This window comes from Podarcis erhardii, assembly GCF_964252035.2.
Source record: "Podarcis erhardii genome assembly, chromosome: 6".
In the NCBI taxonomy this organism is placed as follows: Eukaryota; Metazoa; Chordata; class Lepidosauria; order Squamata; family Lacertidae; genus Podarcis; species Podarcis erhardii.
The window spans coordinates 22594876-22700092 of record NC_138510.1 but is presented as its reverse complement, the minus strand read 5'-3'; the positions used below and the strand labels follow the sequence as shown (position 1 = coordinate 22700092).

At 44.1% G+C, this 105217-nt stretch overlaps 3 protein-coding genes and 2 long non-coding RNA genes across 5 annotated transcripts; 3 read left to right on the top strand and 2 right to left on the bottom strand.

Annotated features, from left to right (window-relative positions):
- Window positions 1-4725: 4725 nt before the first annotated feature.
- Window positions 4726-17411, bottom strand: R3HDML (R3H domain containing like). The gene is made up of 6 exons (XM_081868110.1): window positions 17337-17411; window positions 16375-16722; window positions 13075-13193; window positions 11073-11175; window positions 7535-7650; window positions 4726-5500 (listed from the first exon to the last, which is right to left on the bottom strand). Exons 2-6 carry the CDS (start codon window positions 16633-16635, stop codon window positions 5368-5370), a joined length of 732 nt encoding a protein of 243 aa, XP_081724236.1. The 5' UTR covers window positions 16636-16722; window positions 17337-17411; the 3' UTR covers window positions 4726-5367.
- On the top strand, window positions 8264-17397 carry LOC309345181. The gene is made up of 5 exons (XR_014158064.1): window positions 8264-8825; window positions 9778-9914; window positions 11060-11307; window positions 15531-15660; window positions 17273-17397. It is a non-coding gene; the product is annotated as an uncharacterized lncRNA (long non-coding RNA).
- A 25485-nt stretch (window positions 17412-42896) lies between the features above and the next one.
- Window positions 42897-50123, top strand: FITM2 (fat storage inducing transmembrane protein 2). Its single transcript, XM_081868101.1, has 2 exons — window positions 42897-43179; window positions 44390-50123. The coding sequence occupies exons 1-2, from the start codon at window positions 43007-43009 to the stop codon at window positions 45003-45005; spliced, it is 789 nt and encodes a 262-aa protein (XP_081724227.1). The 5' UTR covers window positions 42897-43006; the 3' UTR covers window positions 45006-50123.
- Window positions 50124-55882: 5759 nt separating this feature from the next.
- Window positions 55883-102665, bottom strand: GDAP1L1 (ganglioside induced differentiation associated protein 1 like 1). The gene is made up of 6 exons (XM_081868012.1): window positions 102151-102665; window positions 87879-88071; window positions 77643-77816; window positions 65349-65446; window positions 63438-63552; window positions 55883-57354 (listed from the first exon to the last, which is right to left on the bottom strand). Exons 1-6 carry the CDS (start codon window positions 102328-102330, stop codon window positions 57011-57013), a joined length of 1104 nt encoding a protein of 367 aa, XP_081724138.1. The 5' UTR covers window positions 102331-102665; the 3' UTR covers window positions 55883-57010.
- Window positions 92773-96073, top strand: LOC309345217. Its single transcript, XR_014158107.1, has 3 exons — window positions 92773-92909; window positions 94390-94537; window positions 95783-96073. It is a non-coding gene; the product is annotated as an uncharacterized lncRNA (long non-coding RNA).
- Window positions 102666-105217: the final 2552 nt, after the last annotated feature.

The following is a 105217-nucleotide window of genomic DNA, read 5'->3' as shown; positions in this document are numbered from 1 at the left end:
TGGTGTGTTTTCTTTTTCGTTTTGTAACCTTTAAAACTTTAATAAATATTATTATTTTTTTTAAAAAAAAGAGTTCATGTTAGTGAACCAGCGGGTGCCACAAGGTTGAAGCAGGCTGACGTTGTGGATGTAAGCTGGTTGACATTCATCTTTTGAAGCTGGTTGACAAGAAGCCGGTGGATATCTGTGGGGCGTAAATGTGAATGGAGAATGAAAGATGAGTGAATATGTCCGTTGGCATTCTTCATGGATGTTGGCAGATGTCTGCTTGTGTATATGAATGGGAGGTTTCAAACGTGGTTCAGGCGAACGTAGGGGGGAAGTGGGGCACATTGATACACGGGGCACATTGATACGCTAACAATATTTCAATATCGAGATTTCTTTTAAAATAATTTTTATTAAGTACAAATTAGAAAACATACATATTTACAACAAAAGAAAATACAAAAGAAAAAGAAAATACATATAACCAAGGGGAAAAAAAATTAGAGAATACTTTGTCTCTTTTCATATTTACAGTTATTTATACCTCTATAAAATGCTATTCACAATAAAGGAGTGAAATGAAAGATATCAGAAAAAAGGAAAAAAGAACAAAGAAAAAATAAAGAAGTAAAATAAAAAGATCATAGGTGAAAACTTTTAAAAGAAGATAAGTATTCACTATACATAGCCATTTCTCATCTATATTTATATTCAATTGTATAATTTCATCTTGTCCTTATCTACCTTAAATAAAGTGTTGTTTTTTAAAAAAATGTTATTTGTGTCGCGACATCACTAAAACGTGTCTATACATGTGTGAGTACAACAGTTGTGACCGCGCCGACCGCCAGTTAGCCGTTGGCGTTTGACAAGAGTAGGTGTGTTTTCAGCGCAGCCAACTAAAAAATTACGTGAAATGTAAGAGTGTTCCAGCGCTGTTTTACGTTGTTTAGTTAAGATTTAAAAATACCAAAGGTAAGTTATTCCACTCTGTAATCAGGATTACACGTGATTTTTAAATAAATTCAGTGGATTTATTAATAATTGTTAGTTTTTTTGAAAATGTCCATTGGGGACACTTTGATACACTAAGACACGGGGCACATTAATACAATAGTATACAATAGTGCCCCAATATACAAGTTTGCATGAAATCTCTAAACCCATTTAATTTGAAAAGAAAAGAAAAAAAAACTGTTGTTTACTACGTGGCCAAAGTCGTTTCTAAATATAATATGACCAATTATCAAGTGTCATATCTCAGGAAAAAAACAGGATTTTGTATGTTTTGTCTTCCCCATTGTAGAAGATAAGGCAAGCATTGATTTCAAGGATGTTGTTTTGCTGTTGCCAAAACCAAATTTCCCAAAGGGCACATCTGGAACATCATCTCTTTATACTTTTTCTATTGACTTAAGTGGATATAATAATGTGCAACAGAAGCTAAAGGTTAAGTAATTATCTTATTTTTTTTATAAGCATTTTGTTTAAATTACTATTCTTTGACTACCTAATGTGAGTTCTTATAATTTTAAGTTTTTCCAAAGTTTTTTTTTTAAATGGATAGGTGTTTGAGGAAAGATAATATAAGTTTTGATGTTTTGTTAAGAAAACCTGCCATAAAGTCTATGATATGTGTGAAACACTGTTAGTTTTGATATGTAATTTAGATTTTAAATAACAAATTGTAAGGCTGATTATGATCTCTCACAATAATTTTTTTTATTAAACTTTTGCAAATAATTACCACTCTCATACAATTGACACTTTGTATCAAAGTGCCCTGTCCAATGTATCAAAGTGCCCCGTAGGTGGGGCAGAATGATACAAAACCCTTTTTTTTTTTACTGAAGTTCATTATATTCTCATTATCTTCTAACTTTAATGGTTCTTTTGATTGCTATTATAATATTGATTAGTTATGGCATGCATCAAGCCAAAAATTTTATTATTTGACTCATTTTTGTTACATAAAATATGAGATTGAATTTTTCTGCATCAATCTGCCCCACTTCCCCCTATGTGAATGTGATGTGTGAAAGGAAACCGGTAGATATTTTTGAATAGATGACACCTGTGGAAGTTTGCAGGCTGAAGTTAGTGGCTGACGTTGCCAGGAAGAATCATAGAATCATAGAGTTGGAAGAGACCACAAGGGCCATCGAGTCCAACCCCCTGCCAAGCAGGAAACACCATCAGAGCACTCCTGACATATGGTTGTCAAGCCTCTGCTTAAAGACCTCCAAAGAAGGAGACTCCACGGCACTCCTTGGCAGCAAATTCCACTGTCGAACAGCTCTTACTGTCAGGAAGTTCTTCCTAATGTTTAGGTGGAATCTTCTTTCTTGTAGTTTGGAACCATTGCTCCGTGTCCGCTTCTCTGGAGCAGCAGAAAACAACCTTTCTCCCTCCTCTATGTGACATCCTTTTATATATTTGAACATGGCTATCATATCACCCCTTAACCTCCTCTTCTCCAGGCTAAACATGCCCAGCTCCCTTAGCCGTTCTTCATAAGGCATCGTTTCCATTCTGGTTTGACCATTCTGGTTGCCCTCCTCTGGACACGTTCCAGAAGCTGGTGGAGGTAACTGGGTGATGCTGTCAGATAACCCTCATTTTGTGTTTGGAGATGTCTGAAGTCAGTGAAGCTTTCTCAAGACCACACATAAAAACACTGAATAGAACCACAGGGCTTCCTGAAGTGAGATGGGTTTTCATTCTTCTAAGTACATCTACCTGTACTGTCCGTTCTTCAAGAACAGATAATGGAAGGTCAAATATATGAGTTTATGGGGTGACCCCCCTCCCCATTAGTACACATGAAGCATGGGCTGTAAATATTGTTAATAATAAACTAACGGCTGAGGTGCCCCCACAATTGTCAGGCCTCCCCAGCTGTTGCCATTAGCAACAGACTGCCTCTGATGTCACAAAAGGACATGGCAGCTGAGGAGAAAGGCAGTTATTAGGCAAAGCAGGAAGGATGGCAAGAGCCCCAGTAGAAGGGAAATCAGGGTTGGCTCCTTCCTGTCTACTTGAGCAGCCAACTTTTTGCTCTCTTTGGACTCCTGTGCCTGTCACACCTACATAACTGTAAAAAATCAAACAAACCCTAATTTTTGTCACTGAGAATGCCCCCTATCCCAAATAAACATCTTAGGACCCCATGGGTTTTAAAAGTTATATTTTAAGTTGAAAGAAGCCTGCTGGGTCTTGTAAGGTGTTCACTTCAGGATCAATGTGAACTTTTATTTATGTATTTAATATCATAATCTAATACAGATCTGGTTTGTAGAGCCAAAAAATGTTCACACAAACACCGACAATTGGTTCCACAGTCAAACTGCTCTCAACATCAATAAGTTTCTCCTAATGTTGAACCCAAATCTACCCTCCTGTAACTAAAGCCCATTAGGTCTAGTCCCACTTTCTGTGTTGTATCTTGTCTATGCGACATCTCTTTGGGGATTTAAAGAATGCAGTTAAGTCCACCACTCCACATAGGACTTACTTTTTAAATACCCCTGACTATCATTATTGCCATCCTCTGAACGCTTTCCATTTTGTCCATATCATTTTTGAAATACATTGCCCAGAACTGAATGAGAGTACTCCAGAAGAAGTCTGACCAGTGCAGACTGAATAGGAACTATTATTTCTCCTGACTTGGAAACTATGGTTCCATTAGCAAAGCCTGCAATCCATTAGTCTTTTCCTTGCAGCCTCATTGCACTGCTGACTCATGTTCAGCCTGTGATCATATGTCTTATGAATGAAGGTACCTGCTTGCAGTTGGTGTATAGGATTATTGAGCTACATTTTCAAATAAAGAAGAAATACGCAAGTGCTTTGGGAACCAAAGAATTTATTGCAGTCTTGTAAAGAAGAAGAAGAAGAAGAAGAAGAAGAAGAAGAAGAAGAAGAAGAAGAAGAAGAGGCCTACTTATGGAAGAATGAATGGGATGTTTACAGTAGAGATTTGAACATACAGAGAGATTTGAGCACCCTGTTTCCTTAACCATCCCCACAAAGTGGGGCCAGAGTTATGCCAGCCCCATAGTTTTTATAGTAATGCCATCCCACTGATCGCTTTATGAGTTGTTTAACAGAATAACCAAAGAAAGAGGCTTTAGTCAACATTTGCTAAAGAAACTTTGACTATAGTAAAAGCTTTGGGAGAAGGCAATAATCAAATTTAACAATTATGCTGGTTACATAGGCAGGGAAGATTTAATCAGGTATGAAAATATGCTAACAGGAGGAGGAATAAATTATGAGAGCATCACACTTGCTTTAGAACTAGTCAGGAAACTGGATGAGGGACGCTGTGAAAATGGTTCATGTCGTGCCTAAATCATGGTGGAGGACCTGTGGCCGTCCTGATGTTGGACTAGCATTCCTGACCATTGGCCATTTGAGCTGGGGATGATGGGAGTTTGATAACATGGAGGGGGTGTGTGCTACAGGACCTAGATAGTGGTGAGTTGGGGTCAAAAACCACCTATTTTACCCAGTGTTAGAAACTGAGATATGAAAGCTGGGAGCTAAATGGCACCTTAAACCTAGGTTATGGGTGCAACAATGGAATGTCTAGGCGCACTTTTTTATAACGAGAATACAAAGCTGAAAATGAATGAACTGCAGCTAAAATATTATGTCCATTTTTCACATGGTCTAGTCCTCATCTGAAGACTGCAAAAAGAAAAGAAAGAAAGAAAGAAAGAAAGAAAGAAAGAAAGAAAGAAAGAAAGAAAGAAAGAAGCCATACTTCCAGTCTTCTGAGAGTGGCTGGAAGTGGGGAGGCAGAAAAAGATCCTCCTTTCATTCTACTCTGCAGTTTTAATCTGAAATCTTAGGCGCAGTACTGTGCACTAATGAAATTCCCTGTCACAAAATGTGCCTAGAACAGTGGGAGTTTCCAACACTGCTTTTACCTTGAAAATGTGCTGATTTGTTTTCTAGCTGCAAGGAACACCGAGAGAAGCAGCACCAGAGCAATTATGTTTTGACATAAACAAAAACTGAGAAGCCCTTGAAATGGGCTTCCATGTGGTGGCTACAATGTAAAAAATATATTATAAGAACACACAAATACAGCAAAGTTTAAGAACCTCTTCCCTATAGAAAACTATTGCAAATGCAGGCCCTTTATATATATATATAGATATACCTGCATATAATCATGAGAAGAAATATACTTGAAACTTTATTAATCTATGGGAGAGGTTCCAAATGAAAGGGAAAGAGCAGCAGCCAAAGACTTCATGTGCATAAATAATCAACTTATTTTACAATTTGCTGTACACTGTGCCACGCTTCTGCACTTCTGCCATTTCCAGAGGATCTATGCTGGCGCTCAGAGCCCATATGCCTGGTTCAGAACCAGCTCACTTTATTGGATTTGAGTCCCGAGTAACACATGTTGTTGCTGCAGGTTCCTCCGTAACTAGGTGGGCAAGCTGAGCAAGGTCTCCCCATTTTGTAAGGTGCTTCTCCTACCCAGTTTCCCCTGGAAAGAGAAAAAGAGGCATGAGGCTTGCTTGTTTCATTGCTGGACATTTGGATGTCACACGTCACTCTTAGCACACCCTTCCAAAGGGCTGCCTACCCACCATACACCCGGCTATCTATTATGTTCTTATGCTTGTTTCATTATTCAGTTGAATAAGTTACCTGATCTCTGAGGAGTCCACCTGCAGCTCATAAGAAGAGCCCTAATAGATCAAACCAAAAGTTCTCCTCGTCCAGCATTCTGTTTCTACAATGGCCAAGCAGATGCCTCTAGGGACCCAAGCACCAAAGTGTTGAGGCTCCAGCCCTTTTCGTTTGTTGATGCCCACATTTAAAGAGGTAAACTGCCTATGATTTTGGAGGTAGCATATAGCCATCATAACTAGTAGCCACCACTGATAGACCTCACTCAATGTTAATTTGTCCTATCTCCTTTTAAAGCCCTCTAACACAGCTACTACGGTAAGTTCCATAAATGAATTATGTGTCTGCATGAATCACTGATCTGCGCATGCCTAGAAGAGCAAGCCTAGACTAATAACTGAAGCAACAGAGAGTCATGTCTGGAGGTAACTGAACCTGCCGCATTTAGGTAGGTAGCCGTGTTGGCCTGACGCAGTCTAAATAAATAAATAAATAAATAAATAAATAAATAGTCCAGTAGCACCAACTAAGTTTGTTCTGGGTATAAGCTTTCGTGTGCACGCACACTTCTTCAGATACAGTCATACCTCAGGTTACAGACGCTTCAAGTTGCGTGTTTTTGGGTTGTGCACCACGCCAAACCCGGAAGTACCGGAACAGGTTACTTCTGGGTCTTGGTGCATGTGCAGAAGCATGGGTTGCGAACATGCCTCCCGCACGGATCACGTTCGCAACCCGAGCGTCCACTGTACACTGAAACAGAAGTCACCAGACCCTTATATATAGTGGGAGGGTGGGGTGGGGTTTTTCTCAGAAGGTAGTAGGTGATGGGCGATGGACTCAATGGGTATGGTAAACCTGTTGACGACTATTAACGACCGCAATTAGTCCTACAGGAAAAAGCAAGGGATAGTATGCAGATGACCAAGATCAGGGGTCAGCAAGGTTTACCTCGCCTGGGCCGGTTCAATCCAGTGAAGATCCCTCCGTGGGCTGAATCGTGAGCGCGCATGGCCACTATTTCCAGCACCGCAGAAGTGAGTCCCCATGCCGCGCTGTGCCAGTTTAGCGCAGTGTGCGGGGACTAATCGAGTGGGCGGCTTGGTTCGGGGGAGGCTCAGGGGCCAGTTAAACAACCCCTGTGGGCCGCTTGTGGCCCATGGGCCTTAGGTTGCTTACCCCTGACCAAGATGAACCTGTTGCATGTCTGTATCAGGAATGGTGCAGACACACAGTAGCATTTACCCATGCGCAAGAGAGATTGACTTGAAGGAAGCACAATAAATCAGGCAGAGATACTGTGATCAGCCGACTTTGGGAAAGGCTGCATTATCTAATTTCCTGTATCCTAGTGCACAATTTGGAAATTTGGGCTTTAGGGTAAATTAATGTGTGCGGACATCTACCCAGCTATACCAAAGAACATACTACATATCCCTCCTTGTATTGAAAAAATGCCTCAATGGCTATCTCTTTCTCCTCTGGCCAGCTCTTCCTATCCAATATTGCACTTCACGAATTGCTTCTACACATACCTCCCACCCCACCATTGGAACTCTCATGTGAAGTTTCAGTTTCTCTGTACCAGAGATGGGGAGATTGTAGCCCTCCAGTTGTTGCTGGACCAGAACTCCCGTCATCTGTGACCAATGACCATGAGGGCTGGGACTGTTGAGAGTTGGAGTCCAACAACATTTGCCAGCCCTGCACTAGACAATTCATCAAAAAATGGCCCACAGTCCACCAGTGGGCTGTAGTCTGCATTCTGCTCTTTACTGTACTAAACAGCTTTCTGTACTAGGTAGCTTTCCAGCTTTCCACCTCTACTCTGCCCCAAAGTTTCTGTCTTTTCCAGGATGAAACTGCACCCCCCCCCCAGTTTACTTACTTGATGGCATAATTGCACACTAAGTAGATTGCTCGGGGCCATGTGCTGCCCCACACATTGATGTTGGTGCATGTATGGAGGGCACAGCCAATTCGGTTGCTAGAAGCCCACACCATCTGTTTGAGACACATTAAACCAGTTATTATAAGAAAATGGCAATCCTGAAACCAGAATATTTGTCCTTGTTAGGACACACCCATGACTATGGGATTTTGCCTTAAATATATGAAGGCATGGTCTATCAATCGCTAAAAAAAATAAGTGTCAGAGCTGCATATGTGTCGCTTAGACTTCACTAGCCTGGTGCCTTCCATATGTTTTAGCCTACAGCTCCCATAGTAAAGGTAAAGGGACCCCTGACCATTAGGTCCAGTCGTGACCGTCTCTGGGGTTGCGGTTCTCATCTCACTTTATTGGCCAAGGGAGCCGGCGTACAGCTTCCGGGTCATGTAGCCAGCATGACTAAGCTGCTTCTGGCGAACCAGAGCAGGGCACAGAAACGCCATTTACCTTCCTGCCAGAGCGGTACCTATTTATCTACTTGCACTTCATGCTTTCTAACTGATAGGCTGGAAGGAGCAGGGACTGAGCAATGGGAGCTCACCCCGTTGCGGGGATTCGAACTGCCGACCTTCTGATTGGCAAGTCCTAGGCTCTGTGGTTTAACCCACAGCACCACCTGCGTCACAGCTCCCATAAGCCCCAAGCAAAGCATCTGGAGCATGCAAAGGCTTGTGTAGCTGGACAGTCTGTAGCAGACTGCATTAAGAGAGAAAGAGTTAAAGACCAACCCAAACCAGGGTCCCAAGGCTCCCCTGCATCTGCAGGTTTCTTTTTGAAAGCCACTCACAAAATTGCTAATTGCATGAATGTAGATATAAAGCTGCCTTATACTGAATCAAAACATCGGTCCATCCAGCTAAGTATTGTCCACACTGACAGCAGATCTCTAGGGTTTCAGACAGGGAATCCTTCCCAGCCCCAAAGCAGATGTGCTACCCCTGATCAGCTGGATATAATTCTTAATTTTTAAGAAGCAGGTGTTCTTTTTTCCCTTCTTCCTCTTCTTTCTAGTCTGCCTCCTGTCTCTTCACTGTCATTTCTCCAGACACAACACACTGGAAATGAGACAGATCAACCTTCAGGAAAATGGAGAAAAAGGTGTCTAGGAACCAGACAGACACCCAGACAAATATGTGGGGCTGGATATTTCCAGAGACAAGAGCAGAATATTCTGGAGCTGTGAGGAACACTGTTCATTATGGGTTGGAAATGCTTTGCCACAGACCAGGTGGGAGAAGACGGTTTTCCACCTTGGGCTGGCCACTCATACTTGGGGATGAGCAAATGAAGGGGATGTATTCACCGAGGTGCCAGATGTTTCAGAAACATCTTGTCACCACAGAGATGACTCACTGTGAAGGAGGCAGGAAAGGGCTTTCCCTTTCCTTGAGGTGCTATTTGTTCAACACCAGCTACTCTGTGAGAAGGATCAGGAGAATCAGGCAGGAGATCTCAGAGCCCCAGGTGGACCATTCTCTCCATCACCCAGGGCCAACTGATATTCAGGGCCCCTCCAGACTGAAGGAAGTTTGCCTTCCCGGGTGTATTCTGCAACATGTACTAAAGTACATTTAGTGGTAGATTTACATATACTGGACTGTCTACAGATCATTCTGCTTTAGCAGTAGTTCTGTAGCATTTTTTGCAGTGTTATCACATTATTGTGATCTGGAGGAGCACTCTTGTACACGGGCAGACCTACAATTGGGTGTCTCCTCTGCAACCAGCAAAAGGTCTAGGTAACCACTGTTATCCTCTTCAGTGGGGTTGTTCAGTTGTGACAGATTGTCACAATTTTAAATATAAATTTCAGATTTTTAATAAAATTGCTGTACTGGATTATTTCACATGTCAAAGTCAGTGGTGTGAACAAAAACTTCCCATGCCTTATAGTTTTCAAGTTATGGAATGGAAATTTCCAGCATGGAACCACTGAACTATCAAGAAGTTCAGTTCTATCACTTGCAACCTGCCTCAAGTTAACATGTTTTTATGTTACTGTATGTTAATTAACTTTTAAGAGGCCAGGACGTTTGTGACATCATCACCACTGGTTTGTGAATGGTCACTGTAATTACTTTATATCCATTTAAACTTTAACACAATCGCCACAGTCTGTATTCTTGCATTCCATTTCCCTCGCTGCTAACATTTCCATGTTTATATAACTGCAAACTTAGGATGGAAGTCCAGGCATCTGATGAAGTGGATTCCAGACCATGAAAACTTATGCTACAACAAATCTGTTTGGCTACAGTTTGCTCAGACTATATTTTGCCCTTTGCGGAAAGGATTCAGGCACAGGCCAGAAATTTAGGTTTGCACAATTGAAGTGGATTAATTTGCACTGTTGCCTCAGTGGAACAGATCCAGGGAAAAGCACTGGAAAGTGTGAGGTGAAAAAATGATCAATGGGGAGACTATATGCAACCTGGGATAAATTCTCAGTCAGGACCAGACATAGTCTAACCTCCGCATAAACTTTGTGCAAGCAAACCAGGATAAATGCTCAATAAAACCCAAAGGAAGCCCTATATGGTGCAAATATATTCATATTCATATTGTTTTTTTTAAAAAAACAACAACACAAAAAAACCTTGCAGATACTTGTGGTTTGTTAGGCCACCACAGGGAATGACAGAGGCCATGAGATGTTAAGTAGGATGTTCCTGAGTCATGAAGAGAAGCTGTTTGTCTAAGTAACAGATCCTCATCATAGTGACTTAAAACATTCCATGTCCCTGTGTGGACGATTTCTTTTTCTTCTTCCAGCCATCTAGCTGAGCTGGAACTGAAAGCCTTTCCTGTGCTGGATGGGACAATGGAAAAAACAGACAATGCTTTCAGAAAAGAAGTCGAGGTTTAGACAGTGCATTTGGATTGTTTGCAGACAGTGGCAATATAAAGGACCAGGGTTGGCAACGATGGAGGTAGAAAAACTTCTCTTTAGTATGAACCAGCAGCCCTAGAACAGGGTTGGGGAACCTGTGACTCAGCTTCAACTCCCATCAGCCCCAGCAAGCATAGCCAGTGTCTAGGGATTGTGGGAGTTGTGGTTTAACACCATCTGGAGGGCCAAAGGTTCACCACACCTGCCCTAGAGCATGGCTGAAGACGATCTCTTGGGAAGCTTCCTTGTTCCTGAACCTCTGCCCCATCCCTCTTGCTGAGATATGCACCATTATGTTGGTGCAGCATCACAGTTAAAAGCAGGGACTATAGTCCCTGATCCACATCAAATCTCTCCCACCAACTCTCTTGGTCCGCCTTAGGCAAAACCTTATCCTTCATTCTCAGCTCACAAACCTTCAGTATTGGGGGAGGTGAAGATTGTTGGCCTCATTTAGGTTTGTTGTAGTGATTCTTGAAACAAGGGATATGGAGCATCTAAGGAAAGTGCTATTAAAAACAAATACGATTTGTTACCCAAGCAACAACCGCTGTTTCTTTGTTTTTTTACAGGACTATACTGTACCTGGGTATAATGGCTGCAGACAGGGCCGCTGCATTTGGAAGGGAAGGAGTAATGGTGCTTCTCATAATACCAAGATTTCACAAGGTCCAAAGCTGAACGGTACCTATAGAGGGTCACACACAATGCAAATGTGAAGAAACCTGCCTATCCAAGCACAGATGCCCCAGGCACAAACTATGTGATGCAGGAAGGTGAGGAGATGCCTCCAACCATCAAGGCTTCCCACCTCTTCCTGGTAAGCAAAGAGTTGAAAAGGATGCATGACTGACCTGCTGGGAGCCTGAAGGGCCCTGCCCTGCCCCTCTCCACCTGGCTTGAGGTGGGGCTGCCAGGCTTCATAAAGGAGTGCTTCTACGGCTGCTGGGCAGAGAGGGCTCCGTTTTTGTTTTTAAATTGCTTTTACAGTGGTACCTCGGGTTACATACACTTCAGGTTACATACACTTCAGGTTACAGACTCCGCTAACCCAGAAATAGTGCTTCAGGTTAAGAACTTTGCTTCAGGATGAGAACAGAAATCGTGCTCCTGCGGTGCGGCAGCAGCAGGAGGCCCCATTAGTTAAAGTGGTGCTTCAGGTTAAGAACAGTTTCAGGTTAAGAACAGACCTCTGGAATGAATTAAGTACTTAACCTGAGGTACCACTGTATTTTTTCTATATGTCCTTTTAAATTGTGGCTGATATTAATGCTGTATTCTTAGTTTTAGATTTTATGATTTATGTGGAAATTGTTTTCCATTTGGCTGTGTACTTTTTTGATGTGTTTTATTTATTGTTTATGACTTTTGTCATGTTGGTAATTATGTAAATCTTGTCATGTTGTAAGCCGCCTTGAGCATTGTTTTAGCTATGGAAAGGCGGCATACAAATAAAGTGATGATGAATGAATGATGAATGACACAGAATCATAGAAGTGTAGAGTTGGAAAGGACCCCAAGGGCCATCTAGTCTAACCCCCTGCAATGTCTTTGTGTTAGTGTCTCCCCCCTCATTGCAAGAGGCAGCCACTGAAGTGGGGGGAAAGGGCAGAGGAAACCTAGGCATTGATATTATATGACATGTATTTATCAAAAACACAGGTGGACACACAACACACTGGTGTGTCTAGGCATCTCTGGTAACATATACCTTGGACCTAAATGACTTTTTTTTTACCATGGCTGTGATAAAACAGCACTTCAATATGTATAATCAATGTTAAGGGAAACTAGTGCAAAAAGGGGTTCCTCAAACTTGCCTTCCTCTACACACTCCCCATGCCTCCCTCAAATCCACTCTAGCAGGAGGAGAGGGGAGATCACTCTGTCAGGCAAGTTGAAATTATTTCACAGATGCAGCAACCTCCTTAGTGCTACACTGAATTCCACCCATAATATTTGAGTGAGATGGAGGCAACACTGAGGTTGATATCATGCTTGCTTCCTTTGCAGTACACATGCCTATTTTTTACATTGTGCACTGTTTAAGGTAAAGATAAAGGGACCCCTGACCATTAGGTCCAGTTGTGGCCGACTCTGGGGTTGCGGCGCTCGTCTCTCTTTATTGGCCGAGGGAGCCGGCGTACAGCTTTCAGGTCATGTGGCCAGCATGACTAAGCCGCTTCTGGCGAACCAGAGCAGCACATGGAAACGCTGTTTGCCTTCCCGCTGGAACGGTCTCTATTTATCTATTTGCACTTTGACGTGCTTTCGAACTGCTAGATTGGCAGGAGCAGGGACCGAGCAACGGGAGCTCACCCCATCGCGGGCATTCAAACCGCCAACCTTCTGATCAGCAAGTCCTAGGCTCTGTGGTTTAACCCACAGTGCCACCCGTGTCCGTGGTGCACTGTTTAGAAATCCCTTTGAACAAATATAGCCCACTTGATCCATGAAAAAAAGGGCAGGACAAAAGACTCTCTCAGCTGCTTAGAGGTATACTTGCAGTGGTGTTCATTTGCACAATCAGTGCAACATCTTTAATGAAACATCTATAGACCTAGCATTCCCAGAAGACACTGCTTACCTGCCCGAGTGAATGGCAAGGTTTTGACCAATGAATTTCATCAGTTGTGGAGGTCCATGGTCCCATATACACTGTTTTGCCCAGGCTTCTGCAGATCTGGCAAGCCTCTCATCCCACACCTAGTCGATATGAGGCAGGGAGGTGGGAGGGAGAAAGAACGCACAACAGACAGTGAGTTACTGCTGCTCAAGGTAAAACAAAGTGCTTAGTCAATCTCTCAAACACTTAACAAGATATATGCCATACAAGCAAGGGAAATATCATAAGCATAAATGTTTTTCCTTGGAAGATATAGTGTCATAGGCTAGTAGATTCAGAAATAGCAAGTCAAACAGCCCAGCTTTATTTCAGACTAGGAAAGTACCTGCCTAATAGTACTTCATCTGAAAATCTTCCAGCACTTGGAAATCTAGCATGTCAGTCTGACATGCCCAACTTTTTGCCTGATATGTTCACTTTCGATGCACAGGTGGTCTTCTCACATGGGGGAGCATTCAAACATGCTTAGCCTCTGTTAGTATTGTTGTTGTTTTAATTTATGCACTTTCATAGATGTTCAAGGTAATTTGCAACAAGACAATGGAAACGAGTCAAAATAGGGTTTAAAAGAATACAAATAAACACCCATGGCGAACTGTCTGAAGTCATACAATGCTATTTGTGCACACATCAGTTCTTAAGCGCTGCTTGAGTTGTCAGGAGGTCTGTTTAAATCAGCCCAATGAGGATATGGCAAAGGGGTTACGACTACAAGCTACACCCCCTGGCCATGCATGCCTGTGGCAGCAATACTGAGAAAGAGAGACTATGCACAGAGATATCCTGGACAGCAAGGGTTTAGTAATCCGGGGTTGCAGGAAATTGTAGTCCCATTAGTTTGGGGAAAGGAGGGTTCCAGCAGGGTCCCCATGCAGAGGCATACCTAGGAGTTGGTGAAACTGTCTCCAGAAATCTGTCTCCAGTTATCTGTGCAAAGCAGTGAGCTTAGACAAGTGCAGGGGGATGAGAGCCAGGAGAAATGGGAAGGTGGTGTGAAGGTAGATCGCTAGAGACCATGGAGTTGTGACGTATATGTCTGTGATGACGTGCCACTGCTGTCACAGCAAGATCAAATGTGGGAGAAGCTTCCCGTCCTTCTTGTACTGCAGGACAAAGGAGTGCATTTTCTCCACCCTTCCTTCTCTCCTTGCCCTCACTCCAGACACTTTGATTACTTGGGATGCATTAAAGGGAGTAATTTCTAATGTGGCTATTGCTGGGGCAGCTCCTTGCCAAGGCACCCTAGAGATGCCTCTGCCCCTATATCAGCGTCCTATGTCCCTTCTCATGCATTAATTAGATTCAAGCATGCTAGAGTTACATGGAGTTTATTTTTATTTATTTATTTTACTGCATTTATTTAACACCTTTGTCTTCCAAGGATTCCTAAGGTGTTGTACATGGCTCTCCTCCTCACAACAACCCTGTGAGGTGGGTTAGACTACGAGATGGTGACTGGCCCAAGGTCACCCAGTGAGCTTCATGGCTGAGTGGGGATTCAAACCTCGCTCTCCCAGCTCCTAGTCAAACATTCTAACCATTACGCCACACTGGGACCCTACACTGTGAACCCGGCTCCCAATAAGTGGTGATATGCAAGTAGCTAAAGAACGAGCCTAATGTGGAATTAGAGGGATGCGGGTGGCGTTGTGTGTTAAACCATAGAGCCTAGGACTTGCTGATCAGAAAGTTGGCGGTTCAAATCCCCGTTGACAGGGTGAGCTCCCATTGCTTGGTCCCTGCTCCTGCCCACCTAGCAGTTCGAAAGCACGTCAAAGTGCAAGTAGATAAATAGGTACCGCTCTGGCGGGAAGGTAAACGGCATTTCCGTGCGCTGCTCTGGTTTGCCAGAAGCGGCTTAGTCATGTTGGCCACATGACCCGGAAGCTGTACACTGGTTCCCTCGGCCAGTAAAGTGAGATGAGCGCTGCAACCCCAGAGTCGGCCACGACTGGACCTAATGGTCAGGGGTCCCTTTATCTTTTTTAATGTGGAATTATCTAAAACACTGAAGATTTTTCCCTCAGGCAGTATTGCAATTTTGTTCCGGAATTGTCGCTAAGGGCACTCTGGGCTATCTGAAGACTCTGCTCTCTGCTGCCTCCTTCCCTCCTTTTTCCAGAGAAGAGCTTGAAACGGGCTTCATTGAAAGGTAACCTTCTCTTACTTCAGTAAGGACCTTGATATTTTGAAACTGTGGGCTTTCCATTTGATTTCTCCGTGTTTATAAGTCTCCACCCTGTAACTTTAAAAAAGAATGCCATTTGTGGGCTGCATTATTGAAATGAGGGATGACTTACTGTGCTCTGTAAAAACAACAACACCTTTTTCTCTGAGTGTGTGTGCCTTGCTCTCATCTCTCAGCGAGCTGTACTCTCTGCAAAGAAACCTTTTGCTTTCTCTATTGTTGTCTTTAGGTGCTTGAACCTCAGAAAGACATAACCTCATCCTTCATTCACCGCTCAGCAGAACACCAAACAAAACACAATAATTAAATCTAGTGTGCCGCTTTAAACAAATCCCTGTGGAAAAATTGCTCTGCTTGAGGTACGTTCTTCACAAATGCTTAGCTGCAAGGCAGCCCAACCATACTGCTTCTCTGACACTGTTGCTCCTTTCCGCCTCCTTCAAAGTATATGTGGTAGATTTTCAGAAATATGAATGACAAGGGAAAGGCCTTAGTTCATTGGTAGGGCATCTGATATGAATGCAGAAGATCTGAAACACTGGAGAACCATTGACAGTTGGGGTAGACAGTACTGAGGTAGATGGACTAACTGTTTGAAGAAGATCAAACCTATCCATTCTTAAGGAAATCAGCCCTGAGTGCTCATTGGAAGGACAGATCCTGAAGCTGAGGCTCCAATACTTTGGCCACCTCATGAGAAGAGAAGACTCCCTGGAAAAGACCCTGATGTTGGGAAAGATTGAGGGCACAAGGAGAAGGGGAAGACAGAGGACGAGATGGTTGGATAGTGTTCTCGAAGCTACCAGCATGAGTTTGACCAAACTGTGGGAGGCAGTGGAAGACAGGAGTGCCTGGCGTGCTGTGGTCCATGGGGTCACGAAGAGTCGGACACGACTAAATGACTAAACAACAACAACAAATAGCAGCTTTGTATGTTCCTGGAGCATTGAGGTTTCTGATAGATGTATAAGCATCAAAGGAACCAAACACATGCCATATTTACTTTGCATAACATCTCAGTGGTCATTGTTCCTTCCCACCCACCATCAGAAGCAAGCACACATAAAACTCACCATATATTCCATATTAGACGCTGGTGGAGACACTTGTGCCCGCACTTGGTTGTGGTAGTCCAAAAGCGCGCTCATATCCCGGGGGGAAATATAACGTTTCCTGCGAGTCCTTGGTACACCCAGGCCAGATGTATGGCCTGCCTCAGTGCTACCAGTTGGGTAAAGGACCTCAGTAGTATTGGGCAGCATGTAGGAGCTGGATTTCTGCATCATCCAGAAGACCGAACCAGTAAAATATAAGTGCACATGCAAGAGAGTCATTTTAGGATTTGCACACTTTTTCCTTCTGAGTCTCTAATTTTGATTTCGAAGGGCAATCGATATGGCAAATATTTTTCCTTCCAGCTTCTGTGTGTATACAAAGAAAAGAAAGAGACTCGGTTTTATTTGTTGCCTTTCCTTGGGGGTGGGGGGGGGGGGAGGAATGTCATCAGAGATGGAAAAGGCGATTAGAAAGACACCCAGAGAAAACTTTACTCAGAACAGGAGTGAATGAGTTTAGCTAGGCTGCATTTATAAAGAGCTAAATTTCTAAGACCAGCTGTGAAATCTCCAGAGGTATTTTATTTATTGCTGGTGTTCTAGAAAAGAAAAGCCCCCCCCCATCTTTGCAGGAAAAAAATCCCATTCTAAACATATGCAGGGACCTGTCAGAGGGGTGCTAATTAGTACCATTTTCTTATGGTAGCTTCACCAACTTCCCACAATTTTTGCAGATATTCAGTCCATCAGGCAAAGTTATTGCAATAAGTAAGCAAGAAGAAACCAGTAATACATTAAAATAAAAAGTTGATTAAAGAAATCAAAAGGCTAAAGGATTCTTTTCCATTTGCTTCATTTCTGTTCAGAAAGAGGACAAAAATAAAAATAGCAAAGACTTTTTATTTTCTTTTTTTAGTCCTAGAAAAGCCTTCTAAGATAGTCCTTACAGAAGCTGAGATGACATTTCCCAGACTACATACCTTGAAGGCTGAGCCAAGAACAGCTGAGAAATGTTAGTTGCCGCTGCAGCAGTAAACTCAGAGACTGACCTTTGCAAGCAACCTGCGTTCAGGGACATGTGGCAGAGAGATTTAACACAACCAAGCCCAAGGAGTCTTTGATGGCAATCTGACGCAGAAATCCGCATCTGATCTCTTCCCTTCGGGAACGTCCTCAAGTTTGAAAAGGGTCCAGCTGAGCAATTTATGGCCTTTCCCCTGTGTACACATGGCTCCGTCTCTACCGAGTGTCTCTGCTTGTTGTGAGCTTTGGGGTAGGGGAAGCTGCAAAGAGCAAGTAAATGGAAGCCTATAACCTGAAAGTTGAGAGCAGTTTTTCTCCAGGGGCAGCATGCATTTAATTTAGGAGAATTTTAGGAGAATTTGCACTTTGGGGAAGGGACAAGGCTCATTCGGTGACAGAGTCTGCGAGCAAAAGGTCCTGGGTCCAGTCTCAAGCATCTTCAGGTAGAGTTGGGAGAGAACCTTGCCTGTAACGGCATTGCCATTCACTGCTGAGAATACTGAGCTAAATGGACCAATAGTATGACTCGTTATAAGGCAGCTCCCTGTGTCCTAGGGTTGTTTTCAGACCTAAAGCAGGAGAACGTGCATGAAATATACTCAGAGTCACAAAGTGATTTCATGCTCTTTATTCAGCTCATAGTGGTGAGGAGGAATGAATGAATGTCCCCTCAAAGTATCTGCTTTATATACATTATTTACACAATGGGCTGCACATGATTGTCTAATTCCGGAATTCTACTGTAAGCCAATCAGGTTGTGGATTCGCTTCTATCTGGAGAATGATTGGGTGGTTCCTGCCAACCAATCATACTGCTGCATTGTTCTAGGACGAATCAGACTGCTGCATTCTGAATCCTATTGTTCTAGGACCAATCAGACTGCTGCAGTTTGGATCCTATTCAACTCAGTACATAACAGTGCATGTCTCCAGCAGTGGCAGGTGACACAGGACACCTGGTGTCTCAAATTTCAGAGGTGCCATGTGCAGCGCCAAAATCTGGCACCCCTCCACCTGCCATTGGACTTCACAGTTGAGGCACCTATTGCAGCACTCTAGAAGCTCTACGACTGAACTAATTGCTTTCCTCTAGATCTGCCCTTGGTCATCCCAGCAGTAGAGGTATTGCATTTCCTGGGACGGGGAAAGGCACTGCTGCTGATCTTACCCTTCCTTCAAATGCTGCTGTTGCCACCATGCACATTGCCAGGACTCCTGCAGAGACATCCTTTTCATTGCGCTATGACGATCTGTGCTCAGGGTGATTGTGGGGTGGTCATGTTGGTCCCGCTTTTCAGTACAGTTTCTGCTTGGAAAGAAGGAAGGATGGAAGGAAGGGGAGGGAAACAAAGGCAACATCTTTTGTTTCATTTTGGTAGGATTTTATTGGATACATTTAAAAGCCGAAACCTTGCCTTTGTCTCTTCCATAAGACTCTCAATAAATTTGGTATAAAAGGTAAAGGGACCCCTGACCATTAGGTCCATTCGTGGCCGATTCTCATCTCACTTTATTGGCCAAGGGAGCCGGCGCACAGCTTCCGGATCTGTGGCCAGCATAACTAAGCTGCTTCTGGTGAACCAGAGCAGCACACAGAAACGCCGTTTACCTTCCCACTGGAGCGGTACCTATTTATCTACTTGCACATTGACATGCTTTCGAACTGCAGGAGCAGGGACTGAGCAACGGGAGCTCACTTTGTCACGGGGATTCGAACCGCTGACCTTCTGATCGGCAAGTCCTAGGCTCTGTGGTTTAACCCAAGTAACAGTAACATCTAATCAGTTGAAAAAAATTCTCAGCGTAATGTGGAGGCTTTTATTCTTCGTACTCCTTGTGCCTCTGATGGTTTCGGTTATAGGTCTATGTATCTGTATATCTTGCAAGTCATGTGCGCCACACCTCTTTCTCTCTCATTTCTTATGATCGTACCCTCCACTCACCTGCCTGTATCTTATCGCAAATATCTGAGGAACCAAATATATAATTTATTCTTGTGAATGTAACATCCCATGCCAGCCTTGGTTTGGTTCAGTTCAGTTTTTATGTGTTTGTCTCATGGAATTCTATTTTGTTATTTGGGTTATATGGATAAAATAAAATAAAAAATACTTCCAAAAAATTATTTGATTTTCACAGCCTTCTTGGACACCGCTTTTGATTTTTATAACTCTCTTGGACAGGCACCATTTTGGACTTGTCTGCTAGCCCTCTCTCCTGCATTTTATACATTTTGTGAACCTCTGTTTTAGTTCTTTTAAATAACCTCCAAACTTCCTGAAGGGAGTGGGCTCTCTAACTGTATTTAATGATTTATAGTCTCTCCTGGAAGGAGACAAAATGAAGCCCAGCACATGTCACCACTGAAGCCTGCAATATCACAATGTTATGTCCATTTAACCTTCCAAACACATTACGTTTGAGAAAAGACTTTTGGTTTCTGTTTGACAGCCTGAGTGGTCTGGATCCACTGGGCCCCAGCTGTGGATGTCAGCCACTGCCATAAAGCAAGCTAACTTGAAAGCATCTTATTATGGGGCTGTGTCTTGGGCGCAGATTGAAAGGCCTGCTTAATCAGCACCCTGCCAGACAATCTACATTCCAGGAACTGGTAGGTTTTGTATCCCTGCCAGGTGTAATATCCTGTAGCCCAGACTGTCCTGTTTGCCAAAGCACACGGTATCTGCAGAGAGCGCTTTGCGATGAGCCAAAAAGCACACACAGTTTGACTGGAGTCAGCAGCCGTCCCCAACCAATTTTCTTTTTTAATGACCGGAGAAAGAGAGAAAGAAAGGAAGAGGAGATAAATCTTCAAACTGGCTAACCATGCCCCTTTCACATTGGCCAGTCACCACACCGCGAGGGCTCAGTGGTTGACACACAGGCAGAAACAATTGGCTTCTAATATACATGGTTGTCTCAGACCTGGCAAGATGGTACGTCCTGCCCTGAAGTGTCAAACCAAAAGTCCGTATAGTCCAGCCATTTGCGTCCAACAGCAGCCAGCCAGCAGTTTCTGGGAAGCTCACAAGCAAGTAGAAAAACAATAACCAGCAAAGGCCCAGAAAAAATTAAATATGGATACCAAATGGTTGAGATATTATGACTTATTAATAGAGGAAGAGGAAGGTTATAAATTAAGACCATTTGAGCAAATTAAAGATAAGCTAAATTGGCTACATTACCACCAGATTAACGAATTGTATAAACTGGATAAGAAAAATGGTTTTGCCTTGGAAAAATTCTAAGTTGGAGATGGAGTTGTTAGATACTGAAGGTAAAAACTTATCTAAAATGTACAAGCTTTTGCTGGAGTGGCATACGAAAGATGAACAAGTTAAATCGGTGATGATAGATTGGGCAAGAGATTTAGGACATAATATAATGTTTGAGGACTGGGAAAGATTGTGGAAGAAAGGGGTGAAGTTCACCGCATGTACTTTGTTAAAGGATTCCGCCCAAGGTCTGATACCACCAAAGTTGTGACGTTTTGCTACAGGAAAGGCAAAACCTGCCAATGCAGGGGAATTCCTTTCCAGCCCTTCAACAGCGACCCTGACGTAGCATCGCCCACGTACCTGTGGAGAAAAGGTTAACCTGCAAAAGAAGTCTTAACTGAGGGTGGGTAGGGTGGGAGAAGCTCTGGAGCCAACTGAAGATTCCCAGGTAAGATCCTCCTTCTATTGTGTGGGCAGGTACAGTAGTCCCTCCCCTTACCTGGCCTGGTCACCTTGGCAATGCTTCCCCAGGCAAGATTGGACAACTGACTGAGGTAGACGGAGACCTCCAGGTATCCCACCTGGGGGAAGGCGAAGCCAAGCCTGTGCTAATGGAGCCACTCAGGATCCAGGGGCTGTGCGCGACCACGCAAAGGGCGCCCCCCGTTTAATGTGGGGAGCGGTCATTGTTTTAGATACATTTGTTTATTTTTTTATTTAAATATTTATTGGTTTAAAATACAACCATACGACGAAGGTAAGTATTACTGAGTTAAATACAAAAAGGGGAAAAAAGAAAATATATTAAAAAAAGAAAAGTTTGAAGCAGAGACAAGAAAATGATAAAAAAGAGAAAAAGACCAAAGATTTATATGACATTATATCTATCAAAATAAAAAGATTTTTTTGCAAAAAACTTCCAATCTTTCTTGTTATACTTTTTCTGTTGTCATGATATTATTGCGCAGTTTTGTTTTATATCCTTTTTCTTACATTCCACTATAATGTTTATTTCAGTTATCTACATTTGTTTATTGATTTCATGTGATTTCTTTGCTGGCCCTCCGCCCCACGTTGAACCTTAAATCTTGTTAGTGGTCAGTGTTTTCTAAACCACCAAGACAGAAACATGATGTCTCCTGGCCAGTGTTTCTGTTACTCCATGCCAACTGGCACCCTGTCATGTGGTGTATCAGGTATGGAAGCAGAGGCTGCAAATGTGAACATTTCACCTCTTCTGTGGCTTAAACAAAGAGTGAAGAATGTCAGAAGTGGGGCAGGCAAAGGTGAGTGGGGCTCAGCAAAGGAGTCCAAAAATCCCAAATCTAAGGCACCACCATTTCCCAGATTTAGGGAATGCCACTCTATACCTATTGACCTATCAGACACGATTTGTCTGTGACCCTAAGTGGTTTGGTGCCTGATTTTCCTCAATTTATTGGATTAACTTTATTGGATAAGCCCAAATTCACATGGGGGAGCATTGAGATTAGTGTTGTTTCAAGGTAGCATGATGTGGACTTCACAAATCAAATGGGAACACAAACAAGTGCAAACACACTGTAAACTCTGGAGGTGACAAGCTCCGAGGTGAAATTCCCCTTTGGTAGATATACTCATTCAATCTTCTCTTCAATCTAGAAACTGATTTTCTAGATCCTTTTCACTTGTTTAGGCCATTTTAGCACAGCAACTGCTTTGGTCACCCTGTATGATGACCTCTGTTGGGAGAGAGACAGGGAAAATGCATCATTGTTTATCCTCATTGATCTCACAGCAGCTTTTGATAGCGCCGACCATGGAATGCTTCTGGAGTGGCTGTCCGAGTTAGGGGTGGGTGACACTGCTTTGTGGTGTTTCCGGTCCTATTTGGATGGTTATTTCCAGAGGGTGGTGCATGGGGAGTGTTCTTCTGCCCTGTGGAACCTTCAATTTGTGGTTCTGTAGGGTTCAAGTCTATCCCCTAGACTGTTTAACATCTACATGAAACCACTGAGTAGGGTTATCCAGAGTTCTGGACTATGTTGTCACCAAGATGCTGATGACACACAGCTCTACTTCTCCTTTACATTTGCAGGTGTGGCAGTGGGTGTGCTGGACCATAGTCTTGCCCCCAATATGGATGGGATGAGAGCCAACAAACTGAAGTTCAATTCAGCTAAGACTGAGGCACTGTTACTGGGTGGTTACACTCCTCTGAAAAAGCGGGTTCATAACTTGAGAGTACTTCTGGATCCTTTGCTGTCACTTGAGACTCACCTGTCCTCAGTGGTGTGGAGTGCCTTCTATCAGCTTTGGCTGGTGGCCCAGCTGCAATGCTATCTGGGCAGGAAGAGCCTAACTACTGTTGTCTATGCTCTACTAACCTGTAGATCTATGGTATCAGGGAGTGTGGCAGGTTGCAATTTTGGAAAAAAAATAATAATAATGCAAAAGTTGAGGGTTGCTGATGGGCAGAAAAGAGGGCACTTTTGAATCAAGTTGGTTTCCATTTATTAACTTTGCTAATGCACTATAACATGGTTGATTTCTGCTATCAGCATAGGCTTACCAATGGACATACTAACTGATTTTTGCTACTATTTAATACCTACCGTATGTACACCTAAAAGGAAGGACAAGAGAAATTGACTGTTGTGGTTTTTTTTAGCAGTACTACTGTATTGAATTTTGAAACAATGCATTTTCACTTCTTTGGGTGCATACTTTTCATATACTGACAACTTACCTTAATTGTCTGTATGTGCTGTTTAGCTGGTGATATATCGCGATATTGAAAACCAGTTATCACCCAGCCCTAAAATGTATAAAGATATCTGTGGAAGTCTTATAGCAACCAGGATGCCAAAATATACTTTAAAGGTGAGATCCCACCCCCATACAGTCTGAAGAAATAAATACTTGAAGGGAGTTAGATACTTCTTTTTTGAGTTTTCTTTCAATTTTGTTTTGTTTTGTTAGCATCAATAAATATTTTGCGTGACATTAAAGAGAGATAGTTACCACATGCCATAGAAATCATCCTTTACTGTTTGCTGTTTATTTTTTGAGTCTACCAAGTTTGGAGTTTATTCATTTTGTCAATAAGAGAAAAATCTAACATGTTCAAAATAAGAAACCACCAGATCCTGAATCATTCCAAACATATTTTTTTTAAAAAACTGAGCCCAACTTTTTTACACAAAACTATCTAAAGGTGGCCGTCAGCTGACCTCAAAACTTCCCCTGTATTTCTCTCCCTTTACAGACAAAAATATTCATAGATTATTTCATTGACTGCATCCAAACCATGACTCTTATAGGCAGTGGCTTAATAATAAAGCTCAGCAAAACATTTGACAAGTCATGCCTAGAATACTCTGCAGCATTAGCTGCTGGCTTCGTACCTTCCTGATCAAAGGCTAGTTTGGTGTCCCAGCACAGACTCAACAAAGTGAAATCAGGACACCCTGGCAGCCTTTAACCTGCAATTTTCATGCTTGAAAGGAAGTGTGCCTCAGCTTGCGCTGTGACCGCTGTATAATTAATTTGCTCACTTTCTTTCCAAACCCAAAATTAAGACAGAAAGTGACCCGCAGGCACCAGTTCAGAAGCAGGGTGGCTTTTTCGGGGGGGGGGGGGTGTTCTTTCACAGTTATGCGCTTGTTATAATTGTTTCTCTTTTGGCTCCCGTCAGCAACCATGCAGGTTTCCTTGTATTTCTAAAGTTCCTTTGCCCTAGACAACCAGGTACCTGAAGGAGTGTCTCCACCACCATCGTTCTGCCCGGACACTGAGTTCCACCGCTGAGGGCCTTCTGGCGGTTCCCTCACTGCGAGAAGTGAAGTTACAAGGAATCAGGCAGAGGGTCTTCTCGGTAGTGGTGCCCGCCCTGTGGAACGCCCTCCCATCAGATGTCAAGGAAATAAACAACAATTGGACTTTTAGAAGACATCTGAAGGCAGCCCTGTTTAGGGAAGTTTTTAATACTTGATGAATCATTGTATTTTAATATTCTGCTGGAAGTCGCCCAGAATGGCTGGGGAAACCCAGCCAGATGGGTGGGGTATAATTAATAAATTATTATTATTATAGGAAATCAGCCCTGAGTGCTCACTGGAAGGACAGATGCTGAAGTTGAGGCTCCAATACTTTGGTCACCTCATGAGAAGAGAAGACTCCCTGGAAAAGACCCTGATGTTGGGAAAGATGGAGGGCACAAGGAGAAGGGGATGACAGAGGATGAGATGGTTGGACAGTGTTCTCGAAGCTACTAGCATGAGTTTGACCAAACTGCAGGAGGCAGTGGAAGACAGGAGTGCCTGTCGGACACGACTAAACAACAACAACAACAACAATTATTATTATTATTATTATTATTATTATTATTATTATTATTAAGCCACTGAAGAGTCACATCATGCCAGGCAATGCCCTTTGCTACATTTGTATATCACACTGCAAGCTGCAGAATTTTCTTTCTCTAGCTACAATGGCCTTCCCTCACTTGTAGAAATAATTCTTTATATTTTGTTCCTTTGTAAAACAGTAGTGCCGTGGAGTTACTTAGTGGCAATTCTTCCTCCTTTTAAAACTTCAGAGAAGCGAGGGCCGACTAATTGTGTTGTAAACCTGCCTCTGTCTCCAGCTTTCAGCATCAGCCAAACCTCATACAGGCATACTTCCCTATTGGCATATTGGTATCAGTCCTACTAGGACGGTCCTAGCCTGACATTACATTCAGCCAGGTGAGGTGCAAAAAGGCCTGCCCAATTGTCTCTAAGGCAACAGGACAACCTCTTTGAACATGTGACTGGCAATGCAGTAGGATTGCATCAACGTGTGCAAGTTGCGATCCTACTGTACTTAACTGATGAGCTAAGGATATTAGAAGAAGAAGAAGAAGAAGAGTTTGGATTTGATATCCCGCCTTTCACTCCCCTTCAGGAGTCTCAAAGCGGCTAACATTCTCCTTTCCCTTCCTCCCCCACAACAAACACTCTGTGAGGTGAGTGGGGCTGAGAGACTTCAAAGAAGCGTGACTGGCCCAAGGTCACCCAGCAGCTGCATGTGGAGGAGCGGAGACGCGAACCCGGTTCCCCAGATTACGAGACTATTGCTCTTAACCACTGCACCACACTGGCTCCCTGGCTTATCTTACAAGGAAACTGCCTGGTTGGTTCAGTGGCCATTTCTACTACATTCTAAGTCTCATTGGGACGGAATCACAGGCCTGGAAGAGACCCACAGATATATTCCATACTGACACACACATCCCGAAACCCTATGGCAATATAATCAAATCAAATCAAAAGTCAATAAAGAGGCAGTCAACAGGAATACCAGGTTTACACTGTGAACCAGAAAAAACAGTAAGGAAGACACTTCGGTAAATAAATGGATGCACATAGAGAAAGTGTGATACAGAAGTACACAGAGACAGCTGCATTTCAGTGACTTTAATGCAAGTTTTTCAAACCAATGCAGTCATGGAAATAAACTTCTCTTGATCTGTAGCATCCAGCCAACTCTAATTTTTCTCTGTTTGGTCATGTGCTCACACATATGATTGAAAAGAAAGTAAGTGTGCCTTTCATGTATGAACTGGCCCTTGCCTCTCATTGCAGTTCTGGCTCGAGGAAACATTTTGTTTCCATGACTTAAGCTTCTGCCCTGTAGCCCTTGAAATGTGGCAAACAGCTCAATCCTATGAATGTTTACTTGAAGCAAATAAGTCCTATTTTATTCAGTGTGACTTCCAAGAAATTATGCATAGGATTGCAGTCAAAGACCCAGCATCCTTTTCTGGCAAATCCCAAAGTGCTTCTGGTGTCTGGTACTTTTGCAGACATGACATCACCCTTTCTATGCCAGCATAGCCATCGGATCGACGTCCTCTGCTTTCAGCATTTGTACACAGCTGGGAAGAATATACACACACTTTTGGCTGCTGGAAAAAAATGCTGTTTAGGATATCTGGAAGCTATGGAACCAGTATATTTTGTGTCAGGGTGATTTTCTGGTGATGTAGAAAATAAATAAACCCAGAGCTGTCAGCCTATTTAAAAAAAATGTAGTAGATACATTGTAAGTTTAAATTGATTAATCAATAAATCTTCCTTTTTTTTTTTTAAACCAATTATATACTACTCATGATTCAATAATTAGCTGCCCAGAGTGGCTGGGGAAACCCAGCCAGATGAGTGGTGTATAAATAATAAAATTATTGTTGTTGTAGTTGTTATTATATTTTTTCATAATTCATCATGACCTAGTTGCTCATCTGTTGGCAGCCAATGCAAATCACAATCTCTCTCTCTCCCCATTTGCAATATGGGAGATAATAGCATTTTAGAGGGTTGTTGCAAGCATGACAGCTAGATAATACACATAAAGTGCTTTCGGCATCTGAAAGCTCTATACCTGTGTTTTATTACTTACACCAAGTATTATTATTACTTACACATTTGCAATGCATTTTGCAATGCAATGCAATGCAATTAAACATTTTTTTCCAAAGAACTCCAATTGTGCAATGATACTGTTTTAAAACATAGTTTGAATGAGTGTTGTTTAACTACTCTCGAACAAATCTTCAAACATGCTACCAAGATGTTCTATTGGGATTTCACTGTTTGTTCCTATTAGTAAATATGTCAATACTGAAGCATGAGCACATGATGTATGGGAGAAATTACACAACCCTAAGAGCAAACAGATAGAAGTCAACAAGTCATGAAGCAAAACACATGCATGCCTGACATGACCTTAAACGAATCTTAAGTAAGCCTATGTTTGTAAAAAGCAAAATAGGATTCATCCAAATAAACCCATAAAAACAAATGCACTTTATGCATGTATACATAGCCTGTCTGATTTCATGCTCTAATCGGTTTACAAAGTATAAAATTGTGTAGAATCAAACACCTAAAAACTAGGTCTTTTTTCAGCTGGACTTGCCAGAACTCAGTTCTGGTATTGCTTAGGTGGGCACCATTGCCATTATAAGAGAACAAGGGAGGTGTTCATGGTGAATTCTAGCACCTCTTTTTCTAGAAAAAATAACACCGCTAAAAACAAAGATAATCCCTTGAAGGTGTTACTAAATTATCTGGAGAGCTGTATTGGAAAAAAACCCAAATGTTGAAATTATGATTACTGTGTTATTGGGAGCAAAAAGGTTTATAGCTTATTATCGGGGAAATGATATGAGCTTTACGCAACTAACTTCTGCTTAGGGGTCTACTTCTAACTACTTCTGGGTCACAGATGATGTGTGCTCCTGACTGTCAAAAGCAGTAGCCCCCAATCTCCACCTTTCTCCTCACCCTATAAGGTCTTCAAAATGCAGTATGTTGCTTTGCAAATGTCCCTCTCCCTGTAGTCAATGAAGTGAAGGTGAAGAAGCTTGCAGAGAGATGATGTCATGTCACAAGTTTTGTAAGAGCACAATCCAAAGATCTGCAGCAGCTTTGAGTTTGGATTTGAGGCTTCCCCAGAAGTCTCTCCCAGTCCAGAAATGGTTGTAGTTATCATTCCAGTTGGTAAAGGGTGCTTTGAGCCACTGAGGCAACAGGACACTAGACTGGATGGGCCTGCAAACATATCCCCTTATTTTGTGCACCTTCATCTCTGCTATTTATGCAACTAGCAGACCCTGTGTAACAGTTTTCGTCATTTATGGCATAATAATAATAATAATAATAATAATAATAATAATAATAATAATAATAAATAGAAGTAAAAGAGGGACAATGGAGCTGGGCTGTTTTTCAAACAATGGAAGATGGATCTGATAGCCAAATATGGAAATATCACTGTTATTCACCAAATTGCAGTCTAAAATAACATCAAGTTGTATATGCTGTGGTCTCAATTTAACTGCCTTTCAGAAAACAAAAAATAACTCTATAAAGTTTATGGAGCAACTGAGCTCATGCTAATGTCAGCAATGATGCTTAGTTCTTCTCTTTTTACTATTAATTCCTCCTCTGGAAAAAAAGGAGTATTTTTCAACTTTGAAAGATGTCAGGCTAGAGCAAGCAAAGTGATATGCTTATTTCTCCTTATAGACTGATATGGTCAATTTGAGAAAGGAAAATTCCACTTTGTGTGCTAATCTGTCATATCTTTTAAGGTGTGCAAAAAACTTCAAGAAAGTTGATGGCCCAGCAGGGTTGGTTTATAAAACCCAATGAATAATTCTGTTCACCCATCTTGAAATGACAGAAAGGGTTGACCAGCTCTTGTAAACATTTACATATTCCTCTCAGTTTAAATAAAAATCTAATTTGAGCCCCCAGCTTTGAAGTAGAGTTCAAAGCCCCAGCACCTCTGAGATCTCTGGAAAAGCAACTGGCTCTCAGAAGCATGCAAATATGTTGCTACACAGGGAACAGAGCCATCCTGCAAACCTGGGGGTTTGGCTGGAAGCCTTGAAGCATTTTCTGGCACTCCTGGCTGAGGTAAAAACAGAAAAAAAGCTCTCCCAATCTTCCAGTTGTTTAGAACCTGAAAAATAACCCACAGAGGAGCACAACACATTCATGTATTCCCTATTTACCAGTCTCTGTCTTCTGGAACCTGTATTTGGTAAAAGACAGAAAGGTGCTTTAAACTGAGCCAGCCCTTAAAGGTAAAGGTAAAGTGAAATATACTCAGAGTCGCAAAGTGATTTCATGCTCTTTATTCAGCTCATAGTGGTGAGGAGGAATGAATGAAAGTCCCCTCAAGGTATCTGATTTATATACATTATTTACACAATGGGCTGCACATGATTGGCTAATTCCGGAATTCTACTGTAAGCCAATCAGGTTGTGGATTCACTTCAATCTGGAGCATGATTGGGTGGTTCCTGCCAACCAATCATACTGCTGCATTCTGAATCCTATTGTTCTAGGACCAATCAGACTGCTGCATTCTGAATCCTATTGTTCTAGGACCAATCAGACTGCTGCCTTTTGGATCCTATTGTTCTAGGACCAATCAGACTGCTGCAGTTTGGATCCTATTCGACTCAGTACATAACATAAAGGGACCCCTGACCATTAGGTCCAGTCGTGGATGACTCTGGGGTTGCGGTGCTCATCTCGCTTTATTGGCCGAGGGAGCCGGCGTACAGCTTCCAGGTCATGTGGCCAGCATGACTAAGCCGCTTCTGGCGAACCAGAGCAGCGCACGGAAATGCAGTTTACCTTCCCGCCGGAGTGGTACCTATTTATCTACTTGCACTTTGATGTGCTTTCGAACTGCTAGGTTGGCAGGAGCTGGGACCGAGAAACGGGAGCTCACCCTATCGGGGGATTCGAACCTGCTGACCTTCTGATCGGCAAGTCCTAGGCTCTGTGTTTTAACCCACAGTGCCACCCGTGTCCTGAGCCAGCCCCACAGCACCATCTAATTCAGTACTGCCTACACTGACAGGCAGACTCTCTCCTGGGTTTCAGAAAGCGAGTCTTTCCTAACCCTACCGGGAGTTGCTGGCAGTTGAACCTGTGGTCTTGCAGGACCATGCATCGGGCTTCCCATACCCAAACCCATATGAATAAGAGACCAAAGAGACTGGTTTTGGTTCAAAACAGGCCACAGCTTTATTAAATACAGATGAAAGAGGTCTGGCTTCCGCATGGGGTAATCAAAATACTTCTGGCCCACCGGCTGGAAGTGACGCGTGGTCAATCCAGGCGGGATTTCTAAGACCTACATCAAATAGGGTGACCCCAGCAGCGACCGCCATCGGGGGGAGTGCCGTTGGCCCTGGCCCCACCTTGGTGCTTCGACATGGCCACTCCCCCCGGATTCTTTTAATGGGATACCCCAGCATTTGGAGGGGCAGGCGGAGACTGCAGCCTACAAAGGATTGCCCCAGTGCCCAACCAGTTGTGACAATTGCTATGAGGTAGGCAAAAACCACTGGGTCAGAGCCAATAGGCCCAGTGGGCAAATTCCTACCTGGCCCCATAAAGAATGGCGACCACCATAGCCACAGCAAAGTCATTGACTATCAGCTTAAACTGAGGGTGGGTGGACAGGGAAACCCGATGGAGGAACCAACAGGCAGTGCCCCAGGTGTAGGCTACTTAAATGGGCAAGGGGCAGATCTGAGGGAAGCTTACCTGCTCCGTCAGCTCCGCCCCCTGGCACAGCCCAAGTCCCAGCCTGCATCCCCATTTGCCAAAGCAGGGTGCAGGCTAGGATCTGGTTCCAGATAGGCAGTGGGGCCTATCAGGAAGGGCACTGAAGTTCCAGCTCCCTCATCAGGGCCCCAGTGAAGCCTCTTCCGTCCCACAACAGCGCCACACCAAGAGGGGTGAACGGATTTATGAATGGCAAGCAGCTGATGTAGAAACAGAACAGAAAACTATTGTGCACAAGCATGCACTAGACTATGCCAGATTTCAGCCCTGACCAGAACATGATGCCTTGGGCTGATGGGAACTGTAGTTCAACACATTTTGGGAGGGGGTACCAGGTTGGTGTGAGAAGAGAAGACTCCCTGGAAAAGACCCTGGTGTTGGGAAAGATGGAGGGCACAAGGAGAAGGGGACGACAGAGGACAAGATGGTTGGATAGTGTTCTCGAAGCTACCAGCATGAGTTTGACCAAACTGCGGGAGGCAGTGGAAGACAGAAGTGCCTGGCGTGCTCTGGTCCATGGGGTCACAAAGAGTTGGACACGACTAAACGACTAAACAACAACAACAACCGGGTTGGTGAAGGCTGACGTAGGATGGCTTAGTCTGTGGGATGATGACATCATTTCTTTGTGACTCCCATCACTGATTCACATCATTTGCTGCTGCTGCTGCTGGGGGCAAGAAGGAGCCCCGTTTGATGATGCATCAAACATGGGTTTAATGATCCTATATGCCAAGATGGAGAAACACAACATGGGAGTGTTGCTTTTGGTGTAAGGTCCATGATTTGTGTAAACTGTAGGTCTACCTGGAGCTTAAGCTTGTAGAAGTATGTGAGCTAAGAAACTGTTTGTTCCTAGAACAGGTCCTTACAAGGAAATGCTCATGAGATATTAATTTGTGGTTCATAAAAACTGACCATCGAGCAGCCCATTCATCATTCCTTAACTTGAGCCATTAAATACCAGGCAATGCAAACATTGGAATTTATCCAGCTACTATTATTGGAAGCTAGATTATAACCTTGTATCAAAGGAGGTGAGGCACAATCAGTTATTTTCCAGATATTGACTGTGCCACCACTGTCTTCAGTTCTGCTCCACAAACATAACAATAATAATGTTTGTTCATATCTACAACAATATTGAAATGTGTTCACACTGTTCCCTTTTCATACAATCGGAGGCTGTCCTGTGCTTTTACCTTCCGTGACACACCTTGCTTACCTCACTAGAGATACATGTTTTTCAAAAGAAAAATACTGTCTGAAACAAATATGAGGCAGGCATCTTACAAACCTCTCAGGGCTTTCTCTACAGTGCATATGTCGTATGTCTGTTGAACTGGGCACTGCAAACCACTAGATATCTAAGGCCACGTTTCCGCAGAAAAAATTACATCTGTAGAGGATATTTTCCAAATTCTTATTCTGGGGCTGTCAGTATTCAGTAATTCTACCGGGATTTCAAAGGTGAAATTGACATCCAGGGGGATTTCCGAAAGGCAACGCTTTGTCCCGGATCTTAGGCAAGTCAATTGAAAAATCGTGGTTTATGGTGTTTTTGTAAAAATAATAACAACAACAACTTTGGGGGTTGTCTAAAAGAAGCTTAATAACTTTCTGGTTTTTCTAAAAAAAAAAAAGGCTCAACAACTTTTGAGGTGTCCACAGGGTGAAATATGGCAATTCTAATTTATACAATAATTTGTGGTGTTATAGTATCCTGAAATCTGCCCAAGATTTCAAGCTTACATGCTCTTGTCAGCTTTTGTGACAAATTAACATGTAAGTTTTGGATCTGCTAGAATGGATTTTTTTTTTTTGTCCATGTTACGGTTACTGCTTCCAAACAACATCTCTGACCATTAGCTCTTATGACCAGCCTCAATGCCAGTGGGTGGCCAGGCCAGGCTCTGGCCAACAGCTCCAGTGGCTCAGAAGGGCTCCTCACCAGGCTGCTCCAACTGTGCTCCCTTACCATCTTCCTTGCTGGGCCCTGGGCAGCTGTTTTAGCATTGCTTCTTCCAGGTGGGAGTTAAGCTCAGCTCCCATCCAAAGTAGCTGCCCACTACACATTTAAATTTGATCAAAATACATTGCCTCGCCCCATAGATCTATGAAAATATAGATAGATTTCATATAGATGTCTATGAAATCTATATGGGCCAGGACATTGCATTTGGGGTAAATTAAATTGGCAGGTGGCCACCACGGATGAGAAGTGAGCTTGGCTCTCCATTCAAAACCAGGAGACCTGCCTGCAATGTGTTCCAACGGTTACCTGGGAGCAAGGAGGGTGATTAAGTGGTGTTGCCATAAGGGGGAAAGCAGAGGAGTGTGTGAGTGAGTGAGTGTGTGTGTGTGTGTGTGTGTGTGTGTGTGTGCCGACTCACTGTGTGATAGTAACAGTTCATTAGTTTCATAATTTAAAGGGGGGTAATTCAATGCTGTTTAGCATTCAGTCCTATGCATACTTCTTTCAGAGAAAGCTCCATGCATGGAAGTTACTTCAGAACAAACATACATTACTTTATAATGCACATATTAAGTCCCATTGAGTTCAAAGAGAAAATTAAGCATGTGCTTAATTCCCCCCCAAGAAATCAATGGGACGTAAATATGCTTTACTTTGGCTGGATTGTGCTCACAATCTGTATTTGCCAAGTTTCTGGACTCTCTATACCCTGTCCATGCCCTGAAAATCATTAAGCAGAAGTTCTGGATGCAACTCCTGATGCAAATGAAACATTTTAAAGAAAAATTCAAAGTCCTGGAAACCATGAATTTTAGTTTTTGTGACAGAACTAGTGGTGGTAATTCTGAATGGTAGTTGCTATATTTTTCACTAAACAGTGGACACAAAATGTGGGAAGCCAGCATTTAGTTATTTTTTAAATCTAGACAGAGTGGTGATGCCAGAACTGTGGGTAAGGGATGGCAACTGCCTGTCAAGTGGGTTAGGGAAGCCTGCGTGTCTCCCTCTTAAATATTGCAGGTTTATTTTCTGAAGGATGCAAAAAATATTTTTTAAAATGCAAACATGAGGGAAAAGGCGGTGTCCTAAAATACATCATCTGGGAAAGCGTTTCTGCATGACACTCAGTAAGGTACCTGTATTTATTACAATATCCAAACAACTTTCCAAGCCAGACATCTATTATATATGGCAGCCTGTTTAAATGAGAAAAATCACTCTCCAGAAATTCTGCTGAACCACCAGCAGAGACTTTATTTCAGTGATGGAATCACAATCCCAGTAAATTGCATATTTATAACTTTGGAGGCTGAAAAGTGTTGGGGAAATAGGAAATTAAATGACCAAATTAAATTTGCAAAGCTAACCTATGGAGGGTGTTTGGGGAGGAGGAAAGGTTCAGAGGGAGGGTGTATGATTACTTCAGTTAGTCAATACAATCAATCAGTTGAGTCCGCCAAGGTTGGTGTTACCTTTGTGAAGAATATTGTAATGGTTTCTAAGGGGTTGCTCGTGCGTAAGCAGGTACCTATCTCCCTGGCTGGGTGCAAACACCTGGCTGGGCTGCCAAAGTGAACCTCATCTGTCCGGACCACCACTCACCCGTGGCTGACTCAGTCGGTGGCAGAATCCGTGAGTGGGCGTTTCTTAAATTTCTTCCAGCAAAGAAGCTCTTTGACGCCTAGTCTCCTCCTACCCTCTCTGCGGGAAAGCCTTCTGCACAGGAAGGGCGTGGGCAACGGAGGACCCCTACTCTCCCCGCTGGTCCCAGGCAAGGAGTCATGGGACCGCCTCGCCACTTCCCCCACCTGCCCCCCTTCTCCACTGGTGCTACGCTGATTCTCTTCCCCAGAAGATGGGCTGCTTCTCCCGATCCCTGGACGCTCTCTGGAATCCCTCTGGCTTTTGCGCTCTCCCTCCAGTACTGATGGCAGTTCCCTGACAAATATATTTGTCATTTCCTCTGGCAGTAGCTTCTCTCTAGAAGACGGATGCTGAAGCAAGGGACAAACTGATCCTTTGTAAACGTATGTATGGTAACTGAGGGCTGCCTAGATTGATGGATGGAGGAGAGGGACAGGGTGACAGCTTCTTTGTCTTTCTCATTCCATACAGAACACAGCAACAGCTTCCATGGTGTCCAAGGATGCAATCCTGTGCAGTCACATAGGACTTAGTGGGATATACTTATGCATAAGTATCCATGCAGTCGGACTGATTATGTGTTGTGGAAGGAAAAAGATATACTGCCCAAACCCCAATTTCAGGCTGTTGTTAACATTAGTAAAGCCTTGCATATAACCAGTGTGTGATGGGATTATGAGCTACTTGTGCGTAAAAGTTCAGTCCCTCAGATCTTGGACATGTTTCTCAAGACTCTGTGTACAGCGGAGCCCCTTAAGCATGACTCCCTTAATTGCTGGCAGAATCCGACAGTGGGCGTTTACAGAAACGACTCCAGCATAGAAGCTCCTTAACGGAAACGCGTCGTCTGGACTCTCGGCGCGACAGTTTCCGGCGAGGAGTGGGTGTACCTATAGGAGGTCCTGAGACTTCTCCACTGTTTTCGCTGGAAGATTCCTTGAGCCAGTCTGGCGCCTCACTCTCTCTCTGAACTCCCACACTCCCCCTACTGGTGCCTTCCCCCGCTGCTGAGTCTCTCCTAGCTTCTGAGAGCCTCTCCACCACCTGCCTTTCTGATGGCAGTTCCCTGACATCCACCTCCCCCCCAGGGCCCCCTTCACCCCCTCCCACCCCCTCCTTTACTGGCGGTGAGGATGGAAAACCCCGGAAAGAACACTCCTCGTCGTCAGAGGATTCAAACACTTCTCTCCACTGACTCCCGTCTCTTCTCCCTGAGTCCCCCTCCTCGTCAGAGTCTATTCCCTCCTCCAGCCCTGATTCCGGGAACCCTTCGAACTCTTCTTCTTCATCGGTGGTGCCGAAGTGTTCCCTCCCGAACCATGCTATGGGCTGAGGTTTCCTTGGGAACCTTTGATGAAACGTTTCTCTCAAAACCTCATCATTGACCTCCTCTGCCGGTACCCACGTGTTTTCTGATTCCGGTTCCCCTTCCCATACAACCAAATACTCCACCTGATTTCCTTTCCACCTGGAATCGATGATTTCTGCCACCTGCATGTTGCGTTCCCTTTCTTCTATGACTGGTGTTTGAGTGACCTCCCGTTCACGTTCCCCCCACTCCCGCCCTTCTCGGTACGGCGACAGTAAGGACCTATGAAATACTGGGTGCAGTTTCATGTGGTTGGGCAACCTGAGTTTGAATGCTACCGGGTTGACCTGTTGTATGACCTCAAAAGGTCCTAGCCGTTTGGGTCTCAATTTCTTACACCCTCCCTTGAACGGCAGTCCTTGGGTGGACAGCCACACCCGGTCCCCCACCCTTATGGTTTCACCTTCCCTTCTGCTTCTGTCTGCTTGCTTCTTGTATTCTTCCTTGGCCCTCTCTAAGTTAAGTTGGAGTTGTCTGTGGATCGCTTCCATCTCTTCCACAAAGTGTTCCGCTGCTGGGACACTCCATCTTTCCCCTCCTCCTGGGAATGCCCTAGGATGACACCCATAATTAGCCAGGAAGGGACTCATCCCTGTGGACACATTCTCTGCGTTGTTGTAGGCAAATTCTGCCAGGGCCAACTTATCTACCCAATCATTTTCTCTGTCATTTACATAACACCTCAGGTATTGTTGTAAAATACCGTTTGCCCTTTCCGCCTGCCCATTTGTTTCTGGGTGTCGGGCAGTCGAAAAATTGACTTCTACGTGCAGTAAGCTCATGAGCTTCCTCCAGAACCTGGAAGTAAACTGTTTTCCCCGGTCTGAGACCACCCTCAAGGGGGCCATGCAACCTAAAAATATGCTTTACAAACAACTGGGCGGTTTCTTCCGCTGTGACCGCGTGCGAACAGGCTATAAAATGGCACATCTTAGTTAACAGGTCTACCACCACCATGACAGCTGTTTTCCCTTTGGATTTTGGCAGATCCGTCATAAAATCTATGGATACTGCCTCCCATGGCCTTTCTGGTGTGGGTAAGGGTTCCAGTAGCCCCGCTGGTGCCCGCCTCTCCCCTTTTGCTCGTTGGCGTCTGTCGCACCCCCTTACATATTCCCGTATGTCTTCCCTCACCTTGGGCCACCAAAACTCCCTGGTAACCAACCACATGGTTTTGTGTTGCCCGAAGTGCCCCGCTGTGGGGCTGTCGTGCAATTGTTTGAGTACCCGGCCCCTCAATTCCCCTTCCGGTATGTACAGTGCCCCCTTGTAATACAACGTTCCGTTCCTTTCCTCAAAACCCCCTGTGTTCTCTCCACCTCCCCGGAGTCCTCTGAGTTTATCTTGGGCGTAATCATCGTTCTCGGTTCCCTCTACCAGTTCTCTTTGCCCCACCAATGCCGCCCCACACACCCAGTGGTCCTCGGGAATGATATGTCTCTCTTCTGGCGCTCCCTCCCCCTCCAAATACTCTGGTTTTCGAGAGAGAGCGTCCGCTCTGACATTCTCCTTCCCCGGCACGTAGCAAATTTCAAAATGGAATTTGGAGAACTCCTGGGCCCATCTCACTTGTCTCTGGTTCAGTACTCGGGCAGTTCTCCAGTATTCTAGATTTTTGTGGTCGGTGCGCACTTGGACCTTGTGCTGCGCTCCGATCAGCAAATGTCGCCATCTCCGGAACGCTTCGTGAATGGCGAGTAGTTCTCGGTCGTACACGGTGTAGTTCCTCTCGGATTTGTTCAACTTCCGCGAGAAGAAGGCACACGGTCTCCATTCCGACGTATCTTTTCCCAGCTGTAGAAGCACCGCCCCCACCGCTTGGTCTGACGCGTCAGTCTCCACTCTCATTGGTTGCCGTAGATCCACGTGCAAAAGTTGTTCTTCCGACGCAAACGCCTTCTTTAAACTTTCGAACGCTCGCTGCGCCTCTTCCGTCCAGACAAATTTCTTCTTGCTGCTGAGACAATCAGTGATGGGTGCCGTTAAGTGGGCAAAGTTCTTGATGAACTTCCGATAGAAGTTCCCGAAGCCCAGGAATCTTTGCACGTCCTTCTTAGTTTTCGGTGTCTTCCATTCCAGTACCGCTTGAACCTTGCTGGGATCCATGGCCAATCCCTTGTCTGACAACTGGTACCCCAAGAATTCCACCTCTCTGGTATGAAACTGACACTTCTCCAGTTTCACCCACAGCTGGTTTGCTTGCAGTCTGCTCAGTACCTCTCTTACGTCCCGCACATGCTGCTCCTCATTCTCTGAGTACACCAAGACGTCATCTAAGAACGCTACACAGTTCTTGTAAAGCAATGGTCCCAGGACATGATTCACGAATGATTGAAAACAGGCTGAGCCCGCCTGTAGTCCGAAGGGCATAACGAGGTACTCAAAGGCCCCCAAAGGGGTGAACATAGTGGTTTTCCACTCGTCTCCCTTTCTCATACGTATTAGGTTGTACGCCCCCCTTAGGTCCAGCTTGGTAAAAATTTTCCCTTTCCTCACCCGGGTCAAAATGTCATCGATTCTGGGCATGGGGAAAGTCACGGGTTCTGACACTGCATTTAGGGCCCTGAAGTCCACGACCAATCTGGGTTTATCCGTGTGTTTTTTGTCCACAAAGAACACTGGGCTGCCCCCCACCGCTCGTGACTCTCTGATGAAACCTCGCTTGAGGTTCTTGTCAATGAACTCCCTTAACTCCTGCATCTCCCTGTCTGACATTGCATACAGCTTGCCCACTGGCAGTTGTGCTCCTGGGAGTAAGTTAATTTGACAGTCAAAGGGTCTGTGCGGGGGCAGTTTATCTGCTTCTCTTTCGCTGAAGACGTTAACCAAGTCGGCATATTGTCGTGGTACCTCCCCTTTATCTGTTACCTCCATCCCTGCTAGCGTGGCCTGGGCTTCTGCCTGTGCTTCCCCTCCCTTGCAGTGCGCCAGGCAATATGCTGACCCAAATGAGACTACTCTCTGGTGCCATCCCACTAGAGGGTCATGCAGCACTAGCCAGCTCATTCCCAATATGATGGGCGCTCCTCCCAGGGTAGCCACATTAAACGCTATGACCTCCGTGTGTCTTGCCACCCTCATTATCATGGGAACAGTCTGGAGGTTAACTTCTCCCCCCAACAGCTCCCTCCCATCAATTGTTGTCACCTGCAGAGGGTTACTTAAAGGCACAGTCTGTATCTGGTGTTCCGCTGCAAACTCCTTACTCATAAAATTGCAGGAGCTGCCTGAGTCCAATAGCGCCTTTATCTTTAGTGGATGTCCGTTTGGTAGCTCTAGCACCACCTCCACGACAAGCGCTGGTCTTGGGGGTTCAGGCTTGGGCACATTCACTGCTCTTTGGCCTGGTTGCTGTGCCCCGATGCTGGCAACCAGGCGTTGGCTTTTACTTGCTCCTTAACCCCCTCCTCCTCCCCCCCCAACAGCTCCCGCCATTCCTTGCCATCCCTTCCTCTGAGGGCAGACTCTGGCAAAGTGACCTGGCTGTTGGCAGAGGAAACACTTCTTGGCGCTCTTTCCCTCTTTCTTCCGCCCTTTGTTGGCGTTTGAAACTCCGCGCGCACGCGCCGTTCCAATCTCCATCGGTTCTCCTGGCGGTAACTGCTGCCCTGGTATCTCTGGAATGCGGAACTCACTCCAACGTTCCCCTTTCCCTTCCCGCTTTTCCAAGGCTCTTGCCTCTTGGCGCGCTCCGATGGCGAGCGCTGATTTAGTCAATTGGTCCATAGACTCCGCCCTGGGCGCGCGGGAAAGTTCATCCTTCACCGCCGAGGATAACCCTTCTTCGAAAAGCATTTGAATTGGGTCTGCAGACAGGTCCCACCCCAGTTTATGGATCAACATGGTAAACTCAGTCCAGTACTCTCGGACAGAGCGATTCCCCTGTTTACACGTCATCAGTTGTCTGCGCACCACCCCCTGCTCGATCTCACTGGAAAACATCAGGTCCATGGCGCAAAAAAATTTCCTCGTGTCCTTTAAAACGTCACTGTTCCCTGCCATCAGGGGCCTCACCCAGTCCTTGGCCCCACCTTCCAGGTGCCCAATGACAAACGCCACTCTCGATTCCTCATCTGGGAAGTCATCAAACTGCAGATTGAGGGCGTATTGCATCTCAGTCCTAAAGGCTTGATAATTTCTGGGATCCCCCCCAAACTTTTGCACCAACCCTGGCACCTTCCTGGCAAGTGGGGTGGTTTTGCCCTTGTCTGCATCCTGAGCCCACCTCTCTTCGAGCCTCGCCGTTTGCAGCGCTAGCTGGAGTTCCAACACCCTGTACCTTTCTTCCAGGCTTGGACCCGCTCCAGCTCCTCCTGCGTCTCCGGCTCCGGTTGGGTTGCTCATGATGCCTTTTGCACAAGCGCTTACAGAGACTGTCGGATTGCTGTGATGGGATTATGAGCTACTTGTGCGTAAAAGTTCAGTCCCTCAGATCTTGGACATGTTTCTCAAGACTCTGTGTACAGCGGAGCCCCTTAAGCATGACTCCCTTAATCGCTGGCAGAATCCGACAGTGGGCGTTTACGGAAACGACTCCAGCATAGAAGCTCCTTAACGGAAACGCGTCGTCTGGACTCTCGGCGCGACAGTTTCTGGCGAGGAGTGGGTGTACCTATAGGAGGTCCTGAGACTTCTCCACTGTTTTCGCTGGAAGATTCCTTGAGCCAGTCTGGCGCCTCACTCTCTCTCTGAACTCCCACACTCCCCCTACTGGTGCCTTCCCCCGCTGCTGAGTCTCTCCTAGCTTCTGAGAGCCTCTCCACCACCTGCCTTTCCGATGGCAGTTCCCTGACACAGTGCTTTTAAAAAATACTGCCCCTCAATGATGCCAAACTTAGATTCACAAAATGTTTAGGGGTATGCGTACCCCTGCACCCCCCCCCCCCAGAAAACAAGCCTTGCATATAACTGTTCCTTTGAGATATGGCTGCGTACAAATTATACTTCACTGTAAATTGATTCTGCATTACTCTGCAGTGTGTCCATTTGAAAACAGATGAAGGCAGTTCCAGCCATCAGAGGGGTGTCCACACCTGTCCAATGACATTGTGGATGGGCATATATGAAGACCACAATCACCACTTCCTTCTTCATTCACCTGGGGCATATGCAGGATGGAAAAGTTGTGGATAAGCTAACTAACGGGAGTGTTTTCAAATGGGTATCAAGCAACCCCACCAACCTTTGTGGACAACAGGATCTAGAATCAATCCAGAGAATGAACATGAATGATCTGGACTGATGAAAAACTACATTTTTTGTGCTACAAATGGGTTAGTGTGTACACAGCCTCAGTTGTCACATCTCAGTGTGAAATGTATAATTTACCACCAGGTTGGAGAGACTCTGTTCCCATTGTTAATAGCACTGAATGACAGACCCCCTGCAAAGATTTGTCTTTCTACTGGAAATTCTAAGGCGGAACCTGTTTTGCTAAATAAATCAGTTGTTGCAGCTGAATAAACATTGCCTGAGTTCCTCAAACTGAACTCAGCTTGATGCAATGCTGCATATAATAGCATTGTGCAGCTGTGGACAGACCACCTGCTGTGTAAACTGAGAGTTATTAGGCAGATTATTCTTCCCTACATCTCCATGGGGAGAAAAATGACAATTACATTGCAATCTTACCCACGTCTAGTCAGAAGTAAGTACCATTGAATTCAGTGGGGCTTACTCCCAGGAAAGTAGGGTTATGATGACTACGGAGCCTCACCAAGGTGTATATCATTCGTCTTTGTCTCTATGACCTTTTTAAGACCCCCTCCATCTATTAATTACTTTTCAGGAGAATACAAAGGAAGCTACCACACACTTGTCCACACACTAATATATATACCACTTGATTGCAAAAAGCAGTTTACAAAAAGAATAGTTTGTTATTATTGATTTAAAACATCATTCCCCTAAGCTGCACCTGTAATAAGAATAATTACTATTACACTTGTGCCTGCAGTACATGCTGTTTCATTTTATACAGAAAAGGTCTGATTTTTCTCCCAATCATGTGCTGCCCCTCTGTGGCAAATTGGTGTGCATGCATACATTATTCTGTGTACTTCTCTGTGCTCTTTCTAGCTTGGTACAGTGATACCTCGGATTAAGAACTTAATTCATTCTGGAGGTCCGTTCTTAACCTGAAACTGTTCTTAACCTGAGGTACCACTTTAGCTAATGCAGCCTCCCGCTACCGCCACCACACGATTTCTGTTCTCATGTTGAAGCAAAGTACTTAACACGAGGTACTATTTCTGGGTTAGCGGAGTCTGTAGCCTGAAGCGTCTGTAACCTGAAGCATCTGTAACCCAAGGTACCACTATATATATAATTTTGTGAAATGCATTGAAGTGTGGATGCACCACTGATATTGGCAGGGACATACCTATCTTACTCCTAATACATTTTCCTCACGTTGCATCTGCTTCTGCATAGCCATAGCGCATTGAACAAACATTTTGAGGAAGCAATCCATGAGGACTTCATGCTCTGTGGTTAATGTCCAGTTGAGAGGCCAGACGCCAAAGACGGGAAGAGGAAAATTCAACAGGTGTAGCTTGTCACACAATTAATTGCGCATTGAACATCTCCATCAGTGTGGAGATTAGGTTGATGCAAAGGACAACAGCTGTCAAGAGTAGCGTGGAAAGGGGGATTTCAGAAAGTGAAGCTTTTGGGACTTTGCAACTTGGCTAACAGCATCTGGGGCCAGGCAGAATAACCTGCACCTAACAAAAGCCCCTCCTTCTACACAATGATTGCCGCCAATCATTTTGACACATGATTTCGCTCACTCAGGGCCGGCCCTAACATTAAGCAAGTGGGCAACTAGGGTGAGGTAACTGCACAAAGCGAACACTTTTGTGCACACAATTGTGCACACAATTGTGCATGTTAAGAGTGCAACCTCTCCTACTCTTCCTTTTAAAAATTCATTTATTTATTAGAGAAGCCTGCTCCTCCTATACATGCTTACTCAACAATAACCTCCACCTAAATCTTAACATCAGTGAACGCCTCAGCGTGACGAAAACAGGCCAGGGGTATTCAACGCCCTGCGCAGGCGCAGACGGGAGGCGCCTAAAGTGACGGTTAGGAAGACTTCGCCGCGCGCGGGAGGCAGCTGCACGCGCAACCCGAGAAGGCGCCTGCGCAGTTGGGAGGGGAAAGGACAGGCCGACTGGCGGCGGGGCGGGGCCCGAGCGACGCGAGGCTGTGACGCAGCACGTCGGCCGGGCGTCCTCTTGGAAGGCGGTCACCGGCTGGCCGCCCTCTGCTGCGGCGTCGAGCCCTCCTCGGAGCCTTGGCGATGGAGTACATGGACCGCTCGGCGCGCTTCTTGCGCCCTTACCTGGTGCGCGACGCGGCGCGGAGGACGATGCCTTTGGGGCTGTTGGGCCTCATGCTGGGCGGCTGCGTCATCAAGGAGTGGGCGCCGCTGCCGGAGACCTACATGAGCAACAAGCGCAACCTGCTTAACATGTGAGGGGATGTGAGGAGAAGGAGGAGGGGCCTGGCGTTGATTGACAGGGCGGGGAGGGGGCTGAGAGGATGGGGCAGCTTGACATGGGGGGCACTTTAACCTGGGGGGGGGGGGAATCTGAAGGGAGGGCAGGGCAAGGGGCGTATCTTACCAGGAGCTGTTGCATGAGGAGGTTGTTGCCCTTCTGCAAATAAGGGTGAGACCCTGTCAGAAAAAGCGGCTTTTGTTTACTGGGGTTTGATTTTATTCGGGCGAGTAGCAGTGTAGCCAGCAGTGAAGCAAAAACCAATAAATGCAGTAACCGCTTGCCTAATCCCAGATGTGGAGAAAGCGTGCTGTCTTGATTAAACGGATTATCTTTCTAGGTGTGGCAGTAATTTTCGTGATGGTAGTGGATTCTCTCCTGGCCACGTGCATTTAGGAAGCTGAGTCCATCTACTTCATCCATGGCTGGGGGGACTTTGGCCCTCCAGATGTTGTAGCCCAGCAACCTCTGGAGGGCCCAGGGGTTTCCTTTTCAGTAGCTTTCCAGGTTTTGGACAAGGGTCTTTTCCAGCCCCACCTGGAGATGGTGCAGATTGAATTTAGGAACTTCTGCATGCATGTGCTCTGCCACTAAACTCCAGCCCAAATTTAGAAGCATTAGCTGGGATGCTCTTGCATATGTCCCTCTTGCTGCAGGTCATTCTTGATCTGTTCCCAGCTTGCTCCTCCTAGATACCTTTAGCTTCCTTTGAACTAATTTAATTTCTGAGAAATAGTTCATTTTGAATTTTCAGATTTAAATAAATAAATTTTATTGGGTTTTATTGTGGTAGCCAAAGGCCATGGCAGCATCCAAAGAAAGGAAAGGAAAACAACAACAACCCAACATTCGCTACATATGCAGTAAGGCTATGGTCAGTTTTCAAATTAAACAGGGCACTTCAATTTTCGAGGCTGTTTACAACTTGCACCTATATCAAATGTGGTAGTTTTGTGGCCACTCAATAGTTTTTTAAGGCTTGTACCACATCCTGGACACTACTTTAGTGCCTCTTGTGTGGGAGGATCCATAAGTGTTTGGTACAAGCCTTGTCCAAAAGATTATGAGAATTAACTAGGATGGATTTGGCAATATGCAGATGGTATAATTTTGTAACTTCTCTGAGCGCATCTCTCTTACCTCCCTGGAGCTTAGAATATTTCTTTTCAATTTCTCCCTGGCAGGTATTTTGTTAAAGTTGCCTGGGCCTGGACCCTTTGTCTGCTGCTGCCTTTTATCGGCATCACTACCTACCACGTCACCCGGAGCGTTGCGGTGGTGGTTCGACGTCTCAGTGCTTTGCTGGTTGGCACTGCCATTTGGTATTCATGCACCGGGGTGTTCCTGTACATTGAGGACCTGACAGGCAGCTGCTACAAATCTGTGGCCTTTGATGTACCACTGAAGGAACATCCCAACAAACTACAGTGTATAAAAGCTGGTGGCTTCTGGAATGGCTTTGACATCTCAGGACACTCCTTCCTTCTCTCATACTGTGCCCTGATTACTATAGAGGAAATGGCCGTGTTGCACATTGTGAACATCTCCCAGAACTCCAGAATGCACACTGTGGTAAATGGCTTTTTCCTGGCCCTGAGTTTCTTGACCATGATTTGGTTGTGGATGTTTTTTACCACGGCTGTGTATTTCCATGACTTCTCCCAAAAGTTATTTGGCACATTGGCGGGTCTCTTGGCTTGGTATGGAACATACAGGTACTGGTACCTAACTCCTTTGTCTCCTGGACTTCCTCCAGAAAGAACTAGTTGGAGTTCCCGAAAGTCCAACCGTAGCCTATAAAAAAAAAAAGAGTGCCTATGAGTCAGATTTTGTTTTAAAGAAAATTATTTGCTTGATAACTAATTTTTAAAATAATTATTTTCAGTATATTTAAAGGGAGGGGTTGAAGACAAAATGTTTTTTGATTCTGTGTAGAGGTTTGGATTTATTTCCTCATAAAAGAAGGCTGCTGTTGGAGTCCTACTAATCATATGACAGTTAACCTTTTTCACTAATTCAATGACAGCGTTAGTGATTGTGTTGGCAGTGAAGTCTAAATTCCTTTAACTGGTGGGGCAGGGGAATGCATTCTCAAGGTTGGTTCGTTGGCTAGGGAAGAAGCTAACATCTTACACTACACAAAAAAATAGAACTTGTTAGAAAAATATTAACAAACAGCAAGGGAGAAACCATTGTTGGTTTGGGCAGATTACTGGCTAATGGAGCTCCCTGGACCTGCCCTGGTCATGGCACACCACAATTTTATTTTTTTATCATTGCTGTTATGCTCCTAAGTCAAGGATAGCTTGATGCAGACAAAGCTTTCTGTTAGTAGCTCCCTGAACCAATATGTTAAGGTAAGGGAGGGTTCTCTGCTTAGTCAGTGGTAGTTTGAGCCACTTGTGGATTAACAATACAGAAATGTGGCTATAAAACAACTGTTAATTCTGTGAATAAGCGTCTATTCCAGCTATTAGATGCTTTTAGTCTCCAGTTCTGCCGATCCATCCTTTTCAGACTACCACAAAATGCATTTCCAGATCATTTTCTTTAGACAAAACAGCTTGCATAATCCAACCTTTGTGTTGGAATTTATTTTTTCCATGTAATTAAAAGCCTTTGAGTATCTTGACATTTACTATAGTAGCAATGTAATATCCTTGATTATTGCAACACACTTTATATTAGTAAAGCAGGGTGTTGGCTGCAAGTTTGCTGCACTCACATTCTTCCCTCTTTCCTTAATCTGTTTAATGCTGTAAGATGTCCACAGTCTGCAGCAGAAAGGCAGTTTGTTCTTTTATGGGGACTAATGTTCTTTTTATATTGATTCCATCAGCCGTTTCTTGGCATTGGGGAAAATTTATAAATGATCTTGTTTCAAATGAAATTTTGTAGGTGCTTTATCTGTCCCCACCCCTCAATGACACTAACTTTAAAACACAATTTACTTTTACATAGTTTTACTACATTGCTTGCTTCAGCTCTGTGACTTGGCTGTCTGCTTTGACGAAGAAATGCAATTATTTTTAATTCTGTTTTTAAACAAACAAACAAACAAACTTGCATCTTAACAAATGGTACTGCTTTGTACGTTAATACCCAGGGGTCTACTATCCTTCTGGACCAAAGTCTGCAGTCCTGCAATGGAATTTTCAAGAAGTGGTTTGAATCTTCATATTAAGTATATGATGTTTAGGCTACTTAAGGTGGTATACTTAACACTAACAGCTCAATCCTAAACAAATTTACTTACTTTGTAAGTACCTTCTTTTTTCACAGTACCTGCAAGAATAATTAGATGGAAGTTACTCCAGAAATAATCCAGTGGTGCTTATTTGGATTTTTAGATCCAAAATCCCTTTAGCAGTTTCTGTGCATGAAACTCCAAGATGCTTTAAAAAAATTCTTCCCAAGTTAAAACATGTCTTGCATGAAAGAACATGTGGAATGCAAATGTACATCTCATTGACTTCTGTGGGGTTGAGATGACTTTTGCAAATATGTCAAATTTAAATAACTTCCAAATGGCAGATTGGGGTTGATACATACCACAGTATTCCTACATATAAAAGCTGTTTGGAGCCTTCCTCAGCTGTTTGAATATCCATCAAGAATAACTTTAATGAATAACTGTAGCAAACAATTAACAGTTAGCAGTTGGACTGAACTAAGATAAAATGACTGCAATTCCCCAAAAGAGAATTGGGAGATGGCAGAGATGGCTATCTGATGGCATGTGTCATTTAGAGGACATGGAAGCAGCCTCACTTTATTGTATTTTTTAAGTTGTCCTGTGGATCCTCCTGGATCAAACATCAGAGTATAATTCAAATATTAATAAATGTGACTTTGCGCACACATGAAGGGCAATTTCCATGCCTGTGGGAGCCCTTTTTCCCTGCCAGTGTAATCATGGCAACCATTATTGCTATAACCAGTTTAGCAGCCAAGTTCATGCTGACTTTCCACTCAAGGAAATTGTCTCCTGAGGATGGTTCAAGGCAGCTTGCGGGTGGCAGAAAAGTGCTAGATGAGAACAGATCCCAAGTATTATTTGTTTCTTTTGTTGGCATCTTGTAAAAGTTCTATAAGCTGTAAAATTCGGTACATTTATTTTTTATGTAATATTAATGTTTTAGTGTTTTGCATTTGTATTATTTTTTTAAAAAGACAGCATGCACTGATATATTTCATTGCTATTATTTATCTGCATGCATTTTATTTGTGTGCATACTTTCTGCTGACTGTATGTGCTAAACATTGTCGGTTGCATGGCTGAGTTTCATTACACACCGCATCAATGTTGTTAGTCAGCAAAAACCCTCTTGTGGCTTATGTTCTCTTTTGTCCTCCATGGAGTAATTATTTGGAATTCACATTCACTTCATATCATATTTTCTTCTTGTCTACTCAGACATGAAGACCTGCTTCAATAGCTATTGACAATGAGCAGAACTATCTAGCAGCCTTCATTATTTATCATTATCTTTAATAAACTGCTATCTCCACTAGCATTAAGTAGAAGTGACTAACCTATGGCCCCTGAGATGAGTTGGACTCCAACTCCCATCATCTCTGATAATTGGCCTTGCTGGCTGAGGCTGATGGAAGTTGGAGTCCAACAGTGAAGGGCTACAGGTTAGCCACCTCTTCATTAAAGCAGCGTCTTCATCATACATTAAAAAATTTTATGTAGGAGGATTTCATTCCATGTAAAGGATCAGAAGCACTGGAACTAAATATTTTGCTGCATTTCAACCAGCAGCTTGTGCCACAAACAGCTGATTCTTCTCTTTTTACTGTCTTCAGTGGAGAGCAGGTTTGTGGTCCTGTTGACATTGACTCTCTATAAAGCTCTGGGTATCTCATAATTTAGGTTCTTTGGTGCAGATTCATGACTTGGAAGTAAACAAACATACGGTACTTGCATTCTGAGTTGTTGTGCCAAAGCACCTTTAAGCTGCCTTTTCTGAATATGACATGAGTTGAGGCTGCATGCAGCTTGTTTGGGTTTTAAAGCCTATTGACAACTGCTGTTATATAGTTCTGATCTATGAAAACAATTTAGAGGTTTTTCCATTGAATTCCTCAGGAGTGGGCTGCATCCTAATTTTGCATGGCTCACATTGACAAATATTTGCTGGTTTGGGAATCTTACCTGGTTTAATCAGCTGAAATATGAACCAGCCTTCAAACCTTGGCATCATATCCTGGTTTGTTCCAAAGTGGTTAACCATCGTTTCACTGTTAGAATTACATAAGAAATTTATTGTTAACTGAAGATTTTGTGGCTTGTTTCCTCCCCTGAAAGGAAGAACAAAGGGGCTACGCACACATTTACAATCCCCATTCACATGTCAGCGTATTAAGCCAAAATAACGATTGGCCAAATGCAGGCATTGTATGCCTAAAATGTAAGTAAGGGATGGGGAACTTGGGGCCTTCCACATGTTGGACTACCAGTTCTGTCAGCCTCAGCCAGCATGGTGGTCAGGGATGATGGGAGTTGTAGTCCAGCCACATCTGGAGGTCACCAGTTCCTTATGCCTGATGTAGATCATACTGTTTTTTTAGCTTTTAACAACATGCACAAAATAAAAAATGGTATTAAAAAATAACACTATATATAATATATAGATGCCTTACTGACAATGTATTAAGCAACTGCCTATTGCAAACCTTTAAAGGAAAAAAAATGGGTTTTGGAAAGGTCATGCTTGCTTGTATGTAGTCACGAGTAGTAATTCTGATTCTAACCACAATTTGGGACTAGGCCCCAGTGATGTAACTGGGATTTACTTGCCAATGTACACATTTACGATTGCATCATTAAAGGAGCCATGCCATGAGGTAGGGAGGTCACGTGGTTAGTATTTGGAGAGGAGCACTGGGGTTTGAATAGTTTAAAAAAATAAAAAGTTATGGGGAAGTTAGAATGACTTACGTTGAGATTAACTGCTTCTTTGAGCAAAATGTATGGATTTAAATTATCCAGGCATTTTTTGAGAGTTCCCAGCTTTGGTCTAGTTTTAGTGAACATTTGAAAGCCACATGATGCTGATTCATCTGGGTGCATTCATGTGAAAATTGCTCATTTGGACAAAATGCAGCATCCCAAAAAACACTCCTGTGAATTGTAACGATTGTTGTACCCTCTGCAGATAACTCTGCCTGGATAGTTCAGATGAACAAAACATCTTCATTTGTACGTGAGCCTGGGAGTTGCTTCCAGAGCTATCCATGCATTGTAGCCATTATACTGGAAGTAGTCTTCAGTTTCCTATCTCAAAACAACAGGACAGCATGACAAGCAGCTCTATATAATATAAATTGAGGGGGGGGGGTAGCTGGTATTCTTCAGGAAGAAGTCGTTCCATTTATACATTATTGCAGAAGACCTGGCATGAGGAAGGATGTGTGCACTTTTTTCTTGGTTTGCAGACAACCGCCTGATTTGTGAACACACCTAGTCTTGGTATATGGAGCTATAGTATTCAGTGGACTGGTGAAATGCTGGATGATTGTTCTCTTGTGTCTTTGCTTGCATTTGAGTCAGATTCCAGCTGGCTTATACTATGCATTATGCTAATAACAATCTCTGGAATTCAAGGGCACTGAACTTTCTGCCCAATGGTCTCTTTCTTTGTAGGAGGAGGGATACTTAATACAATATAATTCTAACCACTGAAGTATAAATAAATTCACCCCAGGATCGGAAGGATTTGACATATTTGGCAAAGCAAAAGGCTGGATTTGAAATGGATTTTTGTTAAAGACCTTGTTTCCGACACCTGGTTTTTTTCCTTTTAAAAGAACTGATGTATTTTGAATGGAATGATGGAAACAGCAAGTGTAATCGTACAATACTGGGCAAAAACAACATTGTCTTGTCTCAATAAAGTTAGTTCAATGTAACTCCTGTCATTTTCATTTGTGCAGAAATTATGAAATGTTAAAAAAAAATTGAGATTGCAAAATATATCCCATATTCTAATAGCAAGCACATTCTCTTGATCTTGCTCTTTATGCAGCCAAAATAGCACATTCACTTATAAGAGACATGTTTCACAGTACTGAAGGAACCACAGGTTTTGTAGAAGTGCAAACCATCGGGGGGGGGGGGGGCTAAGCGGAAGATGCCCCTCGCACAAGAAAAACCCAACTCTGGACCAAGCATGTTGAATGGATATGGAATTTCGACTGACTGGATTTGGGACCTGAACACGGCAAGATTTTGTTGGAAGTCCCACTATTTTGCTTCAAATGCAGTTTATTTTGTAAACATGACACTATAGATTATATTAAAGGTGTAACACAGTAACATTTCAATGCCTGCAAGCCCAAAAACAATTAAGGAAACCCTGTTGAATTAGTCTTACATGCACATGTTTACTTGGAAATATCAGGTTGCATATTTTGATTGACTTTAGTTAATTTGGTAGGTAAGGTTGATAGACAAAATATCCTTCTAGTCATTGAGTAGGCAGTTGAATCTTGTTTGGATTGTCACTGATTTCACTCCCTTTTGTCCCAGTTTATTGGATATATGAATGTCATACGAAGCAGATGGGTGTCCCTAGATGCACAGCCAAATTTTCTAGGGACAGAAATCTGCTTCTTTTCTCTTTGGTGTATGTTGCTTGATTGAGTGCTGATTGGTGGCCTGGCCTTTTTGGATTGTGTATTATCTGCCTTTGTATTGCATCCTGTAGGAATAAAAGCTTAACATCGCTCAAGCTGGCAGTAGAACATTGAATTGTTCCCTAGAAAATCAGGAGGCTGCCAGAAAACTAGAACAGGGCATGTCCGGAATGTATGGTGGTTGGAGCGGCTTTCTAAACAGAAGATGCTTAAGCAAACACACAGTTTTTGTCCTTCCTGCAATGTAGTGTGCTGTTAAGGGAGTCAGGAGGGGGTATTGCATGACTCTACAGATTCTCTGGTGATCAGGTTGCTAAAATGGATGAGAATCTTGGATAACCAAATTGCAGTTTAACTGAATTCCACATAAAGGCTCGAGGGGTGGAAAATACCTAAAATGTTAAGATGATTAGAATGGTGATTTAATGGAAGATTTGTTAATAAATCAGGCCCCTGAAAAGTCTCTCTCTGGAAGGTGGGGGCCCTTCCTGAACAATGTGGGTGGGGTGTGAGGCTCAAAATGACTGACTGCTGGGGGAATGGGTGGAAGAAACTTTTCTTCCATGAACTTCCTTAAGTTCACACTGGCTTGGAGATTCCTGCATTGTAGGGGGTTGGATTAGATGACCCTCGGGTTTCCTTCCAACTCTACATTTCTATAATGTTTAGAGTGGCAGCGAGCAAGTTCCCCTAGGTTTGGATAACCTATGGTCAGCTAATAGGATGTAACCAAAAATGCAAAGGAGTAACTAAGATGGATTTTAAGATATCTTTGACTGGATTAGCATTTGCTTGCAGGAAGCATGTTTCTCAGCCATCTACAGACTTGCAAACTGGGTCCCCTCACCCCACCAAGTTACATTTATGGTACTGGGTTGTTGCAGTACCCGTGTGGCTGAAACAGCTAAATACTTGATCTAAACATCACTGGTTAATAGACTATGATGTAGAAAACTGTCATCACACACGGACACGTGTGTGTACAAACACATCTGCTTAGTTCCAACCACCCTAAAAATAGAGATGCAGCTGGTGGTGGATTAGCATGCGCAAAAAAAAAATGTGTTTATTTCTGTTCACATGGTGCCTTATATCTTGAAGAGGGGAATAAATGCCTCTGGTCTTGGTACTGCATCTCAAGGTATCAGCATGTGATCCAGTCTGCATGGTGCTCCACACTGTATAGATAAAAAAAGCTTGGTTCTGCACATCTAAAGCTATGAAACTTTTTTTCCATTTCTCAAACCTTGCCACAAATAGTAGTTCTAAATCTCTTAAACCAGGCTTTCTCAAACTCTGCCCTCCAGATCCCATCATCCCTGACCACTGGTCCTGCTAGCTAGGGATCATGGGAGTTGTAGGCCAAAAACATCTGGAGGGCTGAGTTTGAGGAAGCCTGTCTTAAACTGAGGCTGCGTATACACACCATATATTTACAGCCCTCTACCCTGAATACAGGGGAAGTATAGTTTCCCCCTCAAAGCTATAATTCCAGCACCCTTAAAATAGAGTTCCCAGGATTTGGGAGTGGGTGTGTAATTTAAATATATGGTGTGCATGCAGCCTTCAGCTTAGTAAGCTGTTTGCCCTTCCCAATCTAACTTTAGTTCTCTGTAACAATGGTTAAATTATATGTGATGCTTGCTAATCTAGGGATGGGGAGCTGTTTTCTATTTCTGGATTACTCAAAAGAAACACCTGTTGTTTCTTGCTGTTCAGAATTGGTTTACAGGTTATTTGTAGTTCTAGGAGCTCTGTTAAGTCTCCTCCATTTTAACCACTGTTCCGGTGCATTACGGTGGTTTTAGCTTGCCCATTATTTTAAATAAAGAAATATCAGTGTGGGACATTAATGTAATAGATTTGCATGCACAGCTCCATCAGTTTTGAGTGAACTCTTAGACAGTTTGAAATGTAGAAGAGGACAGTTTAGGGACAGATTCTTGAAGTGTGTGTGTAAGTGTATTATGAGAGATTTGGCTGTTATTCCCAGCGGAGCCTTTTGATAGCATGTGCCTTTGGCTTTGGTACTTAAGAGCTCTTCACAGTTAGATGAACAAACCAGTTAAACAAGTTTTTATAACTTCTTTATCCATTAAAAGTAGTGGGAGTAATAGTTGGAGTCTATGCATGTTTACTCAATCCCACTCAATTTAATAGGATTTAACTCCTAAACAAGAGTACTGTACAGGTAACCCCCGATTTGTGCAGCTTGTTGCGTTCCAGGTCATCATGTGCAATGGTGCACATACTGAATGCATGTAAATCAGTCGTTGGCTGTACATATACCCATAAAGTTAGCCCATTTGAACTCAGTGGGATTCATGTCTGAACGTGCATGTATCAGATCCCACTGTTCATGGCCACCAAGATCATATTTTAAAAGAGTGCTATTCTTAGCAAGAATGTCATATTAACCCCTAGTCCCAATTAAGGTGGCCATGGGGCCATATCTTGCATGGTATAATGGTTAGGGGAGGGCAAGCAGTCTTGCTTGGGCTTGGGAGCCTGGGAGAGGGAAAATCAAAAATTCTCTTAGGGTTTCGCTGCTTTAAAATATGTGTGTCGCAGTATATATGCCAGAAATGCCATGACAGTGGGCATTCAGGTGGCCGTGCTGCTAATCTGAGATGAAGACATTGCCTTAAATAGCTTTCTTGCACATCCCACCAATCACACAAGGGCTCCAGCAACTGCAGCTGACTGAAGAACAAACGCAGGCTGAAGCTGACCTAGCATTCAGGAGGGCCAAAGGAAAACCAGGAGCTAATTGGTATTCAGAGCCCTGGCACTCAATTGGGCAACCCTCCAGCTGGGGCAGGAAGTGCAAAGAAGATCAAATTAAACCCCTGCTCCCGGAAGTGAGGTTGTATGCGAGGGTCAGAAGATGGCAATAACATTGCAAATGGAAGCTGCACTGAAGCTGGAAGGCAAAGCAGGGAGGAGCACAAGTTCAGATGGGGCTAAGGATGATTCGGGGATCTGCTGCAGCAGTTTGCCTGATTCCTGGAGTGAAGAACAGAAAACTATACCAAATATGGATGGGTGGGGAGGTTGCAATGGAGAAAGCACCTATAATTTATACAAAGCTGAGTCAGACCATCTGGCTGAGTTTTGTCTACACTAACTTGCAGTGGGCCTCCAGCATTTCAGGCAGGTCTTTCCCAACCCTACCAGAGATGCCAGAGAATAAACCTGGGACTTATTGCATTCAAAGCATATGCTGTACCTGTTGAGCATCCGTCCTTCTCCCAGCTAATTAAAATAACTTCAATAAATTTTGCAAAGGTTTGTATTTGGGGGAGTGGGGTTGTGGGGAGAGCAGTAGGAGGGTTTACAAGTTTTAAATGCAGTTAATGTCTCTTATCAGTCGCTGGTGGGAGGAGAGAGACACAACCCACACAAACCGTTAGCAAAAAATGGCCTACGTCCCCCCCCCCCCACACACACAATTCACAATGCATTCCCAATGACTCTGGAAAATCTGCCTTTCAGGCCTGTGTCAACATGTTCTCGTAAATATATCCTGGAGGGAAACAGCAGGTGTGAAATCTAAGACTAGAGATCTTTAGCGAAATGAGGAACAATGCAATGGCTGGCTTGTCAACTAGCTTGTTGTGCTGCTACGGACCGGCTGGATGTAGAGGAATGGTGGGAGGCACCAGCTGGGGAAAAGACAACTTCCCTCCCTACAAACCCTCTCAGATGCTAAGATTGGCAGAAGGGTCCCTTTTGGTGGCAGCGGTGGAGCATATGCCTGACGGCTCAGGGTAGGATTGAGAGTCGCAGGCGTGCGGCGCACCAAATGTCACCCCTCTCTGTGAGGGCGCCCGGGGTGCTCCGCCCCCACCCCCCTATCCTACGCCCCTGGTTGGTGGTTCATCTGTTCTCAAAGGCACTACAAAAATACAGCAACTGACTTTTTGCAGTGAGGGAGCTGACAAGGTCACATCCACACTATATGTTAAAAGCACTTAGCTTCCATCAAAGAATCTCAGAAACCATACAGTGGTACCTCAGGTTAAGTACTTAATTCGTTCCAGAGGTCCGTACTTAACCTGAAACTGTTCTTAGCCTGAAGCACCACTTTAGCTAATGGGGCCTCCTGCTGCTGCCGTGCCGCAGGAGCACAATTTCTGTTCTCATCCTGAAGCAAAGTTCTTAACCTGAAGCACTATTTCTGAGTTAGTGGAGTCTGTAACCTGAAGCGTATGTAACCTGAAGCGTATGTAACCCGAGGTACCACTGTAGTTTGTTATGAGTACTGGGAATTGTCGCCCTGTGAAGGGAAAACCACGGTTCCCAGGATTTGGGCAGGGGTGGGGGGAAGCCATGGCTGTTAAATTGATATAAATGTGCTTTCAGTGTATGGTACGTTCATAACCCATGGATATGCATTGAAAAGTGGGGAAGGACGAATGATTAAGGGTAACATGTATAAGCACTCTGCAAGCAACTAGGGATGAATGCAGGGTGAATGCTTATGGTCATATAACTGCTCTGCAAACAGATCAGAATGAATGCTCAGTAGAGAGCATTCCCCATGCAATCTAACCCCTGTGTAAGGTTTCTGCAAGCAAACCAACAAGAATGCTTAATAATTGCCTGGAAGAGCACTGAAGTCGAGGAAAAAACATGCATCTCTTTGTTAATACAGTCGTACCTTGGAAGTCGAACAGAAACCATTCTGGAAGTCCGTTCAAATTCCAAAACGTTCGGAAACCAAAGCATGGCTTCTGATTGGCTGTAGACAGCTCCTGCAGCCAATCGGAAGCCGCGGAATCCCCGTCAGATGTTCAACTTCCAAAAATAGTTTGCAAGCCGGAACAGTCACTTCTGGGTTTGCGGCTTTTGGGAGCCAAAACGTTTGAGAACTAAGCTGTTCAAAAACCAAGATACGACTCTACTTCCTATTCATGGAGTAAAGCATGGCAAATTCTGAGGCTAAGCCAACCCCCGACTACATTAAAGTAGAAAAAGGCACCGTGTGTGCAGACACATTTACTCTGGGAAATGAGTCAACTGATGCTGAACACATTTAGAAATGTAAAGCCATTACTCCTCCCATATGGTTTATTTAGGTTCTCAGAGGGTTTTTAAGCGTGAGTAGCAGTGATGCTCATTACTCCTTCCAACATGCAAAAGGCACAAGAAAGTGAGAAAGGTGATTTTCTGTGCAAAGTGTTTCTAAGAAAATACACAGCAAAAAAGTGACTTTTTAAAAAAATGCTCCTCAAGGAAGGAATGGCGAGGGGAAAGGAAGAAAGAAATGAAAACACATCCTTTGGAAATGGCTTGAAACTTATGAAAACAGTCATGTTTTTAGAGTCCGGCAAGGCTCCTTTGGTGAACGATGCTTGGCAAATTCATGAAAGGAACTCGAGGCAAACACCTCAGTAAGACAGAAATTCATCTGTGAAATCAAGGATACAATCAGAAGAAACCCACTGGCTGTCAACAATTAAAAAAGCAAATTAAAAAAATATAGAAGTAGAAAGTGGATACATTCTAAGCGCAAGTCGATTAAAAATGCTTGATTGAATGGAAATGATGGTATACAAAGAGAGAAAGAGACACAAATAATTCATTTCCACCTTAAGCTAGAACTTCACAAACTACTGTGGTCTGACTGTGTTCATTCTATTTCTGTTGTGTGCGTGTCTGTGTTTTGTTAAAAAATAAGCCTATGTCATCATCACACCACCACAACAGCTCTTAGGAGAGAAAAGTCCCCGCAATTTGCACCTGTGGGAAAAAATGTGCTATGTGGCCAACAAATATTGGAAAAAATGTAAAGGTGCAGAAGATAACCCCGTCTTTCCATTTTGTGTTGTTGGGGGTGTTGTTGCTTCTCTTCTAATGGCGCTTTCCTGTGCTAGAGGGCAGTTTTGCTCCACAGCGGTTGTGTAAGCATTAACACAACCACTGTTTACAGTTGTATAATACTTAAACCTAAAAAAAGGCATTGTACAAGTTGAATTTTTGTTGTTGTCGTTGATTCGCTTTCCTTGCAGTATAGGTTTTTCTACTTCTAGACTATGGAATGTTACATTAACAATATAGTTATTCATATTGGTTTCAAATTTCATTACAGTTACTGAAGATTCATCATGGTTTCACACAGCACAGAGACACCAAACTAAACACCAGAACAGCCAGCATTAGATGTATTTTTTCTTTAGATACCAATACGCAAAATACCCCATCCCCCCTAGAGATCCCATGAGGAAGGAGGCTCCGAAAAAGGATGGTGGTTTCCGCTTGACCAGCCTAAAGGCATTGGGTACCACTGCCGAGAGGAGGGTGGTGTGTATGTCTCCCAAAACTTTCCTGAAGGCAAAGCGTTTTTGTATCCTTTCAAAGAAGTTCTGTAGGTTGGGTCTACTGCCATCTTCCCAGTATTTCTTAGAGAGTCCTAGAAACTTGAGGCGATGCAGCGTGGCTCCCAACAAGATGTCAGCCAAGGTGAAGACACACCCACAAAGCCAGAGTTCACACTTCTGCCCTGGAGAGCAAAGACAACACAGAAGCAATATATCAGAAAAGTTTCGTCACACCTAAACACTTAGGAATGGAGACAAAGTCCAATCTTGGAGCTTATTGACTTCCATTTTTGGCTGATGTAATGCATACCCTCCAGTTTTGTTGTTGTTTAGTTGTATGCATTTTGTCAACTCTACACTTCTTTTCCAGTGGATAGCCTTGTGTCCTACTTTACAGAGGACAGTCCTCTGTAAGGGTGCCAAAGGGCAGTTCTCCATTCCAAGGTCCATCTGCTATAAAGTAGGCAGAGCAGAGGCCAAATCAACTGAGCAGGCACATAGGGCACCCAGTTATGGTTAGATGTACTCGATTGCTATCTGAATTACTAAATTTGCATATATGCATATCAATCAACACAGAGATTTTATGTAAATTGGCACCCACTTTTGTCGTCTTAACTTTTGTCCTAACTGGCCACTCTAGATTTTCACCAAATTTGGTACAGAGAAAGAGAAAACCAGCCGTTCCTTGCAGCCTACATGGTGGGTAGCTCCTCAGTTTGGGGCCAGTTAAAAAATGCAGGGGCAGAGACAGAGGGATTTTAATTTGCAATTAAAATTAAAATTTAATCAGAGGTCATTTGTCTGGTGTGAAACTCCTTTAACCGGTACTAGAACAAGAAGAAAGGCAGGGCAAGGCTTCCCTTTCCTGCTGTGTTGCCTCTTCCCCTGCTGATCTTAGCAGAATTTGATGAATCTACCGTGAATGAAAAACCTATAGCAACAGCATTTGCAGCAGACTTTGAAACTGTGAAGTCATTCATCATCAAAATCTTTGTGGCGTCCGGTGGCAAGTCTGAAGGTTATGGGCCTTCCTAATCCCCCCAAAAGGTGGGATGTAATTTCAAACAATTGCAACACCTTGCTTGTTTGTTTTGGTTCTCCAAGCTAATCTTCAGCCCAAAGAAAAACCTGCAGTGAGGCAGTGGAGAGGGGAGCCTTCAGGGTGAGTCATATGAGGACTCAATAACGTTTCCTCTCTTTGGAACGGAGCAATTAACCCCACTGTGCTGGCGAATTTGTTGGGCTCTTTTCTCCCAGCCCAACCTTGGCAGCTGGAATCCAAGCTCTCTATCGGTTGCCAATTAGCTCCCCACCCCCTGCAAAAGTGAATACTAGCCTACTGCCTGCACAGTGAAGCCTTGTTGTCAGGTTTCATTCCCAAAGGGAGAAAATTTGCCATGTGATACACAGACACCCCACTTCCTGAAATTAAGGGTGTCTCCGTACTGTACTTTAAAGCAAGTCGCCTGCTCCAAATAAACCTTAGAATCCTTAACAAGCTGCACTTTCCTTCTGTTTCAATTTATTAATATTTTGCAATTTACATCAATGTCTCTAGAAAGGAGATATAAATACTTGATGCTGATGCTGATAATGTTATGAGTTTGGTGTGGGGGAAAAGCTGTATGCCTAGACCCTTCTAATTCCTGGATCCAGCAACTGTGAAAATTTAAGCAAAGATTCAAATTCCTGGAATAGCCAGACTAGCTTCCTAGTGGAGGTGGTAGTTTGGGTATTGGGCCATTAAGGAAACAAAGGGAGTGGCTCAGTGCCAGGAGAAAAATGGGTGGAGCCCCCTTCCTCAACTGGCTGGTATCTAGAAAGACAAAGGCCAGAGTTGAGAGTGGAGTGATGTGAGCTAGAAGCAAGGAAGTAGCAGGCTGGGAAGCCAGAGAGACAGAGCGGTGCTTGATTTCTTATTGAATCCAAGGTTGCAAGCTATAGGGGAAGCAAGGCCCTCTTTGGGTGATTATGCTGTGAACCGCTCCACCATGGGCTCAGGTTGTATATATGTGTAAATAAACCATATATCATAAAGACGCCACAGTCTCTGCTGTGCCTCATTTGTCTGGAATCCCTGGAATCTCGCATCACTTGGAGATTGGATGGCAAGCCACAACAATGATAGCCAGGTGGCACAGGTGGCATCCCTAGCATTTTGTCACCTTTTTCTAAGGAACCTTTCAAGCAACCCTCTAGGTCTAATGCCCCACATTAACGCAATGCATATGCAGGTAATTGAAATAGCTGCACCTTTCCCAGTTTACTCCTGCCTGCACGTCTCACTGCTTCTTCTGTAAAGTCCATGCATTAACATGGACGCCCACTGGACGCAACATTTATCCACTGCCCACTCCGGAATTTACAGTAACTTCTAGAGACAATAAGGAAGAAGCTGGACACTGAAGAATGAAAACACGGGCAGCTCGCGTTATTATAACAATGGCACATTTTTATGCATAAAATGTGGTACCCAAAAATAGCTCTTTCTCTGCCTCGTACTTTGCAGCATATTGCACTCATAATTACTGGGTGCCTTGCACTGTGATGTCTGTCACCTTGGCACTTTTGCATGTGGCTTGACCAAGCCTGCTAGGATATATTTTTCCTTTCCAAGCATAGCCTCTGAGAGAATAAGAAGCAGCTTGAGAGATTAGAACCTGGCTGACTTTCAAAGCCAAAGAGAAAACCCCTCTGCAGGCCAGCCCTGGCATACATTGGCAGGTGCAGTTATTAGAAATGTCAGAGAAGGACTTGTTTTTAATAGCCGTTCTCTCTACCGGAAAGGCTGTTAAAAATGTCTCTCCTGTGTGAAAAGTTCCCTGCTGCTATTTCTTGGGCAGATATGTATTTACAAACTCTCTTTAGGTCAAAACTACCCACATCTTTTCCCCAGCGGGAGCAAAAGCAGCAGGGGGTGGGTGGGGTTTTCAACAGAAAAATCGTGCTGATCTTCAACCTCAAACTGCAAGCTCAGTGGGTACATTGTGTTAGGAAACAACAAACGCCATAAACTGTAAGATTCTAGGAGTGTGAAGGGAGTTGGTAGAGATAATTTTTATTTCAGAACTTTTGTTTCCACTTGGCTTTGGGCGTTTATTTTCTCGATCTGAGGTCACTTGCCGTATTCATATGAATCCCTGCCCCAATAGTCCTCTTGAACCCAGTGCTTTGTTCTACCTCTTCTTTCCTCTTTTCTGTTTGTTCTGCCTCTTTTGATGCCTTTGATTCTCCAAATATGCCTCTGTTTCTTATTGCAAGTGAGTCAGTTATCAGGCCCTAAATTTACACAGCTGTCTATGACATCAGAGAATCAATGCCAGGGTTGTCATATGTCTGGGATTTCCCAGACACATCCAGTTTTTTGGGGGCCAGCACGCTCATCTGGGCAGATTTTAGCATTTTGGATTAAATGTCCAGGTTTGGGTTTTTTCTGTTTCTGTTTTTTGTTTTTTTGCGGGGCACCTGCATGCTCAGAAGGTGCTGTGCCCCAGAACAGGAAGCAGACATCGGGTGGCCTGGAGCGGCTTGCTGGGGGTCATGCTAGGCCTGGTGTTGTTCCTGGCAGTCGCCTGGCCTTGCATGACCTTCCTGGGGCCACTCAGCCTCCCATTGTGAGCAGGGGGCTGAAAACAGCAAAGGTAAGAGGAGAGGGAAGAAGGGGGGAATAGGTGGGCAAGGAAGGGGTTAGCAGCAGGGAGGGGGCGAGCGATGGAGATGCGGGTGATGGGAGTGCCCCAATGGTGGGGTGTCTGGGTTTTAATCCCCAGAATCTGGAAACCTTAATCAATGCTGCACTATGGTGTCAGCACATCTTTGGATTCAATTGGCTCAGGTGACATGACATATTGTAACATCACAGCCACCAGTGCTTTGAGGTCATATGGAACCCTGCATGCTTTGGATCTGAAGTGGCAGTGGGCAGAAAGCAGAAAGTTAGATTGATTGATTTAAAAAAACAAAACCCTTCAACAAGAAGTAACTGTTTCATGAGGTTCTTCCTATCCCTCTAGTACTATGACTTTTGGAAATGATGCGTGCAAGCTCCCTAACATTATGATTAAATTAGAAGAACCACTAAGTAAATTACCACCCATAGAACGTTCATGTTGCAAAACACAATATAAACTCCTGCCTGAGTATATATCACTGTTTTTTATCCAGATCAAGGTAGTCACACTTAGGTCCCACTGAAATAAACAGAACAAGTTAGTCACAACTAGCATTTCAAACTGATTTTGTTGCAACTAAAGTGTGACTAACTGGGTGTGGATTCAGCAGTATGGCAGGCATAGCTGGCATTAATTTAGCACTTGGGATGGGTAGATCTGTCAAGTCTGGCTTCATATATATATATATATACCGGTATATATGTTTTTTAACATATCCTTTTCAACAGTAATTAAACATACATATATATATATATGTGTGTGTGTGTGTGTGTGTGTTTATAAATTTTTTAACACTGTCAATTCTGGCTTCTCATTTTTTCCAGTGTTAAGTACAGTTCTCCATATTTCCTTATCAGTTTGCAAAGTATTTTTCTTAAGGCTTCATGAAAATTCTTCAGCAAATTTATCCTAATATACAATTTTTGCAAAGAAATTTTGGGAAATATGCACCTTTTTTGCAAAGCGATTTTGCCTAATATGACTTTAAGTTTGTTTGTTTTTTTACAATCAAGCAGTGCATTAATTTTATGAAATAAAATGAATAAAAAAATATGATGCATTTTTGTAGTTTTCACCAACATAGGCATTTTTATGCACCTTTTACCCCAGTGTATGCATTTTTGTACACGTTATATGGGTGGGGAACTACACCGCAATATTTGGTGAACTGCAAAAAATCTGAAGGGCGGTTGTGTTTCAGTTCATATTTGCTTTTGTAAAGTGCACATAAGGTAGTTTTGCCTTTAAATGTGAATTGAATCAAACTTATCCCTGTACTTACTTAGCACATTAACAGAAGTGTACATTTGTACAGGAAACTCTCACGGTGTGCCTTCCATCTCTGGGCTTGAGCCTTTAGCTGGTTCACTATGTTAGGGTTGCCATATTTCAAAAAGTAAAAACCAAGACAACCCAAAAGCGCTGCTCTTTGGAAATCCTCCCCCCCCCCCCCCGGACATCAATTCCGCCTTTAAAATCCCGGTAATGTCCAGGAAAATCCTGATGTCTGGCAGCCCTAACTAAGTATTATAGGTGCCCTCTTTGAAGCATGATATGACAATGTGTTAAAGAGTTGCTGCAGTCGGTGCAACAGTCAAGGTTCATCTGGGAAAAGCAGGAGGACCCTTATAGAACATGGAACCCTTCTGAGCCATTCTCAACAGGAGATTTTCAAAGCATACTCATTGCTCTCTCTCTCTTTCTCTCTCTCTCTCTCTTTCTCTCTTTCCTAATGTATTTTTCTTGGCACGAATACACAATCAAACCTGACTCACAGCTGGAAGCTCACAGCATTGGAAACAAAACGAATGCCTGCTGGTCTTGATCGAAGAAAATATGGACCTGAACTGAGGAAGAGGCTTCAGATGGTTTTGATGGGGCGGAGGGAAGCAGTGCTAGCTTAATGCAACTATATTGTCCTTGAGATGTCTACGTCAGAGGGGGATTTAGGGCAACACGACTGCTTCCCCCATATTGGGCGCCGAGCCTAGGGTGTGCTACAAGGTGTTGAACTATGATGTAGTGAATTGAATTGAACCGAACGGAAGGTGAGAGGCGGGGGGCGGGGGAGCCGAATTTAGGCCTCGCCCAGTGCACCACACACACCTCCTCCATTCAGGCAAGCAAAAGCCATGGTTCAATTATATTTTCCAAACAAGCAAAAGTACTAAAAGAGGACACAAAGCAAGGTGGTGAGGGGAATGACCTGGGGAGAGAGGGTGCAGCCTGGAGAACTCCAAGCGTGGCATTTAGCCCCAGGGTCTGAGGTTCCCAGCCACTACCTTCAGTCTTTCTTTAGATGCAGCCACTGCACTTTCTGTTTCTTTGTTCCATGAGTCCCTTTGTCCAGTCGTCTGCTATGGCCAGCTGGACTTGCCAAGCCTTAGTGACAATAACATCACAGCAGATAATGATACTACTGCTACTAATAATCATTAATAGTTGACAGCAAAATATAACATCCTTCTGATAATGGATTATATATCATCTAACAAAATTTGCTCAACCTTTACCTGCCAAATAAGGTTTGCTCTCCAATAATCTCTCACAGCAGACTTAGAAAATAATGTCCGCAACAGCATGATGCCTACCTTGGTATTCAATTTTTCTTTTCTCCAGCTCAGCTTCAATCTGATCTAGCACCATTCCCAGATCACCCAGGATTTTCTTCAAGTAGTTCACATTGTCATGTTCCAGGATCTTGGCCTAGATATAAACAGTAAATGTTTACATCAGAATTGAACAAGAAGAATGTGTTTTCACACAATTTGAACGTAGTGGATATTTTACAAACAAATGACTTTGAAAAGCCTCATCGTTGTTTTGATCAGGGAACTGCCATCAGCTCAGATGCGAGAGGTGGAAGGGCAGTTGTGTTATAGGGAACCTCCGAAGATCTTGCGAAGCAGTTCCTCCTCTGGCAAGGAGGAAAGCCCCATCTCCAGTGGGGAGGAGGTGGTGGGACCAGGGGATGCTAGGGAGAGCCTCAACACTGACCCTGATCAAGCTGGAGAGGAGGGAAGCACCCCTTTGCCAGCACCCACTCTGCGCAGTAGGTTTCAGCGCAGGGAGGGGAGGAGAAGGTTGGGGGTCAAGTGACTGTTATGCTGGGGGAGGTACAAGGACCACCCACTCCCAGATTCTGCTAGCGACTGAGCCAGACATGAACCTGTGACACTCTTCACTGTAAATAGTTTTGCACTAAGAATAAAGGCTGGAAAAGACAGGTCGGAGTCTTGCCTGGTATCACCCTCTGACAAATCTGCTGTGAGAAGAGGTGCTCGGAAGGCCAAATATTCAGGGATGTGTTCATAAAAGCAACTTCCAACCTGTGCCAGGACTGCACTAACAAAGGCATTGTGTCTAGGTCTTAAGAGGCAATAACTCCACTTTATTATGTGCTGGTCAGGTGCTATCTAGAGTACTGGGCCCAGTTATGGGCGCCACATGTTAAAGAGGATATTGGCAAGCTGGAGCATGTCCAGAGGAAGACAACTGGGATGGTGAGGGGTCTGGAAATGGAAGTCCTATGATGAATGGTTGTATGAGCTGGGTGTGTTTAGCTTGGAAAAGAGAATATTAGGGCATGAGAGCTGTCTTCAAATCTCTGAAGGGCTGCCAAAGATGGAGCAGACTTGTTTGCTGTTGCTCCAGAAAGCAGAACTAGAACCAGTGGGTGGGAATTGCAGGGAAACAGATTTCAGCCCAACCTTAGAAGGAACTTCCTAATGGTAAAAACTGTTCAACAGTGGAGCAAACTGCCTTGGGTGGTGGGCTCTCCTTCACTGGAAGTATTTAAGCAAAAGCTGGTCAACCACCTGTCAGGGATGCTGTAGTTGCATCCTGTGTTGTAGATCCTGCATTGAGAAGGTAGCTGGACTAGACCTCCAAGGTCCCTTCCTTCCAACTCTAAAATTCCTTCTTACGTACATCAGAAATCCCCCCTTCTGTACAGATATTAAAGTGCAGAAGCCTTGTCCTCTTTTGAATCTGGTCGCCCTGTTAGGGTAGCGATGGCAGGCAAAATGGCAAGCTGCAGCACTGGTAATGGATCTGAACTGACAACCCCATTTGTGAAGCTTTAGTTTGCTAGAAAACACTCAACTCCAGCACAACTGGATTCGGTTACAGATAGGTAGCCATGTTGGTCTGCCATAGTCAAAACAAAATAAAAAAATTCCTTCCAGTAGCACCTTAAAGACCAACTAAGTTAGTTCTTGGTATGAGCTTTCGTGTGCATGCACACTTCTTCAGATACACTGAATGCACACTTCTTCTTTGGTTAAACATCTGTCGTCTTCAGTACCGACAGCCATCCAAATCCGCATGCCACTTTATTGTTTAAAAAACCCCAACACACCGCATAGAAGTTTATGAAAACAATAAAAGCATTATTTAAAACAGTTATTTAAAACACTCAAAAAAGAATTAAAAACAATGATAAACTAAAAACAGATTGAAACAGATTAAATGTTGTGTGTGTGCTGCTATGAGCATCTCACCATGAGCTTCTTCTGTTTGGAAAGGTATGGCTCTGATAGCTGTGGCTCCTCTTCATGGTCTAATTTCATCAGGTCTGAGCTGGCATTAACTAAATGTCCTGTGGAAGTAGGAGAGAATGGATTGGGGTTAATTAGTGACCAATCTTGCCTAGACCCATGGTTCCCAAAATTCCCCTTCCCCACAGACCACATAAAAATTGCTGAGGGTCTCGGTAGACCACTTAATGATTTTGTTTCTGCCTGTTGCAGCAATTGTAATGTGTTGTACCAAATACAGTGGTACCTCAGGTTAAGTACTTAATTCGTTCTGGAGGTCTGTTCTTAACCTGAAACTGTTCTTAACCTGAAGCACCACTTTAGCTAATGGGGCCTCCTGCTGCTGCCGTGCCACCGGAGCACGATTTCTGTTCTCATCCTGAAGCAAAGTTCTTAACCTGAAGCACTATTTCTGGGTTAGCGGAGTCTGTAACCTGAAGCGTATGTAACCTGAAGTGTATGTAACCCGAGGTACCACTGTAATCTTCTAATTGTGTCCTTTTTGCTTCTTTTATTTCTTATATGGAATTGCATGCATTTTATTGTGTTACAATTTGATTTCTACAGAATTCAAATTGTAAGCATTCTTCACAAACACACTGTGGTCCACCTACGTGAAACTCATGTGGTTTGCAGACCACAGTTTGGGAACCTCTGCTCTAGACACATGGCTATCTTTAACAAAAATGTTAAGTGTCTAAAAATGTATCACCCTTCTAAGAATCTGCCTTACTGACTTTAATTATGGTCTTCAGACAACAATACAGTTTGAAGGCACATGGGGCTACCACCTTTCTAAAGCTAAGCAGATCTGGGTCTGGGCAGTGGGTTCCTTGATGGGAACAAGATGGGATATAAATATATTTTATTTCTTGCAGTATTTTCACTGTCTAGGGGTGGGAGAAGTGCTTGTGGGATTTTCTGCCCCAGCAGGTTCCCAAAGTAACTTGACCAGCCTTGAAGAGCAGGGTTCGTGTATTGTTTTGGAAAGTGCAAATCTGGTAGATTTGCCTTTAAATGTAGACAGAATCAAATTTCTTCCACAATACCATTCAGATGAAAAACTTAAAAGTTACAGAAAGAATCTCCAGGTTGGGACCTGGTAGCTCTACATCTAATAAATGCAAAAGCACAGATATGTCCTGATTTTGGTTTGTTTGATATTTATAAGCAGCAAACACCAGTATAGCGCCTTGCCTCAGCCTAAATCCTTGGGTCTGGGTCTCACATTCAGGACTGGGAGGGCTATTGCACTATGACTAGGCTATGGTTGTAAGATTCACTCATCACCTTAGAAAAGTCCTTTGCATATGATTTTTTTATTAAAAAAATTTGAGACCTACCCTCTTCTTTCCAAAGTCTTTATTTTTCCATTGTGAATGAATATATTAATAGCTGCTACCATTTTACAGAAGCCCTCATTGCTTTTTTGTTGTCGTTTAGTCGTTTAGTCGTGTCCGACTCTTCTGTCTTCCACTGCCTCCCGCAGTTTGATCAAACTCACGTTGGTAGCTTCAAGAACACTGTCCAACCATCTTGTCCTCTGTCGTCCCCTTCTCCTTGTGCCCTCAATCTTTTCCAACATCAGGGTCTTTTCCAGGGAGTCTTCTCTTCTCATGAGGTGGCCAAAGTATTGTAGCCTCAGCTTCACGATCTGTCCTTCTAGTGAGCACTCAGGGCTGATTTCCTTCAGAATGGATAGGTTTGATCTTCTTGCAGTCCATGGGACTCTCAAGAGTCTCCTCCAGCACCATAATTCAAAAGCATCAATTCTTCGGCGATCAGCCTTCTTTATAGTCCAGCTCTCACTTCCATACATCACTACTGGGAAAACCATAGCTTGAACTATACTGACCTTTGTCGGCAAGGTGATGTCTCTGCTTACTGTGACCTTATCCCAGACTCGGCAAAGCATTTGCGGGCCGCGGGTTAGCCAATGTGTTTGTGCCAACATAGGGCACCATTTTAAGCTGTCATTTGCAGCAGCTAAATGAAACTATGGCACCTTGCGGCCTTGCCTTAATGATACCCGCCCTGGCTGGATGCCATTCCAAGTCAGAACAGGAGGGAGAGACAGATGCTTCATGCTCAGTTGGTTCAGCTAAGAATCCAGAAATTTATGTTCATTTCCCAGCACATTACTCTGGCCTTCTCTTTATCTTTCCCTATGTTCCTTATTAATCTTCTTTCTCCACTCCAGCTACCAAGTGTCTCACTTAAGCACCTCTCCATTCTGTTTGACTGGCTACTTGAACAAGGACATGAAGGAATCTTATTGTCTAATTCCCCATGTAGTTGGTTATGCAAGAAGCTGGACCCCATGATGCAGTGTGTTGTTGTTGTTTAGTTGTTTAGTCATGTCCGACTCTTTGTGACCCCATGGACCAGAGCACGCCAGGCACTTCTGTCCTCAACTGCCTCCCGCAGTTTGATCAAACTCATGCTGGTAGCTTCAAGAACACCATCCAACCATCTCATCCTCTGTCGTCCCCTTCTCCTTGTGCCCCCCATCTTTCCCAACATCAGGGTCTTTTCCAGGGAGTCTTCTCTTCTCATGAGGTGGCCAAAGTATTGGAGCCTCAGCTTCACGATCTGTCCTTCCAGTGAGCACTCAGGGCTGATTTCCTTAAGAATGGGTAGGTTTGATCTTCTTGCAGTCCATGGGACTCTCAAGAGTCTCCTCCAGCACCATAATTCAAAAGCATCAATTCTTCGGCGATCAGCCTTCTTTATGGTCCAGCTCTCACTTCCATACATCACTAGGAACTCACCAAATGTTACTTGGGAGTAGCAATGTAGGAGAAAGTTCGTTTGGTGTGCATTTTAATGCAAAGCTACCTAATCCAAATCAATATTTCAACTGAAAATCAGCTATCCTTTTAAAATTCACACTTCCCCAAATTTCTTGATGCAGATATCTGACCATATGTGTACAAAAGGCATGTATTAATGGAAAGTGTGCATGAAAATGCATGCAATATTAGTGAAAATAACATGCAAAAATATGTTACAAAAGGTGAATTGCTTGCAAAACTGTACAGACTCGTCAAAATTTCATCCAAAAACATGTATATTTGGCTGCTAAATGTATGCTAAAATGCTGATGGGGAGCTCTGGGGAGACTGGTTATGTTATGGAATATGGACAGGAGTTAAGATTAAACTTTCATGTTAGGGGATTATGTCCATATCTGTCTAGAGTGGGTGCACTGCTTTGCCAGGAGGAGACAGCACAAAATGTACCTCAGTTCTGATCCAATCTGGCACTGCAGAAATTCAGCAGAACTTTAAGAGACAGCATGATAAGGTTGGCCCTGAAGCTATAGGGAAATCTTTTTGCAAAAGACCTATCATCAAAGATGACAAAATAAGATACAGATTGAAGGACCTCTGATTAAAACAATTCATTACCTTCCACTCTAATTCTGAACTGGGAAAGGATGTGGTATAGTTATTTGACACCACCCATTGCAGTCCTGGCTGAGCATTCATTTGCTTGGCTAGATGTGGAGAATTTCAGGGCAGAAGTACTGCAATTTATATTTGATATAGACAAGGCAAATGAGAGGGTAGTCTAGAAAATCCAGTTTGCATTCTTGCTTTGCTGTGGGTGAAGTGCCCCCTGTCAAAATGGCCTGGGACGTTTGGGCAGGGGCACCCACTTGCCCCCCTACATTGCCCCTATAACACGTCATGTCATGCTGCCTGGTGTGCAGAGGGTGATCTCCGCACTTGCTTGACCCAGCCCCTGCCCTGCAGCTGGGATGAGCGAAGCAAAGATCTCCTGTGCCAGGCCTCCTGTGTCAGGTGGAGGCTAGGGCTGGGGTGTGTGGAGGGTGCCTGGTGGCTGCTCCCTCAATATTGGGAGAGCTGAAGCCCCCTCCACCCCCTATACCTGGCGCCGCTGGGTTTGGGTATCCTAAACATCTGGCCTGCTCCCTGGAAATGGTTCCCCACTCCTGGTATACACAGAATGGGTTAAGGGAACACAAATAGGCATAAAATTAACACCTGGGCAGTATTTAGCTGTATTCACACTACTGTGCCAAAGTGGAGTTTTATTGCCATAATGAATGAGAGTTAGATCCGAACAACTTTTGGCTTGTTGGGGCTATCTTCCTTTCTCCAGCAGCTATTGTAGATTCTCAAAATAAACACCCCAAATTGATCAACTGCAATCCACCTGAATGATTTTAACTTGCACAGGGACATCAGCTTTTATGATATCTCGATAATGTTTTAAGATCAGAGGAGTTACAAATGGTGCGTTTAAAATTTGCTTTCGCATTTATTGTGAGCCCAGAGATACCATACTGTTGTATAGTGTGAAGGTGATTGCTTCACTTCCCCCTGGCAATGGATGTTTTCAGGCATAGCATCACCTCCGTGTGGAGCTCCTTAGGTCCTGCAGTCAGTCAGATTCAGTAACTGACCAGATCATCAAGGTTTCCTATCATGCAACAGCAACTCAGTTGAGATGTTATCCCTATGGCCTCGAGCTTCTCCTGACACCAAAGCTACACCAGATTTCTACACATGCCACTATCATGCTCATTCATTCTCTCTCTCTCTCTCTCTCTCTCTTATAAAAGCCCATTGACCTCATCTGTGAAAACTGCAAGGCTAAATTGGAAAAGCTGTGTTCTCTGGCCTGATTCAATCAAGTTCACTGTGGAGAAAAAGAAAGAGTAACAGGGCTGCTGTAGTCCTTAATTACTTTAGCAATGTTGAGAAATAAAGGGCAACTAGGAGGCTGATTTACAGCCCATTCCTTGGTTTTGCTGAGCCAATGATGCTGTGATAATTAAAACTGATTACTTAAGGGAAGTGCAATGTCAGGACAGGAGAAGGATAAACACTGGTCATTACTGGCCTAATTAATCTGCTCTTTAGCCTGGAGAGAAGACGCTTGCTAATTCATTCACTCACTGCTCACTGAGCATTTTCCTTTGTCTAGAACTAGACATTGCCGTACACTTGTTGACTACTGCAATTGTACTGTACATGGGGCTACCCTTGAAGGCTCCTCTGAAAATGAAAGCAAATGCAAATTACAGCTGCCTGTTTCCTGGAGGGAAGGGCAGCTAAGATCACATGACACCAGGAGAGGTATTGCTAGTAATTAAAATACTTGGCGCACAGGCCCATGATGCTAATTTGCATATAAGGGCTGGGTACAACTTTGGTGGGTAGGGGCCTTCTCAGTAGTGGCGCCCGCCTTGTGGAATGCCCTCCCATCAGATGTCAAGGAAATAAACAACTATCTGACTTTTAGAAGACACCTGAAGGCAACCCTGTTTAGGGAAGTTTTTAATGTTTGATGATGATGATAATAATAATAATAATAATAATAATAATAATAATAATAATAATTTATTATTTATACCCCGCCCATCTGGCTGAGTTTCCCCAGCCACTCTGGGCGGCTTCCAATCAAGTATTAAAAACGATACAGCATTAAATATTAGAAACTTCCCTGAACAGGGCTGTCTTCAGATGTCTTTTAAAAATAGGATAGCTACTTATTTCCTTCACATCTGAAGGGAGGGTGTTCCACAGCGTGGGCGCCACTACCGAGAAGGCCCTCTGTATGGTTCCCTGTAACCTAACTTCACACAATGAGGGAACCGCCAGAAGGCCCTCGGCACTGGATCTCAGTGTCCGGGCTGAACGATGGGGGTGGAAATGAAGGGGCATGTGGTCTTTCAGAGATGCTCCTTCAGGTATACAGGACCGAGGCTGTTTAGGGCTTTAAAGGTCAGCACCAAAACTTTGAATTGTGCTCGGAAACGTACTGGGAGCCAATGCAGATCTCTCAGAACCGGTGTTATGTGGTCCTGGCAGCCACTCCCAGTCACGAGTCTAGCTGCCGCATCCTGGATTAATTGCAGTTTCTGGGTCACCTTCAAAGGTAGCCCCACATAGAGTGTGTTGCAGTAGTCCAAGCGGGACTTTTATTGTATTTTTAACATTTTGTTGGAAGCTGCCCAGAGTGGCTGGGGAAACCTGGTCAGATGGGCGAGGTATAGGTAATAAATTATTATTATTATTATTATTATTATTATTATTATTATTCAATTGTAGCTATTCAATTGTATTATTCAACTTGTAGCTGAGTAAGATTGTCTTACATGAACACGGTTTTAACAGTGAGTTCATAAGTGACTGTGGAGGCCAATTCTGAATCCACACATATTTCCACAGTGGGGACATAGGTTTCCGGGCAGGAGTTGATCACAGTGAGGGTTTGTCAAGTGTGCCTTCTTCCTTGCACATTTCTCTCTTTTGCCCTGAGTTTGAGCATCTTCAAAGCCCATGACACCTTTGGTAAAGGCTGCTCTCCAACTGGAGTACTCGCAGGCCAATGTTTCCTAGTTGTCAGTGTTTCTACTACATTTCTTTAGATTTGCCTTGAGAAAGTCTTTGAACCTCTTCTGTTGACCACCAGCATTACGCTTTCAATTTTTAAGTTCAGAATAGAGTAGTTGGTTTGGAAGACGATAATCAGGGATCCGCACAACATGACCAGTCCAACAAAGGTGATGTTGAAGAATCATTGCTTTGACACTGATGTTCTTTGCTTCTTTGGCACAAAATCAGACTATGTTGTGTATAATGTATATGTGTGTGGGCCATGCAGCCCCACTGTTGCAGCAAGATTAAATGTGGAAGAAGCCTCCTGTGCTTCTTGCACCATGGCACAAAGGTGTGCATTATTTATTTATTTAGCCCTTCCTCCTCGCCTTGCCTTCACTCTGGATGCTTCAAATACCTAGGTCATGTAAAATGCAGTAATTTCTAATGTGGCTATTGTAGCAAAGTGCGTTTTTTCAGGGGGTGGTGTGGCGTCACCAATACAGCTCCTTGCCAAAGGTGCAAGGGACACTAGGTACACCTCTGTTTATCAGTAGCAGGTGATGACCACTGGACTTGATGGTTTGGCTAAGAGGGTTTCTGTAGGTGGGACTAAAGGAATCCTGAGGTAGAGCCAATTTTTTTCTGGTTTTCTGTCTCCGCTCTCCTCCCTTTCAAAGGTTCTGTGGACACGTAAGCAATAAAGTACTGGCACAATTACAGTGGTACCTCGGGTTAAGTACTTAATTCGTTCTGGAGGTCCATTCTTAACCTGAAACTGTTCTTAACCTGAAGCACCACTTTAGCTAAAGGGGCCTCCCGCTGCTGCCGCGCTGCCGGAGCACGATTTCTGTTCTCATCCTGAAGCAAAGTTCTTAACCCGAGGTACCGGTAATATTTCTGAGTTAGCGGAGTCTGTAACCTGAAGTGTATGTAACCTGAAGTGTATGTAACCCGAGGCACCACTGTACTTAGCATCTAACAGAACTTAATCCTGGGAGGTGGGTTAGGTTGAGGGAGTCTGTTTCGAGAATCCTCAGCTTTTAAATATATTGTGGTACATTTGTGCACACATTCTTGTGGGCTTCAGGAGGCACTATCTGTTCTTGTGGGGAACAGGGAATTGTACCCAGGCCCAGAACAGGTGACTAAGTGGTAACGAAAGGCATTCCCGTGGAAATCTGGTTTAGGTATAAGGCAAGCCAAGTTTCATTTTCAAATCTCAAGCCAACTTTAGGGACATTTTTAAAAAAATGCAGCTGTAAATTGAGCAGTTGGATCCAGAGTTATCTGGAGCCGCTAAAGTGCAAGACCCTGCGGTAACATTGTGACAAAGTCACTGTCCAGAGCAGAAGAGCATATTTAAAGAGACGTCCTTGTGGAGGAGTTATATTAGGCATTGTCAATGTTTCATGAATGCTTGTAGGTCAAGTACAGAGTCTGGTGCCAATTCGTCCTGCCTCTGAAACCTAATCTGCATAAAATTTCGTGCCAGAGAGGCCAAAAATCCAGTCAAAGACCCTCAGCCCAGCTCTTGTATGTGGCATGATCTATCAAAAACTTAAGTATCTTCCAAGTCCATTTGATTTTACAGAGATAAAATCATAGAGTTGTAGAGTTGGAGGGGACCAAACGGGAATCTTTTGCTCAACATGGGGCTTGGACCCACGGCCCTGAGATTAAGAATGTCATGCTCTACCAACTGAACTATTTATAATTGGATGTGGGGGGGCAGAACAGCTGTAAGGTGGGGGGGGATCTAGCACCCTGTAATACCAAGGAGCAGTGCAAGAGCATTTCCTCACAGGAACACTGATGGCATCATAAGAGACTTAATTCCAGAGAAGAACCGCAGTACAATGGTACCTCAGGTTAAGTACTTATGTAATTCGTTCCGGAGGTCCGTTCTTAACCTGAAACTGTTCTTAACTTGAAGCACCACTTTAGCTAATGGGGCCTCCTGCTGCAGCTGCGCTGCTGGAGCACGATTTCTGTTCTCATCCTGAAGCAAAGTTCTTAACCCGAGGTACTATTTATGGGTTAGAAGAGTCTGTAACCCAAAGCGTATATAACCTGAAGCGTATGTAACCCGAGGTACCACTGTAGTGGTTTATTGTACAAGAAAGAATACAGTCTTGTACAACTATCGCATACTGGGAAAAGGTTACTCCCTCCATCATTTATAATAAAATGGAGGCCTTCCACCCAGGGGCAGCACATCCTTTTTCACTGCTTGGTGAAATGGGGAGTGCTACCTGACCATGCTTCTGCTGCCGCCATACCAACTACCCCTCTTCCTCTGCCACCAGGCTAACTGACCCAACTGAGCTAACTGCCCCAATTACCAGTTCCACACAGTCCTATTCCCTTGGCAACAGTTGCGAAGAATGGCGGGAACTATCTCAACCACAACTAGACGCATTTTACTTAATCCCCCATTTCCCCCAGGAAACAAGACTTGTGAGACATATTAAAACCAAAGCAACATACAAACATCCCATCACAAACCACCTGCACTGTACAGATATTTGTAGATTTCTATTCGCCTCAAAGAACTATGGTTCCCAGAGTCTTCTGTTGGAATTGCTGCTCTATGGGGGGGGGGATAGGGCTATCTTAACAACTCGAGACACGGGTGGTGCTGTGGTCTAAACCACTGAGCCTTGGGCTTGCCAATCAGGAGGTCAGCGGTTCGAATCCCCATGATGGGATGAGCTCCATTGCTCAGTCCCTGCTCCTGCCAACCTAGCAGTTCAAAAGAACGTCAAAGTGCAAGTAGATAAATAGGTACCGCTCCGGCAGGAAGGTAAACGGCGTTTCCGTGCACTGGTCTGGTTTCACCAGAAGCGGCTTAGTCATGCTGGCCACATGACCTGGAAAAACTGTTTGCGGACATACGTCGGCTCCCTCGGCCAGTAAAGCGAGATGAGCGCCGCAACCCCAGAGTCGTTCACAAGTGGACTTAACTGTCAGGGGTCCTTTACCTTTTAACAACTCTCAGCACCCTTAACAAACTACAGTTTCCATATTTCTTTTGGAGAAGCCAGGACTGCTTAAAATGGTATGATACTGCTATAAATATATAGTGCAGATGGGGTCAAATATACATACATGCATATATCATGCAAGCTCAGCTGAACGCTTTTTCTACGGTAACATCCACTGGGTTAGAAATTACTTTTTAGAAGTGCCAACAATTCACCAATAACAATCCCAGCAGCATTAAATCATAATGCCTTTTATATGATGACAAAGAGGTGTCTTTCAAAGTCTCTTTCCCCACGGATAAAACAAATATGCCCTGTAACTGAAAGTAAAGGGCATATCTCTGCACACACAAATGCAGACCAGCTTTACTAACCTGCTGCCTCCAAAGAAGCTGGTGGAAATTAAGGGGTTCTGAGGAGACTTTTCAGAGATTCCTAGCTCTTCCAGGTCAGAATAACTATCAAATAACTTCCAAGCCATTAGCATAAAGCAACCCGCCAATGTGCTACTCCTGAGTATATAGAGGTTTTTGTTCTCTCTGTCATACTGTGACGGTCTATTATTCTTAACTCTCCCTGCAGACTTGCAGTTCAGCTCTTTTGTCTACCTTCCAATTATTTATTTATTTTATCCTGTTACTGCTTTGGCCATTCACAATCTGGATTCTTCAAACTGTAATTGTCTTTAATTAATTATAAGAGCTGCCAGCATGCATAAACAAACATCTTTAATGGCTGAATGCCTAGGATGTAGGTAAAATGATGTAATAATAATACTACAAGCCAGTCAAGGCTTTTAGTTGAGTTTTCACAAGACAATGGCTATGCACACCTTAGTAGCTTAAAACGCAGTGAGGTCATTTGCACCCGCTGCGTTTTAAGTCACATTTTTATGCTGTTGTGCATGCCAGAGAGGGAGCAAGGATGTCTTCACCCAATGTGCATTATCTGGTTTGTTTCCCTGTGCCAAATTCTTATTCAGTGAAGCTGTCATCTGCACATGCGCTACCACATGCATGTGCAATGGCTGTCTCAAATGTGCATACCTCAGCTTAACCTTGGCTCACGTTTTCAAATTTGATGGAAGCTGGTTTGAGGGAAAACACCTCAAACAGCAGTATTTCTTAAGAAACTACGGGACACATATGAGTTGTGGCTAATGCAACGTATATGTTAAAACTTCAAACACCAGTGGTGGAAGCATGCTGAACAGTAATCAAGGGAAGTAATAGTGCCACTGTATTCTGCTCTGGTCAGACCTCACCTGGAGTACTGTGTCCAGTTCTGGGCACCACAGTTCAAGAAGGACACTGACAAACTGGAACGTGTCCAGAGGAGGGCAACCAAAATGGTCAAAGGCCTGGAAACGATGCCTTATGAGGAACGGCTAAGGGAGCTGGGCATGTTTAGCCTGGAGAAGAGGAGGTTAAGGGCTGATATGATAGCCATGTTCAAATATATAAAAGGATGTCACATAGAGGAGGGAGAAAGGTTGTTTTCTGCTGCTCCAGAGAAGCGGACACGGAGCAATGGTTCCAAACTACAAGAAAGAAGATTCCACCTAAACATTAGGAAGAACTTCCTGACAGTAAGAGCTGTTTGACAGTGGAATTTGCTGCCAAGGAGTGTGGTGGAGTCTCCTTCTTTGGAGGTCTTTAAGCAGAGGCTTGACAACCATATGTCAGGAGTGCTCTGATGGTGTTTCCTGCTTGGCAGGGGGTTGGACTCGATGGCCCTTGTGGTCTCTTCCAACTCTATGATTCTATGATTCTATGGAGCCGGAATAAATGGGAATGTGTACACAGCCTAATATTTCCTACTAGCCACAGTGTTTACATGCAGAAAACTGCACATGTGCTTTGTTGGAAATGACAAATGCATACATGGTGATTACTTTATGCAACAATTGCATTCCCTGTGTGTATGTGCGCTTTCCATGACGGTGATGCTCACTGCTGGTGATGTTCACTGCTCACATGCCACCACTGGACAGTTGCTCAAGAGGAAATGTGGTCCCAGGCTGAAAACATTTCCCCACCCCTGCTCTATTTATTATTCTTTATTATATTTATTGTTAAATAGTGGGTAGACATAGCAGACGACACAGTGATTTCTCCAAAGCAGCTCTTTATTTGTAAGCTGGAACAGAATTGAACTGAAGGGTTCAGCCAGCCTGCTTATACCGTCGTACCTCGGGTTGAAGACGCTTTGAGTTGAGCGCGTTCGAGTTGCGCTCCTCGGCAACCCGGAAGTAAAGGAGCGCGTTACTTCCGGGTTTCGCCGCTTGCGCATGTGCAGACGCTCAAAATGACATCACGCGCATGCGCAGAAGCGGTGAAAAGTGACGTGCACGTGCGCAGACACGCCGTTGCTAGTTACATTTACTTCTAGATACGAACGTGGCTCCGGAACGGAGGTACCACTGTATAGAGCTCAACTAGAATGCAACAATATCCATTTTCTGTAACTATCCAATCACTGAACGTCACTTTCAATCCCCATTCCCTTATTTGCATATGTGGACCTGAACTATACAGTATGCCCCTGCTGGCCCAGGGTGAGAGCTTCAGTACATAACATTTATATACCACCTTTATCTTCCAAGGATCTCAAGGTGGTGCATGTGGTTCTCCTCCTTCCCATTTCGTCCTCACAACAAGGTAGGTTAGACTAAGAGGTGGTGACGGGCCCAAGGTCACACAGAGAGCTTCATGGCTGAGTGGGGATTTGAACCCTGCTCCCCCAGGTCCTAGCCCAATGCTCTAACCATTATGCCACACTGCTCTACTCCATCTCTTCCATTTAATATGCCCACTTATAATTTCGTAAGCAATTTATGCTGTTGGGTGCTAAGGGGGATCAAATGAATCAACAGATGCAGCAAGTCAGCACACTTATCTTGTTCAAAGGCCACTTACTTCGGATCTCGGCTGTAGCATACTTTGGAATCATAGAGTCCATGGTGAGCTCTGGGTGGAGAATGCATCCGTGTGTATAGGCATCCATGGGCAGGGAATCCAGGATCTCTCTGTACTGCATCACTCTGGAATAAAGGAGGCTCCCTGCCTCTGGAATTAGCTGGGTAACGTGTTCTGAAATGTAGCAAGAAAAACTAAAATAAATGCATTCTTTAGTTACACGCAGCGCTTATATGAGGGTTTTCTCTTTTACTTCAGATTTTCTATTCTTAAAAAAGAGAGGACACAATTTGAGTACAGCTGTACCTCGGAAGCAAATGGAATCCGTTCCGGAAGTCTGTTTGACTTCCAAACGTTCGGAAACCAAGGAGCGGCTTCCGATTGGCTGCAGGAAACTCCTGCAGCCAATCGGAAGCCACAGAAGCTGCATCGGACATTCGGCTTCCAAAGAACGTTCGCAAACCGGAACACTCACTTGGTGTTCAGGAGCCAAAACATACAACTCACAAGGCGTTCGGGATCCAAGGTACATTTGTTGCATTTGCTTAGTTCTTACGGGCTGTTTTGCATCCAATATTTAAAATGTCAAGGAATTGGGACTTTTGGCAATGACTAAGAAGGTAACACAGAAGAAACAGACAGCACAGAGACAGTAGTTATATGTGGGATAGCTTAGTTGGTAGAGCAGGAGACTCTTAATCTCAGGGTTGTGGGTTCGAGTCCCATGATGGGCAAAATGATTCCTGCATTCACCCTTGCGGTCCCTTCCAACTCTACAATTCTAAACCTCTAAATCCTGCACCAACAGCCTGAAATCATAACCTTCAATAATGGTGGTACCTAAATTTGAAATTTAATAAATAAATAATGATGATGGTGATGTGCTTGAGCCCAGCCAGGGACGCTATAGCATTACAAGGATTTCAACTAGGGCTGCAAAAAAAATTAATACAAGTTAGAAAGGCAATACACTATCTGCATTTGTGTGTATGTTCACTGCAGAATGGTCCTGAAAATTTTTTTTATGCCCGGGTTTCGGCTGCAATGAGTCTGATTTTTAAGACTACAAAGCTTGAAAAAGAAATTTAACATTTTTGGGGGGGAGAAGGGATTCAAATATTGTAACTAACTAAGAGTTTCCTGAGCATAAGCCCCATAATTCAGTACTTTTAAGTGTCTGATTCGGGATTGCGCATTTGATTTGGCAATGAAAGACTTCTAACGATTCAACACGAATTTGAGTCCAGGTCTCCACTGCTCAAATTTATCTTTTGCTGCCTCACATCCAAGACCTCAAGAGTTCCTACATCAACTCGCCACTTGCAAGATCTTCTCTGTCAGGTTTGTACATGCATTGTCTCTGTGTCTCATCCATTCAGCCCTTGTTTGGATGTCAAGTGTCCCTACAGTTGCTGGCCTTATTTCTCCCAAGTCATTCCACGACAGCAGGCATCCATCTTTCAATTACAGTTACTTCTAAAAACGCAGCGGGGACAATGCTGGAAGAAGGAAGATGGTATTTCTCTTCAGAATATCTGGGCCATGTTTTATAGAGGCATTCATTTTTATTGGCTCAAGAGATAGTACTTAATGGGCAGTGAGTAAATTTACTGGCATGGCTCAGTGGTGCAGTATTTTTTGGGTGGGGGCGGTTATGTCTTGCTGTTGTTTGTGTTGAGATAACGATCTTTGGAGCTTGATCGTTGAGCCGTGGCCACTGATTAGTTTACGATCCCAATCAGTCATTTACAGCGTCCGGCACACTTCCTTCCTAGCTGCGCAACAAATTCTGCTGTCCCTTTAGCCACGGCTTAGCAGAGTAGCATACAGCGGTGTAAAGCAGTCTTTTTCTCCTTTTCTCCATGCAAGCATACACAGACAGGTTCGTCTATTTACAGCTCTTTATTGGAACATTTCAGCCCATCGCTGCTTGCAGCCATCTCTCTCTCAAACACAGAGAGAAAACATGTCCGTCTCTCTCAAGACACACAGAGAGAACAAAAAGAAAGTACAGTCTCCTCCCAGACTCCTCCCAGCTTCCATAGCTGACGTCAGAAAGTGACGCACACCTCAGAACACTTAACCAGTTAAGTTCTGAACTCTCACACACCCCCTTGCGTTGCTCTCTGACAAGACCTGTGTAACATCTTCAGCAACACCCTGTGAGATCAATCCCTTCCCAAATGCCTTGCGCCCTCCCTTGGAGTACCTGTTAGGCATCTGTGGAATCACCTCACAACTCTCAGAATCGCACTGTGCGAAACTTACCCACGCACCTGTGGCCTGGTACCTCTCAGGTGGAATACCCTTGGTTGTGCGACTGGATCGCCTGGGCACAAACTCTGGTGTTTCCTCTGGCTCACCGTCACCAGCAGGTGTGTCCTCTGCATCACAGGATTCCCCCTCTGACTTAAAGCGTCTTCGAATCCTTTCCATTACACTTACAGGAGAACTAGGCTCACTCTTGGGCTGTCCTTTTCTAACAACTCGTGGAGACGCCCCATCCTGCTCCTGACCTTGGTCAGTGACCTGATCGTCATCAGCAGACTCAGCCTCTTCTTCCTCCTCAACAGAACTGTCCTCTGGATCAGAGAGACATTCTGAAAGAACATCACGCTGTGCAGAAATCTTTGGCCTTTCATCCTGCTCAAAGAACTCAGCGTGTTTACTGATCAGCACCTTACTCTGATCACCTGACGGATAAGCAAACCTCCATGCACGAGCGTCTGGCTCATACCCACAGAAGATCATTTTCTGGACTTTGGCTCCATCTGGCCCTTGAAAAACCTTAGGCACAGGGACAACCGCAGGAGATCCAAACTTGCGCAGAAAGTGAACCTGGGGTTTTCTGCCATTCAACAAAGAGTACGGTGTGTCACCTACCAGTGAGTTGTAGACACGATTCCAGGTGAAAGACACACAACGGATTGCCTCCAGCCAAAACTTTGGAGGTAACCTAGCTTCCGTTAGCATCACCTGTGCAGCCTTAACCAGAGCTTCACTCCTCAGCTCTGCCACCCCCCTCTTACTGGGTGAAGTAACTGTGTAACTTATCCCTCTTTTGTGAAAGAACTGCTGCAAAGCAGAACCAGTGTACCTAGCATTTCTGTCACTGATGATTGCTTTCACCCTGGTGGAGAACCTTAGTTCCACCCCCTCAATCCAGCTCCTGATCAGCTGTGCTGCATCCTCCCTGGATTTGAGACCGTGAGTCCAGGTGTTCTGCGAAAAATCATCCTGAAACGTTAGCAGATACCTGGCCCCCCCTAGACTCTGTTCCCTGACAGGATTGAACAGATCTATGTGTACCAGCTGAAAAGGTTTAGTGGTTACCCGTTCCACCTTTGGGTAACTGCACCCTTGCACCTTTGCTTGTCTGCAAGTGGCGCAACTAATGGCACTTCCACAATCTCTAATTTTACACCCTCTGGTAACCTCAGGAAGCACTTGCAGTTCTTCTAGAGAACCATGAAAAGTCCTCTGATGCCATACACAAGCACAAGTAACATGAGCGGGAATTGTAGCACGCTGCGCCTGTGCTCTCTCAACCTTCCCCTCACCCCCAAGAGACGTTTTAAGAATGAAAAGATCATTCTGCCCCTTCTTAACCTTGGCAAGTACCCTCTCCCCTTTGGAGATTGTGCAGACATCATCCTGGAAACAAACCTGAAACCCTTTTTTCAACAAATAAGGCACAGATAACAAACAGTGATGCACCTCTGGGACAATACAAAAATCCATCTGTTCCTGCAAAACAGAAAGATAAACATTAGCAAACTTAGAAATTTTAGCTCTTTGTCCATTTGCAAACTTAACAGTCTGTCCCTGTCCTTTTGGAACTGCCGTGCAATTCCACATCTCGACTGCAGGGGTCTCTGGAACCATGTTGCGGTTAGCTGCAGAGTCGATGACAAAACTAAGCTCCACACGGCTGTCTTCAAACAAAGCCATGCTAGCAGTGACTTGATAAGACTCTTCCTGTTGTTCACCACGTCGCCCACCTGCACGTCTTCCTGCCTGGCCAGGCTTGTTGCCATGGAAACCCGCCTGATTCCCATGAGAAGTGTCCTTCACAACATCCTGCCGTGCCTGTGTGCTCCGGTGGGGGCAACTGCCACGCAGACGTTTAACTCCAGTGGAAAAACACTGCCCGGGGCTCCTCCCAGCTGGCCTGGCCTTCCTTCTCCTGGAACGGCGCCTCCCACCAGCCTGGCCCCCTCTGAAGCTGCTCTTCGCTTCAGCACTTCCTGTGGAAAGTTTCTTAAACTTGCCTTTGGAACTCTTCGCCCCCCCGACCTGCTCACCAGCGCTCCTAGAGGCCGATACATCGGGAAATGGGCCTGCCAGTCCAGCGTCTTCAGGGCTCTGGCCTTCTGCTGAAGCTTCACACAAACCCTTCAGCACATCCCAGGCAGCCCTTGCTGACTGTACACCCTCCAAATGGGGTCTCAGCGATGCATGAACGCATGCTCTGAGCATATCCAGCTCTCTCTGAAGCATTTTCTGCTGGCTGTCTTCCCAGCTAAGGGGTGGTGCTTTTGGCTCCCTCTGGCTTCCTTCCCAAAGCCCATGGACCAGGAACCAGCCCCTTACTCTTCTGCTCCAGGTTGCCGAACTTTTTAAAGTGAGCTTTTCCACCGGAATGTCCTGGCTCTCTGCCATATTCTCCCGTTCTCCCAAGGTGCCCCACAAGCTGTACTTACTCAGTACCAGCTGATTCCGGCTCCTGTCCGTGGAGAAACGGCCCAGCTGCTCCGGCTCTCCCTTCCGTGGAAGAACGATTTCAGCTGCTCTCAGCTTTTTAGCTCTGTCTCTCAGCAGCTCTCTTGCCTCTCGGAAGCAGGCAAAAACTCCCTCTGCTTTCCGGCATCAGGCTAGACTCACGGAATGCAGCTTCCAACCTCCGGCTAGCTTCAAAGCATCCCAGTAGCTCAAAGCCGACTGTTTTACGAGTGTTGACTGACCTTCCATAACCTGTTGAGATAACGATCTTTGGAGCTTGATCGTTGAGCCGTGGCCACTGATTAGTTTACGATCCCAATCAGTCATTTACAGCGTCCGGCACACTTCCTTCCTAGCTGCGCAACAAATTCTGCTGTCCCTTTAGCCACGGCTTAGCAGAGTAGCATACAGCGGTGTAAAGCAGTCTTTTTCTCCTTTTCTCCATGCAAGCATACACAGACAGGTTCGTCTATTTACAGCTCTTTATTGGAACATTTCAGCCCATCGCTGCTTGCAGCCATCTCTCTCTCAAACACAGAGAGAAAACATGTCCGTCTCTCTCAAGACACACAGAGAGAACAAAAAGAAAGTACAGTCTCCTCCCAGACTCCTCCCAGCTTCCATAGCTGACGTCAGAAAGTGACGCACACCTCAGAACACTTAACCAGTTAAGTTCTGAACTCTCACAGTTTGCCAGGGCCCAAGCGTGGAGGGAGCAGATTGGAGGTGCAGGGAAGAAAGGGGATGTTGTTGTTTTATTCTAGACCTGAAGGTCAGTGGCATCTGATCTGGGCTGTAAGCTCATTACTGCGAGCAAGAGAATGCGGCTAAATCATACAGCATGATTTTTGGTATGTTTATGAAGATACGTTTTCCTGCATTTTTGGGGGGGTGTCCAGACTTTGTGAGCTTTGCTGGAGCCAACAGCCCCCTTAATGTGTTCTACATGTGAAGAGAGCTCTGTCATGTGATCAAGGGGCAGCCTCGTCCCTGGGCTGACATGGCTTTTGACAGCTGGGTGCCAGGCACAAATTTGGCTGAAGATGCTTCTGTGAGTCTGCAAGGGAAAGCCTTCCCTTCTGAATTTCTGCTTGTAATGCGTCTTCTGAAGATAGAGAAGAGCAGCTTTGGGGAGCTCTCTCATGGACCCAGACCTGCTGCGTTTGGCTCCACACACAAGGTGTGGGAAGGTTTTTTTCTTTGAGATATTTCCTCCCTTAAATATTTCTTTCAGGTTAACACATGCAGAATATCACTGCACACCTTAACAGATAAACAACTACTGAGCATTTAATTGGGCGGAAAGCCCCTGTTTATTTTCTCTTATTATACTTTTCTAGTTTAGAGATCTCCTGGCTCTAATCCTAATAGAATATTGTAATTCCTCACCCTAAGCCTCTTGATTGAATTGGCCCATATAAGGTTTATTCAACGCCAAAACCCTTTAATGGATCGTTTATAAGACTGCTGATAGCAAATAAAGTGTCTCAGTTGTAAATAATACCAATATAACAGAAGCTTTTTCTTTCCAGTCTTTCCCTTTTTCTCATTAAAAGAGAGTGCTCAATTTACCAAAAGAAGGAGTTAAATAAGGGCATCTCTTTGCTCATAGGAGAAGGGAGGCATTCGAAAAATGGCTGTGTACACACTCTTTACTCTACATCCAGTGACCCTTTACTCTACATCCAGTGAGCTCTACACCACAGGTTTGGGAAGAGGCATACACATTATGTTAACCCCAATCCATATATCTATCTTGTTATTTCTTGTGAATATTGCATTTTGATGTGTGTGTGTGTCCCCCCACTAGGTTTGTTCCAAATTGAGAAAAACAATAACAACCACCTAGGTGTGTGAGGCCAATAAGGTGTACATTGACTTTGAAGTGGTAGGAAACAGTCCATTCTTAACACCTTAGGGTCATATCATGCCATTCTGCTACAATGTGCAGAGCAGGCTTTAGAGTTTGGTGGGGGACCGCTAGACTACCATTCCCATCCTACCTGACCTGGAGCAAACTGGATGGAGCCAATGGAAGTTGGAGCCCAAGGACACCTAGTGGAGGGTCACAGGTCAGTCATCACTGCTTTAGAGCCTAAGGTTTAGGCTATGTCTCTGGCCCCCAGCAGGCCAATAGACTTTGCCCTCTTGGACATGGGGCTCTGATCCAGTGACCATTTGACATGGTGACCCACAGGGAACTTTGACAAATGGATCAGACTGGGTTCCAGACAGCAACACTTGCTTCACAAAAGCAAGGGGAAAAATCACCGGTACTGATTTACTGATTTATATAAAGACATAAAATACAACACTGTCCTTAAATTGTGGGCTGTGGTGTGATTAGTCAGTGTAGCCGGCAGAGCATGATGTTGGCGGTGAGAAACTGTGCTGTTCCACCCTCTGCATTGACAAGGGACCTTCTTTCGGCTTAAGATACATTTTACACATCCCAACAAACAACTGAAAGAGGAAGCACAAGTGAGTTGCGCCTCACGCTTTCACGCTTTTTCTGCAGTAGACATTTTGCACTCCCCAGGTAGATCAATGCTGGCACCCTTGCTGCAGAGAAAGCGCATAAGTAATCTAAACATGTTTACTCAGAGGTGGGGGTGGGGGAGAAATTTTATCAAGGTTGTGTGATTGGTTTTGATGTTTTGTTAGGGTTGCCATATTTCAAAAAGTGAAAATTCAGACACAAAAGTTGAAGTTTTGGAGCTGTTTTAAATGAAATTTACCAAAATATAGACAAGGATTGCCATATGTCCAGGTTTTCCCAGACATTTCAGCAAATTCCGCCTGGACACTGTTTACGACTACCATATTCTGCCTGTGTCCAGGAAATTCTGGATATATGACAACTCTAGATTCGTAGGTCGCTTGAGAGTTACCTTAGCATTAAGCAGTATATAAAATTATCATTAATTTTTTAAAAATATTATTATTATTACCACCACCCACCCTTCACCCTAAGGTTGCCACAACAATAACAAGGAGCACCCAACCTCTGAAGAACTGTTTTGTTTCATGGGAGGGAAAAGCATGTTTTGACTGAGTCCCAAAAGCCATTTCCAAACTGGTCCCACAGTTTTTTTAAATATCTGTCTGTCTCCATGTTTACATCCAGGTAAGTATATGTAGAATTGGAGCCTCAGTTGTATTTTTAAGGGGGACTCGGCAAAAAGCAACTCATTCTACTAATCCAAGATCTCATATATCATGGGCAGTGTTTCCTACCCCTGCTAAAATTTGCTGAATGCAAGAAAGGGCGGGGGAAGTTCATTTGGATGCAAAGTACTTGAACACAGAAGCTGCCAATGCTCCTTTTTCACGGATCTATTTTAAGACCATTCTTAAAGCTTCTGCTTGCATGGCTGACAGGATCTGTGATATCAGCTGTAAGACCCCATTGAAATGTCCCTCTTAAGCTTTTGAAGCCTGACAATTCTTTGGAAACAGAAATAAAAACTGGGAACGGAGGCCATAGTGATGACATTAACACAGAGAAGTAGATACAGCTCCCTTGTAAAATCAGCTCTCATGCCCTCCAACATTTCTCTGATGAAAATAGACATCCTATTCCATAATGATGTCGGTGATAATAAACAACAACAACAACAACAACAACAACAACAGTTTATACCCCATCCATTTGACTTGCCCCAGCCACTCTGGGTGGCTTCCAACACATATAAAAACCATAATAAAACAAAAAATTCCTTCCAGTAGCACCTTAAAGACCAACTAAGTTAGTTCTAGGTATGAGCTTTCGTGTGCATGCACACTTCTGAAGAAGTGTGCATGCACACGAAAGCTCATACCTAGAACTAACTTAGTTGGTCTTTAAGGTGCTACTGGAAGGAATTTTTTGTTTTGACTATGGCAGACCAACACGGCTACCTATCTGTAACATAATAAAACAATAAACATTAAAAAATGTCCCTTTTGCTGGGCTGCCTTCAGATGTCTTCTAAAGGTTGTATAGTTACTTATCTCCTTGACTCGGGGGTTGCATAACCCCATACCCTCTAATATTTCTTTGATGGAAATAAGGATGTCCTAAGGAAAAGTGGCAGTGGAAGACCGAAGTGCCTGGCGTGCTCTGGTCCATGGAGTCACGAAGAGTCGGACACGACTAAACAACAACAACAAGGAAAAGTGGGACGTGCCAGGATCAAATTGGAAACCAGGGCGACTTCTGTAAATTAGAGACTGTCCCTGGAAAATAGGGGCACTTGAAGGATCTGAGTTCTTCCGCCAAAATTAAAAATGAGACTGTGGTTGTCACATTCCTTGCTACTTCCAACAGCCTGGAGTCTCTGGAATGTAAACAGTCTTGTGACTGCAAGCACTGCACAGTGGCAATAAACAGAAACCTAACAACACAATGACCTGATTCACAGATAACACAAATCCATGGTCGAAACAAAATTTTTTTTTTAAAAAAAATTCCTTCCAGTAGCACCTTAGAGACCAACTAAGTTTGTTATTGGTATGAGCTTTCGTGTGCATGCACACTTCTTCAGATACACTGAAACAGAAGTCACCAGACCCTTATATATAGTGAGAAGGTGGAGGGGGGTATTACTCAGAAGGGTGGTGGGAACGGGTGATTGGCTGATAGGTGTGGTAAACCTGTTGATGACTGTTAACGACTGCAATTGGTCTTATAGGAAAAAGCAAGGGGTGAGATGGCTAAAAACAGCTTAATCATGTATAATGAGATAAGAATCCAATGACTCTATTCAGACCAGGTCTCTCCATGGTTTTAAGTTTGGTAATAAGTTGCAATTCAGCAACTTCTCTTTCCAGTCTGTTTCTGAAATTCTTTTGTAATAAGGCAGCTACTTTGAGTTCTTGTATAGAATGTCCTAGGAGATTGAAGTGTTCTCCTACTGGTTTCTCTGTCTTGTGATTCTTAATGTCAGATTTATGTCCATCTATCCTTTCATGTAGGGTTTGTCCTGTTTGTCCAATATAGAGAGCTGAAGGGCACTTTTGGCATTTGATGGCATACACAATGTTAGAAGATGAGCAGTTAAGTAGTCCTGAGATGGTACGTTTGATGTTGTTGGGGCCAGAATGGTGTTGTCCGGGTGTATGTGGCAGCAAAGTTGGCATCTGGGTTTATTGCAGGCTCTGGTACCAGTGTCCATGTTAAGTCTGGTTGTTGTATTATTGTGGGTGAGGAGTTGTTTAAGATTGGGTGGCTGTCTGTAGGCATCCAAGGGTTGCTTAAGCCATGGGTTGTTTTAACTAATCACGAGTTGTCTCACAGATGATTAAACAAACTATGGCTTGTTTCTCCAAAGCTGGTTGGTTTCCCAGCTGCTCTTGCCTCATGCCTTTGTAGATCAGTGAGCATTTAAGGTGAGGTGGCCAAAGAAACTGTGCTTAAGGAAGTGTACTGGGCTTGCAAGAGATAGGAAAAGCAAAACAATGTCTATAAAGTAATTGTTGGTATTATAATTATCAAAAGGGAATTCTAGCTGGAAAAGATTTCTAGAATGTTACCTCCTGTGAAGTTCTTCTCCATGTAATCGATGATCTGATTATAGTCACTGATGATGTTGTCTCCATGGATGATTACAGGGACCTCTTCCCCAAGATTGAGACGCATAAACCATGGCTCTTTGTGCTCAGTCAGTGGCATGCTCACATCCCGCTCTTCGCAGGGTAACCCCTTTTCTGCGATCACCAGGCGGACCTAGGGCAAGAAATAAGCAGAGATATGACTCAGGGCTGCCTCCCAACCTCCTGAAGCATACGCAACAAAGACTTAGGGTTGCTCCACATGACCTGCATCTTGAGCATTGCTTGCACAACACTTACATGGAGGTTGGATTATATTGTTGGATAAATTTAAAAAAGGATTCCTAGACTGGAGGTTACCCTTGCAGAAACCCAAATAAAAAGGATGTAGGCTTCAAGTGAAAAGATGGGCATTTATTGAATTATAAATGCACATAGGGACAACCTCAAAAATAAGGAGGAGGCTGCAAAGAACCACATCCAAAGCAATGTTATTGATACACTTCCAGATCACACATACATCAGTTCATTTCGCCAATCAAAGCATCACAACAATCTTCATAGTTGCAACCCAATGTCATTATCTTGATCCAATCAAAATTATTTAGCTCTTTAGATCAGCCCTTATCATAATATCATATGATTACATATAACAATTTTTTTCAGTATCTTCCTTTATTAAGTCTTTGACTAATTTTCCTGTTCATTAAAAGTCTTCCAATGTCCTCTTTCATCTGTCTACAAAACAATTCAAGACCAATCACAATTGCCGTGCCCAGCTGATTCTCTTTTCATGCATACAATGACCACCATAGAGCTGAACGTTTTATTCTTTTCAGTATTCTGGAACAGACATTCACTATGTACAGTACCTAAAAGCAGCTAGTTTCATACTATAAAAGGCAGGTACAGGTCCTTTTAGTTCAGCTAGGCCACAGACTCCAAAGAAAACGGAATAATCAGAATACAGTTTTATGAAATTATTTTCTCCAGCAATGTATCTTGTCTTACTTGTGCATTTGTTCTGATTTGTTTGCATGGCGGTTATACAATAATGATTAACCCTTTTCCTACATTTATTCTGATTTGCTTATGGGGTGCTTATACACTGTCCTGTTAATTAATCATTTGTTCATTGCACATTTTTTTTAATGCATTGTCCCATCACTTTCCAAAAGGCAAAAGGTCCAGTTTTTAACCAAAGTGAATTTATTGTGCTAGGACCACAGAGCCCTTTAATACTTTTAGCTGTGCAAACCTAGGCTTGTATGCAATGCGGCACTATATAAGCATCCCATCAGCACAAGGATTCCTGCTTCTGCAATGGGACTCCGCCCTCTCTTCTCCCAGTGCAGTCCCTAAATCTGTTTTGGGTCCCCCCCCCCCGCCACCCTCTGGAACAGATTTGGGTATGGCATGTGGGGGCAACGGTGGGAAGTCCTGTGGCTGAAGCAGAAATCCTTGTGCTGATTGGATGCTTATGTAACGTTGCATTGAAAACAAAAACAAAGTTCTGGTATGTATTTGAATTTCTCCCACAAAATTCCAACAGACAGTCTGGAGGCTCCCTTATCCATTGGGGAAGACTGATTTAGACCATGTGTTCTTTATAAAGATCCCATTATGCATTTTTGTTTGTTGGGATTTTAGGGTAAAGAGTGAGTAAATAACAACAATAACTATAATAATGATTTAAAAACCTTTAAGTCCCTTGTACACCCAGTCATTTCGTGTGTGGTTGATGCAACTGCAGTAGTATTCTTTAAATTGTTCATAGTTGTACAACATGCACTAATCGTGATCTCAGTTCTCTGAGTGCCAAACTCAGAATGACATATCAGTGGAGTTTGCAGACGTACGAAAAGTCATTAGGAAAAAGCCTAAGGGGTGTGGGGGGAGGTTGACCCAAAAACAGCCAGTGGAGACTGAACAGAAAAACTGGTCGAAGAGGGAATGGAATGGAGTGTCCTAAAAACACTGCTGTGTTTGGTTGCAAGTCATGAGACCCCCAAAGCATTTCAAAGGAATAAAAATGGAGTAAAAATATATATGTGCCATAAAATTATAATGAAACACACCAAAAAATAAATACATAATCAACACAAACAATGACGCAATTTTTAGCAAAAGGAGAAAAAAGTCATTTCAACTCAGCCGCTTAAAATTAAGCTTCTTATGAAGCTAGTATTATTCAGATTTTCCTGCAGATAGGTAAGCAATAAACTAGCCTAGAGACAAAGGGTTATATTCAGCATAGCGCTAAAGTTAAGGTTCCATTAGTGCAGGGATTTTCCTTGTGTGACAGAACCTTCTCTTACTCTCCTCACCCCATGCACCCCCTAAATCTGTTCCAGGGGTTCTCCGAACCCTTCAGAGCAGATCTGAAGATGGCACAGGTCATGCATGTGGGAAGGAGAGAAGAGAATTACATTAGTGGGAATCCTTGCAATGGCTTCTACTATTGTAACGATTTAGGTGAATGGGGATCAAAGGTTTTGAAAATGCTTTGAAAGCTCTCATTCTAGGGTGGTCATCCGTGGCAGCCAACAGGGCAGAGCTGGGCATGATGGCATCACAGAGGCAGAATAGGGGGTCGGTAGGGAAGGCAGCGCAGTGGAAGGAGTGTCGGATTAGCTCTGCCACTGTGCCCACACTGCCCCAACCTCTCCATCACTTTCCTACTCTTCCTCTCTGTTACCAGCAAGTGACCTCTGTGCTGGGAAGCCAAAAATGCCATTCCACTCCACGAGCTGCTATTGGTGGTCCCATGCAGAGGACAATACTTTATTTATAAGGGCTATCAGAGGACAGTCCTTTCTAAAAGAGAATGCTCCCCCAAGACCAAAATTCCCACAGTGGATAATTAGTACACCGAGGTGAAGGCTTAGGCTAGAATCCGTCTTCCTAACAGCAGCTTTTCTAGGCAAGAATTGTTTTATATTATTTCTTTGCAATGGGGTAGCATTCAAATATGCAACAGTCTCTGCCCTGAATCCTGAAGTGGTACAGACCCTGAAGGACTGTACCACATGATTTTTCCAATTCAGCCTTCTGCTCATAGAGCTGATGATACCTGGCACCAGGCTGAGATATTCTAAATGCATAGACGACTCTCAATAAGAAAAGTGTGGGGAGGGGAAGGGTTTGTAGATGAGATGTGCAAGGAATTGCATTATATAGAGCAAGTACCTTGCTAAGAGCCAAATTCACTCTGTTTAATGCCTTCATCACACCAAAGGGATTGGCTCTTTCCGTTTCCTGAGCTGTTTTCATTCCAACCATGGCTGGTTTTCTGCCTTTAGCTGACAAAAGCCAGAAATGTGCTTAAGACCCTTAAGCTTCCATCTGATTGGATTGAGGGCCTCAATGCCAGATTATCTAGCTGCAGGACAGTGAGAGAGGCAGTTACTTTGGCTTAGCCGGATGGTGAATCCCTCCAGCAGGTGCCGGGATCTGCTGAGCGAAGGAAGATATAGCATGCAGTCCTTCATCGCCCACGCTGTCAGAGGGAGGGATAGGAAGCACAACTTGGCTGCCTCAGCAAGACCCCTCCTCCCCTTCCCTCCGCTTGCGTATATAAGAGTCAGAGAGTCACTAGCACATGGGTAGGCAAACTAAGGCCCAATCGCCTTCTAAATCCAGCCTGTGGACGGTCTGGGAATCGGTGTGTTTTTACATGAATCGAATGTGTGCTTTAATTTAAATTGCATCTCTAGATTATTTGTGGGGCATAGGAATTCGTTCTCCCCCCCCCTTCAAAATATAGTCCGTCCCCCCACAAGGTCTGAGGGAAAGTGGAGAAAGTTTGCTAACCCCTGCACTAGCAAGAACAAGCACAACTCAGGCTTTCTGACTTGCAGGTGCTGTCCAATCTCACAATGTTGGCCCAAAATATTTCGGTGCCCAAGGCAAAAGGACATAGTGGTCCTCTCCATTATTCGCACAGAAGTTCATGAGATTGGCAATTGTACCTAGCAGCAGGACAGCATCTTACACCACACCTGAGGGCAGCAGGCTAGTTAATGGTATGCAATGATAGCCTGTGCACTGATCTCCATCAGAAGGGAGTGGCTAGTGACTCAGGAGAAAGCTCAAAGTTTTTGAGCTTTTTTCCCCAGTAAATCCTCTCAAAAGAGGACATTACAGCAGGCTTTGGTTGCCAGGGCAGGTTTCTCTGGGGGGAGTTAAGTGAGTATTTTCAATGCTTTTTATTATTTTTGTGGATCTGATTTAGTAATTTTTGTCCGTCCCCAACTTGGCTACACCCATGGAAAGATATGCACGTCCAGATTTAAAATCTCTGCTGGGGTGAAGACCCCACAATCCCTCAACACAACTGATTGCCAACCAATGGAATAAGTGGTGTTTGCTGTTTAAAATGCACTACGGCTCATTCCTTCCCACCCCCTCACATCAAGCGCTGCAGCAAAAGCTGCATTATTTTGGTGCTGTTGGTTTCTCACAGCTCTCGAGGCACACAGAACAAAAAGCCAATTATGGGGAGTTGAACGAAAGGTAATGAAGCGAAAGAGATGATCCTGCAAGCACCGTTTGGGCTTTGCACTCAACCCGGCAACACCACTGGTTTCAGACCTGCATTGGCCACAGGCATGTTTGGAAACCTAACAGTGTAATATTGGCTTTCCCATTTATTCTGGGGGGAAAGCTCATCAAAACACAGGCTGGCTATATTTTGTCTTTTCTGAATCTTCAAACATTTAGCTTCACTGGATGTGCCTAAGTTCTAGTGCTACAAGAAATGGAGAAAAATTTCCTTCTATCCACTTTCTCCACACTGTGCAAAATTTTATATACCTCTATCATGTTTCCTCTTGCTCACTCTATGCTTTGAAAATGCTGATGTGTTAACGCCAGTCAAGAGGAAGCCCCTTTCAGGCCTGAGAGAGGACTTAAACCTTCCAAGGTATGTAAGGAAGGGCCAGTTCAAATAGGAAGCAGAAATGTGATTCCCATTTCATGTCCGCATCTCATTTGATACGCTGAAAAAAGCAGGTAATTATCATGGAGAGATTTTCCTCCTCCTGTGGGCAATTTGTATCTCCCTGGGGAAAACACACGTGTCTCACGCTCTGGCACTTCAACTGTGCTGCAGAAGCACAGCTGGAGGATGCGTGAGTCACAAAAGCTATCACTCATATATTATAAGGCTGAAACTAACTGTGGAGTCACCTCACAGCTTCACGACACAATTTGCCGGTTAATATGTTATTGATAGCCCTGGGGGGCGGGGAGCCAGTCAAATGGATGGGGAGGGAAAGAGATCTACTTCTTCTGAATATGAAGGATCTAAAGCCCTACAGATATGGAAAAGGCATACATTGGAACTGGACTTCATAAAGCAGTCGGTTGGGGAGTGTGAACACACACCCCTTACACCATCAGGCTCCAATAAGACCTTCTTTTGGGTAGGGGCATTTATTCTGTAGAACTTCCCCCATTTAGTATCAGTAGTTCTCATTTGTCTATATTGGGTGCCTTTTAAGACACAGAAAATCAAGAGACACACTACTAACATTAATAAAATAAAATAAAATCCTACAGCACAAATACAAATAGCATCAGTACTGCTATTACCAGGGCTGGCCCAAGGCATTTTGGCACCTGAGGAGAACCACTAAATGTGACTTCTGCCAGGGAAGAAGAGGACAGTGAAGTTCTGCATCAGGAATGGAGTGAGGAAATAAAGATCAACATCAGGAACTGTGTGTGAGGGGGGAGGACAGCAGCAATGCCTCTATTCACTGAGAGACTGCCGTGGTGGCAGGTTTAGGAGGTGGGCTGTCGAGGAGGCTGCAGATCCGGCCTCCAAGGACTGTGCTGTAGCTGCTGCTGACACTGTGGCAGCAGCAGTGGGTGATGCATCCCTTTGAGGCTGGGTTTGCCACCCCTGTGAATCCTGCCACCTGAGGCGATTACCTCACCTTTCCTCATTGGTGGGCCGGCCCTCACTACTACTACTACTACAGTGGTGCCTCACAAGACGAAATTAATCCATTCCGTGAGGCTCTTCGTATAGCGGTTTTTTCGTCTTGCGAAGCAAGCCCATTGACAGCTTAGCGGATTAGCGCTATTAGCGGTTTAGAGGCTTTTAGCGGATCAGCTGATAAGCGGCTTAGCGGCTTAGGAAAGGGGGGGGAGGGGAAAAAACCCACAGGAACTCGCAAGACATTTCGTCTTGCGAAGCAAGCCCATAGGGAAATTCGTTTTGCGAAGCGCCTCCAAAACGGAAAACCCTTTCGTCTAGCAGGTTTTCCGTCTTGCAAGGCGTTCGTCTTGCGGGGCACCACTGTACTGTTATTGTTGTTGTTATTGAACACCACAAACTTTCTAAGTTCTGTGTATATATTGAAAGGTAACTTGGTATCTGCCCACAAGCTTACAATCTAATACAAAAGGAAGGCAGAAAGCAAGTATTGCAGCAGCTGCTTCTTTACTGAAACAGGAAGGGTGATGTTGGTCTCCCTCTTGCCAGGATGTTGTTGCTGAGAGGCAAAGGGTGCAGCCCTAGGCCTCTTGGCTGGCAGCAGAGATCAGAGCATGACCTCCCCTCAGGCTTCTACAGTCCCAGGGATCTACCATGGTATTAAGTTACAACTCGGATATTACAGAACACAAGAATGGTACATAAATCACAATGCACTCCAACTGTCAAAAGCTGCAACATAAATCTGTCTGTCAGCTGGAGGCACTGCATTTGTGGTGATTCTGTTCCTACCAGGTAGGCAGTGCACAGAAGGTGCTAGAAGCTTGAGGCCCTCTGCTCCACCTCATGATGGGTTCTATCTTGCCCTCTGTGCTGTTCAAAACACCTACTTCGATGTAGTCACAGGATTTCGAGCGGCATATTATGACACCCAGCTCTGCTTCTCCTTTTTATCTGAATTAGGTGAAATGCTGAACCAATGCCTAGTGATGGACCGGATGAGAACAAATAAAGGTCACATAAGCACAACAACATTTAAAGCACGTGGCTTCTCTCTAAGAATCCTGGGAGCTGTAGTTTATCCCTCACAGGGCTGCAATTCCCAGCACCCTTAATGAACAAAGTTTCCCAGGATTCTCATGTGCTTTAAATGTATGGTGTGGATGTGACCAAAGCGAGAATCAAAATAAAAGACAATAACTGAATGTAGGTGGGGAGGAAACTGACTCTGGAGTACAGTGGTACCTCAGGTTAAGTACTTAATTCGTTCTGGAGGTCCGTACTTAACCTGAAACTGTTCTTAACCTGAAGACCACTTTAGCTAATGGGGCCTCCTGCTGCTGCCACGCCGCCGGAGCACGATTTCTGTTCTCCTCCTGAAGCAAAGTTCTTAACCTTAAGCACTATTTCTGGGTTAGCGGAGTCTGTAACCTGAAGCGTATGTAACCTGAGGTACCACTGTAGTGATAAGCAAGGCTCCCTGGGCTCTATCTAGAATAGATCCACCTAATATAGGCTAACCTGGCCTTGATTTGGATTGGTCTTGAATTAGATTACTTTAAGATCAGGCTCATATTATAATTCAGGTCTTGCCATGTCCCTGAAGTAACAGGGGACATGAAGAGGTCTGGATGCCTCACCTCCCTAATATTCTTATAAGGTGCCCCCCACTAGAGAACATGATGAGGCAGGAAGGCCTCTTCAGCTCATGCCACTGCCCCCTAAACTTGCATGATGGAGGAAATGAAAAGCATGTTGCAATGCATGTGACAGACATATTCTTTGATTCAAGCCAGCACTTCACGGTGCCCTGGGTTAGTCGCAGCTGAGACCATCCCAGGACATATGCTAGGTAGGCTGTGGAAGACATTATGTTATCAGCAGTTTTATTTTCAGTTCCTTTCCTAATGATCCCCAGCATGAAATTTTCCTTTTCTCACAGCTGCTATGAAAACACCACAACAGTACTGCATGAGGAGGCCTAAGAGGAGAAAGGCGATGAAAACCACACCAGGGCCTGCTCCAGTTGGAGTTTCCATTTCCTGCTCCTCCTCATGCAAATGATTGATTGATAATATTTCTACGCCGCATTTCATCCACATGAACTGCAAAGTGGCTTACAAACAATAAATAACAATAACAGAACAGAGCATCGCAAATACAGCATAAACCAGATAGAATAATTACCAAGCCATCAGTAAAATCATTACAATCTATAAAACACTGTTAAGAAAGCAACTGCAAAAATAAGCTGCACAGCACAATTGCAACAAAAGTCATAGGATTCACTAAGTACTACAACAGTAATGATGTAGAAAACAATCTTAACATTAACAAAATAGCAACCAAATAAAAAATAAATTAAAAAGGCCAAGCACTGTTGAATTCATGCACACACTCTCCCTATCCCCATGACTCATAATCTTCCACTCAACTGTCCTGTGGGAAGTGTTCTTGGAAAAGGAGGCAGGCAAGCAAAAACCACTTCAAGGCCTACTCAGGCCAGACTGCTCTCCCACTCCTGCAATGGCCCTTGGTGTCCATTGGGACTGGTAAGGTAGAAGGCAAGGAGACCAACAGTAGGTGGAGGTTGAGCCAATGAAAGGCAGTTCCACCCCCTGGAAATAAAGAAAGCAGGCAGGTGGGGACTGACTGAAGTCTCTGCCCCAATTGCCCTTATTGACCAGGATCCACTGCACCCCTGTGAGAAGGATCTGTGCATATTTTAAAAATATGTAAGTCAATGTTACTTCTCCACCTTAGAACTAGTCCTATCCTCAAGGCCTACGCGGTCATTAGGCAAGGTGAGGCCACCGCCTCAGGTGTCAGAAGACCCTGAGGTGGCACCACTTGAGGTGAAATGGGAAGTGCTTGCCCTGTCATTGTTGCTGTCACCTGCACCACCCACCACCTCTGGCCACCTCAGCGCTGATTTCCAACAAGATCTTGCTGAACTCGCACAAGAACTTGCAGAGTGTATGAGATTTTGCCTGAAATGGGTGCGATCTTGCCCAAAATTGGCACTGACGCTGGTATGGCAGAGGTGGTAGGGCAGGTAGCTGTGGCAGTGGCAGACAGGACAGCACTTCTCGTTTTGCCTCAAGCGGTGAAACGGGACGTGCCGCCGCTGTCTATCCTGGAAAGCAGGATAGAAATAGTTGTAATAAACACAGGCCAAAATAGAAATTACACTTCAAACATGTGAAACAGTCTCCTGAGACGAAATGAAATTCCAGTGACTGCAACTCTGCAAGAGGCATTGTTTCTAAGCTTCTGAACATAGATTCAGGAGCTCCATCTAAAGAGTTAAAAACAGCACCCATTATGCAGCAGGTGGCTAACAAGCAACTCTTAATGTCACATTATGTTCTTAAAATTCCAGCCTGCTAAAACGAAATAATAAATATGTTTACAAGAGAACCCCTAAAACAAAATTAGCCATATGAGATTAGCATTTAATTTATACATGGGGCTGTCAATTTAGATTATAATGAAATGTAAACAAGGCAAACAAACTAATTAAACAAAGAAGTGGCAATTGCCCCGAAAAAGTGATACTTATATCCAATAGGCATGCTAGTTTTATCCACATCCAGTCAATGAGCTGTGAACTTCACAGCCACAGATGGAAGTCAACAGAACTCATGATAATGGTTTATGCTGATCTCACGATCAGCTGAGGTGCTTCCCAATCAAAGGCCTGGTCATTCCTTTTAACAATACTGGCAGTAGATTTGGGACAGTCAAAAGAAAGGGCTTCTTCACATAGTATAACATTAAATTATGGAACAACAACAACAACAACAACAACAACAACCAGCCCTTCACCATCAGGTCCCAGGGTGGGTTACAACAATTTAAAATTTAGAATTAAGTTAAATCAGGAATAGGATGGGCCCTGAAAACACACATCTCAGTTGTCAGAAGCCAGGGTAAAGAGGGGTATATTCAGTATTCACTGAAAGCTGTATAGTGAACAAATCAGACACACCTCTGTAATGAGGGAATTCCACAATTTAGGGGTTGCCACAGAGAAGGACCTCTCCAGGACCCCCCCCCCAAAAAAAGAAAACCTTCTGTGGGATGATGCAAACTGTGGTGATAGCTGCTGGCTTTAGAAGATTTTGAAAGGGGAGCAGACATATTCACAAAGAAAGTTATTAGCCACACCAGCTTAAATTAGCTGTTGCCAGCTTGATGGTCTTCAGTTATTTTGGACTACTGTACATGGCCTTGCTGGCCAGGGTTGGTGGGAGTTGTAGTGCAAAGCAGCTGGAGGGCACTAGGTAGGGCTGCCATATGTCCGGAATTTCCTGGACATAGCCGGGATTCAGCCACTGGAAACAGTATCTGGACGGAAATCGCCAGAGCCAGGCTTTTTCAGCTGTAGCTCCGATCTGGTGGAACGCTCTGTCACAAGAGACTAGGGCCCTGCGGGACTTGACATCTTTCTGCAGGGCCTGCAAGACAGAGCTGTTCCACCAGGCCTTTGGCCAGGGCACAGCCTGACTCCTTCCTTTGGCAATCCTCACAGAACTCTAGCCCAATGATTGCCATTAATTTTATTGGAATTAATTTTATAATGAAATGATTTTAGAATGTTTTATCATTTTACTGTTGTTAGCCGCTCTGAGCCCGGCTTCAGCTGGGGAGGGCGGGATATAAATAAATTTATTATTATTATTATTATTATTATTATTATTATTATTATTATTATTAAATGTCTGGGAAGATCCGGATGTTAGGCAGCCCATATCGGAAGTGTAGATTTTGGCGAATTTCCTTAAAAACTTCATTTATTATTAGTATTAGTTTTGCAGCAACAACATTGGACAAAACCAGATTTTCACTTTTTGAAATATGGCAACCCTACACTAAGTGAGTGAAGCCTGTCTGAAATGGACCTCTCTGAATACCAATTGCTAGGTGCTGTACAATGGCGGAAGACTATGGCTATGGCCTTCATTTCCTGCTTGCAGACTTCTCGGAAGCATCTGCCCGGAAATGGTTCAAAAACAACGACCAGCCTACATCAGGAGTGGGGACCCTCCAGCCCATGGGCCAAATGAGCAAGTCTCCTCCCCTCTGGCTTCCTTCCATAGATACAGGGCTACATTTGTCCTCACATCTATCATGACATGTAGGCCCTGATTCCATCTTTTCCCCACTCCCAGTTTCAATCCTCCTTCTTCCCAGGACTCTGCAACTGTCCTTTATGCTCAGGTAACATCACAGTAACACTGCCACAGACTCGCTGAATGACTGGTAACAGCCAACCTCTCTTTATTACCTATTAGCTTCCAATGAAAGGGAAGGTATTACCAGAGAAGACACCTAAGGAGGACCAGAACTCTCCTGGTCTGAAACTCGAGAGAGAGAAGTGGTTGTGACTTGAAAGTAGGGTTAGCATCCCCAGAAGCTGAGGGTCTAGCACTAACCTGCCCAAATTAAGGCGCGCTTGCACACACACAATGGAGCATTCTCCTCACAATCCTTTCAGGAGTAAATAGATTTCTACGTATACTTTGGTGTTGTAATTACTGAATGGAGGAAATTTTGTTTGAAGGTGGGAAATAAATGGAGGAGGAAGTTTTATTTGTTGAATGTGGCCTCGATTTTTGGCCCATGTGCATTTTTCTGTGAATCAGAATGCCAAACATTTTCAGCCAAAACAACTTCCCCTGGGAGTACATCTTCATACTTATTTGTTCAACCTAGCTGGAATTTCTTAAAGAAAAATAGGAAATGAAAATCAGGAATGGGCAAGATTTTGCAAAAAGCCTAATTTCAGATTTTTAAAAAATCACATCACAGTTAATGCATTGACCAGGGAATGTGAAACATCTCATTAATGTGAAATTTATAACCCTGAGTATCACACATTTCCTTTTTAAAAATAAAGGATCTAATTCTCTTGAGAAACCCAAAACTGTGTTGCTAGTTTCTGCTCAGTTAGAAAACAGATGGCAGTCTTAGCCTTCTCTACCTGTCACAGCTTTCAGTTGTTTCTTTAGTCTTCTAGCTCTTTTTTCAGATATGGTTTATAATTTGTAGCATTCTATCTTTCCTAGACATGTTTTATTCCAGGTAGGAAAATAATATTTTTTAAAAAATGGATATTGCATTTACAGAGATAGCATAAAAGACTATGATTAATGTTATGGAAGCAAATTTTCATTTGAATATTTTATTCCTCTTGCAGAAGTTGTACTTTATGGTTGCAGAATTTAGGGCAGAATTCCAGGTGTCCTGTATATAATTTATGGAGTATAAGAAAAAAGGTCCAGAGCTTTGTTTTGTTTTCTCTGGCGTTTTTGGTTTATACAAGAAGTGGAATTGACTCCTTAGTTTGCAGTGGTTTTTCTCTTCTCTATTTGTTGAGAGAAAATTGGCTTTCGGAGAATATTGGCATATTCATTGTATGCTCTGGCCATGGTACTGAAAGAAAAGGAAGAAAAGCTACAAGTCACTCCCTTAGTGACACTCTGATCCACTGTGGCATCTCAGCCCTGTACATGCTTTGCTTTTGCAGGCACCAGCTCCTTTGGGTAACAAAGTGAAAGAGGAATTAAATCTTAAATGTTCTGAATGCATGAGGATTTGGGTTTTGATCCCTGTTCTGATATACAGTAATATAGGGAGTGGAGCTTTTTTGTACATGCATGGAGGCTGAATTCTAATTGCTTCTACAGCAGGGGTGAGGAACCTGTGGTCCTCCAGATGCTGCTGGACTACAACTCCCATCATCCTTGACCATTGACTGTGCTGGCTGGGGCTGATGGGAGTTGGAGTGCAATATCATCATGAGTTCCCCAACCTTGTGCTGGAAGAATAAAACTATTAGAATGAGGGTGTTCTGTTCTGAAACACACCTTGAATTATTTTTCTTCTACCCTTTGCCACACTGAGCATTCCTCATATGCTCTGTTTATGCACTTGCAACTCCAGATTTCACCAGGAAGCAGGCATGTACCTGGGAGTGGTGGGAACCCTTCCTTCTCTGCTACCAACTAAACAACAACAACACCAAGTGGGGGGACTTAGATAGGAATGGCACATTTATGTGCTGTCACTTTAAGGGTTCATTCTGCTGCCCCGTGGAGTCCCATCAATTATGGCAGAGGTGGGGCTAGCACTGGATTAGTTGTAGAAAAGCATGTATGTGTAGCTATTTAACTGTTTCCTTGCCCAAGCAGAGAGACAAAGGCACAAAGTAAGTCCCTGAATGGGGGTGTTACCAGGAGATAAAATAAAAGGGGAAGAGCTGTGTTAGCTTGTTTCTCAGGCAGAGCAACTAACCTTATGTATGACTCACCTATCCAAAAAGAAAGAGAGCATTTGCCTCCATTCTTCCCTGGTGTTTTTTTGTGTGTTTTTTTTAGATGGCTGAAATAGATTTCTTCCTTTCCGAAACATTCCAGATTCCCTGTTGATTGGTGTGGGGTTGCTTTGAGATTACATGTGTACTGGGCCCTTGCTCCACCTAGCTTTCTGTTCCTGGAGAAACGAGAGGCCCTCACGCCTTGAGGAAACCTGCCCATTCATCATCTTCCCCATGCATAATTCAACCCCCATGTATAATGAATGCTGAAAGAAATGGCTGTGTGTGGATGTGTACCTAAGAAAGATAAAGGTCAGATGTGTTTCATCCTTTGTTCACAACTACCCTGAGCTGCCCAGGGAGCATGCAGACTCTGGGGTTGGGGTGGGGGTGCTGCCACTTGCTCTCAGTTTGAAAGACAAAAGCTGACTCCATCTGTGCACCGACTCCAAGAGTCCAGGAAGCAGGATTTCAATCCTAGTGCTGCAGTGTCAGAAGTCAATGGATTGTTTGGTACAGGTTCTTCAAAGACGATATGCCCAGTCCAGCCCTACAGAGCATATACAAGGACCCAGATCCATTTATGTCTCCATGCCTTCTCTCCATCTTATAGGAGACAGATGACCAGGATTCGTTTCCCCCCTCCCTATGCTTCTGTCTCCCTCCATTCATCCCATCCTTGGCCCACAGAAACCAAGGAGCCTCTCCAAACACAACATGCAAATCTGACCCCCAAACCAGACAGAGGCAGCCAGGGCTCCCCTCCCCCTGCTTTAGGCAAATGCTGTTGGAAAATGCAGAAATGCAGACACAAAGCACACCTCCGCTGGAGCACACCGCTCCCTCGTGCATCCTCGGGGAAAAGCGACCTGGTCTCCCCCATCCCCGCTGCCTGCATGATTGTCAGGAGGGCGACATCCAGGAATTTGCCTTGCCATAATATTGGCTGTCACACAAGCCCTCCCTTCCGAGCCCAGCGTAGCGTTTACCTTCTGTGAGCTGAATGACTGGGTCCAATGGTACAAAACCAGCCTGTCCTTGGATCTGAAGGCAGGGTGTGCCGGGTCCTGGTTCGCCTCGTCTTCCATGGATTTGCCTGCATCGTTCTCCAGGGCTGAAATGGGCCACCAGCTGCAGTTGGTGGGAGTAACATTGTTGGGAGTCGCCATGACAGCCTGTGCTTATGGAAGAGCAGGAGAAGGAGAGAGCTGCAGCCGCTGTACTATCGGAGCATCACATGGGCTCATGGAAACAGCATCACTCCCGGAGCCAAGGGGGTTCGGTTTCATTACTCACCCCAGATTTGCATGGCGAGCCCAGGGCAGCTGGATCAGAAGCCGCATCTAGCTTGAGGAAGAGAAGGAGTATAGCTCTCTCTCTCTCTCTCTCTCTCTGTGTGTGTGTGTGTGTGTGTGCGCGCGCGCGCGCTAAATCACAGCCCCTTTACATCCATGGCAAGCTTGCGAGTGAGGCACATTGCTGCACTGCTCATGCATTGTTCTAAATCACAGACACAACAGAGCGTCGATGCCACCTGACGGCGAACCTGAGACTCCACATGCAACGGGAGATCCTGCATCTTATTAGTAACAGAGTGCATGCAGCCTCCTTTATCGGGATGGTTTGCGGAGGGTGCCCGGATAATCCAGATAAATAAGACTGACAGTGAACTCTTAGGGAAGCATGGTTTTGCTTATAGGAAGAGTCAGGTCCTACAAATCTGATCTCATTTCCCCTCTCCCTCAACCCCACAGGCAGGTTAGGCAAATTGCCGAGACTTTGTGCTGAAGATGAATGCATTGATGAAGGCTTGCTAACTTTTGAACTTAAAACGTTTCGGCTTCCAGCTTCAATATCTGGTGAAAGGAGAAGGCAACTTCCAAGTGTGGCTAGGCAGAGGCATCATTATTCTCCCTGCAAAGCAAGCCCCCAGCAGCACTAAGGAGGACTGGGGCACAGCTGAAGGAGGGAGAAAACCTCATTGAAAACATTTTGCTCAAGGGTCTATCAAATTCTGGACCTCGCACTCCTAACAAATGGCCGGATTTGGGATCTCTCTTTTCTGATCCTGAAGAGGTATCTCAGTCCTGAGCACATATAATCCTATAGGTAAGGTTAAGGGACCCCTGACCATTAGGTCCAGTCATGGCCAACTCTGGGGTTGCGGCGCTCATCTCGCTTTATTGGCCAAGGAAGCCGGCGTACAGCTTCCGGGTCATGTGGCCAACATGACTAAGTCACTTCTGGCGAACCAAAGCAGCGCACGGAAACACCGTTTACCTTCCCGCCGGAGTGGTACCTATTTATCTACTTGCACTTTGAGGTGCTTTCAAACTGCTAGGTTGGCAGGAGCAGGGACTGAGCAACGGGAGCTCACCCCATCACGGAGATTTGAACTGCCAACCTTCTGATCGGCAAGTCCTAGGTTCTGTGGTTTAACCCACAGTGCCACCCGCGTCCCAATATATAATCCTATACTTATAGCCTTATACTTGGGTGGAAGTTCATGTAAAGAGTCCATCAGGGTCAATACAAATTTGCAGTTTTTTGGGTTTTTAAAAGTGGTTGCTCTTATAAAATGCATAGAAACCAAAACCCAGAGAGGACCAAGCTTCAACTTTTTGCCTCCTACATTGCTGGAGGAAGTATATGGATCTTCACAGAAAGTGAAATCCGAAATAGTTGTTTAGAAATGAGTAGAGAATTGGAAAGTTGAAAATTGGAGGTTCAGAATCTTAAGTGGAATAGAGTTGGAGAGTTCCATTCAACTAAGTCAATGGAAAGTTGCTTTAGCATCTATATTTAGTGTTTCTTTAGATTTAAAATTGAACAGAAACTGATGTTCTGGATATATTGGACTCCACAGTATCTTTATAGGAAGGAATTGGCTAGTTCAGATAGAATGGTGGTGGTGGTGGTGGTGGTGATGATGATGATGATGATGATGATGATAATAATAATAATTTATTTATACCCTGCCCATCTGGCCGGGTTTCCCCAGCCACTCTTGGTGGCTCCCAGCAGAATATTAATAATATGGTGATGTAATGCATTTGAAGCGTATGTTGTAGGCGTATCCTGTAGTGTCTTGTTTCTGATCAGAAAGCACAGTTGTACCTTGGAAGTTGAACGAAATCCATTCTGGAAGTCCATTCGACTTCCAAAACGTTCGAAAACCAAATCGTGGCTTCTGATTGGCAGCAGGAAGCTCCGTGGAAGCCCCATCAGACGTTCGGGTTCCAAAGGAACGTTCACAAACCGGAACAATCACTTCCGGGTTTGTGGCATTTGGAAGCCAAAACATCCAAGTTCCAGGGCGCTGGGGATCCAAGGTACAACTGCATTGCCTTTGCTTTGGAGAAATCTTTGATATTTGTGGATGTTTACTCCCTTCTCCTTGCCAACAGAAGTATTTTAAATTTCTTTCTTTTTAAAACTGCATTGTTCAGGCAGCCTTTTTGAACATTAAAAAAAAATTCTGCAAGATTTTATGCAATGTTTTCCAGGTTAGAATCTGGAGTACTTTCATCCCAAGCTTTATTTATGGCTGTGTCTCCACAGTCTAACCTCATACATCTCGTTCTGCATTGCCCTTTGTAGCAGCTCAGCCCCCAATGTTTGCATGAAAGGCCCAAGTGTCAGTGGAAGAGCATTTGCTTGGCATGCAGAAGATCCCAGGTTTGAACCTAGAATTCCCAGGCAGGACCTGGAGAGAACCAGGCCTGAAAACCTGGAGAGCCACAGCCAGTCTGTGTAGACAATACTGAGCTAAATGGACCAATTGTTTGACTCATTATATGGCAGTTTCCTAGGTTCCTAACACCTACATCCATGGAGCAGTTGGCACCAGCAAAATGCTGTGGCTAACGTTCTCATGCCACTTAAAACCACAAACGTCTTATTCTTTGCTAGCTCATCTTCTTTACTCTTAACAACAGAGCTGTAGTTTTTGTGGGAAACTTTGTTTTCTTCTGTTTTGCCTTTAAGCATTATTTGCAAAGTGGTCCTGGATTGTTGGCATCTGTTTGTCTCGAGAGACAATGGAGTGCGTCTCCA

Bases quoted from the DNA above. Each gene is read 5' to 3' on its own strand.
- R3HDML (XM_081868110.1), bottom strand. From the start codon at position 16,635: ATGACTCTCTTGCATGTGCACTTATATTTTACTGGTTCGGTCTTCTGG. The intron at 7,651-11,072 runs GTACAGTATAGT...TGTCTCAAACAG, and splicing joins TCTGCAGCCATTATACCCAG to ATGGTGTGGGCTTCTAGCAA. The intron at 5,501-7,534 runs GTAAGTAAACTG...TTCTCTTTCCAG, and splicing joins GTGTGCAATTATGCCATCAA to GGGAAACTGGGTAGGAGAAG.
- FITM2 (XM_081868101.1), top strand. From the start codon at position 43,007: ATGGAGTACATGGACCGCTCGGCGCGCTTCTTGCGCCCTTACCTGGTG. The intron at 43,180-44,389 runs GTGAGGGGATGT...TCTCCCTGGCAG, and splicing joins AAGCGCAACCTGCTTAACAT to GTATTTTGTTAAAGTTGCCT.
- GDAP1L1 (XM_081868012.1), bottom strand. From the start codon at position 102,330: ATGGCGACTCCCAACAATGTTACTCCCACCAACTGCAGCTGGTGGCCC. The intron at 88,072-102,150 runs GTAAACGCTACG...TTCTTGCCCTAG, and splicing joins AGTCATTCAGCTCACAGAAG to GTCCGCCTGGTGATCGCAGA. The intron at 57,355-63,437 runs GTAGGCATCATG...TTTGCTCTCCAG, and splicing joins AAGAAAAATTGAATACCAAG to GGCAGAAGTGTGAACTCTGG.